General features: G+C 43.6%; 1 protein-coding gene across 2 annotated transcripts; it reads right to left on the bottom strand.

Moving 5' to 3' along the window:
• Positions 1-79292: 79292 nt before the first annotated feature.
• SIM1 (SIM bHLH transcription factor 1) lies at positions 79293-139943 on the bottom strand. Of its 2 annotated transcripts, XM_083433487.1 has the most exons (12): positions 139670-139943; positions 137590-138316; positions 116323-116405; positions 114932-115021; positions 113196-113304; positions 113007-113092; positions 109043-109242; positions 108821-108927; positions 105351-105498; positions 95683-95848; positions 87464-87869; positions 79293-85561 (listed from the first exon to the last, which is right to left on the bottom strand). In XM_083433487.1, exons 2-12 carry the CDS (start codon positions 137762-137764, stop codon positions 84822-84824), a joined length of 2310 nt encoding a protein of 769 aa, XP_083289613.1. In that variant the 5' UTR covers positions 137765-138316; positions 139670-139943; the 3' UTR covers positions 79293-84821. The 2 variants fall into 2 exon arrangements, with proteins under 2 accessions (XP_083289613.1, XP_083289614.1); XM_083433488.1 differs by lacking the exons at positions 137590-138316; positions 139670-139943 and adding an exon at positions 129985-130050.
• Positions 139944-144179: the final 4236 nt, after the last annotated feature.

The following is a 144179-nucleotide window of genomic DNA, read 5'->3' as shown; positions in this document are numbered from 1 at the left end:
GGAACTACAGCAGGTAACATAACACCTGGAAGCAGGCTTTTTGAGCTACATGCATACTATATCTTTAAAGCACATTCAAAATACGTTCTTTCCCACAAAGAATTCTGGGCACTGTAGCTTAGCCCTCACAGAATTACAATCCCCAGAAACCCTCAACCAACTATAGTACCCAGAATTCTTTGAGAGAAAGGCTGTGCTTTAGATGTGCTTTAACAGTATAGTGTGTACATAGCCCTGGAGCAGACATAATGCAATGAATATTCACTATTCACTGTGGAAACTATAGGAACTATAGAGCTTAAGGAAAAATATTAAGCCTTCACCATATTGGAACCCTTCAGATGTTTTTGGATTACCACTCCCATCAGCCTGATTAATGGGAGTTGTGGTCAAAAACATAGAGGACAGCAAGTTGGCATAGGCTATATTAAACTATCCCCTAGTAACAAGTTCCAAATCTTCTTCTGCAGGGTAGTAGCCCCTTTTCACTTCTTCCTAGTCATTGCATGGCTCACTGAAGCAAGCCAGCCAGTTTTCCAATACTGCTCCCTTCTCAAGGCCCAGTCTTTGCAGCACACCAGATTTCCATTCCTCAGCTATCCATCCCTACACTCCCTGGACTCTGTACTGTTCTGCCACTGGGGACTCCTTTATAACAAGAAAGGATAATTGCTGGCACAAACATGAAAAAGTACAATTGCCAAATGTGACTATATGCTGTGCCATTCAGTATCTTATTCTTTATAATTATCATTGCTACATGAATTGTTGCTAACGGCTACCCAGGCTAGTTCTGTACGCATTGAGTTCCACCTGAACTCCAACCTGAGATCAATACATATTGATCTGATCCTTAATTACATTAATTTTGCTTTAGAAATTTAGGGAGGCGGTAGCAAGGCGTGATGTTAATTGCAGAAAGTGCATTAAAGTTGGCCTTTTTTTATAGGCGTTCATGTGTCAGAGTCCTCCCACCCCAATTATGAGGAGCTAGTTTACATGTAAACATTGGGAATGCGATTTTCTTAACGTTACATATTAAACCTGTAACTTCTACAAAGTATACATGAAGGAAGCACTAGAAGGTGCAAGGAAATGATGGGCCTCCCAACTTCATGTTTCATCTAAACACTAATGCAAAGGCAAGGGACATTTATAGGGTGGGGCATCTGATAGAGAATAACCATTGAACAATGCCATTGATCTGTATGCCATAAGGACAGACACCCTCTTCAGTGAAGCCTTGATACCTTTGCTTGAGTAAAAGCTGCAGGGTAGTTATCCATGTAGGCTACCTCATGCCATGTGGACAATTGTTTTTAAAGCCCCACTTAATTTATTTTGAATGAAGAAGAAAGAAAGCATCTGTAAAACGCCTCTAACATCCCTTTGTTTTTGCCAGCTCTGGTAACAGCCAGACTTTTATTACACTTTCCAGAACTGCTTGTGTCTGAGGTGAGAACATGCATGGAAAAAGAATGTGAGCCTGTAATTTTTTTAACGCTATAATAAGCACTTGAAAATGAGGACATATAATGGATGTGACAGTTCATCCATAATTATTGCAGTGTCCCTGTTGCACAGCTGTAATAGAGAAAAAAGGAATGGTCTGAAAAGAACCAGATGCAGACAGTGTTCAGGATTATGTCTTGGTTCTAGAAAAAAGGCATGGATCTTTTTGTTGTTGTTGTTGTTTAGCCATTTAGTTGTGTCCGATTCTTCGTGACCCCATGGACCAGAGCACGCCAGGCACTCCTGTCTTCCACTGCCTCCTGCAGTTTGGTCAAACTCATGCTGGTAGCTTCGAGAACACTGTCCAACCACCTCGTCCTCTGTCGTCCCCTTCTCCTTGTGCCCTCCATCTTTCCCAACATCAGGGTCTTTTCCAGGGAGTCTTCTCTTCTCATGAGGTGGCCAAAGTATTGGAGCCTCAGTTTCAGGATCTGTATTTCCAGTGAGCACTCAGGGCTGATTTCCTTAAGAATGGATAGGTTTGATCTTCTTGCAGTCCATGGGACTCTCAAGAGTCTCCTCCAGTGCCACAATTCGTGGATCTTTAATAGAACACAATTTGTGCTGGAAGCCACCAGTGGCTTGGAAACCAAAGTGATTCCCAGACCATTGGCTACACAGGGGCAAAGGATGAGATGCTTTCTGTATTCTATAAATTCTCCTGCACTGATAATCAGCCCATCTTCAGGCCATTGATTGACAAGGAAAGGTGAAAGTTTGCCTGCACTTTGTCAATATTACACTTTTCCTTAAGAACAGGAAATAATTAATAGGAACAGGAATGCTTAGTGCAATGACCTATGGAAGAATGTGCTAGATAACTGCGTGAACTATGACACAATGCACAGTAGACAGCACCGAATTAATGCCAAATTCCTGCCTATTTTCCCCCTTTCTTGGGACAAGTGAGCAAAAGGCTCAAAAATCATGGAAATGTTCCACAGAAGAATTTGAGTAGGCAGCTGAACATTCTGACTGCCACTTAGGCTAACCGCAGAGCCCTCCAGAGGCTAATGTGAATGTGAAGGGTAGGCACAATACTCAAGTTTAAACTTTAATTTTCACTTTTAAAAAAAGGCATTCCTGTCTTATACTCCAAAGAAATGCTAGAAAGAACTTGTTGGATCAGGAATGAATTCTTAATCATAAGAAAGAAACACTTCTCAATGAGTGGATACATATATACTTTGGGTTTCTTCAAATGTGATTGGCAAAACTTTTAAATAGAATAGATCATTTGGCAGAAGGTAATTAAAGACTTAAAATAACATCATCCCACATGTATTCCAAATGGTGCTTTGAGTGCTCTTCCGTCTGCCACATATGAAGCACTATCAATTATTTGCTTTGGATGTCTTGCACACTTTTGCTCAGACTTTATCTGATCCATAAGATTAGAGCCTACATTGCTGAGTTCCTGTTTTTACCTGTGGTATTATTATATTGTTTTGCTATTTTATGTTGATTTTTATTGTTTGTGCACCACCTAAAAAAACTGTAAAATGTTAAGGAGTTGAGAAATACTTTTGAACAAAAATAAATAAACCAGTGGCGTAGCGTGGGTTGTCAGCACCCGGGGCAAGGAAAGTAATTTGCGCCCCCTAACTCGTGGATTTGCGCCCCCTAACCCTAACCCCCAGATGTTGCGCCCGATGCGGCCGGCACCCCCCACGCTACGCCACTGACTGCTGCCCAGATGACAGCCCCCATCTCGGCCTCACTGATGAAGGTGTTCCAGGTGCCATCCAACCATGTTGGGGACTCCACTCGGTATTTGTGTAGTGCTTACTCCTGAGCCTTTTCTTCTCTCATAGAATCACAGAGCTGGAAGGGACCCAAGGGTCATCTAGCCTAACCCCCTCAATGCAGGAATCTCAGCTAAAGCATTCATGACAGGTGGCCAACCGACCTGTTTAAAAACCTCCAAGGAAGGAAACTCCACCACTGGGAGATCTCTCCCAAGGCAGCAGATGTTTAGGATAAGAGTTTTCTTTCTCCTAGGTGGGCTGCCTTTCCAGGTGGACAAGCTCTTCTGCCCAACCAGAGGCTACTCAGGAGCAAACCACATGGAAGTTAGGGTCAATGTGGGGGGTCGGTGCCCCCTGGGACTGGTATGGCAGGAGGGAGACAAGCGGTAGGGGGCGCCAGAGCCAAAGAGACTCCGCAGAACCAACTCAAACTAGTTTTGCCCTTCTCCGCTGAGTTCTCCGAGGGGGAAGGAAGACGCGGGCCGGCAGGCTGTAGCCGGCCGCCGGCGCCTGTCGAACCGGAGCCCCGATCGGTCCCGAGCATCGCGCCTCCTCCTGGACGGGCCCGCTCTCCTCCCGGCTTTGCTGCTCCACCTCCTCCTCCACCTCCTCCTCCCTGCTGCTGCTGCGCGGCTCTTTTCCCTCCCGCTTCCTCCAGGGGGGCCGGCCAAACGGAGACGACGATCCCTCACCCCAACCAAGCCTCGATTGCTTGTCCCTTCCGTCTGGACTTGCGCCCCCCCAAATGTTGCGCCCGGTGCGGCTCGCACCCCTGGCACCCCCCACGCTACGCCACTGAAATAAACACAGTGCTTTTTTTCTTAAAAAATGTTTAGGGGTTCTCTCATTTTGACTCAAGAAAACCACCATTTTATAGTTCAAATCAGGAAAAATAAATACAGTAAATGAACAAAAGTACAAAGATTCACAAAACATTTAGGGCTATGTGTCCGCCTGCATCCCCCCAGAAAAAAGCACTGAATAACTGTATTGCAAATGGGACATTTACATTTCCCTCAGCAAAGAACTGAGTGTGCACCAAGATGGCATAGTTTTGTCACTTATTCCTGTCAACTGAGCAGACCAGGTAGGCACAAGAAATAGCATGTTATCAATTTTGGTATGAATTACAAAAATATTAAAGTCCCTTGAATCAAAGTCTGGGCTTGTTATAAATTCAAGTATGACAATCTTGCTCAATTTGTTTTGAAAACTGAACAACTTTGAGTTTGGTAGCATCACTAGTATAAAGGAATTCTGCTGGCAATGTATATTCATGCCTCTCAAACGAACCAGAAATAATGGGCAATATTCAACTAAATGATTGCACAAGTGCAATAGATACTACTTGTGCAGAATTATTAATGTTATTGTTTATTAAAGGTAAAGGTACCCCTGCCCGTACGGGCCAGTCGTGTCCGACTCTAGGGTTGTGCGCTCATCTCACTTAAGAGGCCAGGAGCCAGCGCTGTCCGGAGACACTTCCAGGTCACATGGCCAGCGTGACCAGCACCAGCGCAGCACACAGAAACACCGTTTACCTTCCCGCTATAAAGCGGTACCTATTTATCTACTTGCACTTAGGGGTGCTTTCGAACTGCTAGGTGGGCAGGAGCTGGGAGCGAAAGACGGGAGCTCACCCCGCCGCAGGGATTTGAACCGCCGACCATGCGATCGGCAAGTCCTAGGCACTGAGGTTTTACCCACAGCGCCACCCGCGTCCCCGTTATTGTTTATTATTATTTATCAAATTTCTATACTGCCCTGCACCTGCAGGTCTCAGGGCGGTTCACAGGATAAAATCACAATATAAAAACACAGGATACATAATCTCATAATTTCCCCACTCTTTTCCCCCCATTGCACCTGTCCCATAGCTTTCCAAATCTGTTCCAAAAGGTAGGAGGAACCCCTAGAACAGATTTAGGGAGGAGAGAACATTCCACATTGTAAGGAGAAATCCTTGGCTGACAGAAGGCTGTGATCTTAGTGGTACATTCGAATTTAATCGAGTAAAATCCATTCCAATACTTTCTGAAAAAGTAGAGATTGAATCCAAACCTTGTAGCTTCCTGTTAAAATAATACTACAGGGCTTCCACTTGTGAGAAAGAATGAGGACAATTCCAGCTTTCTAGTACTGCCTGCTGATAATCACACGAAATTATAGAAATAATAATCTTTATTTAGATTTCTTTTGAGAGTTTAAAAATGGTTTGACTTTTAAAAAAAGCTATTACACATCACTAGGAAGTGTTCTGTTTGCATAGCATTTTACTATTCTCTATTTATTTCCTTTTTTATTCACTTTTGGGAGCTAAGTTACCTTTAGAAAAAATATTTGTTATAGTGAAATGACATTTAGTTTTCCAAAAATAATGTTTGCAAATTAATTATATTTCCTCTTAACATTTGCAGTAAAGTTCACCCTCAATAATGAAGGCATAGACCAAGACTCGTTCGAGGTTTTTTTAAATTAGCCTTCTCTGCTCAGGGATGGGTGTGCGGGGGGGGGGGTGCATAGCTTAGTGACAGAGCCCATGCTCTGCATTCAGAAGGTTTCAGGTTCAATCCCTGGTATATCCAGCTAAAATCTGGGAGCAGAACTTGGAAAAATCGCCATGTGAGACCTTGAAAAACTGTACCCCTTGGCACTAGGCTGGGTAGACTCTGTATATGCCGTAAAGATTCCATAAGAAAATATGGTCTTATGAGGTGGGCTCAGCAGTGTAAGTGTATCTTTCAAGCTCATCATAAGCCCTATTTTGGTGTGCAGCTTTAATGTAAATCCTAGATGACAGTAGGGATGTGTGTGTTCCACCCTGCTCTCCCTTCAGGAGTTTAGGGTGAAGCCTGAAGTGACGAGCTTCATCATGCTTGTGAAGGCTTCCCCATGGGTTTAAGAGCCCAATTTTGCAGGACTTTAAATGGTCTCCATTGAGTAGAGGAGGTACCCCTCTTCGAGCTTGGCTTTCCAACTTGTGGAGGGTGGCAGGGAGAGTGGCCTAAAGGGGAGAGGCTTAGTGTGCTACACATGAGCAGCATGTATACCAGGGGTCAGCAAACCTTTTCAGCAGGGGGCCGGTCCACTGTCCCTCAGACCTTGTGGGGGGCCGGACTATATTTTTTGGGGGGGGCAAATGAACAAATTCCTATGCACCACAAATAACCCAGAGATGCATTTAAAATAAAAGGACACATTCTACTCATGTAAAAGCACACTGATTCCTGGACCATCTGCGGGCCGGATTTAGAAGGTGATTGGGCCAGAACCGGTCCCCTTAGTTTGCCTACCCATGATGTATACATTCAACTCATTCTTCCTCTCCTACTTTACTTGCTTCCTTGTGTGTCAGAGTTGTAAGTACTTTAGAAAAGTGACCTGTTTTTGTTGTTCTGTTTTGCTATTGAACAAATGAATGGAACAATTGTTGTGAAGGTGTGGGTGGTGATTAGCAAAATCAATCGTCTTGGCAAACTGGGAATATCCCCTCAGTGCTTTTTTCTAAAAAATGTATGGGGTACTCTCATTTTCCTACTCATTGAAATACTCCCCCTCATTGAGGCCAAACTTAGATTTACAAAATGTTTAGGGGCATGCGTCCCCCTAGAAAAAAAGCATTGTCCTCACTCACCCAAGTTTAGAACATTCTACCATTCTTCAGCAGAATTTCTTTCTCTTTGAGAAAAATAAGTGACTCACGTAAATGCAAACTAAGCTTTAATAATAAAGAAAACTGTAACAAAATAACATAATGACTGAGAGAAACTAAATACAACAACATGAGGCAAGTCTGAGGCAAGTAACAAGAAGAGCCAGTTGATCCCTCTTAAATGACATCCTTAACGGAAAACACACTGAAGGGAGGGGCTGATTCCGGAGCAAAACACACAAGCCCCGCCCACCAGATACCAAGCACTCTACTATTCAAATTAGGCCCCAGTGTTTTTCTTACAACAGTAGTATGGATAGTGTGATGATGAGACGGTGGTGATAATGACAACAACCATAACAATAATAAACCCATTCCATTTTATCCCGTACAACTGAATGTGGGATGGAGGGAACCTGTCACCCTGCCTCAGTCTCCAGCTGTTCTGGCTTTTGGTCTCTATTGCAGAAAAAGGTATGAATGTAATATCTCTCCACCTGCCCCCAACTCATAAATAAATATTATATTATTACATTAAATTACGTTACTGATAAATAAATTGATTTAGATATGTTGGTTGAAGTGAAAGTGCTTTTTGAAAAAACTCCTGAAATTTAAAAAATAATAAGCCACACTGTATATTCTTAGAGAAATGCATTGTCTCTCTTACATTGCAATCCCTCTCCCTGTTAAATTTATATTGCTTCCTCAGACTACCCTTGTTGACACAATGAAAATAATCATTTGTTCCAAGGGGGAGAAATTATTTCAGGAGGCCTAAGCAGCGCCTATAAATTTAACACAGTCCATTATCATGTTCACATCCTACAAAAATGTAGGTGATCCATCACGACACATCACCAACTTTTCCCGCAGAAGAAACCCTGGCTACACGTGAAGGTTATCTTCTGATCAAAGCCTAGGTCTGCATAATAAAACATGACATGCAAAGGGAGGGGGAATGAAAGGGAAGGAGGATGGGGCAGAGGGCGGGGGGGGGGGTGGCAGATGAGAGAGGGAGGAAAAGACAGATGCTGACGGCTGGCTCTTGCCATCCACTCAGTCATCTTTTAATTCTAACCGTTTGGTTTAAAACAGACAACAGGACTGATTGCTATTGTTTTACTGATTAACTATTCTCTCCTTTTCTCTCCCAAAAGGGATCCTGGCAAAGTCTGCTTAGTAAATATTGACACCTGTAAACCAAGCTGCCTGGCTTGGTTTTGGCTCTTTGGTTCTCTTCCCATCTGTTGCCTGAGAATTTTAAGTAAACTATTGCTCTCTTTTCATTGAACACTGTAAAAAAAAAAGGGGGGGGGGAATCCATCCTTAAGCTAATCCAAGAGACACATGGCTCTAGAGAGAGGCCTTGTAGGAACTGAAGGGAAAATATAGCACATGTAAAATGCATATCTCACTGGCGCTTCTGCTGGGCTCTTCTTTTTGTTAGCAGAATGCCAGTGTAATCTGCTTAGCTACCGAGCAGAGCTTTCTTCCCCCGTCCCCCCTGAGATCACCCTGACCACGATCAAAGTCCAAACACATTCCCGGCAAACTCTATTGTTCCCAAGAGTGGGATTAATGACTAATTATGTCAGGTCACTCATCCAGATGGCCTCTCAGATGTTCCTTTGTCATTGCCTGACCTTCCATATGCCCCTTTGACCTTGAGGTTTATTGCCATGGCAACGTGAAGCCTCAGTTTCCTTGTTGAGAGTGCCAAGGAGTGGCCAAAAGGGGGGATGTGGGATAATCTGGCCACACTTTGTATTCTGCCTCCATCTCACGCCTTGTTAAATCCAATGAATAGATAAAAAATGCTATCTGATCCCAGCTGAGTGATGACCGTGGTCATGAGTCTATGTTACATGCTATGTTTTTTAAATTAGCAGGCAGCTTTGTACATGGAAACGTGCATTTAATTTGAAGAACATCAATCGCCATAATGTGATCTTTTTATCTCATTAATGTTAAGCAAGGGTAATAGAATGGAATTACAAAATATCACTGTGAAAGGAATACAATTCAGAGAATTATAGATATCCCCTATTAAAGCCCTAGAGATGTTTAGATAAGTCTACTTCTTCAGTTTCATAAATTAAAGATTCTCCACTACCTCCCCTCCCACCCACTCCCAAAGTTTAAATTCTAGCCTAAGATGTTGATCTTATGCTAGAGAAGGATTTCAGAGTGGCTAATGCAATGAAGAAATGTCCTAAAAGAACCAAATAAATACAGAAAAATACAGAAAGAAAGTGAATCATGGACTCAATTGAATCAAAAGAGGTCGACCATCCACTTTGGATGTGATGTGTTTTGCCTTCCAAAGGAAATTCTGGACAAGACCCAGGTCCTCATGGTGAGCTGTCAGCCACAAATCGCAATCCAATTAACCCTGTTATTACTTCATCCATAGAATGCCATAAAATGATTATTCCACATCTTGGTAAGGTTTCTTCGAATTCTGCTAAAATAGGCAAATATTTATTAAAATCCTTACTTCACTCAAACCTTACTCTCCTGCAGGCCTTATACAGATGGTCTCTGCTAATGACTGCAACTTGCCTATATAACTTACACATCCAAACATTATCAATAGCTAGGCTGCTTTACACTAAATGCCCCCACAAGTTTATGCATCATATACCAAGGACTGCATCAGTGAGTTTCCTTTGCCACCTTCATTTAATTAATTGTCTTGCCATGTTGCCTTAGCTTGTATTGTCTTTATTATTGAGTCAGATAGAGTATGCCTCCCTTTGGTTCCGCTTCTGTCATCTGCCAGGACACCAAGGGCCACTGGGAGGCTGGCCCCCAGCTTACAAGGAAGAACTTCATGGCAAGGAAGAAAACCAGTCTTACCCCATCCAGCTGCTCCAATGCTTGCTTTCATCCTCCCACCCAGTTCCTTTTCCTTTTGTGTTATGTCTATTAGATTGTGAGACTGTGAGATAGAAAAAATTGGACGCTTTATTAGCGTTGCACAGCAGCAGCAATTGTTTTGTGACATTCTTCCTTTTTGTTGCTTGTATTTATTTCAAAATAAATGTATTTTGAATTTACACTTTATTTCAAAATAGCATACTATGTTTTTAAAACAACTAGAGGGAAACAAATCGGGGGGGGGGGGGGAGGAGAATGTGAAATGAAAAAAAGCAGATTTCCCAAAGTGCTTGGATCCTATAATCACATTAGGAAAAATAAACACTGCTATCAAAGTTTTCTGAGCCCATGGGAGAGGGTAGCGAAAGATTCAAGCCTCCTGCTTTAAGTGTGTCTAAAAGAGAAGAGAGCTATGAATTTTCTGTACATTGCCACAATTCAGTTTAATTGCCTGAAGACATAGTTTGCAACCCACAGTGCCTTGGAAAGGTAAAGGTAAAGGGACCCCTGACCATTAGGTCCAGTCACGGACGACTCTGGGGTTGCAGTGTTCATCTCGCTTTATTGGCCGAGAGAGCCGGCATTCAGCATGACTAAGCCGCTTCTGGCGAACCAGAGCAGCACATGGAAACGCCGTTTACCTTCCCACCGGAGCGGTACCTATTTATCTACTTGCACTTTGTGCTTTCGAACTGCTAGGTTGGCAGGAGCAGGGACTGAGCAACGGGAGCTCACCCCGGGGATTCAAACCACCAACCTTCTGATTGGCAAGCCCTAGGCTCTGTGGTTTAACCCACAGCGCCACCCACGTCCCCCACAGTGCCTTGTACATAGCAGTAGATGATAGCTGTGACCTGCACTTGCTATAGAATAGTTGATGCTGCTGGTTCTCCCAGCAGTAATCACATCTTAAAACTAAAGCAGGAAAGTGCAGAGACCACATTTAAGCCCCATATGTCATGGAATCCATGCAGAGGCGCATACCCTCCAACATTTCTCTGATGAAAATAGGGACATCCCATTCCATAATGACAATCTTCCTATGTATACCTCACACATCTTACTGGGTTGCCCCAGCCACCCTGGGCAGCTTCAAACATATATAAAAACATAATAAAATATTAAACATTAAATAAACTTCCCTATACAGTGGTACCTCTGGATGCGAACAGGGTCCGTTCCGGAGCCCTGTTCACATCTAGAAGCGAATGCAACCCGCGTCTGCGCTTGCGCGGGTTGTGATTCACCACTTCCGTGCATGCGCGTGACATCATTTTGAGAGTCTGCGCATGCGTGAGCGGCAAAACCCAGAAGTAACACGTTCCGTTACTTCCGGGTCACCGTGGAGCGTAACCTAAAAATGCTGAAGCATATTTAACCCGAGGTATGACTGTACAGGATTGCCTTCAGGCGGCTCAGGGGTCAGATAACTCTATACCCTCCAACATTTCTCCAATGAAAATAGGGACATCTCAAGGAAAAGTGAGACATTCCAGAATCAAATCAGAAACTGGGATGGCTTCTCTAAATCAGGGATGTCCCTGGAAAATAGGAACATTTGGAGGGTCTTCATGCCTGATCTGGCATGAAGATCACTGGGTGACCTTCCATCTCCTAGCCTAACTTACCTCACAGTTGAGGATAAAATGAGGAGGGAAGAACTAAGTATGTCACTTTGAGCTTGGAGGTAAAAGTCATATATGATTGTAATAAATAAATAAAAGAATGTAAGCCCTATTACCTTAAGGGTCTTGGACACTATGAACTTTTGCTGAATCAGGTCAAAAACGTATAGCTGAACACTATCTGCATCCATAAAAACCTTTCATTCCCTTAACAAGTTGCTCTGATCCAGCCATTCTTATGAGTTCAGTAGCTCCAGCCCTGTGGATACATGCTTGCCCAGATCTACCCTAGCAGTTTCTAGTCCCACACCACTTAACTTTATTCTTGAGTCTCTAAAAATACAAATAACACACAATTCCCAATTTACACCCACACCCACCAGAAATATTCCATGCATATACAGTGTAAATAATACAGTCAAGGTGGTAAATAGTTTAGGAGTGATTGCTTCAGTTAGGTGTCTACTAAATTTATTTATTTAAAACATTTTTATGCATGCCACTCAAGATGTGAGTAAATCTCATTGAACTAAGGGGGACTACATTCCAAGTAAATCTGCACCAGCTTAGGCTACTAGATTTTGAATGGAAATGGTGCAAGGACCTTATCTGAAATGAGGCACACACGTTCTACGGAGCAAAGTTATTAGAACATTCACTTCCTAAGCTGCTAGTGGGGGATTGACTCATGCCAAACTGTAGTGCACCTGTATCTCAGCATTAGTCAAAGTGAAAAGAAAAGGTAAAATAAATAAATAAATCTATTTTTATCTTTGAAATCTGCATATGATTTTGAAAGTTAACTACACATTAGAATAAGTGAGGTATTATTACCCCAGACTGTCAGTGCATTAAGGCATATTTCCAAGGTATTTGATCAAAGGACTGTGGAGTTTCATGTCAGCTGTTTTGAAGTATATGGCATACATAAAGCTTATCTAAGAATTTTATGCACTTAACAATTCTGGAAATTTGTTTGGCATGTTCAGATAAGCTCAAAAGATCTCTGGCTGATGTGGTCCATGCCCTTTGATGTCTGCTAATCTCTATGATTTTTATTTTTTTATGAAGTACTAATTGTGAAGAATGGTACCTTTAACTTGTACGTGCTCTAACCAGTTCCAAGAAGCTGGGTAGGTATATTGGAATGAATCTTCAGAAGCAAAAAGTCATTCCCAGCAAGAATGCCATGTTTTCCAGCCGGTTGTGAGGGAAAGCATTGGTCATTAACATATAATTATTTTAAGTATATGCCCATTTCAAATTACCTTCTGACTAAACAGAGCCTGCATGCAACAAAAGTGCACGTGGCCAATAATAAAAAGAAAAGAAAACTGTGAACAAGACCAAGTACCTCCAAATCTAAGTGGAAATTTTCCTGGCTGTCGTACATAAAAGGGCATCCCTGAAAGATGCTGACATTGGAAGATGTGCAGGGGAAGAAGTACACTGATGGCTGCAAGCCATATCCACACCATACTGTACATTTAAAGTGCTCCTATGGCACTTTAACAGTCATGGTTTCCCCCAAATAATCCTGGGAACTGTAGTTCGTTAAGCATGCTGACCTCAAACATCTACAAGTACCAGCACCCTTAATAAACTGTATTTATTTATTTTGGTCAATTACCATTTGAGAAGGAGGGAAGAAAACAAAATACCTAAAACACAGTATTATACATTAAATACAAGACTAAATATAGAATATAAAACAGTGGGAAATACAGTGGTACCTTGGGTTACATACGATTCAGGTTATATATGCTTCAGGTTACAGTCTCCGCTATGGACACTATGTGACTGAATACTGGGAGAGAGCTATTGCCTTTATGCTCTCCCTGTGGGCTTCCCTCCCTGTGGTCACTGTAGGAAACACTGTGGGCTGCTGAAATAGGTAGACCTAGTGGCCAGTGAGGTGTTGCTTACCAAGAGAGGGAGGGGAGGTGTGAAGTGTGGAGAGCTCAGTGACTGTGGTATGATGGAGCCAAACTAGCACTCCTTCTCCCACACCCCAGACTGCAGAACTCCCCTGCCTCTCTCTCAGGAAATGCTGGAAACCTGCTGGGTTGGGAAGCCAGGAGAGCAATGGAGCCCCACCCACATCACCTACCAGAGGTGGCTACAACTTCAGGCTCACTCAGCAGGACTCTTTCAGTGTTCTTGTGTTATAACCAGTGCTTCTTTTCTGGGGGTACTCAGGGGTATGCAGCACTGGCACCTCCCCCCCCTAAGAAAAACACTGGTTATAATAGTACTAAGACAATAGGGTAGGGCTATTGCCTGAATCTTTTTAAGATCCAGATAAACAGGCCTTAAATAGTGAGTTTGGTCCAGAAAAGAGAAAATACATATAAACATTATTTTATTAATATTTAGTGCATGAGTATTTGGCTATCCCAAAGAGACTTACAAAATAATATAAACATTAACATGAAATATGGAAGCCAGAACAACATAAAAGCCTAACCATACAAGGTTTTATGCAACTCACCTCACTAAAAAAAAGAAAGAAAGAAATGAAAATACTTCCTTGCCTTTTTTTGAGTACTGACCCAGCATGAGAGACTGAATTCAAAGGGGAAAAGAAAGAAAAAGTTAGGACTTTTCAGAACAAAGGGTCTGATATCTTCTTTCTATTGAATGCCTTACAACCAGCATAAATGCAAATGTAAATGGATGGTTTTAATCGAATATAGACAAGGAGAAGGGGACGACAGAGGACGAGATGGTTGGACAGTGTTCTCAAAGCCAGCAGCACAAGTTTAACCAAACTGTGGGAGGCAGTGGAAAGACAGGAGTGCCTGGTGTGCTCTGGTCCATGGGGTCACGAAGAGTCGGACACGACTAAACGACTAAACAACAACAACAGACTTCTATCCCCTCATGTTGGGCAGACTATTATTAGTAGAGGACAAAGTTTGTGAGATGGAGAAAAAAAGAGTAATGGGGATGGAGTAGGAAAGGGTTAGCAGAAAGTAGAGGAAAGGTGAGGTTGGAGGGACTCTCAGAAATTTCTCCTGGTAATGTGTTTACTGTGGGATGAGTAAAACATAGCCGTTTTACTCTTAACTTTGGATATTTCCAAAGGCAAGAATGGTGTTTCACTGTCCATAACAGATATTTTATCCCTAGAGAGTTACCCTACTCTATGGTGCACTGAGTGTAATGTTTACGCTGGCCTTTACCAGAGAGTTTTCGCAGTGTGAGAGCCAATTCCCACAGCAGAGTATGCTTACTGGCTCTAACTGGCCAGTGGTGCAAAGTGACCAAGGATATTCCTTTTGCATGCATGTATGCATCTTCCTCCGGTCTTTCAGACAATTGGCCTCACTTTGGGCAGAAAAAAAAAGTAAACAGCAATTGACAAGCTTCAATCATAAAGCATGGCTGCTTTGGTAAAAAAGAAAACAGAAAAAGCCACCCGGCGATTATGTTTCACACTGTACATGTGTGAGTATTGATTGACAGCGTTCCCTTTTCCGTTCAGCTGGACTCCAAATGCAGCCGCCGCGCAGGTTGTTTTGTCAGCTGCTGCATTCGCCATGACCAGACCGACGGGCTGCTGCTTGGCAGTCTGAGCAGGGACGTGGGACGCTGCAGGGATCCCTGCCCGGGCCGCTTGCCTCACAGGCTGTTTGAGCTGCCACAGAGCTCAGCCTCTGCTCCTCAATAGAGCAACAAGCATTCAGTACCCCTGAGAGCTCCCTCCTCCCTTTATTCCTCTCCTTCCCACCTTCTGCAAATAACATCTGAGAATTGTGTGATCATTTTTAGCTTCCCTCTAGAGTGGAAGGGGAGAGGGGTGGGCAAGGAGGGGAGAGAGAGAAAATGCCCTGCTTTGCAGCCAGCTAGAATGACCTCTTGTTACATTTTTCAGAGGGTGTGGCTTGAAATTAGTTGTTAGAAGTCGAGGCTGGTGGTTTAAAAATGGAAGCAGGTCGCTTAACTAGAAATCCAAACAATTTTCCTGATTTCCTTTTGCCCAAGAAGCACTTTGAAGCAGTAATTTGGAGAGCAGTTTTTTTTTATCAAGTCAGGCTACTGTGGGGCCTGACGTCCCTTCGCCCCCCCCATAAAATATATGAGAGGGCCAGTCCCCCCCCCCCAGTTGATGAGCATTGCCATTCAAATAGTATGCATGTGCCACATCTTGTGATTGATTATGTGGAGCATTGCTTACCTGCCCCCCCCCCATTTTATTCAAGTTGGCCCCCTTCAAGTTGCTGTCTGCTGCAGCCTTCCTTAGTCTGGTGTCCTCTGGTTGTATTACGACTCCCATCATCCTTGGCCATTGATCATATAGGCTGGGGTTGATGGGAATTGCAGCACAACATCTGCAAGGTGCCAGTTTAGGAAGGGCTTGTTTGCTCTGACTGGCAGAAGCTCTCAGACAGGAGTCTTTCACAGCCCTGCCTGGAGATGCCAAGGATTCACTGTCAACGATGGCAAGGGAGGGAATATTTTGTAGCCCAAGGGCTACATTCCATCTCACCAGGCATCCTTCCAGGGGTTACATGCCTTTTTTATTGGCTTGGGGGGGGGTCAACATTTTGTGGTTGGAAATGCATTAGAAATTTCCCCATAATCTTAGAAGAGGCATTCCTCCTCTGTGTCATAGAAGGATAAAGGTTTTTTCAAAGATAACCTGCCATCTTCAGTATTAGAAGTTACTCTATTAAAAAATAATTGCAAATATTTTTCTCGATTATTCAAGTCCAAAGGTATTTCATAAATTCGCCTGCAATCCTTTGTGCATTTGCCGGGGAGTTAATCCCACCAAAAGCAGTTGGACCCCTTAGTAAACATGCTTACAGGACTCACCCTAACATTAGGCAGAATGGGGTACCAGTTTCACCTGCCCAGCACCTCCAAAGACTGACTAAGAATCTTTCAGGTTCAGTGGAGGACACAGTTGAAAATAAGATTCAATAACTAGTCCAATCAGTTTCCATATAGGGGAACGGGATGGGGGGGGGGATAGGGGAAGAAACCATCATCTTGGCCTTGTCCTGTTTTTCTCTTAATTAAACTCATCAACTGACCACAGCTATGCCCACGTACTTGGGAGTAAGTCCCAGTGAATTCAGTGGCACTTGCTTCCGAGTAGACATGTATAGGATTGGATTGAGTTCAATGAGATAAACACCCAGTAAGTGGCTATACGTTTGCAACATAAATGTTTTTGTTTTGTAGTAGTAGTAGCAGCAGCAGCAGCTGTTATTGTTGTTTATTTGCTTGTAATAGCATTTCTCATAGCCTGTTATATAATGTCCTGTGCTTTTAGGAGTAATATCTAGAATAACAAGAAATGGCAAAACTTGACGTGAAACATCACAATCCTTATTTTTTCCATCTGAACATGTATGTTTTGCAAAACAAGTAATCAAATTATTTTAGTAATGGTTTGACCTCACCGGTCTACCAATGCATACACAAATGGTTACTGGCTTATATTCAGTTGTTACTGTAAGTGTGATAACAAGGGAAATGGAAATCTTAATAATCTAAGCAAGCTCATGGGGAAAAATTGATTCAAGCAAAAAATGTCATTTAGCAGCATACAATAGTTCTGACAAGTAACAACCTGAAGCAAGGAAACTAAAGATTTTGCTTGCTTGCTTTTTTTAAATGAACTAATCTCGGCTACTATTAGTGTGTTATTGTTCTGCTCCTAGAAGACCCCTTGCTAAATGGAAAAATATCAATTCAAACCATGAATGCACACAAAGGGGAAAAAATTGTCCTGAAAGATGGACAGCTGGAACCACAGTTCAGAGCTACACTAGCACAACAGGGGGTTATCTGTGCCCTGCATGAGTAAGAGCCCATTGCTCCAGCGTAGTGGAGGCATCCATAATCTGCATGTCAAATCTGTTGCTGTCTCCCTGCCATTCCTAACCTCCCCATACACCATCATTTTTTCCACTCCCCATCTTGCTTCCAACTGTACCACTGCCAAGCATTATGGAAGACCTAGCATCCACCTTCTCTGTATCCTTGTATGCACCATACATTATGGTAGTTATAGCATACAGGCCTGGTGTATAAAACCAATGAGAATTCTGTGATTTATAAAGCGATTTAACACCAGAATATGTTTCTCTTTCTGGAAACATTTCCCCCCTTTTTTTCAAAGTTTATTTTTTATCCATGGCTAGATCATTTTTATGGCATACTAAGGGATTCTATGGATATGGTGAATATTCTCACATTTCAAAATTCAGGCAAGTTGGTGGTGGTGGTGGGGAAATGCTTTGACTGTGATAGCATCTACTTTTTTATCCTGTTCAGTGCAATTGTTTCACTTACCATAATCTTTCTTCTTTCTTCAGCTTAGCCATATGGATAATCTGAGACCCTCAGGGACCATACAATGGACAGGATGATGTCACTAAGCTGTGTAGCCCCTCAGCTTTGATTATGTGATGATGTAATGTCACTGAGGCCAAATGAGTTGGGGTGGGGAGCACAAGACAGGGCAGTGTACATGAGCAGGTAAACATTTTTGCAGATATTAACAAAAAAAGAAGGCAAAGCATTTTTGAACACTGCTAAAAATATCCCCGAAAAAGCACACAGTGAGCCATTTCAGTTAGTCATATAATGAAGAATAAGTCTGTGTTACATCTTAGCCACTGTTTGTCACTTATCTGTGTAACGATTTCCATCCATATTTAGAATGTGCTTATGACAATCTTTCCTCCACATGTAAATTGTGTTTGAATTTGCTGAAGGAAGTGAAAGGGGGGGAGCAATATTAGGGGATGGGTTGGGGGGGGCATTCAGTGAACTTCAGGGAATAGCTGCAGTTTGCACAACTGTGGCATATGTTCTGACAAATTCTGTGCCTCCAATATATGTTTCCATCCCCTAATACTGAGGTAGCATCAATGGGACAGAAGCAGTATGAGGTGCCTGTAGCCGTATCTTCCACAATTCTTAGTTGTGAGCAGGAACAAATAAGAGAATGGAACATCCTTCCTGTAAAGAGAACATTTTGAAGGATAAAGCTCTGCATGATTAGGTCCCTTTTAGATGAAATATAGCCTATGTTCTATTTCATTGACTTGGGTACCTCTGACCTCTTGATCTTTTATGTCTCTATTTTTTTGGGAGTCTGACAGACCACATGCCAATGTACAGACCAGAATTCCTCACCATTGTGATTGATTGTTTACAGCTGTTCCAGCATTTCAGACATGGCAGCTGCTTTTCAGATGTCTTCAGATTAGAAAGTTTTCAAAAGTGTTCATTTCAATGTGAACCTGGCAGAAAAGGGGGGGTGGGTTGATGAAAAAAATCATCTGAATTCAGGTCTAAAAGCGTTCCATTGATTCCAGCCTTCAGGGCAAACGAAAATGTTTGGCTTATTTCATAAGCTAATTAGGTGTGAGAGAACCTATTTGGCATTTGCTATTGACTGAGCCTAAGCAAAAAAGGGGGAAAAAGTGATCACAGGCAACGTGCTCAATAACGGATCAATAGGAAGCGTGTGATTGGATTAGCCACTTGATCAATGCATTGTGCTAATATATTAACAAGCAAATTACCAAGCAGCCCAAAGACCAGCCTGCTGACTATAATTGTATTATAAACTGTCGTAATTTAACGACCCTTGAAGTGCAAAGGGTTATTTATACAGTCAAAAGGCGGGGGTGGTGGTGAGGTAAAATATTGTGCTCTGGTTATTCCCTATTTCAAAAAGTGAGAGTATTCCTTAACTGAGTTCCCTTATTTAGCTGTGTGGGTGTGTGCATATAACTGTGATTAACAAAACAGAGTAATTTTATTTATGTGGCAATAGAACAAAAAGCTCTGTCTTATTATTCACAGTTGCATACATACTAGTGTATGCAACCTTACTGCCAGATGGTAGGCACAGTGCATTCATGAGGGGGGACAGTTTGTGTGAGCAAAAATATACTTCTGGTCCTCAGAAAGGTGAATTATAGGAAAATATGAAAGAAGGAAAGGCATGCAAATATTCTGCTTTTCTTCCAGCTCTGCTTACAGCCAATTGCCTGAGCAAATGGTCACAAAGTTATGTGAGATCCCCAATCCAGCTGCTGTGATTTTGTTTTGATAGCCCTTTTTAAAAGAACACCCGAAATTGTCACTGAGGGACATGAGAGACTGAGGGTGGAATGTAGTGCCCCTGACTCCCTCATCTCTGTTAATCAGCTGCTCAATGATATTCCAGCTTTATTTCCTTTTTTAAAAGGGATATTTCTGCAAGGTCTTAGATTCTGGGTAGTGGGCATGTACTCTTTTGGAGCAGGGCCAAAAATTCTTCTAAGGAGATTTCTTCAGAAGCAATAAATAAAGGAGACAGAAAGGAACCCACTCCATCTCTGAGCTGAATAACCGCTGCAGTTTAATGTTGCATTCTGCGTAGGATCATTATCTATTCCTTTATAACATATATAGAACTAAAAATCACAGCTCCTTATTCAGCTTAATTCCCTGCTGAGGGGGGAAAGGCATTAGGAAGACTAGCAAATATGTATTCTTTGGGAACCTATCATCCCAAGAATGTCAAGGAGATTTGAGAAAAATTGTAATGCCAAATGCAGACCCTTTCTTTCACATGATGCTCTGAACAAAGTTGCGGGGGAGAGAGAAAGGAAATTTATAGGGAAAGGATAACCCATTGCCATTTTCTTTTAAAGTTGCACTCTTCAATACAGCCAATATTTCAAAATGCAATGTGCATGAAGAAGTTTCCACAAATAAATCAGAGCTCTAAGAGATTAACCAAGTCAACTATTTAAATGGGTATGAAAATATTTAAGCCTTAGCAACTGGATTTCAGAATGAAAATATATCTTCCAATTAGCATTGCACATACAGAAAGGTGGATTTACTTACTGGGTAGTGCAATGGCGTAAGCCAATAAAACAGCAATATAATGCAATGGTGGGTGCAATTTTAATTACCCACCACAGTGCATATAGTTTGACCTTATGACCAGCGGGGGGAAAATCACATATGCAGAGCAACTGTGAAAGAATGAAACAGTTCGGCCATTTTTGTTTTGTTTTAGGATCATCTCAAGGATAATTCTGCTCTTGGAATCTGACAATTAATGGATTTGTCAGGATTTGAATGTGGGTCCTTATACATGCAGAACCTGTGCTCTACCAGTGAGTTCTGTTTCCTCCCATGCTATGACCTGTCCTGAATGTACGTATACACATATACTCAGTTACACTTCCTCACTTGCTTCAGACAGGAATCACATATGCTCAAGAAGTTTTGTGTATCCTTGTAGCTCATCTCTAGAAGCTTGGTGTGTCTAGGCATTCTGAATGGTAATTAGTAGATAGCTGTAAGACATGTCAAAAACTATTCATTTATCTGCATCACCAGAAATCACAAAGCAAGTTCTGTGCTGGGGTCAATAGAAAGTATTTTGGACAAAACTGGAGCCAGGTCCCAAAATCAAATTATACAATTGTACTGGATATGGTGGCCCTTTCTATATTCCACTGATAGGGTTTTCTGAGTTGTTTTCAAATCAGGTACTCTGTACTGCAGCCAGGTGCAATTACAGCGCATTCACAGTATTGCTGAATGAGCCATGTCAGGGCCAATGCTGGACATGTCTTGTTCGCCACATTTTTGCTCCAAATTCTACCATGGAAAGGCCCATTTTATGACAATTCAGATACAAACTTGCTTAAGGAACAGCCACAACTTAGTAAATAACAGAGAACAAGTGAAGCGCAGTGGTACCTCGGGTTACATATGCTTCAGGTTACATACGCTTCAGGTTACAGACTCCACTAACCAAGAAATATTACCTCGGGTTAAGAACTTTGCTTCAGGATGAGAACAGAAATCGTGCTCAGGTAGCGCGGCGGCAGCAAGAGGCCCCATTAGCTAAAGTGGTGCTTCAGGTTAAGAACAGTTTCAGGTTACGAACAGACCTCTGGACCGAATTAAGTTCTTAACCTGAGGTACCACTGTACATCTGATTGTATTTGATACAGCACTGGATATTTTGCACAACCCCATCTTCCCACCCCATCCTGCAAAACCTTTCATGAAACTGTACGGCAAATCGAGTTTTGTACTTCTTTGCAAAATAAGCTTTTGTCCAGGCTAAATGCCACTGCCTTGTGTTTTTCGAAAGAGCGCTTTTTGCCAAACTACTTCTTACAGTAAGTATAAAAAACTTTGACTGATCTTCAAAATGTAGCCCCAAAATGAGAAAGAGGAATATGGACAGGGAGAGGTGCACTTTCACAGAGGGGAAATACTGAGACAAACCAATAACTCTCCATTGCTGCTTTGAACTGAAAAACCAAAGGAAATCATACATTAAACAGGTTTATAACAGGATAAGCCTGTTATAAGAGACTGGCAAACTCCCACAATAGGGAAACATAGAGGAGTCTGTAATAGCTGTCACAAAACCTTATTTTTTTTAACATAAGAATAATAAATTACAGTCCAAAAGCGTCTTTTACATAGAGACCATGAATGCAGTCAAGACTTGATTTGTGCTTTACTGATGTTGTTCCCACAGCTGACGAGGCAAACTGCTTCCCTCTTTTTGTTCTTATTTTAAAAAGCAAAAATATCCAGTTGTGTTGCCCTTTATTTATTTTAATAGTCATATAGATCCTGCTAAAGTGGCCAGAGATTCACACTATAGTGGGATGGATATTCTTGACCATTAGCCTTGGTTGTTGTGACACATGGGAACTGTAGTCCCAACAACATCTGAAGGATTACAGGATTACAGGTTAGCCACCCATGCCTTATACCTGGTGAATTGGGATTGAGGCATTGGTCACCTATGTTTTCTCCCTGCCTTAGGCATGCCAAGTCCAGGGGGTTGCATAACTACTGCATATATTAATATTGCACGGCTTGAAGTGACTGGAAGCATAAGAACTGACTCCATTTGGAAATGAAGCATTGTCTAGACCCATAAAAATAGTATTCAATGTTTTACAGGCAAACCTCTATAAAACAAAACAGAAACACCAAATGATACATCCAAACAATGTCTTGTGCTGTCCAACACAGGTTCAGCATCTTATAAATAAAAGATAACTCAAAAAATCAAAACAGTGTCTCTCTCACACACACATTCCAGCCTGCCCAAGGCTATGCAGTCACCACCCTTTCCAGATGGTGAACTTGCAACTCAATACCTTTGTCACCTGATCTAAGGTTACAACTCTTACATGTTAGGTAGCAGAAAACAACAATTAGTTAATTATCAATTCAGCAAGAGCTCCACTTAGAAAGCTACTGTGTAACCCGCCCCCCCAAGTTAGCAATACACATTTAGACATTTTCCATTTTAAACCTTCATTAATACACATACATTTTTCATTTCTGTGTGAATTAAATCAATTATACTTAACAGGGTGGAGAGTGGGGAAGCTGAAAAGGACCTTAGGGGAAAGGGTGGGGAAAGCCCTCACTGTCTTCTTTCCCAATTCACCAATGAATTTAAAGGTATCAGCTGCAACTTGCCAACTCTACATGACTACATCCCGTCTTTCCGTGGGTCATCCCAGTTTATCATTAGGGAGCCTTTGATGCTAAAGGTTGGATGCTAAAGAACTTATCCAGGGTCCCTCAGTATGTTTTAGGGTGGAGTGAGAATTTAGACCCAGGTATATCCCAGGCGCGGGTGGCGCTGTGGGTAAAACCTCAGCACCTAGGACTTGCCAATCGTATGGTCGGCGGTTTGAATCCCCACAGCGGGGTGAGCTCCCGTCGTTCGGTCCCAGCTCCTGCCCACCTAGCAGTTCGAAAGCACTCTTAAGTGCAAGTAGATAAATAGGTACCGCTTTATAGCGGGAAGGTAAACGGCGTTTCCATGTGCTGCGCTGGTGCTGGCTCGCCAGAGCAGCTTTGTCACGCTGGCCACGTGACCCGGAATTGTCTCCGGACAGCGCTGGCCCCTGGCCTCTTAAGTGAGATGGGCGCACAACCCTAGAGTTGGACACGACTGGCCCGTATGGGCAGGGGTACCTTTACCTTTACCTATATCCCAGGCAAATATTCTCCACTACATCACACTGGTGCTCACAGATTCCCCTACCTTACACTGCCCTGAACATAAATGACTCTTATGTCAGCAGCCATATTTTAAAAGGCATATATAGCTTACATTTTTATATGTTGGAAAATGTTAAATAGAGGACCTAAATATAAAAGATGAATGAAAAATGACAATGCCAGACAGTTAATGTGGCATTGACAGCAGTACAAAAAAGTACAAGTTTCAACACAAAGTTCTAGATTCATTGAACAGCTCACTCAACCTTACTGAACAAGGTTTCCTACCCAAAGCCTTGGCTAAATTTTACTTGGCATCAAGAAAACAAATCATTTATATGGATGATATATAAAAGCTACCACTAGCAACCATAAATTTTGCAGTCAAATATACAAACTGGACAACCTTCCATGAAAATACTCATAAAAAGTTCTAGATTCTTTAAACACCAAAAATCATTCATAAGGATATATATATAAAACAAGAATAAATGATAGATGGTATATATGAAACAAGAATAAATGATAGATGGTAGTGATTAAGGAAATAAAATAACAGAATACAAAGGTGCCCTCAAAGCTGTAGGAGAAAAAAACCCTCTTTCAAGCATTAATTAAAGTTGGTAACAATGTAATGCTTTATTTCGTTTACAGCATGATGAATAATATCACCACTACTTCAAAATAAAACTTTCATCCATATTTTTTTAAAAAACACTCCCACAGCTGTAATATGTCAAATTGAAGCTGTGTGTAGTGTACACATTTACCAAGATAAAGGAGTGCATATTATAATATGGGATGGAGTCACTTCAAAATTCAAGGTGTTCTATGTGAGACAAATAGTCTTGGGGAAATTTACAACACTTTCCTAAACAGAGATTGGCTGGAGCTAATTAGCTGAAAGGTCTGTCAGTGGAACAACTGTCAGAAGTAGTGGCCAAAGGGGCACGTTTATTTCCTTTTTAATTTTCAATGTAATTGCCAACACTGTCACACGCAGCTCTTGAAAATGAATGCAAGTTGCTCTAAAATTGCCCAGATCAAGAAGAGAGAAACTAAATTACAATGCGTTCCATTTTTACCCTACTTATTTATTCTGGACAATTGCTTATACAGTTTAGAATCTGCTAGTCATTTCTCATAGACGGCAAGTTACACAAACATAGAAGCATATTCAATGGGAGATTTTCATGACTTCACTTTTCTGAAGTAATAAAGCAGTAGTTTCAAGGTGAATACATATGAGCATTTGCCAAGTCTGCATATAGCTGGATGTCTCCTGTATCGCCCTGTCAAGTGGTGAGAAGAATTTCCTCACCCTTCTCCTTCCTACAGATTTTTGAGCAGATCCTGACATACAGTAAAATACGTCAATGCAAATAGCTAGTTTACAAATACAATGTGGTAGGCTACCAGCTGGCAAATGGTTCTCTTATTCCACTCCAGGCAAAGCCTATGTGGTGCCTTTCAGAAGTTGTTGGACTACAACTCCCATCAGCCTCAGAGTTAATGGTCAGGGATGGCGGGAGTTGTAGTCCACCAACATCTGGAGGATACCATGCTGTCTTCTACTGTGATTACCAGGTGTGTGTTGTTTTTTTTATTGAGGATGGTCAATTGTTTGTAATGGATCTATTGATTTAGTTTCTGGCACTAAGAAAAGACAAATGATTGGTTCATGCTTTAAGGCAGATATACACCATGCAGAGGTTTTGCGTTTAGGTATAAGAAAAGCCGGTGGCCTTGTTTCCATTAGTCTATTTATTTCAGAAGTAATTAGTTGATATCTTGTAAATCCTGATAAATGGGTCATTCTGGTAGGTAATGAAAAACACTGGACAAAGATAATAGAAGCTGGGTTTGTCAGCATGAGGGATTTCACCGCAGGAGATCTTGCTGTGGCTTTCATTATTTCGACAGCCAATGGCTGTTGCTATAGAAACTATATTGTTAGCAAAAGAGAGATGATAAATAAAGATAAACTGAATAGAAGGAAAGGGAGAGCAGACATGTATGGCTGTCATAACATTTAATTGCTGATCAATGCCTGATGGTCATCACATGCTTTTCCTATTAATACTGCATGGATAACGGATCAGGGAAGCTAGAAATAAGAGGACTATACATTCATATAGTGTTATTTAAAGAATTGGCGGTCTTTGTACCAGTGATACAGTTAAATTCAGAAATTTGGAGGACTTGTATCTATTCCAATTTGAAAGCTCAGACAATGGCCGCTCCTCAGTGCTACCACATGGGGAACACTTGAAACTGCCTTGGCAGAGCAGCTGCTCCATCTGCTGATCTGTTGCATGCTTGCCAGCTCCCCACATGGATTAGCTCCCCACATGCCATTTCCACACATGCGCTTCTGCCCCCAGAATGCTTGGTTGAAGTTGCATGACATGGTGGGGCTGAAACAGCTGATGTGGAGCCAGTATCGATGGTATCCATGAAGTGACCCTATCTTAGAAATGCTCCATTTATTTTTTATTGCTTCGGTTTATAAAAACACAGTGGCCAAATGGCACTTGCAAGTGCTTATGCAGGTTCATTGGAGGCCCCCAGCCCTCCAGTTTCCTATTCAAGTCACAAACATCACACTGCCTTAGAGGCCAGGCTTGAATTTTAGGAGTGGCTTACTGAGTAGTCTGATGCATCAAAGGGAGAAGAGCTCAATAGCCCATCTTCATGGGTAGACATCCCAATGCAGCCCTTTAGATCCCAGCGGGCAGTAGCTTACCTTCTTTCGTAACATCTTAGTGAGGAGGCCATAATTCAACTGTGGTGCTAGACCAGGAGTCGAGAACCTTTCTCAGTCCAATGGTTACATTCCCTCGTGGATAAATTTCTATGGGCTGTGGCCTGAGGGTAATAGATGTGACCCAGGAAGAGTCAGATAATGGGCCAGATAATGCGGCTTGCAGAACCACATCTGAGGTTCTTCACCCCTGTGGTAGACTTTACCACACAGTTAAGGTTTATCCTATTAGGTGCTTGGGCACTTTAGGGAGTCCTTACAATAAGCATGTTCTTTCATTTCTAGTTTCTTCTCTATCAGAATAGATGGGGTTTTATCCCCACTGTAGAAATGTATAGCAGCTCGGTGAAACACACAGTGCTTCTGTGGCGTGGTCAGTGGAAATGAAGGAGATTTTCCATGGAGGAAAATCATGGATTTTCCTACAGCCACTACACAGTACAAACTCCATTCACTTAGATGTGTCACAGTGAAATCATTCATATTATTTTATGAAACCTTGCCACCTGTATTACTGTCAGCCATGGAATACAGTGTACTAATCAAAATGAGCCTCAGTGCAGTTATAACCTTAACACTGCATTGTGGCTGTGCATATACTTCTAGTGTATGCAAATTAAACACCAAGGCTGCACTTGCTTATGCAATTTTAAGTCTCACTGAAATTAGTGGCATTTAAGCAAGCATGCCTGATTGCATGAATGAAGTTTAGTGCTTCAAGCTTTGTGTTGTTTCATTGCACACAAGTCCCAGTGGAAACTGTACACATAACTCTGCATGTTTTTTGAAAAATCAGACCTGATTGGAGAGCGCTTGGCCCAGTCACTTTCCCATTCAGTCATTTAAAGCCTATACAACTAATTTTTCCACTACAACAATTCACAAAGTGGCAAACTTCAAAGTTAAACCCATCAGTTACCAAATAAAAAGATAAAAAATAAAGCTCCAATGGCATTGCAATAAAAACAGAAAGTACAGCAGGAACATCCTTCACAAAGCAAAAGCAAGGGGAAACGATTAACCTTCCCACCACTAATATAGTGGGTTAGTTCCAGATTTCCCATGAGCAGAGTTCAACTCATAGGAAGGTCCACTAGTGGGTATAACTAGTAGCAGATGACATGGTGAGTGGGGGCACTACCGTTGTCATGTCACTGCTGTGTACTGAGAGGGAGGGACAAGGCAGTGACAAGGCCAGCATGGTGCAAATGCAGTGGTAGAACCAACCCACCACTCCTGCCAAGTTTGCACCATGCTGATCCGGCTGTTGCCCAGCCGCTCCCTCCCTACTTCACAGTAAGCAGCGGCAACATGACCAACCAGAGGTCATGAGCAACAGCACCCCAGCACATCGTCTGCTACTGGATATAACCACTGACTTGGTTTTTTTAACACTGAATGCAATTTAGTATAAACCACTTTGCAAATATGCAATTTGCGAACTGAAATGCTTCCCACTATAGAATCTCCATTTTGACTATTGAGATGCAATAGATTGCTTCCAGGCAACATTTTTCTTCTTTTCCAAATGCTCCAAGTATGGTGTTCTGTTATTTGGGAGAAATAAGTATGGTGAGTTGCAGCAACAGGGGGCGGCATCAGGAGTGTGTATTGTTCCCCACTCCCTGAAAACCCCCTACCAACTGTAAGATGAGATGTCCAGATATTATGTTGTTGTTGTTGTTGTTGTTGTTTGTTGTTGTTACATTTTACAAAATTAATTTATTGAAATGAAATGAATTATATTGAAAGAACACTCAAAACCAGACCAAATATTTTCTTCCATGGGATCTACTTCCATCAATTCGAGAACATGTGAGCAATTCGCCACCCATATAAGACATCTCAAATGAGATGTTTTGAAGCATTTTTTGCTGTTTCGAAGCATTCCAACTCAAACCAAGCATTTATCTAAGCGAAATTATTCTCTTTTATTGTTATTTTTTAAATGCATATGTACCTGTGGAGCTAACTGATTAATATCAGCAACTGCTTTTTCCCTCTGAAAGTGTCTTTATCAAGAAGATTTATGTCTAGAATGACAGGTGGCTGGTTCCCCTCGCATTATTTTGAAGGTGTGTTGTTATTTTTTAATCATGAGAAAGACCCCTCTCCACTGGTTCAGAGCATTGTGATTTCCTTGGTTCTTTTTCTTCTGAGCTGTTCAATTAGTTGGAAATCTTTCTCTGATGGACTGAAGCAGCTTGAGTGAACGCCTGAGCGCACAGCCAATTAGGCTCATTTGAAGTTGCAGAATTGCCTTCTTTGGTGTTAAAACCCCATGTCAAACACTGGGTCTAAGATCATTTGTACTGCAAAATGAGATTGACAGAGCAGCTGCAACAGGGGGCATGCCTGCTGGACGACTTAATTGTGGAGACTGAAGGACCATCATGAACTGGCGTGTGGAGATTGTAGCGCCACTGCTGCATTACAAATGCTCTTTATTAACAGTGATCTGTAATCAATGAGCTCAGGCTTTTTGCCAGAGCTTCCAAATCATACAGGCAGCCCTCTTCTCAAGGAGTAGGAGGAGCCACAAGACTTGACTGCTGTACTGAACGTTGAAGCAGTTTACATGTGTCTAGAGCAGCTATCCTTTTGCTGAGACAGTGAATCACTAAGAGGAAGAAATGTTCATTGGATGCCCTTCATTCCACTTGAATATGCATTAGGTCAGGTGCTCACGTGCCAATGTACCTGCAGCTGTATGAACACTGGATTGAGTGAAATGTGCAATTCAACAAAAGTGAAGGTCTCTTCCATATATTTTGTATGCACAGCACAGATGGTGCTGTTGCTGTTGAATCCCAGGCTACAATTCAATGGGCTGCTATAGGAAAAACCCAAAGCTTGTGCTACCCCAGTCAGTTGCTTTTTTTTTTTTTAATAGCAAATCTGTTTTTCAAACTCCCCCATGTTGGCAATCAGAATAAGATCCACTATTTGACTATTGATTCAAAATCCTAAACATGGTTTCTTGGTTATATCTCTGCACTGCCATGAGAATTTTCAGCTGCAGTCCTGGAGACCACAAGCTAGAGAACTTTATAATTTAGCTGTAGTAAAGACGTTCGAGAAACAAACCTTATCAAGACTTAAATCAAATTTTAAGTAAATGAATTCTTACTCCATGTATTCCTCTCATGCATCTGAGAATTCCACTCTTCATTCACTACAACTAGTCTTGTTTACTGAGGCATTAACCAATAAAAGTGAGGCCCACATTGATGCAATTCTCTAAACCAATAAAATACCAAGTCAATACATATGTGATTGAAGTTAAATGGATCTGTGTTTGCTCATACTAATGCATATCAAAGGGAACTAATACTTCACCTACTCAATAACATTTTTGATAACTGATTTTTTAAACTGATATATATATAATAATGCTTTCCTCACCTTTCCTTGTTACCAAGGAAGTGCAGCTTTTTACTGAAATTGAGATTTGCTAGGAATTTGGATAAACTAAGCTTGAGACCAGATTTCTCTTTTAAATCTAGTACTCTTTCCTTCCTCCTTTCCTTATCAGAAAAATCTAATGCCTCATGTTCTAGGCCTTTAGTAAGGTATAGAAAAACCAACCTGATCAAAGTCGTAGTTTGATGCAACTTTATGGGGAGGATGAGAAGGTGCATGAAACATATTCAACATTGAATTCAGGGCTGAATTGTTTGCCCCTAACAAAGTAGTCATGTGAATGTTTGGTCTTGAGGACAACTCATAACTCAAGTCTGTATTTGTGTTGACAAGTGGCATTGGTAGCAGGCAGCAGGAATGTAGGCTGGGGTACAGCATGGGCAGGAAGAAGAACAAAGTCCTGAGAGTTGAGATAGGATGCAAGAGGTAGGGCACTTAAGACCCAACCCACCATGAAGTATTTGTTTTTAAAGTCATGTTGACAGGGGATAAATTCCATAAAGAAATGAATGAATGAATGAATGAATGAATGAGCAAGCAAGCAAGCAGGAGATTAGATGCATATCCTGGAAGAAAGAAGCATGAAAACATCAGAGAAAAAAAGAACAAATTTATATAAGGGGATAATAGAATGAGGAAGAGAGGTCAATGAATGTTTCAGGAGAAACCTCAAAGAGAAAGGTCTGTGTGGTGAGAAGAGAGTGGATAAGAAAAGCTGGGGGAATCTGGAGGTTAAAGGATTCTGGTCAGTAGTGCACTCAGTCATTTTAGACCAGGCACCCCCAAACTCAGCCCTCCAGATGTTTTTTGAGACTACAATTCCCATCGTCCCTGACCACTGGTCCTGTTAGCTAGGGATGGTGGGAGTTGTAGTCCCAAAACATCTGGAGGGCCGAGTTTTGGGGTGCCTATTTTGGACTGTGAGCCAAATAAGCTAACAGGGGTCTCTCCCTCTGCCGCCACCCCTTCACTTTCTTCATAATGTGATAAGCCTTTGTGGTTGTATCCTGTATTTTATGCTGTGACCAGCCCTGAGATCTTTGAGTGAAGGGCAGTATACAAATGTAATAATAATAATAATAATAAATTCCTTCCTTAATGTTCCAACAGCACCAAAACAATGGGGAAAATAGCAGGGAAGAGGGTTTGTAATTTCACATACTATATTGCTGTGAAGCAGCCAGCCAAATCATTGGTTATGAATCTCTGGCAACTAATAGAATTGGGAAGCTGTTCAAAAGGCAGGATGTACATGCATGCTGAGCTGTTAGCTCTCTAATATATAACATTGGCACAAGAGGGACTCCACATGACAAGCGGATTTTTATATGTGCTATTAAAGTGTCATAAACAATTAATTCATTAGAATACTTATCCTATAAAATGCTTGTGATGTTTATTTTCTGTTATGAATACTGTTCTTCAAACCCTCCATGTAGGCATTTGATTTAATGAAAGAAGACATGTAGAACATGCCTTTTAAACAGCAGAGGCACAAACAAGTTAAAGAAAAATAATAATCCAGTTTTAGGATGAATGCTTATTAAAACCAGCATAAGCCAGTTGCAACCAACAATCGTTCATCTAACAGCCAAATATGTGCAGACGCAGCTGTCATCTCAGATACTTTATCAGAAGACAAGGGGAAAAGAAAAATATGTAAATTATCCGAGTATTATCATTTTTTATTAAATTTCTATACTGCCCTCCATCTGAGGATCACAGGGTGGTTTACAATATAAAAACACAAAAATACATACCGCAGTATCAAACTAAAGCAGTAACTCCCATCCCAAAACACTTTAAAAAGTCATAGATGGTTTAACTAGCCGAAGGCCTGGGAAAGAAAGGATGTTTTTGCCTGGTACCTAAAGCTATGTAGTGAAGGCACCAGGCAAGCCTCCCAAGGGAGAGCATTCCACAAGCAGGGAGCCACCACAGAAAAGGCCTGGGCATGTGTCACACATACATTCCATTAGGTTTGGTGAGATTACATGGTCATTCACACTGTTCCACCAAACACCTATGGGAGCGTATATACCAGCCTTTATATATAGTACCGATTCACAGAGTAATGCTAATGTAAGGAGAGAAGAGAATCTATGGCAGAATAATGCCCATATCTACCACATTGATGGATCCCTACAGCTAGGGTACAAGGGTTGTCCACCTTTGCTCTTAATACTTATTTTAGCCCCAAACTACAGGCCTGTCTCTAACCAATGATGCAGCTGGCTCACGAGGCTCCATTGGCCGGCTTCAACAGTTGCCTTGGCTTGCCTTGGCTCATGCAGTGATGCTTGGTTTTTTGCATGCCCGGCCTTGCAGCCTCCGCTGCCCGCCGCTGTCTTGGGACTTGGGCTCCGGCTGCTGCTTAGGAGCACTGAGCAGGAGTCATTGAGGCACGGCTGGCCTGCACGCGCCTCAACCTGCCTAGAGGCTGGGCGCTTCCCACCAGGCGCACAGCCCAGCCTTGCCTCCGCCACCCTCCGCCGCCTTGGACTCCTGCCCAGAGTCCAAGGCTGAGCAAGGGAGGCGTTGAGGTGGCCGGCCTGCACGCGCCTCAACCTGCCCAGATCCCTCAGGCATGTACTCAGGCTCTCCTGGGCAGCCCTGTTGCCACTGCGGAGAACTCCTTCGGCTCACCGGGTCTCACCTGGTGAATGGGGCATGGGCTACAGGGCACATAACAAACTTTCTGTGGGATGGCCGCCCCTGGAGCCCTTTCCAGTGACTGCCACAGAGAAGCCCGTTTATTTATTTCTTCGAGTATTTTAATCATAGTATCACAGAAATGGACAGTGCAGGAATCACAGCACAAGCATCTCTCACAAAACAAATTTGCTCCATCTTCCCTGTGAACAGCCCTTCAGATACAACAGAATAACAGAACCATTCACAGAGTTGGAAGGGAACCACCAGGGTCATCTAGTCCAACCCTCTGCAATGCAGGAATCTTTTGCCCAACATGGGGCTTGAAACCACAACCCTGAGATTAAGAGTCTTGTGCTTTACTGACTGCGGTATATCTAAGTTCAGCATTTTTTTTCTCATTTTGGTGCCAGGTTAAGCTATGCCATTTTACTTGGACAATTTAAGACCATGAGTGACTTGTCAGATTTTGGGCTGGCCCACATGCATCTGAGACTATATAAGTGTGTATATAATATATAGGTGCATTGTTAATAAATGAACAACTAAAAAAAGTTTATGTTTCCTGTTTTCTTTTCCCAAGCAGAGATAATGTGTAAGTGGTTGTCCCTAAAAAAAGGTCAACAACTCTGGGAACCTTTCCTTAAAATGGTCAACAACTTAGGGGTCCCCCCCTTAAAAAGGTCAACATCTCTGGGAAACGGGGGGGGGGGGGGAGGGAACTTTGCACCACAGCGCCGGATATGCTTAAGACGGGCCTGCCAAACTACCTTCTAAGGTGCATCATATCCAAGGTGGCACAATACCTGTCCGTGGCAGCTCCTGCTAAAGTAGGTCAGTTCTGAGCCTGAACTGAAGAGTGTGAAATCTCCTCCACATTGTTTCCGTGACACTTGCTCAGATGGTACCCTTTCAGGTTTCATCACTAAAGCTGTAGCTTTTAAAACTGCCATGCTTGTGCCTGTCTCTTTTTCCTCTTTGTTTCACTAATGGCATTAATGGCAGACATTAATTATATTAACAATAATTTCTGTTGTTAGCATCCCTAACCACTCAGTCCTAACCTTGTTTACCATTGTAGCAGCCCGTGTACTAAATTCACAAAGGTCTATTTCTGTAGACTGTACATAAATGTAATCATATTGAATGTTAACACAGGAAATGTCCTTATTCTGAGTCAGATCTTTGGTCCAGCTTGCTCAGTGTTGTTTTACATTGACTGGTAGAAGCTTTCCAGAGTTTTAGACAGAGGCGTCTCTAGCCATTCCTGGAGGTGCCTGGGATTGAACCTTGAATCTTTCGCACACAAAGCAGGTGAATTATCATTTAGTTGCAGGCTTCAGTGATTTCACTAATACTGTGTTTTCCAGATTGTTTATCAATTACAATAATGTTGGAGGCATAAAGCATATCAGTAGTATTTTTAGCACTCTAGGCATCCTGGGAACATGTTCAACTTCTGTCTCATGAGAAATACTAACAGAGCTAATAGAAACACCTAGATTATATATTTCTAGCTCATTTCTATTACACTCAAGGATATTCAGAGTTCTTGGTCAGCTTCCAGCTGAATATTTATTCTCATCTTTCTGCAAGCTGCAATGGGTGATATAAAGTGCCCTGATGTATTTGGAAACATAGAAGAGATGGAATAGCTGAAATCTGAAGTAGCATGCACTTAGGAATACTCGCCACCAGAAAAGAATAATTGGCAATGCGGAGGCAGAAAAGCCCAAGAAAAATGAAATTGCTTTCATAGCGGATTCACTTTCCTTTACAGCTCACAGATGAAAACAATTACTGTAGCAGTGTAGAAATATTCTTATGTTAAACAGGTAGAAGGGGCACTCTGCTGCGAAATATATATCTTAAAATAACAGGTATATTATTATTATTATTATTATTATTATTATTATTATTACTACTACTACTCTTATTTCTCTTTAAGTTTACTGTTCTGAGCCAGACCAGTTCACAGTATCATTGGCCAGCAATCGTGTACAGTGGTACCTCAGGTTACATACGCTTCAGGTTACATACGCTTCAGGTTATAGACTCCACTAACCCAGAAATATTACCTCGGGTTAAGAACTTTGCTTCAGGATGAGAACAGAAATCGTGTTCTGGCGGTGCAGCGGCGGCGGGAGGCCCCATTAGCTAAAGTGGTGCTTCAGGTTAAGAACAGTTTCAGGTTAATTACGGACCTCCGGAACGAATTAAGTACTTAACCTGAGGTACCACTGTACATGCAATGGGGTGCAGATCATGTATTTAATTGACTCAATCAGTGGAATGAGTTGTGGGATGTGAAACCCTAATACACATACAAGCACACCAAGCTGCAACAGGAGATTCCATAGTGGAAGATATAATTCACTGGATGTGATTCAGCTAATGAGTCCCACCAGCAAAAGCCCTGTGCAAGGATTTCTGCTTATTCAGCAGGGCTTCCCTCCTTCCCCTGCATGCCCCTGAAATGGAAGAATCCCTAGAATAATTCAAGGGGGAAGGAAGAGTCATTCTTTCTGGCAAGTCTAAATGCTTGCCTTGCCTTTGCACAGCATTGAATTCCTCCCCTTATTTCTTTATGACAGTATTCAAGGAAGGCTCAAATGCTATAGGTTCCATAGAATGCAGCATAACCTGGTTGCTTATAAAAGCTCAGAACTGTGCAGTACTTAATACGAGGCTATTTAGATTCAATGGATCAGAGTTTGTTGCACTTAGATTCACTGAAATCAATATTAAAAGCTAATCATGTACAATTTTTAAGTCCCACTAATTTCAGTGGGAATGAAATTCCAAGGAACTTACAGTACAATCCTATACATTTATACTCGGAAATAAGTCCCATTAAGTTCAATGGCTTTTCCTCCTGCACAAGTATGTATAGGATTACTGCCTAAATCTGGATCCAATCCAGGGCGTTACAACATTTTTCAGTTCAATCCAATGTGTTAAAACCCATGTTCTGTTATCTAATACGCAAACTATAGGGCATTCCATTCTGCAGACCAGAAATTCCTAGAGTAGTGAGCACTGGGGGAAGGAGAGAACAGCTATTCACCATAGCCATAAATTATAAGCAATGACTGGCAAATATCAATGAAACAATTTCCACAATGTTGCTGTCTGCCAGTCAGGCTCCACACTTGGATAAAGCTGTGATCTCTTAGCAATTATAGTGAATGATATGCGGACTGCTAGGCTGATAGGTTTCTAGCACTGGAACTTCCACTAGGGCTCTCTCATATTTTCATCATTACACAGATAAAACAGAAAAAGAGCTGTTGATTAAATTGCCAAGTGACACCTAAGTATACAAAAGTCGCTTTTCTTCTTCGACACATTGAAACAATTTTTCTATTTCAATTTTCCACAATGAAACAAAGAGGTAAATTGGGATTAGCAAGGAAAAAGCACTCAAGCCTTTCTGTCCAAGGGAAAAAAAGAGTAATTACCAAACTGAGCGAACACTGCTAAGTCATGATGAATTTAGTATATGCACTTAATAATGCCCTTTGGAAATTTAGCCATTCTGTTGATTTATGCGCACAGGTGCCCGATCAGCAAGCAGGACTTGCTGCATAGCCATAACTGTGCAATGTGAAACTCTGATGACATCTTAACAAAGAGACATTTCAGTGGCCCAGCTCATTATGTATTTAGCACTTTCCCCTCTCTCACCATATGTGAGTGGATGTTTATATGTGTATACAGTTTAAAATATTATTTCTGTAATAGACAAGCATAATGCAAATTGAGTAAATTAACTGGGAGGAATTCAACATAGCATTAAGAAGATCACTGCATTAAGTGCAAGCAGTTCTGCTTGCCCGGTGGAACAATATTTCCCTTCCTTCCCCCTTGATGTTCTGGGAGCTTTCCCACCCCCCACCCCAATTTGCTCATGATGTGTGCAGGGAAGGAGGGGGGCAGTGGTGCCAACTTGAATAAGATAATGAGGGGAGCAGGTAACCTCTGTCCCGCAAAATCAATCACAAGATGCTGCCATGCACACCATTTGAATGGCAATATCTATCAAATGGAGGGAGGACCTTTCAAACATTTTATTGGGGGGCTGAAGGGATCTTGGTCCCTAAGAGTTGGCTCCTATGAGGGGGGTAGCTCCATTATGCTAGTGTAACTCCTTGAGTGGATCAGTTAGCTGAATCCGGCCCATTCTGTACCATAAATTCTGTACTAATATCCTGATTCATAGATACTTACCCACCCTGCCCCACTTTGTAGCAGCATCCTGTTCTCCCAAAACTCAGTTACATTAGTCAAAACACAGTGTTATAAATATGTTTTCATACCCTGAAACCAGATGGCGCTGTAGAGCTGAAATCGCAACTCAATGATATTTTCAATTGTTAGCTTTACAACAGTTTTTTGCAGAGCGTTTTTTTAATAGCTGTATAGGATCTAGACCCAGTTGCTAACCAGTGGCCTATCGGAAACTCTCAGGCATGACCTGAAGGTAACAGCACTCTTCCCTCCTGTGTTTCCCCCACAACTGATATTCAGGAGCATAGTGCTTCTGACTGTGGAGGCCGAACACAGCCATCATAGTTAGTAACAACTGATACCCTCATGCTTCATGAATTTGTTGGTTCCTCTTTTATAGCCATTCAAGTTGGTGGCCACCACTGCTTCCTATGGGAATGAATTCCATAGCTGTGTGAAGAAGTACTTTCCTTTGTCTGTCCCAAACCTTCCAACTTTCCATTTCACTGGATGTCCATGACTTCCAGTAATATGAGAGAGGGACAACAAACTTTCTCTAGCCTCTTTCTAAATACCAGAAGCGGTTTTAGGGTGCTGCAGGCAGTTTGGTCACAAGGGATGCCCAAACAATGCTGTAGAATGGTTCTGAATTTTAGCACTGCACAAGGCGCTGCTGACATTTGAGAGCTCGAAGTCTGCCACTGCCCATACCATGAATAATTTCAGACACTTCTATCATGCTGCCTCTTATTCACCTTTTTGTATAAACTATTCTGTTTAGTATTAACACTGGTGCTCATTTACTCTTTTTACATATGGCGTCTTTATTTCTGGGGTGGGATAAATAACCCCAGAAATATTTCAAACCTAAACACTGGGAGAAAGTTCAGATGTGCTTTCGAGGGCAAATGAAGAAAGAACAGTGACCCAAACACAATAGGGAAGGAAGAGAACAAGCACCACATGTTCGTCCTAGGAACATTTCTCAGTATAAGCCCGGGTGTAATTGGGTTGGTAGGGGGTAGTCCTCTTCTGCCCCCAAACTCCCAAGCGATGAGAAAAGCCTGCAACTCATGTTGGCGTCTTATTCCTGGATTTCCTCTCGAAATTTGAGAGATAATTGGTGCCAATTTTGGTGTGATACTGGAAGATCTGACAGCAGCTCCTTTTCCCTTGGAAAAATCCCTCAGTCAGCGTGAAGTCTACTTAGTACAATAAACAACACTGTGTGAACTATTTTTGCAGGTGAGTTGCCCTGCTGGCAGCCCACCCATAAATCAAGGACACTGGCTAATGGCAAGAGAAACAGCGAGAGCCAGAAAAGGGGAGGGGAATGAAGTGTTACATTGAGCCCCCGACTGCTGGAAGGTCATAGGCCTGTGGAGGCTTGACTATGCATTAGAATTTATTAGCACAGTGTTTCCCTACTTAAGCCAGCAGGAGCATCAAAATCTAAGTATATCAGTTCTGAGAAGCTGAGGAACGTAATGTTTAAAAGTACATAAAAGGGGAAAGGAAGCTTGGGAAAGCTAAGGGCCACGTGAGGACCATGATATAGTCTCCATTGTGTATATATTATAATAAGGACCTTAACCATTTAAACTCAAGGACACTGTTTTCCTATCACAACCCATCCTTTCAGACACACATAACTCAATGTACTTCAAAAGCCTCAATTCATATATATTAGCTGTATGCACTGGCCACAAGATCAGACTTGCATGTTGTTGCATGCCACACCAATCTCTGAGCATCCTTTTGGAAATGAGGAACAGTGCAGACTGTGGTGTCCGGATGATATAATGGTATATTTACATGTATATACAACCTGAACTTACCATGGAGGGGGACACATTTCACTCTGAGAAGGTCTTGTTTCTCCCACAGGTGCAGCTCTGGATTCAAAACAGACATCAGATATCGTGCTCTGACCCTCTCTCCAGATTACTGTCTTTAGCAACCTGCAGCTTTTTTCTCTAGGTCGCAGCACAGCAAATTCAACCCCTCTCTTTGGCTTTCCTAATGGTTCATTACCTTCCCTTTGTTCTCAAAATGGCCCATCTACCAAGTGATTACCTTATCAAGAAACTGGCCAGGCTTATCATTTGCCTATTACATTTGCCTTGATTAAATTCTAACACCTACTAGACCCAGTAATTTAGGGGAGTCTAATACACACAAGCTTGACGCGGGTGGCACTGTGGGTTAAAGCCTCAGTGCCTAGGGCTTGCCGATCGAAAGGTCGGCGGTTCGAATCCCCGCGGCGGGGTGCGCTCCTGTCATTCGGTCCCAGCGCCTGCCAACCTAGCAGTTCGAAAGCACCCCGGGTGCAAGTAGATAAATAGGGACCGCTTACTAGCGGGAAGGTAAACGGCGTTTCCGTGTGCGGCTCTGGCTCACCAGAGCAGCGATGTCACGCTGGCCATGTGACCCGGAAGTGTCTTCGGACAGCGCTGGCCCTTGGCCTCTTTGAGTGAGATGGGCGCACAACCCTAGAGTCTGTCAAGACTGGCCCGTACGGGCAGGGGTACCTTTACCTTAATACACACAAACTCATAACAATATATATCTGTGGCTTTGGAAAGCAGCTTTGTCTGTTTTGGAACCACTCTGTGTCACCCTCACAGAAAGGACCCAGCTACCACAAGGGCCATTGGTGGTGGGGGTGGACTTCTGTCCCCCACCACATATTTTTTAGGGTACAGCCTATTCTCCCTGGATGACATATATTTCTATTGGCTTCCACGAGGGAAGGGGGGCGGTGAGAAAACCGGTATAGATCCATGTACAGTAAAAAAGCAAACACATATTTTAATATTTTCCCCAAATCCTAAAACCTAGATCTGTCCAGCAAAACAAAAGATCTCCACCACACCCCTTTCCCACTCAAGCTCAGGACATTTCCCTAAAAGAAATCTCACCTGAATTGTCCCATATGTCTAATAATTGGGGTTGTACGCAGAGCTGATGCATCCCCCTAAGAGATACAAGCACATACAAAGCTTCATCCTAAATAAAAACCTCAGAATATAGCATTTCCAAAGCAATTCAAACTCTCCAGAAATGTCACACTCCAACAGGAAAAGTCCTATTTGATTCCCATCATGAAATCCAGCCACCAAATGTTCTACACAGTAAACATAGTTCCAATTCATGTAACGGCAAACAAACCATTCCATTTTAATGACTTTTGATCCTATAATCCATGCTAGAGCTCAGAGGTGAGCTGACAATTTGTAGAGCTTTTCCACCCTAAACCTTGCCAGCATTTTTGCTGCCAAAGTGCACACTATTACAAGGCTGGGGATCCAAATTACTGAGGTAGAATGAAGCAAAGTGCATAAAGCAAAAAGGGCCCAAAGATATTCATTAAAGTGTGCCACCTCTCCCAGCTTTCTATACTGACTAGCCTAATTTCTCAGGCTGCAGTGCTGCAAGCTCCAAAACCATTTCTTTGTTACCGCAGCACCCGGAATCAACAGACTTATACCAGCATGAAGATGGAATTGCATAATGGCTTACAGTGGTGCTTTTTAGGTTTCGGGTTCACAGCTAAGCTGAAGAATGCAAGGCCACCTATGTGATTCATTTGCAAAATCAGGCCCAACACAGTTTGGCTCACCAGTGTGAGGGCTTCATTCCATATCAACCCAGCAAGATGTGTGTGTGTCTCAAAGCCAAATGAGTAGGACCAATGGCATAGTCTATGAAGTGTCAACCGGACATTTATTTAAATGGAACCTCCTTTCAAACATGAGTGTTTCAAATTCTGGCTATACAGCCTGATCGGTGTGGCAGTGTACCAGCCTGTCAAAATCCAGAACTGGATGTGAGACTAATGTTCTCATGTCCATATAATGCTAGAACACAGGTCATTGTGCCATCATTACTGATATTTGACCCATTCTGTGGTCTTGGCACAACTTCCATTCATGCTGCTGCCTTTCCCTTTGTTTTTGACATAATGCACGTAAGGATACCTAGTACTGTATTCTAGAACCACAGATGGTCCATTTACTCAATGTGTTGTTCTTCATTAACCGTTTTATGGGAGGGTTGCCTGGCAAATGATTTTGACTTCCCATGCCAGGGATCAGATGCCATGGTCAGTATTTGTGCTACTTCAGCTGTCATGGCTTAAAAGGATTGAGCCGCCTGGTTTCATTCCTAAGCACACTTACTCGAAAATACGTTGAATCTGAATTAGTGGGACTTGCTTCCAAGTATGTCAGAGAATAAATTAGCTTAAATATTTTGACTTGATGGGTCATGGATTAGAGTGTACATCTGTTCGTTTCACCTCTAATGGTTCTCCTTTACTGACTGACTTTTCTGCTGCCAACAGAAATGTAACATTTCAGTTTTTGTAATACAAAACAAAACAGGTTCTAATGTCAGTAAAATGCACCATGCAAAAGAACTGTGAAAATCTGTTTTCACACATGTGATTCAAACATTGATTAAATCCTTGAATATTAGCTGTGTTTATTTTTCTGACATTAAGTTGGCCAGGGCTGTTTATTACAACAGCAATGTGTGCTTTAAAGTAAAAGTCGGCATGGGCAACGTGTCTCCTGGCAAAAATAGTGAAAGACACACAGATAAAGCATGTGGCTAAAACAATGAAAGAATGCTCTTTTGAGGATCTATTGAGATCATGGTAGGGGACGCTCCCACTCAGTTAAAGTATGTTCAGAAATGAAATCTGAAATGAAAACTTAAAAAGAATGAAACCAGCAATTGCTGTTGATCTATACTTCTTAATTCCCACCACAGATTTGAGGACATTATGTCTTTGTCACAGTATCATATGATAGCCTGTCAAACAAATGTCACACTTGTTCCTAAGTTGGGGTACATACCACTTACAGCATGGCACCCTCATAAAAACATACCTAACCTATTAAAAGCTGTCTGTGGGCATAGCTATGGACCTGCCCAGGCTTTTCTCAAACCACTGAAACATTGCTGTGTCTTTCTGACACCATTCAGCCAGCAGATCTAGTATATATGGGTTGGGATTGCTCTGCCTGACCTCAATACTGTAAAATAAGATAACACGATCTAGAATGGAAGAACAAGCTCATCTTTTGCAGATAGGAAACCTGGTACCACCAATTTTACACATTAAACTCTTCAGAAAGGCTAGGGCAGCTCTTTAGACAATTTTACAAATTGCTCCCACTTATTATGGTGTTTGTGTGTGTGTGTGTTTAAAATCTTGACCTGTCATGCAATTGCTGGGTGAAAAGAATTTGCCATTTCCAATGGAAATACCAGGCATTGCATTATTGATGGTTGGAAGGCTGTTCCCAGCAGAGATTGCTTGACACAGTTCACAAGATCACTTGTCTGTTAAAATTATTCTTTCATATACGGTGCTTGTAACTCATACTCTAGTCCTAAGAGGGCAAAGTTAAAAAGTCATACAAGGTGGCCCTGTGTAAACAGTTGTGTTTGCATATGTGACTCATTCAGATCCTTATATACACACATCTGTCTACAAGGTGTGGGCTTCCCTAGCCTGGACTGAACAAGCAGAAGATATCAAAAGAGCCAACAGCTGTATGAGTGGTGAAGGATTAACTTCGCTTTCTTTAAAAAATAATAATACTGTTTGCATTTGTTTTATTCTGGTTTGATTTTGTTTTCTTAAATCATTATCACTTATCCACATGCCATGCAGTTTATAAAATAAAACTTATACAAGATCCTACCTGCATGCTCACAAGCTAGATTATTAATTAATTAAATTTATTTGTTGCCTTTTTTGCCATGGCAACAAAGTGACTAGAGCACCCTCTGAGGTAGCCTCCAAGGTATGTCGTACCTTAACAGAAAGATTTTCTGAAGGTTTCCCCCCTCTCCTGAGCATTATTAAACCACAGGCTGTGTGCGCACCATACATTTAAAGCACATGACTTCCCCAAAGAATCTTGGGAATTGTAGTTTACTCTTCAGAGATTCCCAGCAACCTCTTGTTAACTACACTTCCCAGAATTCTGAGGTGGGGTGGGGAAGTAATGTGCTTTAAATGTATGGTGTGCACACAGCCTTAGAATCACAGAGTTGGATGGGGTCTTGTGAGTCTTCTATTCAAATGCCTCCCTTGATGTAGGATCAAGCCCAGCTTCTCCTTGCTGTTCTAATGTTTCAGTAGATATGCCTCTCAGCAAATGCTATGCTGATCAAGTAACCTAACTTGCACCTTTCCATGTGTTTCTGGGTGGGTAACCACCTTTTTAATTTTTGAAAGTACCCCTTCCCAGTTTATTGGATATATTGTTCAGCATTTTTTTTAAGCACTCAAATTTCAAAAAGTTCAAGAGCATCACAAGTCCTTGGCTATCCAGCACAGTGTAGCACCAGCTTCTGCCCCAAACACACAGAGATAAGGTTTCCCTGAACTCCATTCTAGGGAGAAAAGTATACATATGAACTAAACAGGGTGAGCAAGTACATAAGGAAAGCCCTGCTGGTACATAAGGAAAGTCCAGCACAAGTGGTCAACCCGCAAGCAGGGCATAAGTTCACCAGTGACAACTGGTATTCAGAGGCACATTGTCTCCGTGGAGTTGGTACATAGCTGCCATGGTTAGTAGCCTTTGATAACCTTCTCTGTGAATTTGTCTAATCCTCTTCTAATAAGAACGAAAGATGTGTTGCTACTATAGCTTCCTTGCTCAAAGGATGCATGTTTAGATGCACCCTTACATTAAGAGATACTAGGGAACCCTTGCACTTAAAGCTAATAAACTATTTTTGCTCCACACTGGCTTGTGGTCAAAGTATTTGGGCTGAAGTCATTTTCAGATCCTCTCTCTCAAACTTTTGTCCAAAATACCAGTAAAAGATCTGATATGGCATGTTGCAGAAAGAAATTGTCCATGCAATCAAAAGCACTGTTCCCCAACCCACACACACCCAAGGGAAAATAACGTTGATCAGGTTGCAGCAACAATGGGAGAATTGTCCTTAAGAAGGTAAATATTAATAAACAACCATATGAGCACTGGCAGATAAATATTTAGATCCAGCAAAAATACACCCAGTTATCAGGAGGAACTCTTTTTGCCCATGTAGCTGGCAAACACAATGGAGATGATAACCAAGGTGGAAATGGCCCAGTTCTCTTCTCCTGTAGATAAGCAGTTTGGTTTCAACATTGCTGTTTAGCCATCAGCTGAGCAAGGCAAACAATGGCAAGACTGGAACACTTTCTGTTGGTTTGCCTTTGTTCGCACAGCTGTCACTGAGCTGAGCGAAGGCAAAGGCTGCAAATGACACAATTGCTTTGGAATGGGAAAGAGAAGCCGGACGGGGGGAACGTGAAACAGGAATAAACAGAACTGCAATAATTTGCAGTGAATTAAAGGAAACTTTGATGAGCCTGTCCTTTTGCATTTGTGTTTCCTTGGCCCTTGTCTGCCAAGCCACACTCAGGACAAAATCAGGCCACCGACCAAAGGGGGGGGGCAGCAAATGACACAGTCCCATCAGTCATGGAAAACACTGGAGCTGCTGGTATCATTAAGGGCTGTGTGTTGTGTGTTCTGAGTAAGCACACTGCATGATGAGGCCAAGTTACCTTGATATATCTCCCTCACAAGCTGAATGAAGGGCTACTTTCTCCTGTTGAAAAAATATGAGTTCCATATGGTAGTAACATACACACACACACAGAGAGAGAGAGAGAGAGAGAGAGAGCGCAGTGGTTTAAAGTGATATCTACACCATTCTGGAACAATAAATAAAGAAGTCCGTTGAACAGATGAGTTCGGCCAAAAAAGCTCACAGGGAGTCATAAAACTTGAGGAAGGTGCTTCAAAAGACTCTCTGCCCCCATCTCAGGATATTTTTACAAACATATATTTGGATTTGCTGGGAAAATATCAGGCCTTTTGACGCGTTCCCATGTAACTAGATATGTTGTGTGGAAACAGCTCCTTCCAAACAAGAACAACAAGAACAAAATAGGTAGTGATACTGATGATATGCCACTGTGGTGCATAGTTGATTCCTTCCAGGAGATCAATTAGCTTTTCTTTCTGCTGAAACGGCGGCTTGGAGCCAGATAAGGCTCCCACAGAAGTCCCACTGAAATTATCATATTGTATGCTGCCTGGGAACCAGGCTTGCTGGATAGCATACAAGGCTTGTTGTCTATAAATTTCAGATCAATAAATCAAACTTCCTAAATAAAAGTGGTTTAAGGAGGAACAGGGGAGTTATGAATGAGTGCAGACGGAGCTGACATAATCAACGCACTACACGACTGGAGACAAAAAACCGTTTTTAAGAAAGTTGGAACTGGTATGACAGAGGTATCATGACCTGTACTGCACACACTCACCAGACATCCACTGTCACTTCTGGGGAGTTTTGCAGGTTCTTGAATTGCTACTGTAATCAGCAAGGCACATTTTCCAGAGATAGTTGCAGTGTGTGTTGAACTTACCTGTTTTTGATGCTATCCATAACCACGAAGAGAAAGGAAAAAAGAAGGCAGGCAGGCAAATATAGATGTGAATGTGTACATGGAATGTTATGTATGATATATATGTACCCTGTACCAGTGGATTGGTTTTAGCAGCATATAAGAAGCTATAATGAAAAGGAAATAGATTGCAGCCTGCCATTGCCCTCTTCCTGATTCCAAACTAGACAAATGGGAGCTCTGGGGAACAGTTAAAGGCTATTGCTACTCTTGGCACTCCCCAGCTTGAATTTCAATTCAGTCTTGAAATATGGGAACAACCTGATATCAATAGCAGAGATATCAAGTCCTAGAAAAACCAAAACAAAATGACAAAGCAATCCCTAGAGGGCCACATTTTGCTTTTTAAACAAACACCGAATAACTCCATTTAAGCCGCTGTATTCTTTCCAACTGAATTCTCCATTGTATGCGCACAACGTTAAACTTTTAAAACTGAATAATTAGAAGCCTATATTGTATGGCAGATAATAGGTGCTGGTGTATTACTATATTGTAGAATAAAACATTACTCAGCTGTATTGCATCATTTTAATTAACGCAGATAGATGGACAAGCTCTGTTTATACTTACAGCTGCTTCCCCGTGAGTGGCACTCTAAGTGTATGCCTTTTGCACCAGGCTCCAGTTGGTGGATCCCAGTGCTCTCCTAACACACAAAGTTGATCCCACAAGCCTGAGGTCTGCCTCCCTTTGCTCTAGGATGCCTATATGGGAAAGAGGAGGGAGGGGGAGATGAGGCTGGAAAAATTGAACTTTATTGCATAGTTTTTGAAAAGCCTTGTGTTTTCTCCACACGCTGTGATTGCACACTGCCAAGGCAGCCTGTACATGCTCACCAGCATTGTTTCTACTTTTATTATTATTACATCTAACGTCCCAGAGCTGAGCCTTGCAATTGAAACAATTACCGTAGCTAAGCCCTGGTGAGCCTTGATTCAAATTAATCCCAGAATAAGCCAATGATTAATGCGGCAGAACTGCACCTTTTTGCTGCCTGCTGTGCCTGATGCTGCCTGGCTTAGAAATACACACACACATTGGCAGAGATTCAAAGCTCCATGGGGATCCTATGTGCGCACAGTGCTCCACGCATGCAATCTCTTCTTTAGCTCTCCCCTCTCCCTTCAATGTCCCCTGTGTTGACAAGTGAACCTCCAGGCAGCTTCACTTCGTCGGTACTTCTTCTGTACTTTCATTTTCATTTTGCATTGAACATTCTTTGAACAGCAGAAACAAATCATGTACCGGTACTTCTTTTAAAAAGGGGTGGGGGGAAAGAGAATATATATATATTGACCTTCGAAGTTTGTACAGAATATTTAAGCTTGAAATATACGGGGTCAGTCTAAATGTTAAGTACGGTTAGTCCCACTGATTTTGGCTTGAGCACATATTTCTCCTACTGAAATCAGTGGCATTTCTTAGTGTTTATATTGGCCACATCTTGACCATACTAATCTTAGCATGGCAATGTATAAGAAAGCACCCTAAAGACAGTGGTGTATATTCATACACTGATGCACAAATGAGGCACCAGACAGACAGACACAAAGGCACAGCTGTAAAATAAGGCAACCTGAAGTTACCACCATACTGTGTGTAATCTCAGAAGGTCTGAGATAGCAATAATAGTTGTGGGTTATTCTGTTTTACCTGCTCTGGCCTTGGGAAGAAAAGAAGCTCGTACCTTGCATGCAATTTCACCTTTTTCCTCTTCCTGAACATCACACTTCCTGAAACAGGTGCCTTCTAGATTTTTTAGAATACAGCTCCCATCAGCCCAAGTCAGTATTGCTGATGGTCCCTGAGGATGGGAGTTGTAGTGTAAAACACCTGCTATCTTGTTTCTGCTATCTTTCTCTATCTTGCTTCAAAGATTATGGGAAGGGTCATAGCTTTGAGGCAGGGCTGTAGCTCAGCAGTAGAGCATCCACTTTGCAGGCCAAAGAGCCAAGGTTCAGTCACTAGCATCTACGAATAAGGCTGGCAAACAGTCTGATCTGAAACTCAGAAATACCACGGCCAGTCAGCGAAAAGTATACGGAGTTTGATGGCACAGGCTCTGTGACAGACAGCTTCTAAACATGGGGGTTTCTTTGTCCTTACTTTAGCCTTTTCTAGTGTAAGTGCAAACACAGATCCTGTTCATTTTATCTAGAGAAGATTACAAAACACAGAGCCAAGAAATGCCTGCTATCTTGAGTAAAAATAAGGTTTGCAATCTGCAGTAAAAGAAACCACAGTTGGGCTGGGGGCTAGAATCCCATTAGGTTCTGGAAAAGAAAACTTCATTCCTCATGCTTATTGTTTTCAGAATGACAAAGGATATGGATTGGCAAAGAGAGAGAGCTGTTTGAGGAGAAAGTGTCATAGCAGTGAGCAAGCAAAGCAAAGAGAAAGGACAATTGAATGGATGATAGCTATTCTTTACCGGGAGGGCCGAATGAATCCAGAGCAAACAAAACTATAGGTTAGTTGGGGTTGTTGGAACTGAAACTGCCTAATCAAAAAAGCAAACTAAACAGTGAACATTTGCATTTCAAAATAATATTAAGGTGGCAGGCATGGTGTGTATTTTAACTAACCCATTCAGAAAGAAAGGCTGCCAATGGCATACTTGAGAGTCCCACTAAATCAAAATTCTTTCAATGTTTGACAAAGAATGCATTTGAAAGTCTGAACACATTCTTTCCTAAGATGTTTGTTTTTCTCCTTTTTTCCACACTGTTTTCCTGTAGTGTCACACTCTGGGGCACTTTTCTGCTCAGACGACTGCCATTAATGACACCGAGATGAGGGGAAGACAGAGAGAGAGAGAGAGAGAGAGAGAGAGAGAGAGAGAGAGAGAGATTGAGCTCACATATATGTGGTGAGATCATTCACCTTTATTCAAACAGGCAGGATTCATGTGCCCATAACAGCTTAAAGCATTTGTAAGATGCTGTGAGGGGGAAAGCTTTACCAGCTGAATTTTGCCTGCTATGACAGGAAGGTGCCAGTCCTTGTAGACCAGGGGTCAGCAAGGTTTGCCCTGCCTGGGTGGGCCAGTTTCACTCCAGCGGAAATCCCTCCGTGGACTGGATTGTGCATGTGTGTGAGCATGCACACCTGTGATTTCTGGTGTCTGCGTCTGCGCAGACGCAATTTCTGGTGCCACAGAAGCGAGTCTCCGTGCTGCATTGCGCCGATTTAGCACAGCGCACGGGGACTCGCTGAGCGGGAAGCTCGGTTCAGGGGCAGCTTGTGGGCTGGTTAAACGACCCTCGTGGGCTGCTTGTGGCCCATGGGCCTTGGGCTCCCTGCCCCTGTTCTAGACAGAAGTATTCTACTGGGACTGCAGACACACTTTACCTTTCAAAGCACCTTTGTAAGAGATAAACTACAGTGCCCAGAACCTGAGTGTGCTTTAAAGGTATACGTTGTACACAGCCTGTCATTTATAATTACCAATTAAACTTGCACCCTGCTGAAACATGGGCAGTCTACACTGGGAAGGAGGGATCTATATATGGATTCTGCTTCTACCTCAGGCCCCTCAGGAGAGGGACTGCAATAAGAGTACATGTTTTGCATGCAGTAAGTCACGGGATCAATCCTTGGGATATTTGAAAAGGGCTGAGAAACATCAAAATTCATAAAGGCTGCTGCGAGTCACTGTAGACAACGTTGAGCTTGATGCTGGGTCAACCCAAGTCATTTCATTGCCTGAGGCAAGGCAGCAAATGGTGCTCCCAACCCCACCCCTCGGCCATAGTTATAGTGCAGAGTACTCAATGCTGGCCAAGTTATTTAGATACCTGAAACAGTCCCACAAAAAATTCTACTCCTCACCCTGGCAATAAAAATGCAATAGTAACAATTTGCTGCCCCTTCGTGGCACCCAAAATCAACCACCAGAGGCTGCCCAATAGTATGGCTGGCCCTGACTAGATGGACCAATGCTGTAAAGCAAATTCCTGTGTCTGCTCCCCCCCCCCCCATAAAAAACAATGCTGTGGGATAGTGGACAAAATCCATATTGTAAGAGTACTTATCTTTTGCACATCATTTTTCACTAAGCAAAATACAACTGTGAGCCAGCAAGCAAGACTTTTATTTCCTAAAAGTCTACAAGCTGCTTAAATTTAAGTACGTGGATTTAAATGTTTTGGCACCCTGAGTCATTGCCTGGAAGTTGAAACCAATTACATGTTCACATTCTGCACTGAGGATGAGGCTATTAGCATTATTGACTACCGTTAGACTTAATTGGTTTAAATCTAAGTGGCTTCTGGATTGGGCACTAATGCAAATATTTTCCAGTCCTAAACACATTATTCACAATCCAAAAGTTTCATTATTGGCTATTGAAGATAAAAGACTCGTTCTGCAGCCAACAATAGGAACTCCCCAGTGCACAGATTGATCCACTTCCCTCTGAAAGCACTTGTACTTGCTTACAGACATCCCTCCTCCCAACTTAAAACATCTACTCGCCATGAACAATAAGCCACAGAGCAGAGATACAGACACAACTCCCTGCTCCCATCATGTCTACTCTGTCAAGTCTGTTGCAAAGTCCAATGTATATTTAGGATTATGGTGCCAATGAAATAGTTTTTAGAAGCCTGTATCAATTCTCAATTTTTTTGGTCTGGGCAGGATTTATTTATGCAACTCTTCTTCAGTTTTAGTTTTTATATGTACATATATATTCCGAATGGTTTTTATGGTATTGTTCATAATAATAAATAATAATACATTTTTATTTATACCCCGCCTTTCCCGGTTCAGAAAACCGGGCTCAGGGTGTCTAACAACAAATTTAAAACACTTAATTGTAATACAACATAGAAGCAGCACAAAATACAGTATAAAAGCATGAATGACAATAAAATTCAAAGTTCAAAAATTTGGGAGAAATCCATCCAATAAAGATTAGATAGTCACCAGGGCTAGCTGGCTGAATTAGTCCTACTTGGGCCAGTGAGGAGGCCAGGGGAGAATTAGCTGTGGGGTCTCAGAGTGGGTAATCTTCATAAAAGGGGAGGGGGAGGGAAGAGAAGGGAAATAAAAGATCAGGCTTTTCAAATTCAAATTAAAGGCCAGGCGGAATAGCCCTGTCCTACAGGCCCAGTAAAAGGAGGTTAAATTCTGTAGGGCCCTAGTCTAATGGGACAGAGCATTCCACCAGATTGGAGCCATCACTGAAAAGTCCCTGGCCCTGGTGGATGATATTCTGACTTCCTTAGGGCCCAGGACCTCTAAACTATGGTTATTCATGGACCTTAAGGTCCTCTGTGGGGCATATCAAGAGAGGCAGTCCCGTAAATATGAGGGCCCTAAGCCACAAAGGGCTTTAAAGGTCAAAACCAGCACCTTGAACCTGACCCTATACTCCACCGAAGCCAGTGCAACTGGTAAAGCACTGGGTGAATATGTTTCCATGACAGGGACCCCATGAGGAGCCTTGTTGCAGCATTCTGCACCCGCTGGAGTTTGTGGGACAGTTTCAAGGGCAGCCCCGCGCAGAGAGAATTACAGTAGTCAAGCCTGGAGGTGACTGTTGCATGGATCACTGTGGCCAGATTGGGGCGGGAAAGGTAAGGGACCAACTGCTTAAGCAACTTTAAGAAAAGTTTTTGTTTCTTAAAGGTGGCAGACAAATCCTTAAATTAATACATACACAACTGTGAACATACATCTCGAACCCCATCATAATCTGACGCTACCATCCCCGATCAACATTCCCCAGAAACCAATGGCAGCACTGTGAACACAGTTTGCAATGAAGTTTCAGGAGTGGTGTGAAAGTAGGGCTGGCCCACCTATGAGGCAAGGTGAATTGACTGCCTCAGGCAGCAGGATCCACAGGGATAGTGGATCCCGACATAGAACTTATTCCCCTCATGTCCCTGCTGCAGATTTTCACTAACCTCTTCTTCCCTGCAGGGAGAGAGCTGCCATTGCGTGGACAGGTGGAGTCCCCCAAACCCGTGTGGAATAACAACTCAAGACAACATGCTATGGGATTAAAATTTGCCTCAACTTTATTATGTTTCAGAGGTGGGTAGACCTTGGCTCAGGCATTGGGCATTTATCCCTCCCAGTCCCCCGCCGGGGATCTGGGGAACATCAGGGTTATCCAGTGTTTGTGGGGGGATGGGCTGGCTCTGGAGAACATATGTTCAAGCAGAGAGAGCCCACCCCCATTACGCTGCCATTGCAGGGGAGAGTAATGACAACCTCTAGTCATACGGCCAAAGCCTCCCCTCAAAACCCTTTAAAGGGGAACCCTGGTATCACCGCCGCAAAAAGGAGGGGGTGTGGGTCACCGCTACATGCCCACCCCCATTTAGGGAAGATAGACTAAAGGATTCTGCCCAAGGCCTGATACCGCCAAAGTTGTGACGTTTTGCTACGGGAAAGGCAAACCTGCCAATGCAGGAGAATTTCTTTCTGGCCCTTCAACAGTGACCTTGATGTAGCAGTGCCTGTGTACCTGTGGAGAAAAGGTTAACCTGCAAAAGAAGTCTTAACTGAGGGCGGGTAGGGTGGGAGAAGCTCTGGAGCCAACTGACGATTCCCAGGTAAGATCCTCCCCCTATTGTGTGGGCAGGTGGTCCCTCCCCCTACCTGGCCTGATCACCTTGGCAACACCTCCCCAGGTGGGATTGGGCAACAGGCTGAGGTAGGCGGAGACCTCCAGTATCTCACCTGGGGATGGCGAAGCCAAGCCTGTGCTAATGGTGCCGCATAGGGTCCAGGGGGCTGCGAGTGACCACACAAAGGGTGCTCCCCATTTAATGTGGGGAGCGGTCATTCTGTGGTTCACATGTGCCAAAATGTATTGAACTGGCCTTCAAAGGCAGACAAAATTACAGGCATTGCTAGAGCCACTTCCCTGCACCCTCTTTCATATGTTAATTGTACAGGGAGCTTTCAAAGGTGGGAGGCCATGGCTCCCTTGACCACAGTGCTTCTAGCACATAGGCCTGTGTGTGTTTCTAATTTGTCATTGTGTTCAGTCTCAGATTCTTCTGCTTCTCTATTCTAACTATGTAAGCTCTGAACAACTAGTTAGGGAATGGCACAAATCATTCTGGCCAACTGGGACTGAAATGCTTTCATTGAAATATTATTTTCAGTTAGTGATAATTAAAAAACAAAGCACTGTTCCTTCCCCAGAACAGAGTTTTCTGCCTTTTTCACCTTTTCACCTCCTTTGAGATTCATTAATGTCCACCAGAGCTGTCTCCCCCTTTGTTCGACTGTTCTTTACAGATCTGTTCAGCGTTTCTGTTCTTCCTATATTGCAGAATGAAAAGTGTCTGTACACAAATATATAAAAACAAAACACCCACTTTGAAGCTGGCCTGAATTGATTGTCCAGCTCTTTAAATCTCCTAGTTCAAAAAAAAAAGGGGGGGGGACCTTATGCAGCTTATATATGCATTTTCCATTTCACACATTTTGGGTTGTGACAATTTCAGTTTAGATTGGTGATAGTGTTGGAACATTGCACAATATATAGCCAGACAGCGATCATGTAGAATTTCAATGGAAGGTTTTATATAAGAGACTGGCATGCTGATTTAAGGTTTCATATGAATATCTATGTACTGGTGTGCTACAGCTGATTCTATATAATACTTATTCACTGTTATAGAACATTTCCATCAGTTCCAGATGTTTTTGTTTTACTTTCTAATTATTAATGCATATTTGAGTAGGATGCATTTTCTAGGAAAATATGATCATTAAAATAGGAGACATATATAGTAAATAAACAAAGGATTTGGCACTACACAGCCACTTGGTATTTTGGTTTGTTTGGTTTTCAGTCATCTCTGTGTGTGACAGAGATTACCAGCGAATAAGTATACACAACGTATAGAAGTGGATTGCACTGATCTTCCATCTGATCTTTCATACACAGCCTAGCACTTGTAGCTTGTAGATACATAAACCCTACCCTACCCATGTGCTTAAAAGAATGGGGTGAATGTGATTAGAATCATCCCCAAGATTGAGAGTCCTAAGCATGGGGGGCATTGGGAATGGGAGAAGACATACAAAGATGTGGAGGATGCTCTATACCACAATACTCTATACTTGGTGTATACTCCATGCCAGGGGTGGGAAATCTCCACCCTATGGGTCATTCTTGGCCTGGTAGAGGGTCCAAGCTGGCCTGCAATGTGATTTTCCCCACATCACACACACCCAACTAAAGTTTGTTGTGTTTAGGAGGTTCACTGAAATCCATCAGACTAAAGTTTGTCGCTCTTAACGTTTCCATTGATTTCCATTGATTTCTTCAGTGCAATCCATTTTTAGTTGGATATGAGCCATTATGCTCATGACACTCAGTTACTTCCCATGGCAGCAAACCAACATCCCTGTGAGAATAAGTCTGCTGGCCTGGTCCTTGCAAATCTTCAGAACACTGGAAAGCAGCAGATGAACCATGGCCAATGAGATTTGGTATTCAACCAGCTTGTGTTCCAAATACTGGAACCCAATACAGTGTTAACATGGTAAAGCTGAGTGTTCTTTAAAAGAATGTGCAAGAATATTTAAATGAGAGTTAAGGGTCATTTCACACACTACACTTTATGGGTACAAAGAAAATATTTTACATGTTCTCATAAGAATGTAACTCATGCATACAAAGAACTGGGATCTGATGGAGTGGTTCAGAAAAGCTCGTGCCACAATAAATCTATTGTTTTTTAAGATGCCACATCCTCATGGAATTTTGGTGCAACAGACTTACATGGCTACTCTTCTACAATAGGCTGTGGGCTCTCTATTGTATGTGCATGCATGAGTCCATATGTACATGCTGCTGAAGAGTGCACAAATCAACTTTCAGCTAATTGGATTTTATGATTGTCTGGCCTTAATGAAAGCATCAAGTCATGTAGTTTTGTATAAACATGTTTCCATAAACAGAATATGTAAAATAAATTCAGAATATACATAGACTAGATCTCAAAGCCTTTTAAAATGATTGGTGAGCTGTGCACAGTCTTGCAAAATTCTCCACCCTATTTTTGGCCAGAGAAATTTCACCCACTGTTTTTCCCCTCAAGGGCTTCTAAATGTTGTCCTAAGGTGTTTTCAGTTGTTGCCACTGTAAGTGACAGCAAGTGACAGCAGAAGCAAATGTGTTCACAATGCCTTGAAGCTGGAGATACCACTATCATGCAAGAAGAAACTAGCTAAAGATGGAACAGGCTAGGTTAGGATATGTCTCCCTGATGTGCTAGAGTGGGGATGGGGAACCTGCTGCCTTCCACAGTGGGTTGGACTACACTTCTCATCTCTCCAACCATTGGCAGACTAGTTGGGACTGATGGGAGTTGAAGTTCAACACCCCCCAGAGGACTACAGGTTCACCATTTTCTCTCCTAAGGGTTTGGTGCTTTATATTTTAGACAGGCTACTACAGGAGAAAGCATTTGCTTTCTCAACAGCAATCATCTGCCACAACTCTGATGCTGAACTCTGTGTTGCGTTGTGGATTTGGGAGAAAATCCAACCAAAATTAAGCACCTATAATTGCAATGATTTCAATGCGTCAAATTTTAATCATATGGTCAATGCCAACACACTGAAATCAGTCAGAGAGCCTTAAGTTTAGCTAAGCCAGGGGTGTGAAACCTGTGGTCCTCCAGATGTTGCTGGAGTCAAACTCCCCTCAGCCCCACCTAGCATGACCAACAAGGAATGAGGAGAGCTGCAGTCCATCTGCATCTGGAGGGCTATGGATTGCCCATCCCTGGGCTAGGCCATGCCCATCATCTCTGTCAAATCACAAAGAAGCAGTGGGCCTGGAAATGATGAAATCTAGAACAACAGATGGGAAAACTGCATGCAAGAAGTTGATGATAACAACATGATAAAACAGGAGACGAGGCAGGCTGCTCTTTTTATATTTTGCCTTTGGGGATGGCAGGATAGAATTTTAAACAAATATATAAATATTGGTTTTGCATGCAGTCCCGTTGGCTATCTTTCTTGGGTATCTTTCTTACTGCCATTTACATTCTCCTACTAATATGTAACTCACACTATCTCATATCCCCATTTAAGTTGCTCTGATTTTGGCTTCATAAGAAATGGCCATTCCATCACAATTCCCAAGAATTCCATAACAGTAATTCCCTCAGTACTTGTCATGCTTGAATTTTTCCAATCTGTTTGTCACAGTATCACCTTATACTGCTCCACTGAGGCTCTTAATTGCTTACTATATTTAAAGAGGTTCTTGAGAATTTGCCCAGAGACAATGTACAAACATATTTCTGACTTTCACATTAAAGAAAAAAAATAGATAATATATGGATGTGTGTGCTGCTTTTAAAGAGTGGAAGTACTTTGAGTTTTTTAAAGCATTGCCAAAATGGCCAGTTGCCATAATTTAATATATCTTCCCCCTCTCCACTCTCCCAGCATAGAAAACTGACCTTTATTTTATTTTATTTCTTTGTTTTCCCATGACAGAATTCTGCCAATGATGCTTTTCAGGTTTCCGTTTTTGGGGTGGGGGTTGTCATCCAGCTTCCAGTTCAGGTAAATAGGACCATCTATGATTATTCTACTTAAGGGATGAATCCATTACAATCCTCGCACAAGGCATTTAGAAATTTAGGAGAAGATTTTCAAAGGAAGAAAATTCCATTTAAAAACTTTCTTCCTGTGCCAAGTTGAAATGAGTGTGGCCTTTTAAATATCTTTACCATTGAAAGGGTTTTCTTCAACTGCTCTGCACAGCAATATTTCACAAAACAGCAACCCTGTCCACCACCCAGTGAAGCTGAAACACTTGGCACAGAGCCAGTTTGGTCCTACTGATTTAATGAGATCAAAGCATTTCCAAGGCAAGAATATTTGGCTTTTACCAGCAGTGAGTAAACCTCTCCATGTGAGTAAACCTATATAAACCTATGTGTTGATATAAATACAGTCGTACCTTGGAAGTTGAAGGGAATCCGTTCCAGAAGTCCGTTCAACTTCCAAACCATTTGGAAACCAAAGCGCGGCTTCTGATTGGCCAATCGGAAGCTGCAGAAGCCCCATTGGATGTTCGGGTTCCAACACTCACTTCCTGGTTTGTGGTGTTCAGGAACCAAAACATCTGACTACGAAGGCATTCGGGATCCAAGCTACGACTGTACAGTGAATTTGGTTAATGTGGTAACCTGTTGCTTCATAATGGAAGGGTCAGCAAGGGTCAACAAGGAAGTATTAGCCCTATCCATGCATTCAAAAGAAGGTGAATGGTTGCAAAGCGTCCCCATGGATCTGGAGTCAGGCATTATTAGCTGAAGACAGTCAGAAGCCCCTTCAGATCTTGCCACACATGCAGGTAGGCTGAGGACGGTGCGGGTTCAACCAGGATCATATGGGAATATTGAGGCAAGGTGGTGCATGCTTACTTACCATTGCCACCCGACACATTTTACATCCACATGCATTCTTACAAATACATGAAGAAAGTTGATGTGTTGCTGCTTAAAAAAGAGATATGTACATTCCATTGCTTATCTAAATTGTTTTCAAAGCTGCAAAAGATGGCCTTAATGGCAGACATAGTTGAGCCACTCACATAAAAAACACAACTTTAAATGATGGCGGCAAGGGGCATTGTATCACTCCTCATAAGCAATGTTAAACGTGCTATAAAATAGGTGCCTATTACTTGGGTGCCTACATTCAACGCAACACTCAATGCCAAGGTAGAGGAATGAGTTGAGGAGAAAGTGCATTTCTCCAGCATCAAAAAATTCATGTTCCCAGTGGAAGCGGGAGGAATACAATTGGACTGATGGGGAAATGGATTATCTGTAGAACAGAAGTACTTCCTTGAGACTACATTATTCCTAGTAAACCAGCCAAAGTGGGGTGGTGGGAAGCACTCCTTGTCACTGTGGCCTAATCATTTTGGCTGCTTCTGTGAACAACAGCTGAGGGAGGATGCTATGTGCATTCTTCTTTTTGAGACATTTTGCAAGTCAACTAAATGCTTCTCACAAGTCATTCATCCATTGCTATATAATGGTTAGAGTGTTGGTCTATGACTTTAGGAGACCAGACTTCAAATCCTTGCTCAGCCACGAAGCTCACTGTGTGACCTTGGGCCAGTCACTGTCTCTTAGCCCAACCTACCTCACAGTGTTATTGTGAAGATAAAATGAGGAAGAGGAGAACCAGTGCTATTTTTCTGGAAAAAGAGGTTCTGAAACTCACCACGAACACCTCCCTTGTTCTCTTATAATGGCAATGGCGCCCACCTGAGAGGTGCCAGAACTGAGTTCTGGCTGAACAAAAGTCCTAGGAGGAACTAAGTATGCTACCTTCAGCACACTGGAGGAAAAGTGGAATATAAATGAAATAAATAAGTTAAAATTTGAAAAGTCTTAATATCCATGCATGAAACAGATCACATTGGCATTTTTGTCAGACCACAGATGGAAAAATAAGTCTCAGACAGGTTAGCAGGGAAAGTTTGCATTTGTGTGGTTTGTGTTTTTGTGTTTGTGTTTCTGAGCCCATTACTTTTGATTCTAGTGTTTTCACTTAACAAAGCCATGTACTGGGCTGTTAGTCAATACCTTGAGATAAGGGAGAAGACAGATCTTCTACTTTCTCTCTCTCTTGTTAACTACTGTAAAGCTTCTGTAGTAGCCAAATATTGACGTTATCAGACAATTCTAAACTCCTCCAAGATAAGTAATCTGGCACCTGCAGAAATGTAGCATAGAGATCTCAGATTGTTTCAGAAATGTCAGCAGTATCACTATCTCAGATAGATAAATATCACATGAGAAACTCAAGGCTACAAGCTCAGAATGATATCCATTTACAAAGACTAAGGGAAGAAAACACCAGGAAAAACCAGTTACCCAAAGTTTAAAAGATGCTGCTACTTCACATCCACTGGGGAAATCAATTGAAAGCTTAAAAACAAAAGTGGGGAGGGGGAAAGCAGTTTGGTGTTCAGGGGGATTAAAAAAATAGCTTGGGGAGAATTTTGGACAGGTTTTTTTAAAGGCTCACTAAGATGGTACTTCTGGTTTAGGAATGATGACCTCTGTACAAATTTAAACAATGAATGTACAAAACATTAAACGCAAAAGCAACCAACAGCTTTCAGCTGTAAATTCATTAATTTTAATTCATAATGAATGAAAAATAAGGATAGGACAGAAAGACCTATTCAGGTTTCAAGATTCTCCCTGAGATACAGGGGATATTATGTGGGCACCAACTGAGACATTATGTGGGCACCAACTGACGCATTGGCTGGCACACTGGCACCTGTGGGCACTGTGTTGTTGACTTTTGCCCTGCGATCTGTGGAGAAAGCTCTTATCTGCTTCCCATGATTAGGGGAAGTTTGCTTAGAATAGGGTCTCTTCTCTGGTGGCATTCCATTTGCTAAACTACAGTGGTACCTCCGGTTACCAACTTAATTCATTCTGGGACTCTAGTTCCCATCATCCCTGACCACTGGTCCTGTTAGCTAGGGATGATCGGAGTTGTAGTCCAAAAACAGCTGGAGGGCCAAGTTTGGTCATCACTGGGTTAAACTGAAAGGGAAAACTGTTGGCCACTCAGGGAACGTATCTATTGGAAGAAGTCAAAGTTGTGACCCCATATGTTTCTGCTCAGAGAACATTCTTCAATGCTATGAAAGATATGTGGCTAGGGTGTGTAGTGTGTTACACAGGTGACAAGCAGCAGCAATGCAGGATCTTGTCAGAGCAATTGTGTAATAACAAAGCAGCAGCACACTCTCTGGACCCACACCTTCAGAAATAAAGTACAAAACCCTATGTGACTAGTTGTGTTGTGTTGGGGTTTTTCCAAAGAAAATGAACACAAAGTGGGCAGAGTTAAAATAATTGCATAAATTAAGGATGTGAATCTGTTTCAATATTTTATTGTATTTCAGTCATTGTCACCATTTCCCCCCCTAAAGCACCTATAACTTGGCAATATATATGCAGGGTAGTGAATATTTAACCTTGAGTTTAGGTTTACAGGCTCACGAAGGTTGGCTAACATGTGTCCCTCCAGATGTTGCCAGACTACAACTCCCATTGTCCCCAACTATTGGCCAGGCTAACTAATGGGACTTGGAGACAAAACAGCACCTGGAGGGATGCCAATTAGCCAGCCCTGGTCTAACAGCTCCGTAGATGTTTACTTGGAAATATGTCTTACTGAAAGTTCAATAGGGCACACTCTCTAATATGTGAGCTTACAACTTGACCTGCATAGTGTGCCTCTATGAAAGTTTACTCAAAGGTAAACAATGCAAAGTTCAGTCTGACATTCTCCCAATAAAATGTGCATATGGTTTCAGCCTTCTAGCATGATTTTATGCTTCTTTGTTCGGAAGTAAAGTACAACAGACTGCAGTGGGACTTACTCCCAAGAATGCATTCAGCAGATTTTGTCTTAAAACCTTATTGGCATACCTTAATGGAGACAAATAGGATGGAAGTGCTATTTGGGGGGTTAAGTAACAGGAAGGGGGTTGTAAGTAAAATAAATCACTCTCATACCTTTTTTCAGTCATCACTGATATACTACAGTTAGTAAAACTGCCTCGCTGAGCTCATACCACAAAGTGATTGTGAGGCTCATCAACTGGGTTTTTACAGCCTTGTAGCTGCTACACTCAGCACAGCTGTTGGCCTTATGCCTCCTTATGAGGAGCAAGCACATTCTTTGCTATGTGAGTGCTCATTGGATGAGTTTGGGTTAACTAAAATAATACCCCACACTTGCAGGTTTGCATGCCCATGTTCTCTTCCAGAACTGTTTTGCTAGTCAGAATCAGAAGCATGGGGTGGGGGGGAAAGAGTTTTTTTAATAACCTTGAGTTTGTTGCAAAAAGAACTTCCAGTGGTGAGAAGATTCCAAAAATGTTCCTCATTTGAATGATAAATGAGGAAAGTACAAGAACTCTGCCTGTCAGGGCTTCAGGGCCTTTGAGACATCAGCTGCAATCAGACCCAAACAAGTGTTCCTCACACGTGTTTGCATGATGACAGTCCCTAGAGCTAAACAAGAAGCTGCCATGAGGTCTGTGCTGCTATCTGATCATCATTTGTGCTGCAGCCTTTGGCCACTACTGCAGCACTCAGAATCACATGCCCCATACTACTGGGATGCAGGCAAATGAGGTTAACAGCAATTTCAGAAATAAATTGGAATAGTAAGTGACTTGGTTAAGAATGATGGGAGTTGCATTCTCCAGCAACACCTGGAGAGCACCATATTGGCTGCCCCTGGATCAGACCCTACATCAGAGATGGGTAACATGTGACTCTACAGAAGTTTCTAGATTACAACTATCGTCATCCCTGATCCTTGGCCATACTGCCTGGAGCTGATGGGAGTTGGAGTCCAACAATATCTGGAGGACCACCACAGCTTCCCCTCCCATACCTTAAACATCTGCAGTACTTGAAGCACTGGCATCATTAATCTCATAAATATTTCTGAAGTAGAAAGAGCTTAGCAAATGACTGTATCAGTAAAAGACTGTGAGTACCTCACAGGAACAATATGGGCTACTGGAGGTGATATGGTCCCTACATCTAGTTGTGGGAGGGAAGCCCCTGGATGGGATAAGACCAAAGAGACAAAAGAAAGACATTTGGAAAGTATTAAACAGTTGGGTGGGAGAGATTTTAAAATAAGTTGCTTGCCAAACACTACATGTTTGGCTTCTTCTTCTTTTTTTACAAAAAAACATGGTTGTCATAGAGGTTAATGTTATGATGTTTTCAATTAGTTTAAAAGCTTTTTTAATGGCCCATTTTCATTATAATTGTTTAGCTATTTTGTAACTTCTATTTGGAATAACTTTAAATGCATTAGATAATTTTTTAAAAATACTCTATGTTCTTTTTAGACAGTCAAAATGGGGTGTATGGAGTTTTTACAGGGACTTGAGCTTAAGTTTGTTTTACTATTTATAACTTTTTAAATCTTAAAAATATGACTTGAAAGAAACACAAGGCCTCTTAGCACTTAGAAAAAATTGGTCTATTGATTTTGAGTCAGAGTTCTATATCTTCAATGTATATGATAATAGAATGATTCCCCCCCCCCCCCGAAGTCTAATTTGAGCTTTGATCTTCCTGGAGAGTATTCTTTATTTAGTTGTAAGTAGGCCAATCCAGCACTTCTTATAATGGTGTTACATCAGCAAGCTCCAGGGGGACTTTTCACACAGATGTACATTGAAGCCACAATCTAACACAGACCTTCTGCCATCTTGTAGCAGAAGCCAATTCTTTTCCTAGGTAGGTGTCACAGGGGGCATAGAAAGCACTAGATTTCCCATTCTGAAGGCAGAGACTGAGAAAAAGATACTCTTTCCGATGCCACTTCCTGCCACAAAAGAAGCTTCCACAGTTCCTGCCCTACCAATATGGAAGCTCCAATGCCTTGCAGATTGCGGTGTGCCATGGGCAGCTCAAGGAAGGTTTAGACTCAAAGGAAATCCTAGTCGTCTGACAAGCCCCAAATGAAGGAGAAAATATAACAGACAGAGCTTCATGCCCATGTCACATCATCTTAAACATTATGATTTTCACTGGAAACAGTTCACATGGTCAGCTGTGAGTTAACAAATATCAAACTGTGACAGGTTATGGATGTGCAAGGGTAAATCAGCTCTCCATACTGATACAGAAAATCTCTTTGAGATGTCCGTTCAGCCCTTCTTGGTTAGGCTGCTTTGCAGGCAGGCCCTGGCCCTCCATTGTGACCACTGACCCAATGCTCCCAAACTTGCTTCTGGATCAAAATGCAGCTCCCAGCTGGGCTGTGCACTTCTCCATATTTTGTGGTGAAGTTTGGGTGAACTAAAAGTGCACACAAAAATAGGCATTTTCTGCAACAGTAACAACAAAATCCTACAAAAGGTTTAATTTACATAAAATGTTTGTACAAAATGCACACAATTCAAATGCATTGTGTTTCCCAAATTATCTGCACTAAATGGGGTGACTGAGAAACTGAAACAGGATGAAAATAAGCTACTCAGACAATCCCTAATTAAACACAAGGAAACTCCAATGCGCCTCTTTAGCAACACAAGCATATTTGATGACCAAGCATTAATGTGGAGAGAAGGGAAATTACATTTCAAAGTAAAATGTTATAAGGTCCAAAAAGTTTACCAGTGTGAAGCCCAAGCCAAAGCTTTTAAAATAGTTCATAATTTGACAGAATTCCAAAATTTGAAATATTTTGAAGTCAACATTTTACCTCAACATTAACATCTAATATTTTGAAATAAACATTTGGGGTTGTATCCAACACTACGAAAATGTAAGGAGTTTAACATGATCAAATGTTGGTGCACAGATTCATAGTGCTAGCTTTGGGTGTCTAGTTGGCTGGCAGAGAAGAACTGGGGGAAACAACATTCAATTTGTAATATAGCCGAATGTTGATCTGAACTAATTCATATTGTGAAGCAACTACGTAATTATGAATTGTGATAATATCTCTAGTTCAAAAGCATTTCTTTTGATGGCAAGTAATAACAAAAATATGCAGCAGGATTATTCTTGTTTTCTTCTAGAGCCTTCTTCTTCTTCTTCTTTTTGACATCAGAAAAAGCCTTGCGGCCTGGCCTGTTTTATGCTGTACTAACATTTAATTGGTCTTTGAAAGAAGGAAAAGTGATGTGTCTATCAGTATTGGTTCACAGGAACAAGTTAACAAAAGAAGGATATAAGAAAAGGGTAATGAATTAGAGAAGTTGCTTCTGTATAAATCTTAGTGAAAATAAAGGTGATCTCATAGGCATAAACACCAGAGGACATCAGTGGTATTAATTAAAATATGTTTAAGAATTCCATTTTCCAAAGTAAATGGCATATATCAATACCATAGTGAATCAGGAAGGAAGACACACATACACATCGGTGTGTGTGTGCGTATACACACACACACACACACACACACACACAAAAGCATTTCATATCACAGGCCATGATTCTTGTTAAATTCTGATTTTCATTCACAGAATATAAAATCAGATCATAGCGCAAAAGGTTCCCAAAGAGATGGGGAGGGGAAGGAGAGAGGAGAGAGGAAAAAAGAGAGAAAGCCCATTACTGAGAGAACCCATGTGTCATTAATTCAGTTATAAATTATTAGCTGAAAGCAGCCTCTCAGCATTTGTATTTGATGAACAAAAATTGATTTCTTCAAGGGCATTTCAATCCTTTTGATGTTACCATCTTTTAGTCCACCATGAATCTGAATCCTTAACAAAATGATTATAGCATTATAGTAATCCTAAGGGCCAATACTAACGGATTTGGAAGAGCAACAGAGATCAATAGTTTGTAAAAAGAATGTCTTTTTGAGTTGACAGAGCTGCCTAGCCTGATAGTGAACCAGGAAAAATAAGGGGGGTGGGTTAAAGTACACAAGCAATCATGCAGTCGGAGCTAAGATGAGCCATTTCTCCAAAGTGCTGAAGACACCATGGAGCTTGGAATATTTCCACGGGATTTAAGCAAAACTAAGGGCAACCCAAAGATATTTTGCTAACATCAGCCCCCCACCCTGGAAAAAAATCTTTTCAGAAATATGTTGGGACATCTTTCAAAGCTTTATGGGTTATTCTGGAGGTTGACAGGGTGCTCCAGCAAGGTCAACATTTGCGTTTTGGCATAGAGTCTGGGATTATTTGAACTGGGATTTAAGTTAACATGATTGTCTTCCCTTTTAGCTGCTTTGAAATGCGTTATCTGGGCCTTATTCCAACACAGAGATGAAAGCCCAGTTCTTTCATCAACTGGATCATATGTGTGCTATATTTACAGTAGATAGAAGAAACAGCATCACAATTCCAGTAGTCAGAAGGAACGGTTAGACATAGTAAGTCGTGGGTGACTACTTGAATTCCAAGTAAAAGGCAGCCAAGAAAGTGAATGCCTCCTCAACAGCTCAAGGATTAGCATAAAATTATGCTGTAGAGGACAAAAACAACTGCAATGCAACAGTGGAGCATTGTTAAAGAGCTATTTCAGGATTAGAGCAAAGAAAGATCATTTCCCCACCCCCACAAATGTAAACAGAAATATGTGGGCTCCTGCAAAGTTCCGTAATAGTTTACCATTTCTTTGGTGCCTAAGCAACATATTAACTTGGTCATATGCCGGTAAAAATTCAGAAAGCTTCATACACCACATCTGGAGAGCATCCGATGGCAAATGGTGAATGGCTAAGTAATCTCTTTCTACGGCAAGACGTGAAGTGATAATTTATAGTTTGTAACCGGGGCTGTGAACCAGCCATTAATTCTAATATGAAGCCTTCTAAAAAAATTATACCTGAAATAAATATACAACTCTGAATAATCACACTTCTCCACTGAGAAACATATCCAGTAAGGGGGAAAACACACACACACTTATGTAGCCATAAACATCTTTAAAAGGTTTTAAAGATCTGTATGATCCTCTGTAAAAGGCCAGGGCAAAAAGCACATCGTGCACTTTTTAACCTGTTGCAGATGATTTTCTTTATGGGCCATAGCTTTCTTAGCTTGGCTTATGTTTTCACATCTGAAAGAAGGGCACAAATTAAATGCACATTAAAGACACAATTTCTGAACATTGTGTTGGAACAGACTTAACCCATTTATTTTGAGGCTGTGCATGATAACACGGGATCCTGAAGCTTAACCTTTATCTCAAGCTATTTAAAATGTTTTGCAGCACCTCTTGTCCAAATGAATAAAAAAGAGGATAAGCAGGGACTGGCTTAAATAATAGGTGCTTTTAAACAGGCAGAGAAATTGATCACCCTACAAATGGTAGCCACCTGTACCAGTAAACTAATGGAAAGAGCAAGTATCACTTGGAGGGAGATGACTGGGAAACTGATGCCAAGATAAAAACACAAATGGGAGGCATTTATAAACGTGCCTTTTGTTGTCTAATCAATAAGTGCCACTTATAACTACAAATGATGACTGAGAAGTAAAACTGTATAATCCACCCCATGCCCATAGAGTTATTGGGTAACTTCCCAGAAACAAAATACAGTGGTACCTCAGGTTAAGAACTTAATTCGTTCTGGAGGTCCGTTCTTAACCTGAAACTGTTCTTAACCTGAGGTACCACTTTAGCTAATGGGGTCTCCCACTGCTGCCACCATGCAATTTCTGTTCTCACCCTGAAGCAAAGTTCTTAACCCGAGGTACTATTTCTGGGTTACCTGAAGTGTCTGTAACTCAAGGTACCAGTGTAAAAAATTTCCTCCAGTAGCACCTTAGAGACCAACGAAGTTTGTTATTGGTATGAGCTTTCGTGTGCATGAACACTTCTTCAGATAGGAGGAAGAAGTGTGCATGCACATGAAAGCTCATACCAATAACAAACTTAGTTGGTCTCTAAGGTGCTACTGGAAGGAATTTTTTAATTTTGCTTTGACTATGGCAGACCAACACGGCTACCTACCTGTTGCCAGAAACAAGCTGAATAGATCCTATAACAATCTACTTTCCTTTCACAGTGCTGTTATATTAACTGCCTAGTGAGCAATGTTATAAGTAATGCCCTGTTTATAGCAACCAACATCCCAGCTGAGCAGAGTAAAACTCAGCTTTACTAACTACAGTTCAGAGCTAGTGCCAGAAATCAGCTTCAACAAAAGTACTAGAACTGCACTGAAAGGGCTGGCTTACCCTGTGATCACACCACTATACTCAGTATTCTAAATATGATTGCCCAGGCATTATAAACCTCACAGTTTTATTTTCAGTTCCTTTTCTAATACCCCTTAGCATGGAATTAGTCTTTTGTACAGATGCCACATACCAAATTGTTATTTTCATTGAGCTATCCACCATGGACCCAGCAATTTCTTTCCTGGTTAGTCACTACCAGTTTACACTCAAGAAAATACATTTGCTTAGTGATGTGGTGGTGGTGTTTTGCTCCACTATCCATTGCTATGCAGTTAATTACACTGAACCTGATATATAACAGTGTTTAATAATTATAAATAAATCAACGAAGGATTCAAATGTATCCTGGGAGATAAGGTATAGTAATCTTGTATGGTCTTATAAATTTAGGAATATATATAAAGAAGCAATATGGATATTCATATTGGTTGATATATCCTCTATTTGCTTTATTGTTTTTTAAAAAAACCTGAGCAATATGTCTATTATTTATTATTATTATTTTAAAATGTCTGTTTCATTGGGATGCAGTGTACTTAACCTATTTCTCAGGACCTTGTGTTTACATATTTTCACATTTGTTTTTAGATCCAGAGATAAAAAGACTTATTATATGTGAAACGTAGTGCATATTACAGCACATCCTGAAACCTAATACAAGTTCCTTCCCAGAGGACAACAGTTTAACAGCAGAAGCATGAATCTTTGATCTTGGATATCCAAAACTTCCTTCTGTTCTTACTGGGGGAATCAGAAGTCATTATCACATTCACAAGTTTTCGTTTCGAAGAAGGGAGATTTATTATCCTAATTATGTGGTTATGGAACGAAGAACATTTATTGCCCAATTCAAAAAAATCAGTGCTACAAAACTACAAAGTGCTAGCTTGGTTGTAAACATGTTGACTTTCAACAATGCATAGTCGATTCATTAGCAAGTTCTACAAAACCAAGAAACATCAGTAATATTGATGTCGCCCCGTTGGAGATCTATGGAACCCACACAAGAGGAAAGCATCTGCACAGCTGCTGATGGGTTGTACGGTTCTGAGTTTGAGGAGGCAATGTTGTAAGTCATCCTGGTAATGTTTTTTTTTCAAAAGCCCACCAAACCGGTTTGACAACCCATGTCACACCCAGATTGCCTATTCTTCTCCCTCTCTCTCTCACATGACCCTCCTCACATCAGAGGCATCCAGGCCAAAGGACCATCTAATCCAGCACCCGGTTTTCACACAGTGGTCAACCATGGGAAGCCTGCAGCAGGAGCCAAGTGAAATAGCCCTCTTCCCATTTCTGATACAGATGCATTCTGCATCCAACAGTGGAGGCCGAACATAGACATCGTGGCTAGCAGCCCATAATAGCCTTCTCCTTCATGAATGTATTTAATCCTTTTCAAAGCCACCCAAGATGGTGGCCATCACTACCTCTTAAGAGAGCAAATGCCATCGCTTAACTAGAGTTAACTCATTTTTAATTTTGGGCATGAAACATTCTGAGAATGTAAACATTTAAAAATTACCCTGCTAATGCAAATTCAAATAAGAGCCATTGTTATCCTACAGCACAGTGCAGTGTTAATTTTCTTGGTGTGTTGTGGATTTTTAAAGGGAAATGCAGTTGCAGAGTATTAAGATGGTTGTAGCAGCTACGTTTGGGGAGAGGGATTCATTGCTGTCCTACCCATAGAAGAAAATAGGATCCTTGGAGCAGGGGTTGTTGTTACTGTACACACAATACCCTCACATTGCCCAGTGCACTATAAAGAGGCCTTCCTGTTATAATGACACAAAGGATTTTGCTACGTAACTTATATAAGATTTATAGATTCATAAAGAAAAATTAATTGTAAGTTAATTTCAGGGTCAGCTTTTGTTGGTTGGTTGGTTGTTTGCTTGCTTGTTTTGTAAAGCACATTGAACCAATGCCATTGTACATAAGTGGTTGTGTAAGAATGAAAAATTTACAGAAGTACTAGTTTTCAGAATTGCCTATCCAGTGCTTTTTCAGGAATGTAACAACACACCACTAAAATCTGAGAAGGCTAAGGAAGAGTACAATCATTCCAAGCTGCATGATCCATCAAGGATCCATCAAGGACCATGCAAACTGTCGTTGAAGAATATAAGCCAACATAACTCAATTGACTTCATTGAGAACAAACTGTCTTTAAAACTTTTCAACGTAGCTGGCTCTGGACTGAGCTTTTTCAATATCCCCCGACATTTAAATCAAATCTTGACTATTTTCCTTTCCACACAGGAAGTATCCCTAATTATCTTATGAAAATCCTCTGATACATATCCAGTAAATTAACTACTGGAGATTGGAAGCTGTTCTATACTAGCTGGTATTTCCTGTGCTTTCTGGAAATGATGCAAGGAGAGTCTTTCTTGTGGTATTTTGATATTTGTTTTCCTAGCCAATCATAGGAAGTGGAAATTAAAAATGTGATCCATTCTATACCTCAAAAGAGAAATCAGCTCAATTGGGGGGGGGGGAACAATTATTAATTACATTCCCTTTCTTCCCACCACCCAAAAATAAAATATCTAATATTGTTTCCATATATGTATTGCATCTGCTAGAATGGAAGTAGTATTTGTTCTCTAATTGTTTAATCCTGTGAAGTGTTATACACAGAATATTTTTAAAGCACATTCAATGCACATACTCCTTCCTACCCCTACCCCAAAAAGAATAATGGGAACTGTAGTATACCCTTCACAGAGCTACAATTCCCAGCACACTGAACAAACTAAAGTGCTTTATGGATACGGTGCATACATAGGTAACAAAACAACAATCATTCTGAGGAACAGTCATCAAGCCACAGTAGCATCCTGAGTTGCTGGGTTGTGTAACATAAGAGTGAGCATATCTCATCAGTTCAGAAGCACAAATCAAAGATTTCAGATGCAGGTTGCAATCCTACATCCACTTACCTGAGAGTAAGTCCCTTTTAAGTAACTGGAACAAGTTGCCATATAAAGAACTGAACATACAATGAAGACTGCTTCCTGCTATGGAATAGCCACACTTTGTTCACAGGGCAGCTACACAAAACATCTCCTCTTATGTTTTCCCCTCTTCATTTCCCCCCTTTCCCCCAGAGCACAGAGCATCTGAAGTTTTAAAAACTCACTTGAATAGTTGCTCATTGTCTTCAGCTGCAGACTAGTGGTTGGCAGCTACTTTTTCTTTTTTACTAAAACCTTGAGATCCGCGAGCCAGATCCATTTAGAATTATAGAACTCCTGAGTCCAGAGATTTGTTTTTAATACCTGAGCTGAACTGAACTGAGCTGTGGTCACAGTCCTTACACACACATGTCCCATACCAACTTTCTTCAAATAAATTTGAGAGGAGTGAGTCATTTTGTTGCTGCCATTGTTAAGCAATTGAGAGTCAGAAATCCTTCTTGATCTAGTGCATGATTTCCACAATTGCTGAACAAACTGCATTTGTTGAAGTGTTTATGTCTTTCTATTCTAAAGGACCAGGCTGTAAAAAAAGTATGCTTTTGAAAAAGACGTATGAAAATAAAATCATCTAAAATGGCTCTAATCCTACAGAGACTCCTGCTGGTGGAGGGGGTAGGGAAATTTCTTTCCTGCTGCAGCTGCCTCCCCTAACAAATTCTGATCTGAAGGATTCAGATACCCTCCAAAAGAGTGTGGGAGGTGGTGCTGGGGGACAGGTAGAATAAAGGGTGGGGAATAACACGCACCCTTCTGCCTGTGGGAATCTCTGCACAATTGCAGCCAATAAAAACATAATATACTAACCACTTTCTTCACTTAGTGATGGAAGGAACCATTTTTAAACCGAGAGCTGCGTCGAGTCAGCTCAGGCTAGGAGGAAGTCATGTTTTCATTTTCAGCATCTAAAGATGGATGCCTCAAACCTTTCTAATTCCTTCCTTCTCACTCTCTCCTTTTTCAGCAATCCATCTAGCTTTCCTCAGACCTGGCAATGACAAAGTTAAAATTAGCAAGGATAATTCGATCCATTAGAAGCATATGTGGCTTGATTTACAATTGCTGTGGTTTAGTGCGTCCTTGTGGGTGTTGCTGTCAAAGGCTTCATCACTTGCATCAGTGGGATTCTTTGGAGGCAACACCAAAGCAGTTCAAAAAACAGATCCATGAAAGAGCAGGTTCTGAAGTCGGGGGAACTACGGGGAAGTGAACGTCAGCACACTTTTCCAGCAGATAACTGAACGTTCGCTTCAACATGCACACACAGGGTTGCCCTGTGGCTGCAGAGGCCCAAGAAAGGTCAGTCTACCCCCATCACCGCCTAGAGGAGATAACATCCCCCCTGATGGGAAGTGGCATTTTTCTGCCACTCAGCAGGAAGGGAAGAGCACCAAGGGAAATGGCATTTGTTTGTTTCCTTTTGTCTTTTTCAGTGTAAAATGTTAACTATTTGTATAAAGCACACAGAGGCTTTGGAACACAGCAGATACAAATAAAACATGAGCGATCTGCCTGCCTACTTGTTTTTGTATGGGCTTTGACAGGTTCAACAAGTTCAACTTTATTCTAACAGTGATGCTTTAACCACAATTCAGAAATGCACAGTAATGTTCCAACAACTGAAGATCACTGTTAGAACAGTTAAGAGACATTCCATCTATGCAAGGAGACATGTCTTGGGGAAATCTTTGCCATCATTTTTCTGAGTAAAGCTTCGTTTCCCCCTGAGTGAAGAATCAAGGGTTCTTTACTTGCAATCTCTACATTGCAGGCACTTAGACTTGGGGATCCTTCCCAACTCCCAACTTTGATTTCAGGGGTGGGGAACCATTTTCAGCCTGAGGGCTACCCTTCTAGGCAACTTCCCAGGGGTCACATGCCAGAGGTAGGATGGACCACAGGCAAAAGTGGGAGGAACAATGGATCTACATACCCCTCTCTCCACCATCCAGACAACATGATTAGAGTTCAAGGACACATCTCAGCCAGGTAAAAGGATGAAAAGCACAGTCAGTGAGGAGTGTGGCCCAGGGTGGCTGAGAAGGGGACATGTTGTGGGGAGAGTCCTATGGGACAGAGAGAGAGAGAGAGAGAAAGAGAGAGAGGGAGAGAGAGAGAGAGAGAGAGAGAGAGAGAGAGAGAGAGAGAGAGAGAGAGAAACACCTAGAGGGCCCCCTGGTTTGAGATTCCCCATCCCCTCCATATTTCTAGCTAGGGTTGCCATATTTCAAAAGGTGAAAATCCAAAAACAAAAGCGTTTTTAAGGAAGATTGGATTGCCATACGTCCAGATTTTCCCAGATGTTTTTGACGATTTCTGCCCAGACACCACTTCCGACTGCAGTATTCCGGGTATGTCCCCAAAATCCGGGTGTATGGCAACCATATTTTTAGCAGCTGCCAGTCAAACTGGGAAGAAAGGGGACTGTGCTCTTGGTACCTAGACCATACATTTCAGACACATCCAACACACATTTAAAGCACACTACTTTCCCCAATGAATCCTGGAAACTGTAGTTTCCCCTTCCCAAAGAGATATATTTCTCAGCACCCTTAACAAACTACAGTTCCAAGGATTCTTTGGGGAGAGTCGGGTGAATTGGGTGTGCTTGAAATGTGGTGGAGATCCGCCCTAGTTGCATACCACCCTCAATATGATTACCAGTTCTTGCCATAAAAGGCCCAGGATTTGTGCCTGAGAAATACTTGCAAAACTAGCCCTAGACCTCTGGGGGTATATATGCTGCATCTCCTCTTTCTGTGTGCATTCAGGCTAGAGTTTCCCTATGTGTGTGCACAACAGCTGTTTAGGATACTAAGCTCTACAAGGGCTGGCAGCAGACGTCAGCGTTGTTGGACATCTGCCAGGGCTCACAGTCCTGCTTGCTGCCTCTACAGGTTCACCCAGAGTCAGCCTGCCTATGAGGCATAGTGAGGTGGCTTCCTCAGGCAACAAGGGGTGGCACCTCTAATCGGCCACCCAACTTTGCCACCCATCTCCCCAGCTTCTAGGGCAGATAAGGACCAGCAGTAAAGATCTGCGGAATGCCTTCCCTCCTGCTGACTTGGTGAGAGGGGAGGCATTCCATCACCCAGCTTTGCTGCCAGGCTGGAGAGGAGATCCAGAATGACCTCCCCACCTCCACCCCCCAGGTGAAGTCCTTACGAAGTTTCCCACCACACTATAGGTGTGGCAGCAGGGAATTTTGCCTCAGGTGCTGAAACACGGGCCACTCCTTGACGGTTCACCTGTCTCCTCTAAGGAAGTGAGCAGTAAGAAGAGCAACGAGGAGAAACAGCAGCCTCCTTTCACTTTGTCCTCTCCTTCAAGGCATCCATGTCATTTGGGCCCAAAGAGAGATGGCAAGCTGAGATTCCTGTGCTGCAGGGGGTTGGATTAAGTTACCCTCGTGGTCCTTTCCAACTCTACAATTCTAAGATTCTAAGTAAATGGATAGTGGTGGTAGCAGTGAGGAGGGAGGTGGGTCCAGTCAAGGAGGAGTCCTTAAGGGCCTTGACCTGTGGAGCATCTGACTCATCCTCTCAGGACGAAGTGTCTGGCATCAGCTTTTGGGCTAGGTGTGGCAGCTGTGCAATTGCAGTTGCCTGGGAGGTCTTGCACAACCAGCCCACCTCCCCTAAAGATCTGACTTTTTGTGAGAAGAAAAGTGATGGGGGAAATGTGGGGCAGCACTTGTTTTGACAAAACATCATCTGGCCTCCCCACAAACAAAGCTCATTCATTAGCCAATGCCATCTAATCTCTGCAAACAAATCAGGATGAATGCTCAATAGACACTTCACCTGGAAGCGCCTGTAGCTAGAGACTCCTAAGATGGGTTTAAATTTTTCGTTTGACTTCTGTTAATAAGATGAGGGAAGGATTTATGAGTATTTGACAGTGGTGGTGTAGTTCAGATCCCAATTAAGAGGGTGGGGAAACTTATTTTAATGGATAAAGTTTCATCTCAGGGTTTGTCAAGCCCGAAAGGAACATCTCAGCCTCTTAGGTTCAATTCATCATCAGTTTTAAAGCTCTTTGTACAGCCTTCCTTTTCCCATCAAAATTACTGAGCTGGATGCTGGTAACTTCTCATTTCCTCTAGTGTACGGAGAACTCTGTAATTTATAGTATTGCACAGATGCTAAAGTATATGGATCACCATCCTGTTACACATAACTTATGCTGTCAGTGGAAAATAAAAAGATAAGTGCAATCCATATTGCAAAAGCATCACAGCATGATAAATTTGCAGCCTTTTTCTAGGTTATGCATCATTTTGTGGAATTTATATTGCTGTTGCAATAATGTCTGGTGTACGCCATGAATAACTTTGTGCTAATTACATTTGGATTCTGAAGCTGGGACTGTTTATGAAGACAATATTATGGCACCCTTGATTGTGGCACTAAAATAGATACCTTAAGTGCAAAGTCTGGTGAATGAGAGGGAAAAAACCCTAAAAACTAAAAGCTAAACAAGCCTCAGAGTAAAAAAAAGGCTATCACAACAAAATACATTCATTAAACTTTCTCACCTGCTTTCCCAAGCAGCACATTCTGAAACTGGTGACAAGAAAGTTAAACAATCATAATCACAATAGAGGTAAAAAGTCATGTAAAAACAAAACTGTTGTAAACACAAGTGCAAGCATAGTAAAATGAAATTGCAGATTAACACCAGCGATGTCCTGTGCCGATACTGAGTTGGTGGAGAACACAATCTTGCTGGGCAGCAATCTGAGCAGCAAGTAAGACCCATTGAACACAGTATGGCTGAATAAACATGCATAGGATCACACCATCTTTTAATTTGAAGAGCTTTTTGCATTTATTTCCTTTAAACAGCAGCCATTTGTGCCAAGTTGCTCAAAAATTCTCCTGAGCAGCAAAATCTAACTGCAGCTGAATGGAAACCATGTGTCCCTATTTAAAAGACTCAGTATTTTATTTGAAAAATATTCATAAATTATATTTTAAAAATTATTGATTGTGTGGCTTGGGGATATTTTATTTTTATGCTAATTGCACTGCTTTAAATATGCATTTTATATTTGATTTCCTTTAGAAATGTTTTCCTTTGAAATGTTAAGTTAATTTTTTTATTAACTTTGCTGTGTTAAATGTGCATTCTGTACCTGATCACCTTAGTAATGTTTTATTTTGAAAACTTTAAGATAATATTTAGTTTCCTGTTAATTACGCTGCTTTGAATGTGTATTTGGCTTTCTTCTGTAATGTTTCACTCTGGGTTGTTTCATCTGATGTTTTAATGTAGGTTGTAAACCACTTTGTGATTTTTATAGAAATGAAATGAATAATAATAATGATGGTGATGATAATGATAATTTAGTCATTTTAATGGCCAGGGCATCCCCCATCAAATTCCGGAGATTTTAGTTTTGTAAAAAGACCAGAGAGCTGTAAGGCCAAGACTACCCTAGTCCTACTCAGAGTAGGCCCATTGGAGTTAATGGGCATGGTTAGGTTAGGTTTATTCATTTCAGTTGGGCTACTCTGCATAGTATTTAGCGGATTACAACCCATTATCTTGTTTACCCTTAACCGCATAAAGACAGATGTTAGCAGATAAGCATTTGTCAGAACCATAAAGAGTTGGTTATTTTGCTACTGCACTGCTCAGGTAATGCCAAAGTGGGTACAAATTTGCTTGTGTTGTCAATCTAGGCTCAACCCTTTTGATTTACTACCATCTTTGTAAATATTTGAGCTGTGGTTGGAGAATGCACAAAGCATTGCTTTGACTCTGGTTAAACAAATACAGCACAATTATTCCCTTGACATCAGTGATACATCTGAGTAAACATACTTAAAATTATACAGTTAGCCTTAGGGGCCAGAAATTTTGCAGATATGTCTCTGGAACCTAGAGTGGTGGACAAGCAACTAGTATTTATTTAATAGCTTTAAATATTACTGTGAAATGATCTCAGGGTGGGTCACACCATTGAGAAACTAAATGCAATTGAGCAATAAATGCCAATAAATTTTACTACACTACACACTGATCCCTCCAGCTGTCACACCCATCATGCTAGCCAACACTATAATTGCAAAAGACTGGGTGAAAGAGAAATGCTCCCAGCTGGCACCAAAACTAACTAGAGCTAGTACTGAACTACAGTTACCTGGACTTTATGTGGTGATGGTGCAACCAGGGGGCCATCTCAACTGATCTCAGATTGTTAGTAGGACAACGTAAGGAGATAAACTCCTTCAGATTGCTGAGTTCTATGCTGGGTCTTAAATAGGTCCCATCTGCACTGTACATTTAAAGCAACATGATACCCAAAGAATCCTGGGAACTACAGTTTGTTAAGAGCACTGAGGTGCTGAGAGTTGTTAGCAGACACTCCAAGTGTCTCTGTTTTCCAAGGACAGTCCTGGATTTACAGAAGCCGTCCCAGTTTCTAACTTGATCCCAGAATGTCCTGCTTTTCCTCAGGACATCCCTATTTTCATTGGAGAAATGGGTATGGAGTTATATGACCCCCTGAGTAATTTGAATGTTTTATTATGTGTTTATATATGGGCAACCCAGTCAGGTGGGAGGGGTTTAAATAGTAAAATTATTATTATGGAATGGGACATCCCTATTTTCCTTGGAGAAATGTTGGAGGGTATTTCCCTCGCAGAGCTACAACTTTCAGAGTGGCTCAAGAGTCAGTACCTGATCCCAGGGAATGGTGGGAACTGTAGCTTTGTGAGTAGAAAATGGAATTGCCTTACAACTCCCAGCACCCTTAACCAGCTACAGTTCTCATGATTCTTTGGGAGGGACTAATGACCATTTAAAATGATATGATACTGCTTTAAACGTGGGGCCTATGTTTCAGAGGAGCTGCTACCCCTTGGAACAAGTGCTTATAGGCACAATTTTAGATTCTTAATATAAGGTACCCATACTAGAGAAACAAGTCACACCAAACTCAGTGTTGACTACTGATGAATGTAACTTGGGTCGTGATCCCACTACACATCCACTTTTAGTGTTTTAGGGCAAAGGTTACAGCATTCCTAGCATAATAATGTTCAGAACCAACTTTTTCTCTCTATTTGTAGGAGAATTTGGCTGCGCAGAGAGCTATTGTCCAACCTCTATGACAACCATGAAGCTACTTCCCTTTCTCCTTCCCTACCCTGTGTGGCTGTGCTGAGTGTTGATTGGCTGGCCCTTGTGCTTTGAAGATTTAATGGTAAATAATGGGTTAAACCACAGAAGGTCGGCAGTTTGAATCCCTGTGACGGGGTGAGCTCCCGTTGTTCGGTCCCTGCTCCTGCCAACCTAGCAGTTTGAAAGCACATCAAAGTGCAAGTAGATAAATAGGTACAGCTCTGGCGGGAAGGTAAACGGTGTTTCCGTGCACTGCTCTGGTTCGCCAGAAGTGGCTTAGTCATGCTGGCCACATGATCCGGAAGCTGTACGCTGGCTCCCTTGGCCAGTAAAGTGAGGTGAGTGCTGCAACCCCAGAGTCGGTCACAACTGGACCTAATGGTCAGGGGTCCCTTTACCTTTACCTTTAAGGAATTTTTATTTTTATTTTGTTTAAACATAAGCAAGTCATCCACATCAATAACCAAAACAGAAATTTGTCTGTCCGGAAGTTTCAGGAAATTGCTTTTAGCAAGCAAAATTCCTTCCTTCCCCACCCACCATTCATTTCCCCGACTCTGGCATGTTACAAATTGTAATTTTTCACTAAATGATTCATCTGCAGGAAGGCTACTGGGTGTTCTGTTTAAAACACAAGCCCTCTCTCATACATTGCCTATCATTAAATGAACTAGCAACAATTGCAGCACATCTTACCAACGTGGTAGTCTAAGATTTAATACCAAAACAAAGTGCTGCATTATGCAAGTTTCGGGGGGTGTCCAATAAAAATAGATATTGGTGCCTGGCAGCAACCAAACATCTTGTGATAGATCATGATGCCTTTGAAAACATCTTCCATGACCAAATGAGTACAAGACTTTTCCCTTCATCTTGTGCTTTACGCTTTTCTTAAGAATATTGATGCCATTATGTTGGTACACAGCTTCTTTCCTTTTAGATGAGTGCCACAGACACATTTCTTTCAGCCATAAGGAGAATTCTTGGGTGGAATGATATAAATGTATGCCATTCCTCGACAGCTAGAGGTCATGCAGCTTAATGGATGACAGAGCATGAGCTGTAAACTAGGAAGTCCTGTGTATGAATCTCTCCTCAAGTTATGAGATACTTAATAGCATTACTGTGCAATCCTGTACATATCTCCAGAGAAGTACATCCCATTGAGTTTAATGAAGCTATGGAATTTCAGCCTTCTGCAACTCACTTGCATCTAGCTACTGTAACTGGAATGTGGAAGGATAATAACAATACTACCTTACAGGGGTTTTATAAGGATCTGTACACACTGAACGCCATATAAATGCTAAGAGTTTTTAATAAGTTACACCGGTTAATTTTGCAAAGCCAGCTGCATGGTCTGAATATGGTCAGCTTGCAGTTGTGCTCAGGGACTCTTTCCAAAAACAGTTTATTTTGAATTTTCTAGCCCTCAATGAATCAGTTGCCCTTTCATTCAAAAATTTACCCCCAGTGTCATTTCAGAAGCAACCTTAATGCAATAACTGCACTTTATCTGCTGTTATATCACAGGCTTTTGATTCTTACTTGAAACAGTTCAGCTGAATAACAGAGGAGGGATTTGAACAAGTGCTTATTTATTTTCTTTTAACTCCCACCCCCTTTAGATGGTTGTTGGATGTTTCCACATCTGCTTGTCTTTTTGGTTGCTGTCTGTGTTTTGAAGAAACATCCAATATTTTTTCAATGATCTCATTACATTTTGTATATTTCAAAGGAAGGTTGTTGTTGTTGTTTTACTTTATTATATTTTGTGAACAGCTTTGAGGTTTTTTTAACCATCAAGCGCTGTGTAAATTTTATTAAAGAAATAAGCCTTTTCTTAGAGAACCACCCTTTTAAAATACCTTTCTTAGAGAACCACCCTTTTAAAAGTCAATTAATGCCTATGCTACAGGCAATTACAACTCTACAGTACACATATTTAGTGCATTCACACTTTACTTTTTAAAATGTATACTTTAGAGGGAGACATCCAGCATAATGCAGCCAGATGTCCCTTTGCATAACAGGGCTTCTCCTTCCTCTTCTCCCACCTGCAATTCCAAAATCTGCTCTGGGGGTGGGATTTGGGGACTCTCTGGAGCATTTGCAGATTTGGGGCTAATGGAAGGATAAGAAAAACTGAAGGTCTCATTGTGCAAATGGACACATGTTGCACAATTAGACGGACATCACTGGATCTTGCACAATATATCTTAGGTGCTCGCCTAAAAATGTAATCAGTATGGTGACTCTAAATGATACTGAGTGCATCATATCTCTCACACTCTGTTTGTACAGCTTCCAAAGTAAGTGGTATTTGCCTATTTCCAAATGAACCTTGAAGACACTATATGTTTTTTTAAAAAAAATTAAGGAGATTTGGAAGCAGGAAAACACACTAAAGAAAGCTACCGGAAATCCTCAGAAGAAGCTGAGAATGGTTTCCTGATGGGGCAACTGCATTTTGCCAAGATACATTTTTAAGTTAACTTTGGAGTAAGCTCAAGTCAAGCTGCCATATGGAATTACTCCGTGCCGCAAAGCTGGCCCAGGAACAAATATTATTTAAAATATATATTCTGTATGAATTCCTCCAACGGTGATATGTTTGCATTACTCCCACATGCTATCAGTTTCCAACAGTAAACATCATTCATATTCATTCATAATGGAGAATCATGAAATAACGAAGTTGTACTTGTGCTTGGTTATTTTGACAACACTACAAAGCAGAACCATATTAAGTTATTTGCCTCAAAGCCTGCTGGCACCTGCAGTTTAGCATATTTACTACCATACTTTGGAAGATTGATCACAGGAAGCCAAGCTATCCCCTTTTTAAAAAATCAGAATCAGCTGTTTTTCTTCAAGCAGTCTGTCTGATCATCGCCTTCAGGATAACCGAGATGTTTCTTTTGTGCTAAATGCATTTATACATTTGGAGTCCTAGTAGCCTTAGGCAAACCCAGTTGCCACTAAGATAACAACCCTCCTTTCAACTTTATCAGTAATAAACAAGATAGGAAACAAACTGCGACTCTCAGCCTTGCTTGCCAGGCGTGGGCTGCCACCATAGTTCTGGTGGCAGCTCAAAGTAGACTCTCTTAACTGTAGAGACTTCTTTGGAGTGGGCTCTCAGTTAGATAACAATGGTATTGCTTCAGAAATATTTTCCCCAACAGCCTCAGGTCTAATTTAAAATCTGTGTGAACTGGGTTGTCTTACGTTCTCATGCAGCATAATCATAACTGTGGCCTGGGCAGATATCATATTGTAAACTATCATATTGTAACACAGAAGCCAGTTACCTAGTTTAGATATGACAGAAGGTGAGTGAGATGCTGCACAGGTAAGTATCGTTTGCCTTTGTGCAAAGGATAAGGGTTTAACTGCAAAAAGAATCAAGAAACCAGACAGAGACTACATATTGGTAGCTGTATTTTTTAAAGAAAAATTTCTTCACATAATAAATACATCTTATACACATTGACTTCAAATTTACTTCAGAAATCTATTTACAATATAAATAATTATAAATGGAAACAATTTTCAAGATATTGGTGACATAGCTAAGTTGGGTTTCCTACATTACATTCCAAAGGAGAACTTCAAATTACAGATGTTATGCTACAATGTCACTAGAACAGGAACATTGCAAGTCGTGGTGTTTGTGATGTTGGCAACTTTGCACTTTTGCCATACCAGTGAGTAATCCTTTTGGCCTTCCTGATCCTAAACACATTTTCTTTAGTTTCAGAAGTTGCTCTGAAGTGCTCCGCAGAGCTTCGCCATTCATTTCAATGGAGAACGCCTACATTCCTTTACATGCATAGAGCAGCCCATTCCATTGAGCTATTGGAAATGCCTGTGAGCGCAAAAGGAGCTCAGTATGTGCCTTGGAGTTCTGGATCAGACACATTATCATATGGGATAAAAGACCTTTTGATTTTGGTGGAACTCCAAGTAAATATGCTTATGGTAATCACCTTATTCACTGAACCTGAGCATGCTTATTTGGAATTGATTTCTTTTAGAATAAATGGGACCTGCTTTTAAGTCAGTGGGTAGAATCCGGCTGGTCCTCCTGTTGCTGTTGCTCCAACAGAAGGCATCCACTACTGGAATAGGAGGAGAGGAGGGGTTTTTACTGATGTCCCCTCTACCCTGCAGTCCCCACAGAAATCTGTTTACCATTAGCAGACCCCCTCCCTGATGAATTCAAAGCCCATGCCCTTGTGCCAATGGAATACCACCCAATTGGTTTAGAAACAGGGTGTCTGCATGTCCGTGAAAAAACAAAGCAAAATGCGTGCTCTTGGATGCAGTTATGTTTGACCTTTAAAAAATCCCTTTAAGGAAAAATAAGACCATATCAATACTTAACAGAAAATAGTTGTGCATATTAATTTCTCTTTTCTTCTTAAAGTAAAACACTGTTCTTTCATAATAAGCTTATGTAATTGCTTGGTTTTAAGAACACTTTTTCCATTTGAAAAGTAAGCCACATGCATTAAAAATAAATAAGAGTTTGTTTTTATAAATAGCTTAAATGACTACAATAATAATTGAGCATATTTGTTTTCGCTGTTAAAAAGAGAGGTTAGTAGCAGTGACTAGAACTGGACACTTCGATTTTTCAGCCCAATCGTGGCCAAGCTGTGTGCAATTAAGGGTATGATTTCAGTGGCTTAAGTGCACCTAACTTGGCTAGGACAAGACACTTTGGCTTGGACTGTAACATGTTCCATTCACAGAACAGGACTCTCCTGCCTTCTCCTTCCCTCTGAAGCCCTCACACCCTCAACACACATACATACATACATACAAACAAACAAAAAAATGGGTTCAGAATAGAAGAGCACATGGCTAGGCAACTGCAGCAGAAAGGGTGGCTACCAAAACTGTGTTAGCAAAGGCATCTAATGCTCATTCTGCCACCTTCTGAATTCCAAGTCTTTGTCTTTAATGCCAGCTTTACTGTTTCCTACCATGAAGAGTGCCACAACTCATAAATGAGCCATCTTTCATCAGCAGGTATATTCTTCCCATCTGAAGCCAAGATTAAACCACAAGACTTTTCTGTCTTTGAAGTGAGCATCAGTTGTCCTTAGCTTGTCTTATGGTAGTCTCCATGATAAATACACGATATTGTTTTATTATTCAAAATAAAAATGCATTGCAGTGCCTATTCTGCAAAAACAGCAAAAGCTTCTGAATTTCTCTATCAAAATATTTAATTTTCTGTTGAGGCACATTCTGGAGGTAACAGTCAACCATAAGTAAAAGAACAGCCTCAAATAGATGGCAGTTTATGCTATTTTGATGGGAATGAGTAGCCTTGCTGTTTTACTTGCATTGTTTCCAGATTCTTGGAAAGATCAGAGGAAAGCCATGTGACGAAATAAGAAAACTTTTAAATGCATAAACAAATAAAGTAATATAATTCCTATCATAATCACCCAGGCCAGAGCTAAACCCAGTCTGTGGTTTTCCTGGGAGCAGATCATTCTACAGAAGGCAACTGCACCAAAACTATACAGCAAACATGAAAGTTAGAGGAAACTGACTGCCTATAAGCTCAAAATCAACAGAAAGGCTGGATTTTGGATTTCGTGCTTTAATTTTAAGTGCATTTTAGCTCTGGGGATAGATTCCAGGTTTTGGCAGATACATGAAAGAATGTTCAAACTGTGATGAAAAACACTTGAGTTTCAGTGAAAAGAAAGCAAGTGTCCAATTAGCAAAAGAAAGCAAATAACCATTTAGTTGTTGTTTTAAAACAAAAACAAAACAAAAAAATCAAGCACCCCCAGGAAGTCTTCCAGATGAGGAAGAACAGCACGTCAACATGCATTTTGCAGTATTTCTTAAGCACTCCAAAATCATAGCACACGTTTCAACCGATTTGGAGCACTGAATCTTAAACCAAATACCCACCTTTTGGGTGTATTAATGCACCAATTCGCAATATTAATTGGGGGTGGGGGCATTAAAGCTCTGAAAATAAGACCAATTGCATTTATGCACAAGACAGCCTATTCCTTCAGTCCTCTCCTATCCTTTTTGTAAAATATGCTGTACAACAGCATGTAATTTTTATTTAAAATTTGATAGAACACATAACCATTTAAAATTAACAGGTGGCCGTTGTCATAACCAGGCAGAGGCATTGCATAAGCACTTCATTGTGAAGAGGTCTAGCCGAGGCTCAAGCATATGGACTTTCTAGCTTAAACAGCTGCACCAAATGGATTACCTTTCAGGTCTTAGACTCTAGAGTACACTATCGGACTCTGACAACTCTTGTTGGGATCCATAGAATCTCAGCTTTCTTTTTTTCTTTTTATACAGCACACTACTACCATAACCCTAAATGAATCTACACTGAAAGAGGGGAGTGGGTAGAAGGTAGATTTAGACTGCAGCATCATACTCTTCAGACATTTGGACATAATGTGCAGACACTGTAAAACCTTCCACCCAGAGCATACACATGGATGCATCATGTAAGTTCTAACCCAGCACAACCATGTTTGCCGGTGGCACTTCTTCATAGTGATTTATGTAAGCAGTATGTGGGTGGGTGGGAATGGGCTGCCAGACTCATACTGTGATCATCAAAGGCTGTATTCAGTAACATGGTTGTATCACATTAGGCATCACTTCTTCCACATGGCTGGAAGGGATACATAGAATCATAGAGTTGTAGGGCCCTTGAGAGTCATCTAGTCCAATCCCTTGCAATGCAGGAATCTCAACTACATTGTGTGGAGCATTTTAGGGGCTCTGGAGTCTGGGCTAGGCACCTGTCACAGGGATTTCAAAGCTAGTCAGAAGCATAGAGGATACTGCATGATGCAGAATATCATAAACACAGTCCAGTCCAAAGCATCATTACTGCAGTGCCGTTGTGAGTGGATTTCACACTTTCGGCTATGAGGAAAGGCTTAGAAACATCAGGGCATAGTATGCTAAAGACCCAGCATGCTTCCAGACTATCACAATTTTTCAGTGGGCTTCAAATACATCCTGGAAAATTCATCTTGCAAAACACACTCCCCCCAAAGATCAGACCTTTTCTAATAAGGAAAGTGATAGGGGCATGTAGTGGAAAGTGAGGGATAACACTTTCTTGATGCAGTGCCATCCTACCACCCCACTGACAAAGCAAGATAAATGCTCATTAAATAGCCAACATTGACTAATCTCTCTGGAAGATACCTCAGAAACCAGGTGGCAGTAATTCACAAAGCTTCCCGATGTCACGGCAAAGTTGTGGTTGATAATTTTAAACATTAGGAATAATCAAATCAATACGAGGTCTCATGATTAGTCCACTTGCTTGACCAACTCTGCATGTGACAGAGGAGGCATTACACTGTGTTGATACTTGTACGATAGCAAAACATTTTCACGGCAACCATTGGGGCCTCTGCATAAGCCCCAATCATTCCCAAAGAGCTCTCATGGGACCATTGAAAGTTGCACTTCACTGGCCTGTTTCTTATCACCCCTGCCAGCTTTGATGCATTTTCAGAATTTTCTGAAACTGAGCAAGCCAACCATTCTCCACACTTTTGCTGAATTTTCCCTCCTTTCTCCCCACCTCCAAGTTGTGTTTCTGTTTTTCTGACACACCTGTGTTTCTGACCCTCAGCCTCTCTAACATCACTTCTGTTGGACTTTTCCACAATCCCTTCTATTTTTTTTAGCACAGGTAGGATGAGCCTTTGGCCCTTCAGATGTAGCTGAACTACAGCTCCCATCAGCCCCAGGAAGCCTAGCCAATGGCTAGTGATTATGGGAGTTGCAGCTCAGCACCATTTTGGAGGGCCAAATGTTCCCCACATCTATTTTAGCAAATCAGGAAGTTCTCTCTCCACACACAACTCAGTCATTCTTAGACCGAGGACAGGGCATGCCAAGTTGTGGGAAATGAATTATGTTTGAATGTTCTTCCTTTTCTTGCTTAACTTCCACTATGCTCTATCTTCTACTACACTCCTTCCCAGAATGTAACCATTTCCCACAAAGTGATCACAATCTGAGTGTCTCCTCTCCTGTATTACTATGCAGTTTCCAGAAGATTGAAGGGACCCATGCACAGCAGCACTCAACGTCCTGACGTTGCACAGGGGCCCCTTCTGAACATTGAGGGACCCCTGCCACTTCAAAAAAATGATTTGGGGCCCCACGGTGCCCCAGGCCCCAGGAGTCAATGGCCTTGGCAGTTACATCTCTTCTGCTACTCCAAACCAGGATAAGAATGGCTCATCGCCCTTCTGTCTCTCCCTTGTCACATGACCTCAGCAAGCGGTTCTCTTCCTGTCTGTGTTTGTTGTCCAGCAAGTCAGCTTCCAGGTCAAATACCCATATAATAGCCAATACCCTATCAAAGAACCACACTGGCCCTATAACTTTTATCTAGCCATTCTTTGCAGTCACTGGAGAAGCAGGATCAGTATAAATATGAAACTGCACAGATAGCTTTGCTTTAAAATGGGGGGGGGGGCTGCATTTCACTTTCTTTTTCGTGGAAAGAGTGCATAGCAGTTTTTGTCTTATGAGGGTGTGGCAGGTAGCCAGCGGCTTAGAAATTCAGTCGCTCTCTCTACATCCTCATACATTTCCACACAATGAAAAATCTGCTCACTTGATGTACCCCAGAAGCTCCCAGAATAGATCTCCTCCACCACAATGTAGCATCAGCTTTGTGATTCAACTGACTGCTATAACCTTAACTGAGACCAGTGCATTTTCAACAGTAACTTAGATAAAGCAACACTTCCCCAGTACCTTACAAGTATTCTCTCTAGTGCATTGTAGTTTTATCAAATGCCAGTAACAGCAAGGGTATCAAAACATGTGTGCCTGCTGTTACTACTGCAAAGATATTTTCCTAGCACAAACTTTTTTAAAAAAGAAGAGAAATGAAAAGGGGGTTGGGAAACACCCATCAGCTTCCATTGGTTATTATAACAGATGTCCCCTTATGTCCCTGTGCTGGATCTTGCTGCATCCGTAGGTGAGATGTCACATCAAAGTGTGACCCATTGCAACCCAAAGAATAGTTCCTGATGGTTTCGCTGTCATAAAGGTGCTCCAGAGCATATCCTGTTAGCGTGTATGCATGCTTATCAAAGTACTGCCGATGGGAATTGTAATAGTTTGGGGATTCTGCTGAGTTATCCCCTGGAGTTTGATGAGGTGACACTTCTGACTGAAGGCAGTCCTTAGCCAGTATCAAACTGGATTTAGAAATTCGGTCAGAATTGGGGCTGCTTATTCTAGACAGTGCCGTGGGGCTGTTGTCATAGTCATTGTCATGGGGGCTCATCATCTTCCCATCTTGTTGCTGTGTGTGTTCGCAGGGAGATGTGTTGGTGACACTAGGGACCCTGCAGGCATCTCCTCTCAGCTGTTGTTGCTGGTGGTGGTGGTAGCTTGCGAAGCAAACAGAGTGCTTTTTCCCTGCTCCGTTAATGGAAATCAGCTGATCGGGAGTCGACTTCCGCAACTGCAGCCTGTTTTCTTCTTCTTTAATCATTTGCTGAGTCGCTCTTATGAGAGTCTCAATTTTGCTGGGCTCGTGTGGGCTGCCCTGATACTGCTCAGAGTGGTATCGGTCACCTGATTCACTGGCAGAACCAGGGTCTGGGGAACTGACAACGCTTTCTTCATCCCAGTGCCCTCTTCCTAGAAAGTGAGGTAAAACAAAGGAGAGAAGCAATCAGCAACGGGCTGTACACAGTCAGAGAACAGCAGAACATTCAGACCATATGCACGCCCAGTGGGAATATAACTCTTATAATAACTAAAAGTCTTCTGCAACCATGAAATGGTGAAATTAAGCCTCTCCACCACCTGTTTCTTTGACCTTGTGACCAGTTCACAACACTGAAGTATCAGCAGAAGGGCACAACTGACAGAACTCCCCTGTCACGGTCCAAGTCAGCCTTTGCCAACCTAGATCTTCTTAGGCTCTAGCAACCTTCAATCCCAGACAGTACTACCAGTGGTCAGGGATTGTGGAATTTGTAGTTCAAAACATCGCACCAAGTTGGGGAATTCTGGTTTAGACTCTAGGGCGGGGGGGGGGGGACCTGCAGCTAATGAGTCACTCTAGGCCCACCAAATCAGCTGCCCAATTTGTCCCACAAAGTGATTTTTGGCTGGCCATGCCCGCCTATCACACACGCCTGACATCAGGTGTGGAACAGGTAAAGCCACAGCTGCCAAAGAACAACAAAAAACACACAGTTTAGAGTGGACTCCTCATCAATCTTTTGTTATAGGCTTCTTGGTAGTGGCACCCTCCCTGTGGAACACCCTCCCTTCAGATGTCAAGGAGATAAAGAATTACACAACTTTTAGAAGACATCCGAAGGCTTTGGAAGGCTTTTTTATTATTATAATTGGCTTGCATTCAGCACTATTTAAATTTTGCACCAAATACAAGTCCCATTGCTTTCTGCAAAGATCAGATCCACCTGATGCCATATTATGGTATTAAATGATTGACAGGGGATGCCCCCACTTGTCAAATATGGTCAATGAGTGTAAAACTTCATTTCTGATAGAAAAAAATATTCCCTAATTTTAAAGATGCTTGACACTTCAATCATGGTCACACTTTTGGAAGTCCTACTGTGCAAGCAGAATTAACTTACAAGTAGCCATATAATTTGTTGATGTTAAATGTGTTCTGTTGTATTTCAATCATTTTTTTTATTATTAATTGTATTTTACAAAATGTTGTTTTAAATGTTGCAAGCCACATTGAATCCCAATTTGGGGAAAATGTGGGCCATAAATACATTACAATAATTATAATGCAGAATAATAACAATTGACTGGCTGAAATGGTCCTTTTAAAAATCTGTGTCTGTCTGTCTGTCTGTCTGTCTCTCTCTCTCTCTCTCTCTCTCTCACACACACACACACACACACACACACCAGTGCCCTGAATATTGATGGGTAAAATCAATTTTTCCAAATATAATGTATTTTGTTTGTCATTCTTACTAATATCTAGTTTCCAAGAATCTTCTTCTTTTGTAGATTATGAGGTTGAGCAGTGAGTTTGTTTGGGCTCTGGGTGAGAGCCAGGAGGCTGAGAGGGAGGTGTATTAGACGGAGAAGACATTGATTTAGGTCTGTATTTATTCACAATTTGCATTAATGTATTATTTGTTTTTGGAACTGTATTTTTGCAACATTTGATTGTTGTTTAAGTTGCCTGTTGCTGCTACTTTAGTTTTCTACACACGATTTAGAGTTATTTTTATATATTAAGTGGTACAGAAATTATCTTAAAATTTGGATAAGTGTGAATTTTGAAGGATGGCTGTGTTTTGGTGCTCACACAGTTTTGGAATGTCTGAATTGGATAGATTCACCTTTAAATGTGACCCAAATTGAAATTCTCCCCCATCCCTACTTCCAGGTAAGGTGCTAGTCAACAAACAGACCACAGATATCTCCTAACTCCATTGTTAGCTCCGTAAATGGTCAACTTGAGACCATTTGAGGCAGGCCTTTCAAACCCTGGCTCAATGTTGCTACCCCAACCTGCCTTCCAGTACATTTACCACTTACCGTGAATTCGGTGTATGGAAGTTATATGAGGCATGCTGTTTTCATAGGCTTCTCTGCTCTCAGGAGAAGATTTGGTTAAGGGAAGGCCAGATCGGGAACCCCACCACGCTTCCCTCCCAGACTGTGGTGTGCCAAGGAAGTATCGGCCGGCCTCACACCTGCTGCCTTCACAGGCCTGAGTGTGGAAGTGTCTGTCATCAGCCAACCTGGAATGGTCAAGTGCAAAACCATAGCAGAGAGCACTGCGGTCTGAGTATTGTCTATAGGCACAGGAGACATCGTGATGCTGAGAGTTTGGCCTTTCAATGGGATCCATCAATTGTGGAGAGGCAGTGTCGGTCAGTGGGCTGCCACCCCACTGGCTTTCATGGTCTGATTCAGATCTTTCTGTATGAAATCCAGAATACTGCAATACAAAGAAAAAGGGGAAAGAAGACATTAACGGTGGGATACGGTCTAAGAAGCAATCTGATTTACTGAAAACTCGGAACCCAATTCACAAAACAGAGGAGTTAGAACTGAAGAAGGACTAAGACAAGTTGCATCCATAACTAGCCTGTGAATCAGAATGCCTGCTTTCTCACTGCTACATAGCACTACAAAGCTTTCTGCATTGAAACTAGCGCTATTTTTCAAGAAAAAGAGGTGCCAGAACTCATTAGGAACACCTCCCTTGTTCTCTTATAATACCAATGACACCCACCTGAGAAGTGCGGGAACTGGGGGGGCCACTAGGTGGCGCGTTGGAAGATGGCCGACAATAACATCTCTCTGACCCATACGAGGTATTAAGGGGCTGCTATGGGAAGTTGGCAGCCTTCCTGCCCCCCCCAAGGGTATGGGGGGGACTGCCCTGCCAGCCGTGTTCATAATGCACCCCCTGATCCGAGAGACGGGGGTGCGGAACACTTGGCACAAGCCCTCGATGGAATCAGATCTTCCCGACGCCGATTCCAATCAGCGCGTGCTGGTTGCTTCAGCTTGGAATTATAATTGGAACTAATTGGAAATAACGGATTGGAAAGAAGGCTGAAGCACATATATCAAGTGAAGCTCGACGATAAGACTGCTGATTAATGCATCTCTGTGACCGGGAGTGATGGATGGATAAGTAAATCTTTTGATGAATTACCACTATGAGAATGTAAGGCTGGAACGAAGGGGGGGGGGTGGAGGAAAAAACTCTTTCTATTTCCTTTGCATGATATGACTATAATAATCCTCCACCCCAGAAAGAAATAAGATCGTCGCGTTTTAATAATCATAAACAGAACTTTAAGACTGTGTGGGAGGAAATAATTACAATAAGAGAAGATCGAATGGCGAGAAGGAGGAAAATTTCTATGACGCAGTTAAAAAAATATGGCGTCTCGCCAAGACAGGCTGGCCGGAGAAGGAACAGAAGGAACAGGGGGAGGAGATTCAGGACTACTTGAAAGAGAAGGAAGGTTGGAATGCAAGTTTGACCTGACAGAGCCCCCTGATTTGTCTGATTTATTGGGCTAGCCTGAGGAAAAATAATGGACCGACCGAAGATTAACTTTGTTTATGGAAGTATTTAACAGAGGTCGTTCCTGAATAATATGAGCTTGGAAGAGCACAAAACCCACACAGAGACGCCAAATCTTCAATCTGTTTGTGAAAATCATCAGAGATCGCAAAGAAAGGAATAAATAATAACAACAAGAAGAGAAAGAAAGTAATAAAGGTCTATCCGAATCGAACTGGATGGAACTGTTTAATAAAAGCAGCAAATAAGTGATGTCTGGAGTCATCTGGAATTTTGGACACGTGCGGAGCTTGATGTATGGGTACCCCCCAAAATTTTAAAATTTGGCTGTATAATCTGGAACTAATGTGATTTGAACAATGTGATGTGATTGGCCTGTTAATAAAAATTATTTCAAAAAAAGAAGAGAAGTGCGGGAACTGAGTTCCGGTGAGTTCCAGCTGGGGAAAAAACCCTGATTGAAATCATAAATGTAAAAGCTATAGAAGTCAAATGGGACTGTTTTTGTCTATTCAGCCACAATCCCAATGGCCAAAATCCTTTTAAGACTCCATGAAGTGGCATCAGACCCACTGCCACCTCTAGCCCTCTCCATATAATCCATGTTATGCAAGAGCTTTTCACAATAGTGCTCTGTTGTGTCTAGTGATACTGCTGTAACAGCAACACCCACTCACTCTGCTTTATGGGCTTACTGTGCCAATATGATGTTTCACTTAAACTCCACAAGCTAAGAAGTTTCCTTCTTAGTTTGATCTCCACCCTTAATACTTATTTGCTGGCTCTCAGGTTTACAAGTGGCAAATGAAGACACCATTTCCCAAGTGCTTATAGAGGCCAGAAAACTATGTTTGGACAGTCATTTCCCCCTTCTCACCTGCAAACACTTGTTTCTAAGTTCATTGCTTCCCCAGAATCCACAGCCATGTACTTAAAAGGCTCTTAAGAAGAAGTTTTTTAAGGAATCACTGGTATGATGATCACAGTGCAATTCTATGTACATTTACTGAAACACAAGTTCAACTTAGTTCAACAGTGGTATTCATGGCACTTCTAGACTGTCACTATTTTCTGGTGGAATTCAATCACATATTCAGGTTGTGAAGTTAGTTAGTTAGTTAGTTAGTTAGTTAGTTAGTTAGTTAGTTAGTTAGTTTTTAACATTTGCTTCTGGTGTACAAGTATCTCAGGTAAATAATGCTGAGGTCTTCCATAATAAACCCACTTCCCAAAATATAATACTTTTTGCAATAAGGAGAGCGATGGGAAAGTGTGAGATAACAATTGGTTTGATGCACCTTAATTTCACCGCTCCACAAACAAATAAGAAGAAGGTGGAGGTATATTTGGGGGCAGGAAACCAAATTAAGTTCTCATGAAGAAGAAATGAAATTAAAAGAGAGGGGGAGAAATATGAGGCCAAAATAGAAGCATGCTCTTGACCAATTCCAACCATATTTGGAAGTGGTTTCTTCTCATTTTCCTCCTGTCAACTCTTCTACAGCTGTTAACATGACTTGTCTAGTCAAATTACAAGATAAAACTTGGGACAAACACTAAGAGCTTATTTGGCCTGGAGTCGCTCCTGAAATCAGTCACCACTTTCCAAAACTAAAAGGACTACTGGCAGTAAAGGAGCACCAGAGAGTTCATATGATCTATTTCTGATCATCTCCAGTCAGCCCAGTTCTTCCTGTTGTACTGATAGCTTCCAATGGGAGGGACTGGCAGTTCCTGGAACAAGAGTTGACATCCAGTGTGCTTATCCAGTGTGCCAGCAGAATGACAAGAGATGGGGGAGTGAGCATTGACCAAGGATGGCATTACTAGAAGCATCCATAGTGCTTCATATTAGGGACAGTTTGCATTGTGTTTTTGCCCTGTTGCTTAAGCACACGAAAGTTGCAATAATAGAACTGTTTAAGTATAATGCAAGCTGTACTTCACCAGCCTTGATCTCATGTTTAAATAAGTGTGCTTTACCCACATTTATTTTGGGGGAAAGCCAATCTGGAATATGCTCTGAATATGCCAATCTGGAACACGCTCTGATCTGAATCAGAAACTCCTTGCCAGTTTTCTGCTGGAAGTCACCGCCTACCTGACTGCTGTTTACACCAAAGGCGCTCAGCATAGGAGCCAATATCTGCCCCCCCCCCAAGGTTGATGGGCATTGCCATTCAAATGGCATGTGTGATTGATTATGCAGGGTGGGGCTTACCCAATATTTCATTCAAGTTGGCACCCTGGTGCTCAGACTTCCAAGCGCACCCTCCAGATGTGTTTTTTTATTGTGCATTCATGATTATTTGCTCTCGTGAAGCTACTGAGGCAGTCACACATGATTTTGCTTTCAATACAGTTTGCAAGTGCAAAAGTTCTCTGGTGGCCACACTGTGCATACCCCAAAACCTCCTGCTAAAACCTCATAGCTTATTATACCACAAATGTTCTGCTCTATCTTTGTCCTGCATTTGTTGTGCTATAGCAGCTCCTCCAGACAGCAGTCATTAGATTCTACTTTAAAGCCCGGGAGCTCCCAATCATAGCTGGTTTGAAACTCTGCTTGTAAGTTCCAGCTGCCTGATTTTGAGGTTTTGTCTCAGATATATGATATTTGATGGTTTTTGGAATCATAGAATTGCAAAGTTGGAAGGGATCCCCTAGGGTCATCTGGTCCAACCCCCTGAGATGCAGAAATCTCAACTAAAGCATTCAAGACAGATGGCCATCCAACTGCTGCTTAGAAACCTACAATGAAGGAAAGTACAGCATCTCGGAGGTAGTCTATTCCACTGTCGAACAGCTCTTACTGTCAGAAAGTTCTTCCTGATGTTCAGTCCAAATCTCCTTTCTTGTAACTTGAACCCATTGGTTCAAGTCCTACCCTCCAGACCATTTATCACAAAGCAGGGCAGGGGTATGCTCAAAAATACTCAACCTGGCTAAAAATCATTCAAGGTCATCGCTATCCAGGTCATGTGCATAACTGGGGGGGTGGGGGTGGGGCTAGATCCACAAATATTATTGAAAAGCTTTGAAAGTACTCAGTTATCAGAGGTTCTGCCCCCTCTCCAGCAGAATCCTACCCCCCACAATGTCCTGTTTATGGGGTATTTTTACCCTTATTTTTTCAGTAAAGTTCAACAACTTTTGCTACTCTCCCCCACCAATCCTAGCTATGCCCATGGACCAGGAATGTAATTGAATTACCAGTGTTATTTTATATTTCGTTTGTTTCTATGTTTATTTTTTATTGGTGTTTTAAAATAAATATTATAGACTGTATTCCGTAAGCTGCTTAGAGATCTTTTGTTCTAGTAAGCAGTATATAAATCTTGTATAATAATGATGTCAATCCCTGGCATTAAGAACAGGTTCTGTAACTGAGCGCCCTGGCTCAGATTAAGTTATGCATTATAGCATATATTTCTATCTATCAGGTTCTTTATATATCACCCTGGCAAGGTGGCTACAAAAAACCCCACGCAGTGAAAGGGCAGATCATGTGAGTCGGCTCTAAGTGGTTTCTGGACAGCAGCCAAAAGGAGGTAAAGTCTTTCATGGTCTCTCTTTTTACCTAAGCTTTATATAAATACAGAAACAAAATAGGAAAATCAATACATTTTACGAGAGTCTAGCTCCCCACTCCCTCCTTTTCTTGTTGAAAGAGCTGCAAAGCTTACATTTTCAGGCTTTTACAACGCAAGCTGCTTCAGGGGAACAGATCGGCTTACCAGTTACAAAGCTGTAAAACACTTAGGTTAAGAAGAGAGGCTGAGAAAACTGAGAATGCACGCGGTAGATTTCAAGGGAACTTAAGCAAGCATCAGTATGCGCCGGGTTGTAACTTTATTAAGCTGCTAAGCGCTAGCACATTCTTGCCGGCTGGCTTGGGGCAACAGCACACAAACCCTTCCCATCAGACCTTGATAGGTCTCAGTGCCAGTCTGGCCAAGGACAACAGAACCAGGCTTCACACCCAAAGTCAAATGTGTGCTACAACCTATGTGACTCTTATTTCAATTCCTGGGCAACACAACTGCTCTTACAAAGGAGGAGGGAGAAAAAAGCCTTCTCAATAAAGTCTCCTTTGCTATCAAAGGTTTCTGCAGTACTGGCCATTTGCAAATTTCTTAATTTGTGCCTGAAACTTGAGGGGGAATCACAGATGCAGTCTGCACTGTGCTGAGAACATATGCATGCTTTTAAATCACTTTTATCTTGCTTTTTACTAATGTAACTCTGAAATCTTACGTATGTTCATTTTGCATTCACTGTTATAGGCAGAACAGATGGCAAAGGGCTTAGATTAAAGTAACACAGCACAACCATTAAACTAACCTCTGCTGCTAGTGAGTCAGTGCCAGTTTGGGGGTTACTTTTAGCAATAGAAAATGGAGAGATTCTCCCTTGTGCTTTTCAGAGTTGGAAAAGATTTGTATGGGTCTATTGGTATGAAGTCTGGTGGGCTGAATGTGTTGAGTGGTATCTTATGGCACCTTTGCCTTAGTGGATACGGGATTATCACTAATCTGACCCCCTCACACACCACCCAAGTACTGTAGCTACCCTGCCATGTCATATTTTATTCCTTTCTACTCTTTGTTCCCCAGACTTTGGAAGTGTATTTTGGAGAGTGGTGGAGGTGGGATTGGCAAAAACAAAACAAAACAAACAAACAAACAAAACAGATATCCTAACTTATGTAAGAAGCCCTTTCTGCAAAGCCACCATTGGATCCAACCCATTATTTATACAGTCCTTTTTAATCAACGAAACAGAAGTTTCTAAATGAAAGTAACAGGCTGCAGTATGAGATGGTTAGCTTTTGGAGGAGATATCAATATTCATCACATGAAAGCTTAGCTATATTTCATTGACACTCATCAGCCAAGGCTATTACAGTAAATAGGTTTGGCGTTAAACAGCTGCAAATAACATTCCAATCAGTGGCTTAAACACAATTCTCCAATAGCGCTAAAAAATGAATTGCAGAAGAACCCCTGAAAGGTCAAACCAGATGCTGGCCAAGTGTTTCCATTATAGAAAGAGTACTTTTCATTATATGGTCATTATAAGGAAAGATTACATTCAGATGATCATTATCAATAATACCTCTTGTCAATTTTTGCTGTACTGTGAATAGGTGTGTGTCAATCTGTACTAATTCTGTTGTTTATTACTGTAGATCATAGCATAGGGGGGGAAAACTGACATAGCTCTAATGTGACATGATGAACTCTGGTGACCTTGGTACAAGTTTGATCTCAAAACATGCCCTGAGGGCATTCAGGAAACACCCTGAGTTCCTCACACTTTGCATAAAGGTCGGCACATGTACATTTAGTTGCCAGTACATACAATCTATTCTAAGGTTACCAGATTTTTTTCAATGAATCCAGGGACACTTTTCAACTTCAATGGATTTTGTATGGGGACTGATGTATAAATCCAGGGACTGTCCCCGGGAAACGGGGACATCTGGTAACCTTTATTCACCACCTGATAATTTGATAATTTGAAGACAGTGAGCAGACAAAGGTAATCAGTTCAGTCACACCCCACCAGGATGATTTCCTTTCAAACACTTAATCTGAAATATGGACCAGGTGAAGCTGGGCAGGAACTCTGGGGAAAAGGCAGTAGAACTATTGGAAATTGTAGAAATTGCTCATCTGAAGGCCTTCCTCTCTTTTCTGTTGGAACACCTTGACCAAAATGGTATAAATCTCCCAGGTTTCAAAAAGTCAGCTGGCTCTCCTAGCTCCAGCGAGGACCTTCAATCAGTGTTCACAAGGGAGGAACACACACACTCTTAAGGACAGGTATGCTATTCCTCCCCCTCCTCTGCATTTCTTAAATTACTATTAGTGTGAGTCCTGCTGGCAAAATTGTCAAGCTCACTTCTGAGGCTTTTGAAAATAGGTAGGGATTCTTCCATTCTTTAGATCAAGGTATGTAGGTATGGTAGGATTTGCTGCCTGCTTAAATTGAAATTTTACTCTCTGAAACAGCATTGATGTATTCTATCACGTTCATTTCATATAATAAACCAAGCACATCTACCTCTCCAACTCTACTCTCTGCACCAACACTGAGACAGCCGCCTTACTCAGCTTAATGGAAGAGCTAGCCCTGCCCACTGACCTTCATAATACTCTCTGCTCACTACCTGCTCACACCTCATATGTTCAGTTTTTCCTCATCATTTAATCTACTAGAGTTCAAAACCATGCAGGCAGCCTCCATTAAGTAGAGAAGCTCTCTTCTGCAGGAGAGCTGCAAGGATGTGATGGAATTTCCTCCATATGTCCTAATCACTAACATGCACACACCCCACACACATTTGTTTATATATATATATATATATATATATATATATATATATATATATATGGTTTACAAAGTAAGATTAGCAGACAGGGACACCAAGAAAAATATTTTCAATTGTGACCCCAGAGTTAGATAATTTATTTTCCACATGAACATAGAATATATGTTGCAGGGGAAGCTGCCTTGCTCCAATCAGACCTCTTGATCCAGTTAGCTCGATACTGTCTATACTCAACTGGCAATGGATCTCCAGAGCTTCAGATGGGGTCTCTCCAAGACATGGGAGCATAGGAAACTCCCTTATATTGAGTTGGACCTTCTTTAAAACATATGAAGCACAACCATAATAATGAAAAAAGTATGTTATTCATACCTGTGGATATGGAGATGTCCTAGATTTTGACTTTGTGCTCGGCAGACGTGACTTGCTTCCTTTTCTGTTGTCAGTGATTGTTGGTGTTGAGTTTGCATATGGGAATGATGGCTTTGTTGCTGAAACTTGATCCAATGAGAGCTGTAGTCCTTTATATTCTGTATCCCTGGATAAAAGGAATAAGGCGAAATTAATACCATCCAAGACAACTTGGGGTTAACTTGTATAGCTTTCATTTTATGCAGTGTCTTGATCCCTTTTGTAAGAAATCATCCCATAAAATATGCATACCTGTAGGAAATGTGAGTCTCTTTCCAGACTACAGAAGAAAAGTGGAAAGGGGAGGCAGCGGCTCAGGAATAAATAAAATAGAGAATAGCAAAGGTACACATCAAACAGTCTTCCCTGGACAAGAGAATGCTCCACATGAGCAGTGGAGACTGTCCATTCATACAGAGCATTCTTCAAATGTAGTGATGAGCATAGTTAAATTTCATGCCCAGTGCTCCATATGTCAATAAGGAGTCACTGAATGCAGATGGCACAACAAAGAGCATCAAGCATTATTGAAGGCAATAAATAGATACAATTGAAACCATCCATTGGAAGGAAAGATTTATAACAGTACATAGTCACAAAATGGTCTAAGACGACAAAGAGTACACAATCACTAAGAATATATCCAAATTTCTGAGGCTTTTCAAAGGACAAACAAGAGGATTCATTTATTATAATCTACACATGAGACCTGAGGGGGAAATCACTTAAAAAACTAGAAGTGTTGAAGTTTGCTGCAAATTTTGCTCTAGTTAAGTAAATCCACCTGAAGTGTTTGTGGTGCAGGCCACTATATATATTAAAATGACAGCAGTGTGGGTCTCAATATAGACAATCCACATTTGATGGATAACTCATTAGTTTAGAGTTAATTCATTACATAACTTTAAACAAGCCAAGAACAGTGGCTCATTAACTGGAATTGGGCAAAGCCAGACCTCCAGTATAAAAGTGACAGGTCTAGTCTATATTATACCACATGCAAAAATATTTATAACTGGGAATACACAGAGCACTATAAACTATTGTGGTGGTTTGAAAAGTTGGCTTGTCTAGAGATTGACAGATGAGGTACAATCAATCTGAATATACAAATGCTTCTGGTCATTTGTCAGGTTTCTGCCTTGTGTCCGTTGGTGTTTATTTCAATGGAATGGGTGTCGAGACATAATGGAAGTTTTGTACAATGGCCTGGCTTACCTTCATAACCTACATTAAGAACATAGGACAAGCCCTGGTGGATCAGACCAAAATCCAGGATCCTGCTTTCCTAAAGTAGCCAACCAGATGCTTAAAGGAAGTCCAAAAGCAGGACACAAGGCCAACAGGCCTCTTTCTCAGAGACTGATCAAAGGCATGGTGCCTCTGATTCTGGAGGTGGTAGTAGCCATTGATAGTCTTATCCTCCATTAATTTGTCTAATCCCCTTCTAAAGGGGTGGGAACCAACCATCACCACTTCTTACAGCAGCAAATTCTATAGCCTCACTGTAGCTTCACATGCAGCAGAATTAATGAGTTGAGTTTGGAAGTGGTAGAATGGACTCGACTACTTCAGGAGAGGCAAAACCTTTCTGAATACCATTTTCCTGCTGCACAGCAGTCTGGCAAATGTTACACCTGGAAAAAGAGGCTCTTGTTCTGCTAACTCCAGTTCCTTCACCCTGGAGCCACCCAGTTAGAGAAATTGAACTGTGGGCTCTAGGAGGAATAAATCACTGTGCTCAAGAAATAGGTTGATCTCAGGAGAGAAGCTGAGTTATTGTACCAATCACTGCAGATTCCCCCCCCCCCCCCGCCGCCTTTTTGTGTATTTTACTGCTTTTCCATAAACACAGACACTGCAGGCTGGCGACTAAATTTACACCAAAAGCAAAAAAAGGACCGTTTAACTTGCTGTCTCTGCCCAATCAGCTAGCAAAAACCCTGGCAGGAAGTGACAATGACAAAAGCCAATACTGTCGTGACAAACTGAAAATTTAAACACATAAAGGCTAATTAAAAAGGTAAAGGGACCCCTTACCATTAGGTCCAGTTGTGACCAACTCTGGGGTTGCGGTGCTCATCTCGCTTTAAAGGCCAATTATAAAGTTACATATACATGGGATAAGCAATGTGAAAACACACATAGAAAGAGATGCTCTTTTTCGAAAGCGAGAGGGTAGATAGGTGAGATGCTACAAGCTGCAGTGATTTCAGCCTTAGCTTCTTCAGAAGAGAGATTTGCAAGTCCAACTGATGTTTCATAGAACTGTAGAGTTGGAAGGGACCCTGAGGCTCATCTAGCCCACCCCTCTGCAATCCAGGATTATGCAGCAGTTCCATACGAGGATCACACTTGCAGCCTTGGCATTATCAGCACCATGCTGTAACCAGCTGAGCTATCCAAGCAAATCAGAAGTAGTAGGTACTTATTTAGACCATTTCTATACCACATGATATCTAAGAATAATGTGGTGTGCAGAAAACGAAAAACAACAGTAGTTACAAATACATTATGGAAACCCATTAATATAAATTATTCAGAAACATAGACCAATATCAATTCCTTCTCCTTCTGACACCTCTCCCTGCTCAAGAGCCTCCTGGCTCTCAACTAGGGTCCAAACAATTTCAAAGATCTCCCCCCCCCCCCCGCAGCTTACATTACCCTACTCTCTCAATCTAGGCTCCTTGTATGGGCAGGCACCAAGGTACATGAAGCATACCAAAGGACACTTCAGACAGTTCACAAAGGCATTTAAATGTTAGCCAACTTTTTGTTCCACAAAACCCCTCAACATCACCCTGAATTGGCACCAAAGTTATAAAGAGGGAAACTTGATTCAATGTTTCAGATGAAACAATACCCTTTTAACTTGGTGTAATCCTGCCAAGGGGGCCAAGGCACTGTGCCGCCCCCCCTTTTTTTAAGGGACCAGGCTTCCTCAATGTTCAGAAGGGCCCCGTGTGACATCACACACGGGCCCCTTCAATCCTTTGGAGAAGGTGGTGCCCCTGAATCCCGCAATGTTAACACTGGGCAAGCTAGCGTCTTGGTTGTTTTTTTATATATAGCATAATTTCCCATTACTTTAAATTCATAGGTGCTTTTTAGCAGCATGTCTGCAGAGAATACACTGAAAGCCTATTAGATGAGAGATAAAACAGCCAATTTCAACACCTCCCATCTTTCCTTTAAGAATGCATCTTCCCAAAGCCAACCTTTGCATTTCTACTTTAATATCCAAGCATTTATGCATAAACAGTATCTCTTATTTGTATTAATAGCACAGAAATGTAAATCCTCACACACCAGTAGGAGAGCATCCCCCATTACATGCAAAGTTAATAGGGACCCCCAGCTGTTTCCCAGACTAGACATTTTCACCTCAATCTTCAAGGCAATCTTTTTTACATGTTGGGAGGGGGGACCATTAATATGAGTGCTGTTGGATTGAGCATCACAAGATCCAAGTTCAATTTCTCATTCTGTTACGATAAGAATCTCAAATGATCTTGGACTAGTCATTCTGTATGAGATTTTTGGAAGCACTTGACATGGAGCTAACCTGGGCTCCCATCACAGCTGATAGTTAAACCTTCCAGCGGAGATTTCACTTTTGGCCTTGATGCAAAGAGAATCAAGAGATGGTATTCTTACAATGCGCTTTTTATTTCATGGAGGATATGAGCTGGTTTGGAAGCTTCAGCTAAGAAGCAGCATAGAAACCTACTGTGTTAATATTTCTGTAAATGGAACTTCATTGAAGCTAATGAAAACATGAGGATTTAGGTCAGTTCACAGTCCCATTGACTTCAACGGAGTTAACTCCACAGAAACTCAAATATGTCTCAGGACACTGCTGCTGGATCTTTTGGTTTCATGGCCCAATCTATAACCAACCTAAGACTTCAGTGTAACGTAACCAGCTCTGTTTGCTTCATAATTACGTTTAACTTAAATACTGCTGTATTAGGCAGATTATACACTGAAATGCCAGTTTCAGACCCCATATCTGGAGATGCCATGCATGGAACCTGGGACTTCCTGCATGTGCTACAGCTCTTCCCATTTAAAAGTGTTCCTAAGTGAAAATGGAAAATAAGTTGCAGTTCCTTGACATTGATACATAGCTGAGAAGTGGCTGGGAAGTGCATGGTTTGTGTGCAAGGAACAGTGGAACCCAGTGAATAGTAAGAATAATTCCCAGTGAATCTGTAGGTTCCATTCCTGGAAGGTTTTTGAGACAGAACTGAATAAACATCTATTAGTTCTTGTATACTTCAAGATCTTGGGCAGACAACCCCAGAGGTTCATTACAGCTTATGATGATGAGTAACCAGCAAAAGACCCATAACAGCAATATGACCATCCAAAGAAAGACAGACATCATTAAACAGTTATATTTATTGGTATGAATTCAAAATCTTCTCTCTTTTTAATCTAAATATTTTACATCTTATATATTTGATCCTTGATTAAACCTCTTGTAAGTTGCTAATCATTAATGGGGTTTTTATTGTTACTGTGCAAACAGTTCATTCATGCTGGTGACCTATCAAATTTCACAGACATGGTCTTTAATTGGATTTATTCATTTCTAATCTGCTTAAGCCCTGGGTGCTGTAATGCTTGACTAAATATACATTCAGCACCCTTATTTAAACTGGTAAAATAAATGTGAGATTTGGACTTTGAATATATAAATGCAATTGTTATTGTGTACCTAACAGTAGCAGAGGTGGAGGGAGGAATCATAGAAGGAATTTGAGGGGTCAGCATCTGGTGTGCTCCTAGTGAGAAAGTTAGGGACGAGGGATATAAAACTGCAAAACCTATAATTCAAGAAAACAGACTCTTCCTTAAGATCATAAATGGGCAGTCCAATGTACTTCATCTATGGTGCCAAAGCAAGATAATCTGATGCCAATGAAGCCTATGTACACCCCATACATACACTGAAAGCACACATTGTCCAAAAAAATGAAGAAAAGAATTATGGAAACTGTAGTTTATCCCCACACACAGCTACAATTTCCAGCATCCTTAAAAAAACTACAGTTCCCAGGATTCTTGGGGAGGGTATGCTTTGAATACATGGTGTCTATGCAGCCTAAGATTCCTAATATCAACAAAGGCACTTTCCTGTTGAATCAGTAACCCTTTCACTGGCAGTTATTTTAAGGATATCCTCAGGCCTCTCTATGCAACCCTCAGTGTGCTCCCCAGGCCTCCCCCCTCAAGCAACACATATCTCCAGTCTTGCTCTGGACCCTCCTCAAGTCCTTTTGCCTGGCTCCAATGTGTCCTTGAAATGTGATCAAGTGTCTTGCTTGCCTGAAGGAAGAAGAAGAGATTGTGGATGTGTAGAAAAACCAACCAGCTTTTGTATGGCTGAAATGTAACCTATTGTACAAAGGTCACATCCATTGCCCTGCCCACACTTGCCTCTCGACTTGCAGAATTTTGCCTCTAGAATTATAGAAATGTTTATTTTGTACCCACCTATTGACCCTATGTAGCCCATAACAGTCCAAGGAGGTTTTAAGCACTTGGAAACAACAACAAAATCTACAGTGAAATCTTTCCAGCATCCTAAAAGGTTTGTTTTGTATGTCATTACTTGAAAAGCCAAATAAGTTTATCTTTAGATTACACATAATACCTTCAGTTATTCTTTTTAAATGAACAGTTCCCAGGGTTCCATCACATTCTATCATCAGAAAACAAACTGGGAGAAGAGCATTATCACCATATTTCCCTCTGAAGGTGAAAGCATATGATCATCCCTGACAGGTAGCATATTTTTAGATGTCAGCTCCTTGTTTTCTGACTCTGTCATATTCAGTTATTGATAAGTCGTTGTACAGTCCAATCCGCCTTTTCCTCCCCAGTGACACCATTGAGCAATTGTCATTCTATCCAGTTCCAGCAGGGCAGGAGAAGGAAATCAGAAACACTCCATCAGCTCTTAACAAGATAGCAGCTCCATAAGGCTCTTCCTCCATCAACTGACAGTCTGGTGCAGAGGGAGATGTGGGAAGCTGGACCAAAAGCCAAGAGACTAGAATCTGCTAGCTTCTCCTCTCCTTGCACTGTTTCAATTCCAGCTGACCCTTGGAAGAACTTTGTAAGAATGAATGGCAGGAGAAATCCAGCCAGATGAGTGGGGTATTAAATAATAGAATTATTGTTGTTGTTATATTCCTGGGTTTGCTTTTTCTTCCTATTCTCTCCCAATCTACTTCCCTATTGTGTCCTGTCCTTTAGATTGCAAGCCCAAGGGTGGGATTGTAATCTTTTTAATGTGTGATTTTAGTGTATTTTTGGTTTCTGTGGAAACCGCCCAGAGTGGCTGGGGAAACCCAGCCAGATGGGCGGGGTACAAATAAATTATTATTATTATTATTATTATTATTATTATTATTATTATTTCTGTTTAGGAAGTTTCTTTAAGAGTGGGGTAAAAGTGCTCTAAATAAATAAATGCTTTGGGGAAACCTTGGGTTTCCTTCCCAGACTGCAACCATGTAAATCAGGTTTGGGGAACCTGTGGCCCCCTCTCTATGTTGTTGGGCCAAAATCTCATCAGCAAATGCCCATGAACTAAGGGGGCTGTTGTCCAACAACAACTGGTGGGCACCAAAAGCCCACATCCAAGTCAACCTTCAATCCCGTTCAAATGACAACAATGATTTTTGATGATCCATATAAACAAATCTACTTGGCAAGAATAGACACTGCCTTAGCAGGAAATCCTGTTGGCATCCCCGGGAATGAGGCAGCCTGTGCAATAGGGATCTCCTAGACAGTGGCGTAGCGTGGGTTGTCAGCACCCGGGGCAAGGCAAGTAATTTGCGCCCCCTAACCCGGGGCAAGGCAAGTAATTTGCCCCCCCCCCCCCGCTGCACTGTCCCTCCTCCAGATAGTCCCTCGCTCACTCTCCGCACCGCACCGCACCGCACGCCTGGCACCCTCCCCTCCACAGTGGGCGGCGACCCGGCAGCTCGGATCGGATTCGCACAGCCAGCACTGCAGTGAGAGAGAGTGAGTGAGCCAGGTAGGGGCAGAGAGCTGCGAGTGCGAGCGCCCCCCCCCCAGATGTTGCGCCCGGTGCGGCCAGCCCCCCCTAGAGCAGTGTTTCCCAAACTTGGGTCTTCAACTGTTTTTGGACAACAATTCCCATTATCCCTGACCACTGGTCCTGCTAGCTAGGGATGGTGGGAGTTGTAGTCCAATACAACCAGAGACCCAAGTTTGGGAAACACTGTCCTGGATCATTTGAAAGTTTGTAAGGTTTTACAGTAGAACCAAAGGTCACTTGCTTATTACTCCTTCTCCTGGCCATGCCCCCCCTTTTCAAAACAAAACAAAGCAATTCTGTCAAAGCAAAGGAGAGAGAAGAGAATCAATGCAAAAATCTACTTGATTGGCAGTAACAAGAAACAAGCCAGCCCACTGGCCCACCAGATGTGCCAGGTAAACCGCTATAACCAGCAACTGTGATCACTTCATCAGCAGCCACAGGATGTGGCTTTTTAATCACTGCAGTGACAACATTATTAGCAACAAAAGAAGCACCTGAACTTTCTCAATTAGCAAGCCTGTGGGCTGGGGATACACAATCCAAATCAAGTAATCTAAAATAATTACCACACCTAGATTCTCTAAGTATTCAGAATTAGCAAGGCAGACTGGAACCAATACCTAAGGCAGCACAAGGAAGGAAAATAGTGGGGAGAGGGTGTAAAAAGGAGTGGGCAAAACATTCACTGACCCACAATTTTTTACAGAAATGTTATTATTCAGATTCCTTATGGTCAAAGCATGTTGTTGAGACAAAAAGAAGTGCTGAGCTCTGGGTGCACCTTGGGGCATAGGCTGACCAGAGGGGAAATGGAGGGAAAGTGCTCCCCCCACACACAGTCAGTTCCACGCTCCCCATTGGTAGACCCCTATGGTCACTTGAAGGAAAGGTGCTTTTCACAGGCTCTCCCTCCCCTATAAATATACTTCCCCTCTTCTGTGCCCCCCTCAAATACTGTTCCCCTCATCAGGATCCATATCTATCGATTGTGCTGCAATGCCACCGACTTCCTTAAATTTAATACAATGGTACCAAAAGGGCTGCTTTTACTGGATTTCTATGCTGGCTTCCAGTCTCTTGCATTGCCAGCTTTTCTCTCTCTCTCCCTGGCTACATCCTCACCGCACATCTAAAGCACATGGCTTCCCCCAAGAATCTTAAGTTCATTAAGGGTGCTGGGAATTGTAGCTCTGTGAAACGCAAATTATTGTTCCCCAGATTCTTTGGGGGAAAGCAGTGTGCTTTGAATATATGGGCACTCTCACTCTCTTCATTGAAAGCACATGACTTGGGTTGGCCTAATATAGGTATTCTTGCTCTAATATGGACCTTGGCTACTTTTACCTTTTTGTAACATAAAAACATCACACAAGTGAGCCAAATCACATAGTACTTTCTATGTCACCTTGCATAAAAGCAATCCTAGACATGTCTGTTCAGAAGTGAGTCCCATTGAGAGCAATGGGACTTTATTGACAGGTAAGCCAGTACAGCCAGAAATAAATTACAGATGGTGGGAGAGAATCTCCCCTTAACTACCCTTTAACAACTCTACTCCTGAAAACAGAAAGCAACTAAGTCTGCACTCCTGTATGAGTGTTTATCTATTGAACCCAGTGGGATGTACTTATGAGTTAATATACCTAGGGATTGCTCTGTGCACTGCATTAAGAGGTAACAAATTCACATGGGAGTCACCTTGAGTATGCTGTCTAATACCATCCATGTAGACCTCTACCTCTGGCAGTGCCTAAATATTAACAATGATGGGATAAAGAGTGAGGGCAAAAGTCAACATTTTCATTACTCTTCCTCCCCCTTTCCCCCCTATATTTTATTAGTTTGCTAACTGAACCCCTTCTGGTCACCCCACCTAGTTCCATGCAAGTCTCCATCCCTTTGAACAAGAAAGAAATCATGGGGCTTTGATAGAGACTCTGGATAAAATTAAGAACTTCAAACTCCCAGGTTTTTACCCCCCTTTTTGGGAGCAAAAGAAAAACAGATGTCCTGTTTGTTAAGTATAAATAACTCCGTACGTTGAAACCTTTCTTTTACGCTGCATTAAACTTTATTTAATGCAGGGTGCCCCCTTCAACTGTAAAAAGGCGGAGAAGGAGCAAACTCAAGGGGTGACAAAGCCCTAAATCTTGTTCTTTCCCCTCTAGGGAAACAGAAGAAGACAGGAGGGAAAAGCTTTCAGGCAGATGAAAGAACTTTGTGGATTCCTACCAAGCTCATGGAGAAGGATGGGCCTTGTCAACTCAAGCCCTGGGCCAAAGAGTTTTTTCTTGGCAGGACTGAAATATTTGCCTTTTTTTATGACCCCCACTTAAAGCACTTCCATGACAGGCAAAATAAAAAGAAGAGCACCTTTGATGCAATCCATCAAGCACTTATTTTTCTCCAACAGCCCTTCTCCAAGACTCATGGGACTGGCGCATTAGCAAAACTTTGGTGTGCAATGCCCCAATGTTCATGTGAGTTGACACAGGCACTCTGCTGGGGAGTAACAAGAAACCTCGTGGGATTTAGTACTTACGTGAGCACGTAATTGACGCTGACGATGCAATGAGGCCGTGAAGATCGGCTGTTGTGGACAATGGTGGCGTAGCTCTGCACCCAGACCCAGCCACCTTGCTTGGCCAAGAAGCGATAGTATTTTGTGGTAACTTGACCTTTCACTAGCACTGAAAAAGAAATAGAAGGGCTGATTATTTAATGAGCAGTTACTCCATTTCTGTTTTACCTTCAAAGAGGAACTCTAACAAATGTCTACAAGGGCTCCATTTTCTTTATTATATTTCAGTGATTTAACTTGTGCCCTGCTTTTTAGAAAGCTCTGGGCAACTGGGTGGTCTCTTATCCAGAACTACTTCCCTTTAGCTTCAACAAGGTTGCATAGCGTTGAGGGGGACCAATTAGAAGTGAACTCAGGGAGATGTTGTCAGTGTTCTCAGCAAAGAAATAGAATGTGGTTTTACCAGTCCTCTATATTCATGTTGATGTACATTGTGCACATTATGTCTTTTCAAGAGTGGCACCTCTCCAGACCACCACATCGACTTACACTGTGGTCCTCCATACGTTGTTGGACTCAACCTTCCATCAGCCCCAGCCAGCATGGCCAAGGATGGTGGGAGTTGTTGTCCTCCACCTATTTTGAAAGAAGCCGCACTTCCCATTACAATTCTGACCAAAGTGGTGGCAGATGGTAGAAACGTAATGCTCTACTGTAAGGGCATGGCAACTCAAAAGCACAATCAATCATTAACAGCAAAAGTCAGTCTACTTCCCAGCCAGGGTGTCAATCAAATTTAAAATGAGTCTCTGGCATGTGATTATTATGTTACAGGAGTTCACAAGTGTCAGCAGTTAGATTAAAAGGCATTCTTATGGTCTCTAGTGAAAATGCCTTTTCCTGGCAGTCATGAGAGAGACTAAAGGCTTTGTAGTGTCTACACTACTAAAGGGTTCAGCTGTCATGACCTCCTTCTCTGTCAAACATCAACATAGCAATTCTGAAAACAGACTGAGCTACAGTTCTATACACACTTACCTGGGAGTAAGACCCACTGAACTTAATGGGAATTACTTCTGAGCAGTCATAAAAGATTGTACTGTAAAGTTTCCTAACTATGAATTACCAAACTTTAATTAACAAATTTGACACTGTCTTTGTAATGCAGATATTGAGAGCTCACCCTTGTCCCAAATTTTTTTAAATATATTAGAATTTAGACTGAACACTCAAAATCTGAGACTCAAAATTAACAAAATGTTTTGCAAGCCTGTCTTTACCATGTTTACTTAAATGTCTCATTGTTTTCAGCAGCGCTTTCAAGTCAGTGCGTGCAGAATGGCAGCAATTAAAAGTGCAACACACATTTAAAGCTATAGACTTATAGATTTAATTAGGATGGGTCCCAAAAGCTGTGGACCACAAACCAAAACAACCTGGATTAATTGGAGTTAAGACTTTTATGTTGCATTCATATGGTCAGAGGTAATAGAAGACATCAGACCTCATCAGAGAGGATGATCCCCTAACAGATCTTTCATCCCCTAACACTGCAGTGCAGGGCAGTTCAGGGGCATGCCACAGGAAGATCTAGAAGGTTCTAATGCTGTACCAGCCACACCCCTGCCAACCTTATGTACAACAAGCCAAAGATAAATTTATGTCCATTGAACTGTCATAAACCAATCCCCTTTCATCACCTCTCCCAAACTGGGAGTTGTGTGTGTCTAGAAACGGGCATAGGATTGCACCATTAAACTGCATTCTATGCCCACTTACCTGGGAGAAAACCTCACTGAACTCAGCTGGATTCCCTTCTTTGTGGAAACGTGTAGGATTGTGCTGTTAAAGTGACACAAAACCCCAGTCCTTCCTGTGCCGTCTCTCCAACTTAAGAACAATTTCGCGATCACTTCTATTTAGTCTGCAGTAGCAGCTAGGCCTAACCCTTTGTTTTTTGGAAAGACATTACCCAGCTTTAACAGTGCCCACTTTCCCCAGCAGGAAGATGTAGTTACAGAATACCTTTCGCCAGCTGAATTTCTGTCTCTATCACAATTGTGGTATGTATTACAGTTACAAGCACAGAGCTAGGAAAGAGCAAACCAAGCAGCAAGCCGGTTTAAGCAGTGATGAGGATCTGCTCTGGAAAAGTGCATTCCAAGCCACTAACATCAGATGATTCTTTGAAGCCCTGCCCTAAATTAAAATGAACCTTATAGGATTCACACCCTTGTAAATATAATTAGAATCAGGGACCAACACACCAAAAGAGAGAACCCAAAATTAAAGGTTGGCAAGGAGGTAGTATGGATTTCCCATCAAAATCACTTAACAAAAATTTTAAAAATTGTAATTGATTTGAAGACTAAACCCAAAGTGTTCTTCTGTTAAGAAGTTGCATTCCCACTCATACCAGGCTTGAGAGGCGATTTCTCACAGCCCTTTCTCAAACCATGTCATTTATTCAAGCCAAATCTATTCCATCACCCACCATTAACACATCATAAAGCAGTTCAGCAGAAGGCATGAGGGAAGTGCATATCCTTTGTTGCTTTCTAAAAATAAACCGAGAGGGGTGGAGTTGGGTCTCTTATTACCTTAATAGGCCTGAGATTATTTTGGAGTTAAGGAATGACATGGGAAAACTCATCTACACATCCCCGCCCCCTCCTACACAAAAGTCAAGTTGATTATCCATGAAGCACATCTATTCCTTTAGCTTTCAGTATAATCGAGCACTTTCTTTTTGCCATAGTGATGGGGTGACCAATGCAAAAGAGGACCAGGGCCCCTGTGCCTTACCATCACAGTGCAGGAGAGGGGCTTTCAACAGGTATGGTTTGCAAGGCAGAATCCCCAATTTCTGCAAGAAGATGACGAGGTGCAGGAACCCTGGTCCTCTTGGACTCAGCTGGAATCTCAGCCCCTAATCCCAAACACATCATCCCTTCAAACTATGAAAGAAAAGATACCCTTTTGTCAAGTGGAGTGCAACCTGTCCCCTCGTGTGCTTAAGGCAGGCATAGGCAAACTCGGCCCTCCAGATGTTTTGGAACTACAATTCCCATCATCCCTGACCACTGGTCCTGTTAGCTGGGGGTGATGGGAGTTGTAGTCCCAGAACATCTGGAGGGCCGAGTTTGCCTATGCCTGGCTTATGGTTAAAGGGCTGCGGTGGAGACAAATTTGCTTTGTGCTGGAGACTTTTTCTCCCTGGGGTCTTATTTAGATGGAATGGTGCTTTGGGGAAATGTTTCAATCGTGCTGCCGGGCTCCCAGCAGCTACCGCAATCCTATGCATGCTTGTCCCCATGAAGGCAGCACGACTTCCATCAAGCCTGATTAGGATCGCACGCAGCTACGTGGAAATACCCAAGTAAGACAGCCCACCAGCCAGCCCACTTTGACTTGGGAGTAAGGCCCAGGGAACTCAGCGCGACCTGCCTAGGCGAGGGGCTTCAAGCGTGCTAAGAGGAGAGGCTCCTTACGCAGGTGATGAGCGCAGCGCAAATGGAAAGTGTCGCAGCCGTGGACGTGGTGGTAAAGCGTCTTCTCGATCAGGTCCTGAGGCTCGTAACCGGTCAGCTCGGCTACCCTGCCAGGAAAGAGAGAGACACAGAGAAAGAGAGAGAGAAAGCCGGTCGGTTGCTTTGATTTGGCACGTCGGTGCTGCTAGGGCGAGGGAAGAGGAAGCCCCGACGCCGACCTACCGGGAATCGAGGAAAATGAGCTTCATATCCAGGCTGGCCCGGAACATGAACATATTGCTGTGCAGCTTGATCTCCGTCACGGCGCTGGGGGGCAGGGAATGGCCGACCGCCACCAGGCCGACGTTTTGGTAGCAGCCGTCGAAGGGAGACATGTCCAGGCTGTACTGGCGGATCTTCAGGTAGCCGCTGCAGTGAATGACCTGTTGGGGAGACACAGAGATCCGCTCAAGTCGAGAGGGCTGTTCGGGTTGCTCTTCGTGGTCAGCGATCTGCGAAACAGCTCGCGCGCAAACAGAAAACTCTCCGGGACGGAGACTGTCAAACAGTAAACCCGCGAAAGAGGGAGTGTGGGAGTCCCACTCGACACCACGGATGTGCCTCAATGGGACTACAGCGCCAAGAGTTGATTTTGCGCGCCTGAAGGGGCCACGGCGGCCAGGCAGGACTTTGTTTATCAGTTTACAACCGATGCTTCTCAGGGAAATAAGCTTGCACGCTCTCTTGTGTCTATTTGCAGGCCGCTTTTCCGGGTCCCCATTTACTTGGTCGTAAGGAGCGTGCCAGCCTCCGAATGATCTTGTCTTTCTTCTTCTGGATCAACGCGCTACTCCCTCTCAGTCATCCGAATGAAACCAGGTGACGTTCACCTGCCACTCATCTTCCTCTGTGATCAAGTGGGGTGCCTGCATCCTCCAACCAACCCGCAATTACGAGGCTTATTATCTACACCTATTGACTCTCAGCAGAACGTGAGAACAGTGTAAACTTAAATGTATTGCGTTTGAGGTCTGTGCAGGGCGATTCTCCCCCCCCCCCCACCTTTGATTGCCTCTGGCGAGAGGTCAATATTCATAGGGTTGGGGTGCGCGCTTTCACGTGTTTCCGAGGAAGTGAATTTGTTCACTGGGGCTCACTCCCAGATAAACGTGGATAGGATTAAAGCCTTGGGCTGCAGTCCTATGCCCACTTACCTGGGTGTAAGCTCCACCAAACTCAGTGGGACTTAGTTCTGAGTAGACAGACGCACTGTTGACTCTCTCACCCAACTTGGTCGCGTGGTTTATTTGCGATGACAAAATCTATTACTACATCTCTCTGCGTGTGCCCGATATAGATCGGCTGACAAAACACTTGGAATTACTGGAGAGTCAGTAGGACGGAGACTCAGGGCGATTGCTTGGCAGCCTCCCTTTGAATTACGTGGGCTACCTTGCAGCCGGAGGGGCAGTTAGTTCTCAAGCCTCTCAAGAAAGGCGTCCTCGACAGAATTAGGCACAGTCCCGAAGCAAGTAAAATATCGGAAAACAGCCCTTTCCTCCTTCGGAAACTACGCAATTATTCACACAACTAAATTCCCCGCAGTCGAATATTATGCACGTGATTTAGTGCTCAACAGACTTGCCCCAAACTAAGTTAGCCCCGAAATCAAAGGAGTTTTCTTCCAGAAAACACAAGGCTCTTGGAAAACACTGCAATAGCAATCCTAGCCATGCCTACTCAGAAGTAAATCCTATTGAATTCAGTGGGGGTTACTCTCAGGAGTGAATATTGCAGCTCAACAAGGTAAGCTGCTGCGTTATGACAGGCGGGCACTCTGAGGTCTCTTAAAGCGCCTCCCTAGGGGGTTAAACCACAGAGCCTAGGGCTTGCCGATCAGAAGGTCGGCTGTTCGAATCCCTATGACGGGGTGAGCTCCCGTTGCTCGGTCCCTGCTCCTGCCAACCTAGCAGTTTGAAAGCACCTCAAAGTGCAAGTAGATAAATAGGTACCGCTCCGGCGGGAAGGTAAACAGCGTTTCTGCGCGCTGCTCTGGTTCACCAGAAGTGGCTTAGTCACGCTGGCCACATGACCTGGAAGCTGTACGCTGGCTTCCTCGGCCAATAAAGCGAGATGAGCACTGCAACCCCAGAGTCAGCCACGACTGGACCTCATGGTCAGGGGTCCCTTTAGCTTTTAGGCATATCTACTTAGGGGAAAGTTCACTGGGATTTGTTCCTAGAAAGCCATGTATATGATTGCAGACTTCAGCAAGGCACACAAAAAAGTCTGTAGGAGAGCAGGGAGGAAGCGCCACCACTGATGTCACCGGAGGGGCGATGGCGTCATCTCCTAGGATGCTGTTGGCCAACCCTCTGTCTGTAAAATAAGCTTTCTTCAGAGAGAAACCCATCCACTAAGCAGAGGAAGAGAGAGGTGACATCAGCATATGGGGCTAAAGGGTAAACTGGCATCCTTTTTGTTGGAAAATTCCAAAGCCCCTTTTTTGTGGTCAACCAAAACGTTAAGCTATCGTGAGCAAGCGGTGGAGTCCTCCTGAACTCTTCCTGAGGCTGAATTTTAAAAAGCTGGCATGGTAACTGAAGCCATAATGTCCTCATTGGTCAACTGGGGTATGGCTATGGGGAGTTATCATGAAGTGCACCTGCACTTCAGAAGGTATCACTTCGCCACTGAAAGCATGTCAGGTAAAGGTAAAAGGTAAAGGACCCCTGCACAGTTAAGTCCAGTCAAAGGTGACTTTGGGTTGCAGCGCTCATCTCGCTTTCAGGCCGAGGGAGCTGACGTTTGTCCACAGTCATCTTTCCGGGTCATGTAGCCAGCATGACTAAACCACTTCTAGGGATGGAAGTCAGAGCGCACGAAAACACCATTTACCTTCCTGCTGCAGTGGTACCTATTTATCTACTTGCACAGGCGTGCTTTCAAACTGCTAGGTTAGCAGGAGCTGGGGCAGAGCAACGGGAGCTCACCCCGTTGCCTGGATTCAAACCGCGTCCTTCCTATCAGCAAGCCCAAGAAGCTCAGTGGTTTAGACCTGACGCAAGCCAACAACCAGATCCTAAATATGTTTACTCTGAAATGCCTTCCACTGACAGCACTAGCCTGGACTTTGGCAACTTAGTTGGGAGTAAGTGCCATTGACCTCACTGGAGCTTAAAGGTAAAGCGACCCCTGACCATTAGGTCCAGTCGTGACCGACTCTGGGGTTGCGGCACTCATCTCGCTTTATTGGCCGAGGGAGCCAGCGTACAGCTTCTGGGTCATGTGGCCAGCATGACTAAGCTGCTTCTGGCAAACCAGAGCAGCGCACGGAAACGCCATTTACCTTCCCACTGGAGTGGTACCAATTTATCTACTTGCACTTTGAGGTGCTTTTGAACTGCTAGGTTGGCAGGAGCAGGGACCGAGCAGTGGGAGCTCACCCTGTTGCGGGGATTCGAACCGCCGACCTTCTGATCGGCAAGTGCTAGGCTCTGTGGTTTAACCCGCAGTGCCACCCGCGTCCCTACAGCCCCCCAAAATCTCCAGGCCCAGAACACTTACAGTGAGAACCTATGTGCATTTACTTGGAAGTAAATTCCAACCATTGACCTCCAAGGGACTTAGTCTATAGTAAGCTGGTCAGCATAACTACATAAGAAGAGCCTGCTGGATCAGGCCGGTGACGCATCTGGTCCAGCATCCAGTTCTCACTGTCGCCCCCTAGGTGCCTGTGGGAAACTTGCAAGCAGGGCCCGCGCACAAGAGCACTCTCCCCTTCTGCCGTTTCTAGCCTTATTTTCTCTATGCAGAGGATTTGCACAGACTTTAAGTCTTACCGAAAGCAATTACTGGGATTTTGAGGGTCTTACTCCCAAATATGCAGAGAATTGCTGGCTCACGGAATAATCCTATGCCTGTTTACCCAGAGGTGAGTCCCGCTGCGTGGGGCTTTCTCCCAAACAAGTCCGCAAGGAATCTCAGCCTTCACTGGGATCAAGTCCCAGGGAAACGGGTGGGACTGGCTGCCAAGTAAATGCGCTTCAAATCGAGGTGGAAACACGCAGCGCTACACAGCTCCACCTGGCCCCGATTACTGTATTCCTATCAGTGAAGGTTTCAAAGCACCCTTGTCTTTGTACTCAAGTCCGGGCGCAAACAGTTCTTCGCTCTGCCGCTAGTTGGCGCTCGTAAGCCCACCTACCTTGTAGCCTCCGCAAGTTAGCCCGGCGTTCCTCTTGGCCAAGACGCATTTCATCCTTAGGAAGAAGGAGCGCTCGATCTCGTACTCTAGTAAACAAGGGGGCACAATGCGCATGTCAGGGAAGAGGCTGCTCTCTGCCGCCGGCCACTGCCTTCCTTCCCACCCGCTGCTTTACTCGGTGAACTTTACCCTGAACGAAATGGGAATGGTACGGCTGGTGGGCGGTGAGGACGGCGGTCATCTCGTCGTGGTCGGCTGGGTGGATGTACTCGTAAATGCTGTTGCCTGTCAGCTCAACCTGCAAGAGGGAGTCATCGGGGGCAGGGGAAAGAAAACAATAGAATTGTAGAGTTGGAAGGAACCCAATGGGTCATTTAGTGTTCAACCCCCTGCTATATCTTTCTTTCCATCGATGACGACGCAACGTGTCCCCATTCTATGCCCAGGGTGATCTCAGCCACCTTCAGCCCCTTAAGCCACTCGACGGAATTGAGCCTCTTCTCTCTTCGGGTTCTGGTCTGGAATCTGAAGCACCCACGAAGGACGTCAATTCACACCATGAAAAGGAACAAGGCTCCTTCAAATTAGATGGACAGTTCAGGTTCAGTTGCAAAATGGCATCTGCACCAAGCAATTGGATACCTTAAACCAATAATGGGGTGGTCCTGTCCAGACGTTGTTGGACTCCAGTTCCCATCAGCCCCAACCAGCATGGCCATTGGACAGGGATGATGGGAGCTGGAGTTCAGCAACACAGATTCCACATCCAGCCTTGGACCTAAGGCTGAGCACACCCCCACTGAAGGAAAACTTATTTCTGAGTAAACATGCACAAGACTGGCAGCAGGTAAGAGGCATGGTTGCCAATCTTCAGCAGGTTTGCTGTGCCTTTAAATGTGACTAGAAATTCAACAGGTGAAGCTTTGCCTGAGCTGTAAAGGGAAATATTGTTAATTGTCTCTTGAAGGAGCCCAGGATGCAAGGTGGGTCAACGCTTCACCTCCTTGTCATCACAGAATTCATCTTGCACAGGAGGTCAGCCAATCTTCTGGACAGAGGTTTCTGGAATTGTACTATGGGCGTGCCAGCATAGCATTAGCATAGCATGGGGGGCCACAAGAACAGTTGCCCCAGGCACAAAATTGTTAAGGATGTAAAATTTCAACACCCGGTGCTGCCTCAGTATAGTTGCATGCTTCTTCTGCTAGGCTCCAGGAACCAGGAAGTGACTTCTCCAGACAACTGAACAACTCTTCTAATCTCTGTGGCTGCAAACTCCTGGACACTGTTAAATAGTTGAATGTGCATGCGTACTCCATCCATTTCCCTCCCACCCGCCCCTCCTCATGGCCCTGGGTGCTGGCAACCCACACTATGCCACTGAGTGCCAGCATGCCCCAGGTCTATTCAATTAAACACTATGTGAGTGTTTAATGGAATGGACATCCAGCACAACGGAAATGTCTGCTAAGCTCCAGTCCTGTTCATGTTCCTCTGCAGCAAAGTGCCACTGAACCCAGTGAGGCTTCCCAAAAAGTACATCACCTGAGATCTGTGGATGAAGGGTGGTATAGAAATTTAATTAAGTACATTTAGGATCAGGCTGTTAGGATTACACTGAAGTCATCGTCAATGGAACTTGAAAGCACCGCCCTGTGCATGTTTACTCAGAAGTACATCTTACTGAGTTTGAAAGGATGTGCTTAAAAAACACTCCTCCAAATGAATGGGACTGACTAGTAAATGGGGCTAGGATTTGCACAAGCAAACAGGCTTGGCTTCACCTGCCTTGCTCGTCAAAAGCAGTGGAGGTGAAGTGTTCAGGTCTTGCATGTGAGGTTCCTGGCCTTGAACGTTGCTCATCAAACTGGCTCCCCCTCCCTCTTTGCCTGGATCCTGTGCATGCCTGCACATTCATAGCATACCTGCGACAAACCCAAATGAACAGAGGCGGTTTCGGAGATGTACATGATCTTGCCGTCCGGAGCTACCACAAATATGAAACCGTCCAAAGTCTGCAAGGAAAGGGGCAGAAAAGAGCTGTGTGTCAAGTCTGGTTTATGAGATGTTGGTCCTCGCCAGCCCTTCTTTGCTCTCTCCTCCAGGCCTTAACAAGTGAGGAGTGAGGAGCAGCCGCGACTTTCAGGCTGCAATCCTTATACACACTTACCTGGGAGTAAGTACCACTGAACTCAGTGGGGCTTACCTGTGAATAGAAATGTATAGGATTGCACTGTCAGAGACAAGAATGGTTTGATAATGAGTGTGAAATACAAAAGACAGGCCTTCATTCAATTGCCATCACAGTTAAAAATCTGATCCTAAATCCACAATCATCCTTGTCCCCAGGGAATCCTTTTCCTGTATTTAGGCTGATGGGATTTGCATGGGGAGAAAGTGGACAAGAAGAAGAACCAAATTTCCTAGACTGTCTTTCTGACCCAACTGTGTAGACTGTATACCTTCCTTCTGATGTGATACTCTCAGAGTTGCTGACCTCACTTCCCACTTCTTCCTCCTTCTTGGTCCCACCTTGGGAGGAGGAGACACCTTTAGTTTCTCTCTCTCTCTCTCCCCTAAAGGGGTCTCTCATCTCCAAGCTCTCTTTCAGAGAATCTCCCATTAACCGACAGTTCACAGGACTCCTTGGGGAATATATAGCAGTAGATATCTGACTTCAGCTTGTAGTGTAGATATAAACTCACTCCCTTTTTCAGAACCCTCAGCGGAATTGAAACTATCCCACTGGTTGCCCTTACCCCTATTTACTATTCTGAACGACATGGTTTTGAATTATATAAAAACACATAATGATCATTAACAACCTTCCAGTATCTCCGGAGATCATATGAGACAGATTATTTGCCTTGCCCCTTTAAACCACGATTGTCTTCTCGGAAAGTGTCCAGAATCCCAGGCGGAAGGGCCTTTTCTGTCACCAGCTCCCTGGCACTATTAAACTGGCAACGACAGGGGCCGAAATGTGACCCCGCCCTCCAGCAAATCCTGAAACAGACTTGCCATAGGCCCACCACGGAAGTCAACGCGACGTGTCCCCTTATTTATCAGGGAGAGAAAGAAAGGACATTTTACATGGCTGGGGCCCGACAGATCTGCAGGTCGCTCCTCGGGGGACTGTTTCGATCGCCTGCAAACCTTGCGTCTTGTTCAGGAACTCGTAGGAAAGAGCATCAAGCCCGTGTTTGTCTTCTATCACGAGCCTTCCATAGCCTTCCTTCCCAGTCTGCCGCTATCTCGATTGGGTTGCCCGGGCTCTCCCTACAAAACCTTAAGGAGCTGCATTCCGGACTAGTACCTGCAAAAGGTGAGATCCCAGCTCGCGCCCAACGTTGTCCAGAGGGCTGGTTCGACTCGCGTGTCCCCAGGCTTCTCCAAGTCCTGTGGAGACATCGCCGCGTTATTCGAGATCTTCGGATGAAGGGCGGCATACAAATTTATAAAATAATAGTAATAATAAAAGAGGCAGGGTACCAGGGTCCTAATGCCTGATCTGGCAATGAGCGGTATATATTAATTAAACAAGAATAATTATTCTGTGGTTTCTACCTGACAGTACAAGGGGAGATGGGGAGGGGTCACGAATAATGAAACTATAAAGATCTCCCCCCCCCCTACTTTCCAGCTCAGTTGCGCTTCCATTGACTGGACTTCAGACGTTCCAACCAGAAACCACTTTCTTGAATGATAATTCGATTGAAATAAATGCGGGTTTATGTTCTTCTGGATCAAATAGAACAACCTCTGCTCTGACTCGTGGCCTAGAATGCTTTTGCTTCTCGAATCATTGAAATCCTACCAACTGGCTCTCTGGAAAAAATTCTTCCCATATTCACACATCCGTTTCACACACAACGAACCAATTTCTGGTACCCAGAAACTAGTTTTTCTGCCAGAAATGTGGGGAACAACGAAACCCATTCCCTTTGGAGGGCCCTGGAAAGAGAGAAATGCCGTGGAATCGAACATAACGCGGGTGCTCAGCTTAGCCACAACTATTCTGTTCAATGTTTAAAAAACATCAAACTGGGTGTGAACAAGCAGCCAGCTCCTGTAAACACACAAACCGTCGTGTGGCCATTCAGCTCTCCGAATAAAATAAAAGAATAAAAGCAAAAGCGGTTATTATAGTTAATTACTTCGTCGCGTCTTTTTTGCAGATTTCAAATGGAGAAAATTTTATTTGGGAGGCGAAGGGCTGCTCCCCAGCCACGAAGGAAGCCTTGAAATTTCCCCTCCTCTTCTCTGGGCTTTAGTCGTGTCTCTGGAAGGAACGTTATTCGGAGGGAAAGTCATGGGATCGACTTACAAATCCCAATTAAAACCGTGGAGCTGCATGACGTCTAAGAGCGTCTCCTCGTGAATTAATTCCACCACCTCCACCCCACTTTTCCTCCCCCCAATGGTCTCTTCCAGTCCCCCTGTGTCGAGAACTGTTCCCTCTAGTGGGAAGGAGACCGGCCTCCGCCTCAAGCGGCGGTAGAACCAGACAGATGATCCGAAAAGCCTCCTGGAACAACGCTGAAACGTCGCCTGCGTGTAGGAAAGGACATGAATGTGTGTGTGAAATCGCGGTGTTTTTTTTTTCTTTGTCTGCAAAGCCCTTGTTTCTGGCATTCCTCCTTATCTCCCCTCCCTCCACCTTGTTGTCTTTTTCTGACAATACTTCTGAAACGGCTACAGCTCCAGGTTTAAATTGAAACCATTGGATTGGACCCGCGGTGCCAAGAACAGTTTATGCCAAACCAACTAGTGGTCACAATCATCAACAACCGCAAGCAGAACCTGTGCGCTGTGGATCCGGGGTGCTTTGCTAAACTAAGACACACCTGAGCTCGAAGTGGCACTGGAATTACTGAGAGATGCGGGTATCAAAGGGGGGAGGGGAGGGGTCCGAGGGCGTGGTGGCTCAGCTGGGTTGTGGATCGCATACAACCCCGGACACGCCTCCTCTGTTGCTCATTCAGATTCTCTCGCGTCTGGATTCCAACGCACGTTTCCTTGCAAGTGCCCTCGATGCCGCCTCATCCCATTACACCCCCTAAGTGGGCTTAGAATGGAAAGCAAGCGGCCCAAGAGCCGCCTCTTGTTGTTGATGCAGCTAAATCCCGCTAACTATAGCGCCCGCGCTACGCAAACACCGGGCCTTCTTCGCGCAAGCCCTCGCCCTTCCCCTTTCTTCGCCTCCCTCCTCCGGCCCACTCTTCGGCCAGAGAGCCTCCCACGCGTTTCCAGGGACTCACTCGCGTTCACAAGCACGTGAAAACTCGTGAAAGCGACCGAGCCTGAGGAAACGTGAGCTAGCTAACAATTGTGGCAGGCGCTCACATAAGATGGCAATTTATACGTTCAGTGCTTTAGCAGTGGTGCTGTAAAACACTGGAGAGGATCCGCTCCGGACTCAGACCTGTCTACAACTCGGTTAAACCAAAGAGTGCTTGAATCTAAGCCGATTGGCTGCACATTCAGAGCAATTCCTCTGTGAAGATTACTCCCAGGTAGACGTGCACAGCACAACCCTATCCACGTTGACTCCTGAGTCAGTACCACTGTATCCAAATGGGACTCAATTCCCAGGAAAGTGTGCGTTGGATTTACGCCTTAGATCTATAATTTACACGCCCGTGATTTACACATGCACATATACACACGTCAGCGGACCATACATCCAGATGTTCAAGGTCAGCGGGGTAAGACGCCTAAAAACCTGAGCCGTGAAAATCAAGTCGTTTGGCCTTTATAGGTTCTTTTTGCTTTCTCTCTCTCTCTCTCTCTCTCTCTCTCACTCTCTCTCTCACACACGGTCCCCCAACTGGGATCAGTCAGCTCTTGTCATGTTTACTCAAAAGCAAGCCCAATCGAATTAAATGGAATTGACTCCCAAGTAAGTGGGATACAGCCGAAGTCCCTAGAGCCCAGCGATTATTCAAAGCTAAGCCCGAGGGCAATCGAAGTCGTATTTCACTTTGCCAAAAAGACCGAGGACGGTGCCAACGAAGGGGCAAGCGGACCTGGAGCCACCCCGTTCAGATTTTCCCGGAATCCACTCGGCCTCCTCGCCGGCCTAGCCTTGGACTCGCCAAATGGAACAGGACAGGCGAGTCCTCGCAGGAGTTCACCTGTAGCATATATAGGCTGCCTCTTCTATTCTAATAGCAACCATGACATGAAACTTCTAGCCACAGGAGCCAGACCCTAGGAATTTAGGTCCCTTGCTCCCGCAAGTTGATGGGCAGCGCCATTCACATAGTGTGCGTGTGCCGCGTCTTGTGATTACGTGGGGCGGGGCTTACCTCCCCCTCCCCCCAATATTTTATTCAGGTTGGCACCTCTGTTTCTAGCACAGGTCTTTCCAGCTCTATATGGTCCATAAGGACCGGCATCGACTGCCTACATCTTGACAGCAGTGTTTCCAGCGGTTCCTTTTGGAACCGTTCTGTTATAGTATTGTGATGGTTTTATTTGGTTTTAACGTTGTGTTTTCTCTTGCTGTACCCAGCCCTGGGACCTCCAGGTGACGGGCAGGTAAGAAATGGTACCGATAAATAAAACCTGAAGCTTCCAGAGTGTGAACCCGGATTCTTCATCAGACTTTCCGGCGGAAGTCCGGGGCCCCACAGAGCGAGATGAGCAGGAGGATTCCCAAAACTGAGCCTGGTTGGCTCACCACATTTGATATGAGCAAAGCTGGAACCATTATGAAGTAAATCTTTAGGGGGGAGCATTAATTCCAGAGTCTAAAACGACCTAACTGAACTTTCTGCACGCTAATTGCGTCCTCCGATTCCTCTAATAGTGAACGCGCGCAGGGGTATCGGACCCTCTGCGCAGGTCTTCTTGAATTCCGTAACAAGGTACGTGTCCAGCTCTTCTGTCTCCCGACTTCATGTCTGTTGGGACACGCCTAATGGCTGGGGATCTCGCGCAGGTGGCCCAGGTGCGCAAGAAGGCAGGACGCCTGAACCTTTCGTAGTGGCTCAGAAGCGGAAAGGCTAGCAGGTGCGTGATTTACCAAGCCCTCCCGCTCTTGTCTTCTGCACAACTTTTAAATGTCTAGGAGCCGGGCGCTACACACACACGCCCGCTTTGCCAACACCAAATATTGGGAGGACGAGATCCTAGCGGATTTCAGAGAACACTCCTTCCTAAATCCCAACTGGTCGCCTACACGTGGGAATCGTTCTTGGGGGAGTGGGAGCGACGACGGTCACGGAAGTGGCTGTCAGGGAAGGCTCCAAGCTGATCCTTGCTCGGAAGTAAAGTTCAGCGTGGCTAAAGGAAGCTTCCCAGAGTTACTGGATTGATGCGCATTTGGAAATGCCTGTTCTTGGATTCAGTGGCACTCCCTCCTGAGAGTTTCAGCCTGAAAGTCCAAATCCGTGCGTGTTTGCTTCCTTTAGAAGGGAGTCCCCTGTGGCTCAATTCCCCTGTGTGCCTAAGTTGTTGGTTGGTTAAAAAAAAAAAAAGGCTCGTCCGTCGAGGTTTGACTTTCTATGAAGGAGCCTCGAGAGTTTATGCGCTCCCTCAGCGCCACGATTAAACGAAAGGGCGTGGCTACCCAGCTACATTCAGATAGACGTAGCTGCCTGCTTAAATGAGTATTGGATCGTGTGTTTTTTTTTTAAACAACAACCAACTCCTGTAGGGTTCTTTTCTCTTCTTCGGGAAACTGAAAGTACTGAAGCCTGAGTGGCCAAGGGAAGCGGGAACGTCTCAGACATTCGTTTTGATGTGTTTATTAGCGGAATTAAGAAGAAAGACGTAAAGACGTGGGTTTTTTGGGGGGGAGGGGAGCTGCCTGAATGTGCAGATCTACAGAAACGTATTAAGGAGGTCTGGATTTAAACAAGCAACGAGAGTAACGCTGTCTGTGGGCATACACACAGACACACCTGTCGACTCACGAGACCCTCTCTGGGCGATCCAGACGTTCCCATTCCAATCTCTGCGCTTTTCCCAGTTGCTGATTAATCCGAATGCAAAAGGGGGGAGAGAGGGGGGCCCTCCTATTTCTCTTAGGCTACTAAAAGTGGAGCAGCAGATCCTGCCCCGGCGGGTTAATGAATAGCCTGCCTGCATTACAGGTTAACTTTTGGGCAGAATCCGCAATTCTATTCTCTCCCGCCTCCCCGCCCTGCTCTGCAGCTCTTTTGCTCCTGTTCCGGGTGAACTCCTCCCTCCAGCCGAGCCAAGTTAATATTTTCTAAACAAGCGCTTTGCTCGCCCTTCCGAGCACTTCTCTTCCAAACTGAGCCACGTGAGATTTAGGAGGGGGGCAGGGAGCGAGAGCCTTCTACTGGCCAGATGTCTCCATCCTTTCCCATGAATGACTGGCCGCCATCTGACCATTCTCCAATCCTTTGGTCTCTGGGATTCCTTAAAACCTCGCCGCGGTGGTGGGTGGGCGACTTTCAGCTTTTTCAATCCACAAGCCAGGGGAGGTGGAGGGCGTCGAGGCTGCTGTCTTATCCGCTTATTGAGAGAAGAAGCCCCACTGAGCTCAAGGAGACTTAGTTGCCAGTGTATTGTAAGTCACTTTGAGTTACCTTGGTAAAGAGGTGACCAACAAATTTAATTGACGGGTGGTGATAGACTTGCACTGCGACTCAAGCTGAGTAACACTGACATCTCAAACTGACTGATCTCCCCTAGTTGCTCCGGTCTAAAACGCCCCATTGATTCAATAGCACTTAGCGCTACAGGAATATGGGGATCCTACGAGCGTCTACTCAGAAGCAAGCCCTTGTCAGTTTAGTTTCCCCCCTACCCTGCACCCCTCTCTTCCTCTGAAGTGAACAACATTTTAACCCACGGATCCTAAAATATTTATCGTAATGACAGTTCCTTTGGAATCAAGCTTGGACTTAATTCGAAACGTTTCAACTAAGTCTTCCGCTTGCATTTATTGCGCGTTAAGACACGCTGAGTTAAAAGGGGGTACTGGAAAACGGCAGCTTCAGATACATTATAGTTCGGTATCTTTTATTTTTAAAGTATCTCTCCCCCCCCCCGATTTTAACGTTGAGTAAAGTTGCTTGGGGTGCACTTGACCTACCGCAGCCAATCCCCACCCCTTCAAATACTGTAGTCTGATTGCATTTTCTTCGTCTTTTTAAAAAGTGAGAAACCCAGATCCTCTCCCCCTCTCTCTTTGCCTTTGGGATTAGGTTGGTCAGGAGATGTAAAGGTTTCTTCTTGCAATTTGGAGAGCCTCGCTGAAGCAAATGAAGAAGAAGAAGAAGAAGGAGCGAGAATTGGAAGAGATGAAGAAGGAGCTTGGAATCTGAAGGGGGGATTTTCCCGGCTAAAGTGGTGGAAGATAAAAAGGGAAAACATAATCTATTTTGGAAGATTTCCAAGCTACGCTACATTAACCTTCCTAGGTAAAAAAAAAAGGAGGGGGTCTCCGTTCCGCGCTTCGCCAAGCCTGGTTTATCATATTTACATAAGTAGCCTTAAGAAGTGGGTGGGATGTATCTATTATGGCTCTAACGAGCTCACATTTCGCTTGAAAAGCCGGGCGAAGTTCCACTGCTGCTTTCCTCCCGATTCTGTTTGAAGGCAGACGACTCCCCCCCCCCCCGCCCCCTGCTCGCCTGCATCTTTCCCATCATCCCACCCCCGGATTACCTTCACGGCCTGCCTACCGAGGCTTTGTGATTTCTGGAAATGAGATTTCGATTTCTAAAACAAGAAACCAATTAGTAACCAAATGAGGCGGAGGAGATCCACACCAATTGACCTAATCCCACAGGCACCGTTGACTAGGCAGGCGGGAGGACGGCGAACAGACACCCCTCCTGCCCCCTCCAGAGGCGACCAGGCAGCTGCCGGCATGGCTGGCCGGACGACGAGCATCGATCGCGCTTGGGGGAGAGCCGTGCGGAGTGGGGCAGGAGGAGGGCGTTTTTTGAACCACTTCTCCTCTGGCCCGAGGGTCGTCTTCTGATCTCTGAACCCTCGAGACTGAATTTCGATCCGGATTAAAGAATGCCTCTGAGCTGCCATCCTAGGCGCTCTCCACTTCCAATGGCACAATCTTGCACAAAAGTGTGGGCTACTAGAGAGGGCTTGCGTGGAGATGCGTCGCCTTATTTTCTTTTTTTTGCGTTTGGTCCGGGTGAAGCTAACCGACAGAAACCTGTTCGATAAAGCACACACCATTGTGCTGGTTTGTGCAACGCAAACTAAGAAAGTCTCTCTCTCTCTCTCTCTCTCTCTCTCTCTCTCGTTCCCTTCCCTCTCTCCTCTTCCCAAGTCGCTCACCGGCGCGCGGCTATTAATATTCAGAACTCGGGTTTCTTGCAACCTGCCTACTGCTCGAGCTGTTGCACTGAAGGCAGAGAAACTACATTTGGAAGCAGCCTCTGCCGAGAATAAAAAGACAAGAGGAAATATTTTCAAAGTAGACAAGGTGCGCGCTGCAGGCAAGGTGTGCAGAACTAAAAGGGGCCTCCGGAGAATGGATCTCTTCTATTTCTCTCCTTCTGGTTTCTCTCCTTCGCCCCCGCCCTCGCCACCCACCCGATCTAAGATTCCTCACTCGGATTCGTGTGCTTACAGTATGACAGTGGAAGACCAAACACAGTTCTAGGGAAAGCCAGCCCTAGCCGAGGAGAGGACATCTCTAATCAAGGCCAAGTGCTTGGGCTCGCCTCTTCTCACTCACCAAGCGGGATTCCACCAGTTACAAATAAATAATGGGAAAGAGTTCATTTAACAAAGAACTTAAACCTGTTGTTGTTGTTGTTGTTTTTAAAAAACACCATATAAGATTATTGTTATTTTTTTCCAATGTCTGTATCATTTTGGTTTTAGCAAACAAAAATAGCCACATGTCTATTATTAAAGTCACAAACTGAATATAAAAGGCTTCCCAATATTATTACATTTACTTCTATTATAATGAATCACTAACAACCCAGAAAACCTTTTCTCCTGTGTTTGCAACTTCAAGAATGCAGTTCCATGCAGCAGGTAAATCTATGAGGAAACCGCTACAATAGTGATAGTAACATTAAAAGCTGGAAAAACACCTTTGCAGGTATAGGGGAAGCTGTAGACCATTGCTGTACTGCTACTAAAAATTACTAAAAATCTGCCACAACATTAGTGTCCTTGTAGTAGCGGCATTGCCCATGTTTCTCACTGCAGTATTTTCCAGTAATAATAGCTGATAGCATTATTTATTTTTATTATTTTATTATGAAATGGTTTGTGTTGCCTACTACAGCCTGCCCCACAGCAGGAGGGATAGAAGAAGCAAAACAAGCTTTAAGTCTTATTCCTACTAGAGGAATTCTTCTTAGTATCTGGGAGAATCTTACTTGCCCCACACCAAGCCAACCTAGAATTATTGTCTGTGTGCAATGCTAACGTTAACAAATATTGTGATCTGGATTTTATCTGCCTCTGTTCCACAGTTTCCCACCTATCCTGAGGGATTCTGATCTGGATTTCAGGAATCAACCACAAAATCTGCTTTCCTTTTGTAGTCATCCAGAACAGATTGTTCTATTTGCTATGCACCCAGTGCCCTAAAAAGCCTAACAAAGGCCACCTACCCAGTCAGCAGCTGTGGTGAAATTTGAATTGGCTCATCATTTCACCGCCACCTCCACACTTCTTATTCCAAGGCAATTCGTCCCAAAGTAGACAAAATGGGTCTTGTTCCCAGGTAAGTGGCCATAATGAATGCAGTCGGAAATTCAGAAATTAGCTCTACAGATTTCAGTTGAGGCCTACTCCCAAGTAATAACATATAGAAAGCTGCAACTTAAAACCCCACCCATAACCCTGTTAAGCCCAGCTACTGCAGGAAGTGTTGAGATGCAACACAGCTTGCCTATAGGTTGTTGGCTTTGCATGGGAAAGAATAGAGTAGATAGAAGAATCTGCAAGCATCCTAGACTGTCCTTCGACCTGTGCTGACATTCCTTCAGCTGCTGGAGGGAAACTCTTAGCGCTCTGACCTAATTTCCTGCTCCTTCATCCTCAGCTTGGGAGAGGAGACATCTTTGTAGGCCTCTCCCGCTGAGAACAAAGAGCAAGCATGGCTCTTTGTGCATCGCCACCTCAGATTAGAGCGATGAACGTTCCCATCAAACTTCCTTTACTAAATGTAGCTTTATTACTTTCCCAATTCGGCGTCTCTCTGAGCCCGCATCTCAAGGTAAAGTGCGCTTCTCCAAACGGGACTCGGTGTTCAGTTCAGCTTTTGCTGGTGCATTCAAAGCTCCAAATGCCACCCACTGCCAGATTAAAAAACTGGTTTAGGCAGGGTCCTTAACCCACTGGTTGGAAGGGGAAGCAAGTCTCACTGAACCCAGTACTTCGGAAAGGCGGGTTAGTGGCTCCATTCAGAAATGTTGGGAAGGGGGACAGGGAGAAGCTCCACTCTGTCGCTGCGCTTCACCCTCCCAGGTGGGTCATTCGAAAAAGATGTGGTGGTCGGACGCATGTTAGGCGCATTCGGAAACCTGAAGCGAAGGGTTTGGGTCCCCAAACGCCTCTTTCAAATTAGGAGCGGAGGGCAAACCAGATCGGACAAACCTGCGCTGAAACCCTGCGAGGAAGTCCTAATGGCCTTAGGGAGACTAACTTCCTCGTAAGCATACAGCAGCACCGATAGGCTGCGATCCTATGCATGCTTTTCTGGAAGAAAAGCCCATAGAACGCTGGGGGGTGGGCTTATATATCTGAGTAAACATGTCAAGGATTGCTCTGAACGTTATTTTTTCAGGATCCCAACCCCCCCCAAATATTCCGATTTTCAAATGTGATTTTCTACTTTGGGTTGTTTCTATATCTAGTGGCCTTTTAAAGGGTTATTGAAGGATCAGACTAATATTGAACATGTCTAATACTGTAGTGTTTTTGTATGTATTCAAAGCGCGTCCCGTACACATTTTTACAACAACACCACAAGGCAGGCCAGTACCACAGTCCTCATATTTCAGCCGAGAGCCTACGAGCTGCGTGTCCCCAAGAATTCACAGTACACTACCGGTGTGTCAACGCTCTGCATTATACCTAGCCAGAATCTAACCTTTATTTATTATTAGACCGCGGGGAATAACCCTTCATACCATCCGACTGCGCAGTGATCTTTCCATCCACCTTTCTTATCTAGAGTAGTTCGCTGCCCTTGGAAATTGCAGCGTTGGCTTCCTGCAAACTTCCATTTCCGGCACCTTTCTAGATCACGCATAATTTCGTCCTACAGACCTGAGAAAAAAATGTTGTTATCATTGCTACAGTGCAGTACCATTGCTACAGTTACATACCATAAGCAAAAAAATAAAATAAAAATGGACAGGTCCCTGCCTCCACGGAGTTTACAACTTGAAATAAACAATGAGGAACGCAAGACCGGAAAGGCAGGGCTTCGGCTGAGATGAGCAGAATCCTGCGGCCGCGTTTATTTAGTATGTAGCAGGTTCGGTGGGAGGCAGGGAGGCAGGGATGAGACCCTGGGCTTCGGAGCCACAGTTATCCGACAAACACATTCTTTGAAAAAATGCTGTCATCAAACTAATTAAGGCAGAATACATGGAACTTGCCTTGGTAGATCTACTGCACCTTTCGACTTATTTCACTCTTGGGCCGAGTTTGCACTAAAGGCTGTGCCCAAGTCTAGGATCTGGGAGTCCTGGGTTCAAATCCTCAGTTGGCTACGAAGCTCACAAGCTGATCTTGAACCAGTCACTGCCTCTCAGCCTGACCTACCCCACCCACAGCGTTGTTGTGAGGATAAAATGAAGAGGGGAGAATTATTTGCACCGCCGTTAGCTCCATGGAGGAAAAGATGGAATATAAATGCAACAAACAAAACCATAAATAAATAACGCACAATAATAAAATTACCCTAAAAGTAAGTGCCAAGGGGAATGGTTCTCCCTGACACAATCTCCATCTATATACAGGGGTTTTATTTAGAGCAGGTGTGGGGAATATTTGGCCCACTAGGGTGTTGATGAACTACAACTCCCATCAGCCAGAACAAGCCCGGCCAATGGCCAGAGGTGATGGGAGTTCTAGTTCAGCCGCATCTGGAGGAGGACAAAAGGCTCGTCACCCCTGGTTTAGAGAGACGGGGGAGCATTCCATCAGGTGAGCAGCCTGAAGTGGTACAGCTACTTCAGGAGATGCAACCAGCACCCAACGTTATACGTATATCAGAATGAGTTTCGCTCAGCAAACACGCTGCAGCACGATCTGCTCTTGAATGTGGACATAGTTCAGCCCTGGACCAAAGGAAGTGGCTGCAGTAGACATCTCGATACCTTCTCAGGTAGTCAGCCCGCCGTGGGTTTTTCCTAATCTACAGAAGAAAAGCTTGTCACTTTCTTTTTAGCCGAAGAGGCTCGGGCTGAACCTCAGCGGGTTGCGGATCGCGCGGCCGTGGTCACTCTGTCCTTCCAATTCTCCAGCAACAGTCATATACTTGAGAGCCACTCTCCGTGTCTGTCCTGGTCCCTCAAAAGCTGGACTGAAGCAACCACCTGTCTTGGCCCACTCCGACCTCTAGTCTAGCCAAGGCCCCCTAAGAGCGCCTCTTCTCTGCTCTACCGCTGAGCCACGGCCCTTGTGCTACAAACCAGGCTCGCAGGAAACGTACAGCCCACCTTGACCTAAACCCAATTATTGCTTCTTAATTGGATTGTTGTTGATGAGAAAGGAGTTACGGAGGGTCCCCCCCCTCTCCTTCCCTCCCTTCTACTGAGTGCTTAAATAAAAGTGCTTAAATAATGCCATCTTTCCAGATGGCCTGATCTGCTTTTACTCTCGACAGCAACAGGAGATTCACGGCTGGCATGCGCGGCACTTTCTGGTTCAGGTTGCCAAGGCGCTTCCAAATTCATCGATCCGGGTTCACGAGAGGCAGAAAGCAGGAACAAGCCCGCGCGGGTCTACTCGGAAGTTAAATCCCACTGAGTTTCTCCCAAGCTAAAGCAACTTCAGTCAGAACTGCAGCTAAAGCTAAAAGTCCCATGAACCACATTGGATTTCTCCAAGGAGCAGGCCGGCAGTTTTACAGACATTTGGCCGACTGTATCGCTTTCAATCCCAGTCTCTGGGAAGGGTTTCCCCCCTCGCTTTTTTCTCTGAGGTCAGCGCTCTCGGGTTGACTGTTGAGATTCCTTACAGGAGTGTGTCCCTCGTTTGGAGACAGTTCACCAAACGAAAACCTGGTCCAAATCCAGGATGGTGGTTGTTTTTATCTCGATCATCCCCACCCCGCCCACCAAGTCTACCCTGAAACACACAAGTTTGGGTTTAAACTGTGCAGTCCTATACATGCCTGCTCAGAATTTTGAGTTCAGTTCCGTGAGACTTACACCCAGCTAAATTCGCCTCTAGGACTGTCGATATAGAGTCTGGAGCCGTATAGATATGGAGCCAAGGTACCGCCAAGGTCCCACGTGAGGCAGAGGTCTTCTGAGAATGCATTCTGCGCTTCTCGGAAGTTTGCTGATTGACTATTTTGCTTATTAATGCTCACATTAAAAATCATAATACATATTAATCTGTCTCTCCTCCGCTCTGGACTCAGAGGAGAGAGCAGGAAGGACAACTGTGGCGCATCTGCTTACTCAGATTCGGCTCAGTCTCCCTGAAGGCTCCAGACGAGGAAGGACTGAGTGGAGTTTGCCACATCCCAGGCTTGGCAGAGGCATGCGCAGTCTTTGACCCAACCCATTTCCCTCACCACGTGGCGGCCCTTCAGCCTCTAGGTTTGTCGAGGAGACCCTGGTCATCAGGCGGCCATTTCAGCCTGCAGCTTAGAAAATGAGCACCTTTTAAACCCTCTCAGCAGACACTTCACCACTTTCTCGCTTATTTTAAGGCTTCGAGGATTAATACTAATTCTACCCAGCGATATTATCCAGTGTCCTCTCCCCTCCCCAAAAAGAAGGCAGGAAAGCGAAGCGCTTGACTTCGAACTGGGTTGAATTGAAGCACACAAATTCGAGTACAGTATTCGAATCCTAGGGGCTGGAGCAACCTCGACAAAATCAGGCATGCCTCCGACACCCCCGGCCGGATTATTGGGGAAACTGGGATTATTGAGGAAAGCCGCAGTCCTGTACACATTTACCCGTGCGGAGAGTAAGTCTCATTGGGATTTACTGCTGAGTAGATGTGCATAGGACTGAGCTGTAAATGGCTCGCACACAATCAGAAGAAAGGGGACTTGGACTGTCAGTCCTTTTAAGCGATCGTTTCAAGGGACCTCAAATTTCCTCGTTTCCGTGTATTTATTTAGGATGGTGTGTGTGTGAGGGGTGTGTGTGCTCTGATTACTGAGAACAAAAACCAAAGCCCCACACCGAGGAGGCTGACTTTTCACTTCGACAGACCCGGGTTCTGCCATATTTAGGTATCCAGTTCACGATATTTGTTAACTAACTTTACGCTGGATCGGCTCAGATTCGGCCTTACAGAACCATCGGTTGCTAGCGACCTCTACAAAATTTACGACCCTGCCCATTAAAAAGCACAAATCAGCTCTGTTTACATGCATATAAAAACGTAAGCAGAAACAAAGTGCTGTTTGTCTTTAATAATAAGTGGAATCCGGTGGTTTAATATGCTGTGATTTAAATAATATCAATAAACGGTATATGTGTAAAATGTTTTATCCACACAAACCCCACTGCCATAAGTTTTTTAAAAAGAAAATCGTTAGGAAGCAGAACAGATATGGATTCATTCAGCCTTGGCAAGCAGAATCGTATTTTACCAGGAAAATAGACAACCCGATTAAGGATGAATCATATGCTCACTTACCTGGGGAAAAGTCCCATTAAACACTATAGTATTGCTCTGTTAATCAGACCCATAAAACGATTCCGTTTTCCATGCTAACCATAACAACAGAGGGGGGGGATTAACATTTCGTCCTGAAATCCTTGGGGAAGGGGGGTGAGGATGAATTATTTCACCACCTACTAACCTCACGACTGATGAAAATATCTGCAAACATCTTATTAATTAATACCATTACCACCACCACCATCATTTTTTTATTCTGGCGATCGAGGCGGCTTTCCGCGAAGAAATTACGGTTTTTGCCAATCAGCCTGACCTCTGCTTTTCTCAGCCATAAATCTGCCTTTGGAGCAGTTATGCCGGGGCTTTCGTTCTGCACTTCACATTTCAAGTCCACATCAAAACTGGAATCAAACAAAGGGAGGCAGCTTAAAGGCTTTTAAATGAGAAAAACGTCTGTAAGAAAATAAACACTGAAACCCAATGCTCAATCATTTCCCTCAGCAGCAAGAAAAACAGCATTAAATCACCGATCCACGTGGGAAAGGGGGTTGTTGTTTTTTATTCCTTTTCTCCCCTTTGTTGTTTTTGTTTTAAATACCGCCTCCCAACTAAAACAAGGCAATGGATTTCAATACTGAAACGCTAAACGCATTTATTTATTTAACAAAATAGTAGCTGCAAAATTATGGAGTGTAGAACTGTCGAGCTGCATTGCTAAGCGATTTTGAGTAACCCTAAGCGGAGCGGCGGGGGACGCGGGTGGCGCTGTGGGTAAAAGCCTCAGCGCCTAGGGCTTGCCTATCGAAAGGTCGGCGGTTCGAATCCCCGCGGCGGGGCACCAGCGCCTGCCAACCTAGCAGTTCGAAAGCACCCCCGGGTGCAAGTAGATAAATAGGGACCGCTTACTAGCGGGAAGGTAAACGGCGTTTCCGTGTGCGGCTCTGGCTCGCCAGAGCAGCGATGTCACGCTGGCCACGTGACCCGGAATGTCTCCGGACAGCGCTGGCCCCCGGCCTCTTGAGTGAGATGGGCGCACAACCCTAGAGTCTGTCAAGACTGGCCCGTACGGGCAGGGGTACCTTTAAGAAGCTGCCGGTGCCTGTTCAAAACGCATGTCCCATTCAGTTTAATGGGCCTTTAATGGGGCTTACTGCTTGGTAAGTGGATATAGGATTGCAGCCTGATCGCAGCGTCCAGAATCCAACTAGTGATAGAGTGATAGTATATATGCTTTCAAAATCCTCGCATTTCCTTATTTTTACTATCAAAAAATGATGTCAAGCGCCTGTTTAATCCCCAGTCGGCCCACCCCAATGGAGATGAGATGATTTCAGAAGGAGGGTGTGTGGGTGTGGGTGTGGGTGGGTGTGTATGTGTGTGTGTGTTTCTGGTCACGTAGTGCATAACGTACACATAGATACACCCACGCACGCACAATGCACACACACACACACACAAACACAAACCCCACATATATATCTCAAACAATCGGAAAAATAGGAGAACACCGGGTGAGTTGAAATCAATGAACATTTTCATAATTATAATCGACGTGAGAACCGCGCGGAAATTCCCTCCACGCGTTGCTGCTGTTTTAACTTGCACTTTTACTTTTGAAACACCGCAAAAGAAGTACAGCAACGAAGGTAACCTTTTTCGATTTAAGGCCTGCGGGAAGGATTGCCTATCTCACTCTTGCTGTCGTTAACCTTACTGCTCTTTTTGAAAACAACAGCAACAAACGATTGTTCTAGAGAAGAAATGAATACTTGGAGGCAAAAACTCTGGACTTTTGGACCGCTATTCTCCTTCCTAGAGGTCTAATTCTTGTAGCCCTTTTCAGAGAACGGTGCAATCCAGCTCCGTCCAGTCCACACCCGCCCATTCCGCACACCTAAACAGCTTTCGTTCGTATCTGAAGAAGTGTGCATGCACACGAAAGCTTATACCAATAACTTAGTTGGTCTCTAAGGTGCTATTGGAAGGAATTTTTTTATCTTTTTATTTTTGTTCCCGTGTACCTGAGTTCTCTCCTCTTAAATGACAGGTGAAGGGGGGAAAATGAATCAAACGCCTCACAGTTTCAGTTGCAATTTTTAAGCAAGACTCCTACTGGAACATTAAAAAAATAATTACGAAATAAGCGAGAGAAATATCCAGCGCGCGCACACAAAAATACCGACAACCAACGAACCTTTCCATCGCAACCAACGGGCAGGCGAAAACCCGCACTTTGTGTTTTAAGGTTAGCTCTAATATTCGTTCCGCAGACCTCTCCGCGTTGCCTGCGTGAACCCTCCTCTCGACCCCTCTGTCTACCTGCCCCTCGGACTCGCCAGTCAAAATAGCCGTTTTATGTACTTGGGCATCTATTTCATGCTTTCCACAAACCAATGCAACCGGGTCTATAGTTAATATCCTATTTAAATTACCAAAACTTCACTGAGGGACAGCCCCCATGGCTTCAGTGGAACTTGCTTCTGAAGACACCTCATTCCCCCGTCTTTAAAGCAACGAAGACCACTCCCTGGTTTGGGCATCGGTTAAAACGTTTCTAGAAATCTATCCGCTATGGTTTGTAAACCCTTCCCTATCTGGAGGACCTGGGCCCTTCGATCTAATCTTGCACAGGTGTAAAGCAACAGCTACGTAATAACTGGTGGCCCTCAAGCATCTGAATGCAAACGCTGCTTAGGAAATATTTTAGACAAGAGAGACGAAAAGACGCGTGGCATGCTCCAAAATCGCTGAGCTGTGTCTCTCTCCTTAAAATATTTTACCAAACTTTAGTAATGTTTGGGGAAACAACAACCGCAACTACAGCTCTCTACAACAGAAGCAAGACAGACTTGATGGTCTTCTGCAGCATTTCATTCTGCGAATAATGCAACCCTTACAGCAGGGTTCCTTTAAAAATGGTTCTGTCGTTCAGCTACTTGGCCTGATTTGGCTCAGCCAAGAGTCCTTCGATCCCTAACAGACGGTCCCCGAACTGGGCGCTGACGTAGAAAGCCTAGCAAGGCTTCGCCATGGCGTCATTCTCTCGTTTGGCTCCGTCACTCGCTCCGTCACTGCTTGTTTCTGGGGAGGAAGTTAGCCGGCTTCTCACCTTTAAATGTGCTTTTGTCCTTGGAGAAGAGGAGGGGGTGAGAAGAGGAGGAGGGATGTCCCCCCTCTCCCATTTATTTGTAAAAGGATCAAGGCCAGAGCTCGTTCATAAACACAGGAAGGCGAAACGGAGTCCTGAATTTGGCCTTTGCCCTCCAAACCGGCGTGAATACGAATTCACTTAAGATCTCTGGGGACTCGGAAGGAGAGAGGATGCGGTAGGTTTAGCGAGGTCTGGCATTTCCCTTCCTTGCCTTAACGCAACAGCTGGAGAGCTCAGGAAAAGGCAGAAAGCGTCATTCCCACCCCCACCCCCCAAAAAAGAGAATTGGTGCAAAAATAAATTAATCACCTACTACTGTCTGCGATTGCGTGCCACTGCGCGTCCATTCTCACAACACGCCCAGACCCGGATCCTAAGCAAATCCCACCCTATTCCGCTGAGCATTTCAGGCCCTGTGAAAAATTCGGGAGAGAGGCGATGTATTTGCCTGTCTTCAAGAACCAGCCAAGAAAAACAAGTCAAAATCCAGAAACCAGCGGTAGCTCCGCTTTTAAGTGAACCTGCTGGCCTTTGATGTGCTAAGGCTTCGATCCCAAGGCATACTGGGAGAGGGAGAGAGAGCGCCCTTAGACCTGGGGAATCTAGTCCTACGTTGTTCAGCCGGGCTAAGTTTGCCAGGCCGCTTTAGGTCAGAGGCCCAGCACAGTTGTTGGGTTGCTGATGGTGCCACGTGTACTTCAGAGGAAAGAGATGGCTTGATAATACGGGGGAGGGGGGCGGTGAGCCTGTGGCCCTCCAACGGCTGCTAGACTCCAGCTCCCATCAGCCCAACGTCCAATAGCCAGAGGTAATCTAGGATCTGATTCCCCCATCCCTGCCTTGCCATAGTAACAATAATGGTTTGGACGCCGCTGGTTTGTTTCTGCGTCTGCTTCTAAAGCTGGCTTTCCTCACCCCACTGCTGTTCTCCTTCCTCGCCTTCCTTCAAGTGGCAATCCTGAACATGCTCAGTCCGGACCACACACAGATAGATCCTGGGGCTCCTTCCACATGGATACAACCATTCCGCAAGGCAGCTGTGCCCGAGACCCTGCTTGGCGCCACTGAAATCGATGGGGCTTCATCTAGGCGGCTAGGCTCAGGCCTGTAGGCCCCGATCCCTACCAACGTGCTTGGAAGAAGCAAGGAAGACCCTCAGCCGAGTCCGAAGCCCAATTAGCTCTTGCAGGCTAATTCTCTCTGCGCCCCTTTCCCAAAATCAAGATATGCAGTGATTTTAACCAAAACGCAAGCCATCGCATAAGACGCCTTCCCCATAACCTTTCCCTACCTTAGTCCACCCATATAAAGAGGATGGTTGAGGTGGGGGTGGGGAGAAAGAGAGAGAATGAGGGAGAGAGAAGCGGGTGCGTGCTCAGGAAGAAGTTAAATTCCCCTTGCCTGAGGTGGGATTTATTTCCTAATCGCTGGATTTAGGCTTGCTGTCTAGTGACTGCAATGGGCTTGGAAGCTCCTGGGTGTCGCGCGGTGCCCAGCACGTTTAAGATCGACCTTAATAATTAAAAAAATAAAAAAATAAAAAATGTGGAGGGAGCCCACTTCGGGCAAGCACCGGAGCCAAAATCCAGGCCAACCTTAGCCATCCGTAGCTGGAGCTGAACACCTTTCAGAAAGATTTTTATTGAGATTTCCCCATACAATACAAGAATATCACAGCTGCCTAAGATAGAAAACAAGAAAAAGAAGCAAACGAGAAAGAGACAACAGAGATAAAGGAAGTCCGAGCCCCCAAAACTTCTCTCGTTGCCTCCGAGTGTGGCAGACGCTGGGGCCATTACCCCAGCAGCGGATCTGGCTCGCTTTGCCCTTGACCACTTCAATTCCCTGGTGGCTTTCGCTCTCTCTCCTCTCCCCCCACCCCTTTCCTTTCTCTTTCCAGACATTCGCCGGCTTACAAGCCAGGGGGAAGCTGGGACAGAGGATCAGCCCTTCTTTGCCTCCTCTGATTGCTCGCAGCCGACAAGCAACACCATATGCTTCTTCTGATCGCACGAGCCCGCGAGGGAGGCGCCGGTAATTGCGCAGAGCTGCTGCAAAGCACGCTCCGGAGGAAGCCCGCCGGGACCGAGGAAGCGGGCAAATCGTGGCTAATCATCTTTGGAGGAACCCCAAGGGCCCCCCACGGGCCCAATACTTCCACAAGTTCCGCGTGGACAGTCGAAAGGAGCCGCCTTTTCGAAAGGGGGAAATTAGGAAGGGAGGGTGCGCATAAAAGGTTTCCAAAAAACTGTGCGCCGGAATGATAAGGTGACTTCATCGCCTTTGCATCTTCTCTCCCTCACCCCAAGAGTGATTAGCACCCTTCTCCTAAACACGGATATTTGGGAGCAGCGGCTCAGTGTACAACACACACACAGGCTGGATTGCTTTCCCAAACACAGAGCACTATCCAGCCGAAATTGAGCGCGCTTTAATCCCATCAACCGCGGCATAAAGGAATGCGGCACGTGTTGTGTATGCTGGTGAAGTTACCGGCTCTAGCTGGATCATGCCCACCTTGAAATCAAGGGAAGTTCCTTGCAAACAAACGAAAATATGTATGTGCAGAAGGGGAATCTGGAGGTGCCTTGGGTATGTGCAGGACGGTAAAGGGAAAATAATCATCATCATCCCACCCCAAACTGCCTTGTTTTCATCTAATGCTTGTATAAATAACAGCAAGTTACATGTTGCAAAGCATGGGTGCGATCCAGCCAAAGTTAATTGTGTTTAAATCCCTCTGGTTTCTTTTGCTGCTCTCTGAGCATGTGTTTAACTCCCCCGCTTTCGGAAGCTAAAAAGAATGAAAGTTGGGTCCTGTTTTACGAAAACAGCCTGATGCATATTAATAAGTTGAACTGCACGTTGCAAAATATGCAGAACGCACAGCTGGGTCACAAGCCCAGTTATTTTGAAGTCCCCTCAATTTCAAAGGAACGTTTTCTGATCAAGTATGATTGTAGACTTTCTGGGAAATAAATTCCACTTCAGCTCATTTCCAAGTGAATTTGGTCGGGGCTGACTTTCTGCAAAAACAAACACCTTGCGCTTGTGTTCTCCTCGATTTCATAACTGAAATATCCTGTGGATGCGATCGCCTCAGTTCCCCAATAAAACTACATATGTTCTTAAGGCTATAGCTATCCTAATGATTTGTTTTCGTTAACTCCGCCGGGAGAAATTCCACCCCCCCCCATTTCCTATACCCCCTGGTTCCTGTTTATCTTTACAAAATATTGGTATCATCCTTAGTGAATTTTTCTAACCCCTTGCCTGATTTAAAAATAGCCACTGATCTTATAACGCCAAATATATATTTTAGATTAATCGGGATCATATTCATATCCCGATTCCATGTAGACGGGAAAGGAAGTCTCATTTGGTGACAGCAGAAAACACGAGGGGCCCTTAATCCAAAGAAGAAGCGACGCAAGGAAGTCCCACGATTCTCTTCCGAGTTCAGTTCCAACATATTTGGGATCCGGGTTTCACAGGAGAAAAGCCCTTGGCTTACTGACGTTTTTAAAGTACACAGGATCCTAGAGTAACAGTCTGATCTTTTTTTTAAAAAAAAAAGCAAGCCGAACATTCAGCTAGGCAATGGGAATTTCCTCTTAAAAGCCGTTGCCAGAGGGGATCGAGGCCGATGTTCCTGGCTTTTCTTTGGAACCCCCCCCCCTGAAGTTTGTCATACCTTATTATTAAGGAATCCTGTTCTTCCCCCCCTTTTTTAATCACACTACTCCAGAAAAACACTCCAGCTATTTTCCCCATCCTAATCACCCAGAACGGGCAGTTAACGCGGCCTTGCTTCTTACGAAGAACTTTTAACACCAGGAAAGACTGTTTTTGTTTTTCGCTGACTACACCGACGGCCTTGATTCATGCCTTCTCAAAAACCTGGACCCTCGACATCAGTTCCAGATGTGCCACGTTCATGCATATTCAAAGGAGGCATTTAAATTCGTCGGCTCCTTCCTCCGCCCCCGCACCTTTCTCCACCGCGACGCATCTGTCCGCGGCTGCCTCCCTTTTTTTGCTCGGCACAGAAGCCCAGGGGCTGCGCGCTGTCGATCCATCCATGCAAATATTTAGCCTCGTATTAATTCATTTCCCCCACCTTCTCCTCCCTCCTGCCCAATTTATCTATAATAAATATGAGAGAATTGCCCTTTTGAGCAACGCACGTGGCTTCGCCGGGAGGGAGACGCGGGGCGGAGAGAGAAAATGCATTGTTTGTTTTACTGGAACAAGCAGCTGAGCTCTGAGCCTCGACGTGTTGACAAAGGTGCCAGCGGTTCCCAGCCAAACACATCCTATGTACCAAAGGGGAAAGTGTTTATGGGCAGGGAGGGAGAGAGGGGGAGCGAGAGAAGAGAAAGATTTATTTTTGAAAGAGAGTGGGGAACCACTCCAGAGAGCCGTCTGGTGCGAAAACTACACAGGCCAGAGGAACAGGGCCACGAGGCGACTCCTCCTCGACGGCTCCCCTAGTCCGCTCTTAAACTACTGGACCAGATGAGAGGAGGAAGAGGCCAGCACTGCGGGCCTCCTGGGCTATCAAGGACCCCCCCCCCCGCGCGCTGATTAGGAAATAGGGGTGGGTAGCTGAATCCCGCGACAATGGGCACCTACCTTCGGGGAAAACCACCCGCATCTTCAGGTAGCTGGTGGTGAGCCTGATGATGGAGGCTTTATCCAGCTGCGAGGTGATGGCGGAAGGCAAAGGCAGCAGTTTGGCCAGTTCGTAAAACTCGCTGTTTTCTTTCTCCCGCCTAGTCCGGGCCGCATTTTTGGACTTCTCTTTCATGGTGGTTTCTTCCCCTTTCTTTCTGACAGTGTAAGCTCCACAGATGCATCCAAAAAAATAAACAAAAGTGTGCGTGCGGGCGCCTCGGTCAGTTCCAGCAAAGCATCGTGAAATTGTTTGTTGCTTTGTTTTGAAATCACAAAGTCATTTTAAATTGCGGGCGCGCGTATGCTTAAGCTTCAGGGTGCGGGATGGTGATAGGTGCAAGACCATCTATTATTATTATTATTATTATTATTATTATTATTATTATTATTATTAAGGAGCTGATTATCAATGGGCTGTAAAAGTTGCGAATCCAGCTCTGGGAATCCAAAAGCGACTGGCAGAGAGGAGAGCGGCAAGATGGCTTCAGAGCTCAGCAATCCAGTCTGGGGGTCCTTGATGCTTTCTTCCTGTCGTGGCTGAAAATGTAATTCCGGGCAAAAGAGACATGATAGCGTCTCTTCAAACGTTTGACAATCTCCAGGCCTCTCTAGCTCTTCCTCTCTCTCTTTGCGGGGAAAAAAGTGGCCGGGAATCTGCGGACGCAGGGACCGTTCCTTCGGGCTACTGTGAAGACAACAACGGCAGGGAGGTGAGACGGGGAGGTCGAAGGGTTTAATTCTCAAGGGAAAACATCGCACCTTGGAAGCATTCTGCGGTGTGTAAGTAAGTAAAGCCTTTCCCCGCAGGGAATGAGGCTGACATCCACCTGGGCATCCTTCCCTGGCAGTGAGTCCCGCTGAACTCAGCGGAGGCTTGCTTTTGGAGTCAGGCACCTGTAGGATTGCAATTTTGCGCAATCCTGCGCACACTTCCTTGGGTGTAAGCCCCGTCGAGCCCAGCGGGACTAGCTTCCGAGGACTGCAACTGGGGCCAGTGAGTGTCGCTTTCAGCATTGGGAATGGGCGGAGGAGAAGGGATCAGATGGCCTCCCTTAGAAGCGGCAGTGTTTCAAGTGGTGCCCATTCCTCCGAATAATCGAAACCAGGGGGGACGCTTCGGCTCTGCGTAACTCCATTAAACAATACATCACAGATGCAGAGTCTTTAACCAAGTAAAAACAAAAAGTAATCACCACCACCACCATTATTATTTAGGGCCCAGTCCCATGCAGATGTTCTTATCACACTGTTCATACCTGTGTTTCTCAGATTCTGTTCATTTTAACAGGATTCGCGCAAATTTCCCCAATAATTTGTGCCCCTTGTTGCTGATATTATTAATTATTACTATGGTGTCAATCTCCCATTTCCTCCTAGCAACCAGTTCTTAGGAGAAAAATACAATCAATGATGCAGCCAGAAAGAATTGTAGTGTTGGAAGGGACACCCACACCGAGGGTCATCTAGTCCAACCCCCTGCAATGCAAACGGTGCTTCCGATCCAGAAACGAGTTAGGCCGGATTCCTTCGCTTAACGTAGTGTCCGGTCTTGTTTGAAACCCATTTGAACCAGTTCAGCTATTAAATCCGGTACTCTGGCTTAAACACTTTGAGGATGGCGGCACCTGTGGATAATGAAATCAGCTAGTCCCTCCTCTCCCCCCTCCCTCTATTTGGATCTCAATCTGGAGAGGGAGGGATGGTAGGATCAAACAGAGACCTCTGTCGCTCTGCCCTTGGAGAACTCTCCGCAGCTGATCCCGTTCGGGTCCCTTGCAAACGCTCCTTCCAAAATCATTCTCTTGCACTGCTACGCAGAGCTCCTTCGAAGGGAGTGCTCCCACCCGCTTTCCCCCAAAACAGATTTTCGCAGCAAGGGAGAGCATCGGATAACCTTTATCTGAGCGCCACATGGGGGGGGGGGGGGAGTCCGGATGGTGTTTGGCCAAGTCCGAAGGGATCGCACCTCCCCGCTCCCCAAAACAGCCTCGGGGGCCCTCGCCTCCCCCGCCCTCTCGCGTGCCCTTCGGCCACTTACCTTCTTTCCCCGCGCCCAAGGTGACAATCTCGGCGCTTGAATGAAACTCAGGAAGATCCTCCCAAGGTGGAGAAGAAGTTAGCTTCCCCTGCCGCGGGCAATGGAGTTTTCCTCCGTCCCATCTCGCTTCGGTTTCTCCCAGGTTCGCCCTGGGCTCTAATCTGGGATGAAGAGGGGCTATTAATGAAGATCCCTTAATTTCCGGCTGAGAAATGCCTAATAAACTTCTGGATAGCCAAAAGGGCTTTTTAGCACAACTTCATTTCTCAGTCCTGCTTTCTTCTAGCCCGGCCTTAATGCCACTCACAGAGCTAGCTCGCTTCCTATTGGAACGGGGCTACGAAAGGCCGGCCTCTCACTGGCTGGGCGGCGCAGTGACGTCACCGCATGTCGGACACACCCCTTTTTACCCTTGCGCGCGCCGCGTCCGGTTTCTGACCTCCGCGCTCCGAAGGAGGGGACGCGCCAAGAAGCGGCTGGATCGCTCCGCTCCGGGATCCCAGGGAGATGAGAAGGAAAGCACCCCGACGGCAGCTCTTCGACAGTCCTGGGGAAAGAGCACCCCGCTCCTATTTCTGCTCGCGCCAGGCTCATGTTAAACCACTTTGCTTCTTGCAACTGGAGAGACAGGAAGGTTTTGGGAGTCATGGTCCCCGCTGGACCAGCGCTCTTCCAAAGAGGCAGGTCCCTTGTGCCTGTGAACTTGGAGGTATGGAACGCAAATAACGCCCGTGGGAAACTCAAGGAAGAGTGAAAACGTTTAATGGCCTCAGAGTCAGACCCTAAACTTATTGGCCGGCGTTTAAAAATAAACCGTATCCACTTCTGTTGTCAACGGGGTTTCCTTCCGAGCGATCAGTTTGAGGATTGCTGACTCAAATTCGAGCACATTATTTGGAAATATATTTTCATGAATTTCTATAGGACCAATTTATTATCCGAGTTTAGGACAGAGGTTTACTAGCCTCCTCTAGAAACAGGTAACAGAGCAGAGTAGTAATTGTTTAATAACAGAGCAGAGTAGTAATTGTTTAGGATCTGTACAACCCACGCCTCCTTAATGCGCTCTCGTGCCGGTTTGAAGGACAGTCACACGTTGGGACGCGGCGCGCCACTCTTGACGATTCAATAAAACAGGAATCAGCTTTAAATTATCTGTTGGCAGAAAGTGGGGCGGACTGCACCAAGAAGAAGAGGAAGAGGAAGAGGAAGAGATAGAGGAGGAAGAAGAAGAAGAAGAAGAAGAAGAAGAAGAAGAAGAAGAAGAAGAAGAAGAAGAAGAAGAAGAAGAAGAAGAAGAAGAAGAAGAAGAAGAAGAAGAAGAAAGTCTTGCGAGCTGATGATAATGGAGGCGGATTCAGAACTGGAAGGGAAGAAAATACGCACACATACAACTGGAAGGCTGGCCAAATCCTAGGAGAGAGAATTAACCCCGCAATCCTCAGCACCTCGTTCCCTCACTTCGTGTGTTTTCGGACGGCAGCCTGAAAGTGTTTCAGTTTCAGAAGCAAAAGAACGTGATTGTCAAGAGCTCCCTTAGCCAAGGTCTGCCACGCAAGTTTTCGCCTGGTGGTGGAGGGATTACAACTTCTCTCGTTTAAAGTAAATAAGCACCGAAAATGAGCAGATAAAATGTGTAAATGTGCAGAGAGGTAATGTACAGGGGTGTGTGTGTGTAGATAGAGATACACACACACACCTCTGCCTGGTTACACGGGATGCTTCTGTTGCCTTACATTACAATAAGGCAAGGCCAATAGAACACAGTGGGACTTACCTCCGAGTAAACACGCATAGGCTTATTTTGCTGCCAACCTATTATATACACTTGTCTGGGCTGTGCGTGTCAATGGGACACGTCAAAGGTTGCGCTATTCATTAGTTGTTATCCAGCAGTGCTTTAAAAGCCCAGTTAAAATTCCCTTCGTTTCCGTTAGATGTTTGGATTAAAAACATCATCTCTACGGGTTTTTAAGGGACTAGTTAAATAGAGCCATGGCTCTGCTTGCCTTTGGAAGACGACTCAGAGAGGCTGTTTTTTTTTAAGGATCACCAAGGCGCAGAACGGTTTAGGAAAGCGAGGCCTCAGACGCTGGATCCCGAACACGCGCAACCCGTTTCCAATATGGATAGGATCAAACTGCACAAGTAATTTCTCAGGGATAAATGCAGGGAAGAGGGTGAGGTGGACGAAGCCTGTATAAACCCACAGGATATACTTAAAGCATATCTTTTATATCTGGTCTTTGGGGTTCATTTATTTAGCCCTATGGGAAGAGCAGGCAGGCGGCATAGTAGTGTGGATTGTGTTTGCTCTCTCTACTGATCTGAAATGAAACGTGCCTCTAAAGCCAATTATGTGCATGTTCAGGGGGGCAACTGACTAAGCAGCCACTGACTACTAAAATTTCACGGCCAGGCCCGGAAGACGATGTTTTGCTAAGGCGACTAGTGGCAAAAGAATTTCCCTCTTTTGCACAACTATTAAAAGCACCAGAGTCCTGTTCCTCTCTATATATACAGAGAGAGAGAGAGAGCATACTTGGGGACTTGATCCTTGATTTAATGCCATTAAGTGTTTAATCTACCCTGATCTGCTTTTTTGTTTGTCTGACAACGGCTAAATGTTATGCAGGTGGAGTTTTCGGATGGGGAAAAAAGTCCTTCTACAGAGGCGTTCCCCGTGGCTTAGAGATTTGTACGTCATAAAAGAAGGAGAAGTGGATTTCTCCGGAAGATTTTTATTTTGAAAAACTGTTTGGATCCCCCCTTTTCTAAATGGCCCTCGCCTTGAAACTTTGGACACAGGCAAGACATAAACATAATAATTATTCCAAAAATGTCCTCAAACTGTCGCTTAATACGAACCCAGATCTTGGAACCTTTAAGCTTCCAAAGGCAGCGGAGACCAGCTTTCCCTTTCTTCCAGCCCTAAGCGGATGCAGGAAGAGATCACAGCTTCCAAGTTAAATGCTCTCTGGGGCAACGTGCCTTCCAAGGGAGCAGGCGCCTGAACTCGAAATACATTTAGTGGGAAAGCCTATTTGCCAATAGACTCCAATCCTAATGCATCCCTATGAGGGAGTTAAGCCTGTGAGACTTGTGTGAGTCAAAGTGTTTGGGATTGGCTTGCACCTTGGCAGTTTACAGCCGAGCTTAATGGTGGTAAATTTATTCTATTCCTCAAGAGGGTGGTAATCTTTAGTTAGTTTGTTTGTTTTCCCGATGCAAAAGTGATATCAATAAGAAACCAAAGGCCTTCTTTAAAAGCCAAAACAAAACAGAATTCAGCTTTAAGTTGGGTGGGTGGGAAAGGAGTGCACGGTCCAGGAGAGATAAATAAGAGAGGCAATGCCATTCCTTCTCTGTGGGCCGATCTGCACGCTCTGCCCAGCTCAACCGAATACTGTACTGAGCCAAGCCGCTCTTAATAAGGAGTGGGGGGAATCGGTTTCAATTCCAGTCGTGGAGTTTAGCCAGGGTGGGGATCGGGCAGAGAAGACGCAGCTCCCAAACGAAGCTATAATCGCTCCAGTAACAGACTGGAGGAGGAGATGATTTCGTTAGAGTTAGGAAAGGAAGTGCCATTAATTCCTTGTCCCCCGACGAGTCCTTCGCAGACCTGCGATTAAGGCCACCGATCGGGGGCGGGAGAGAGACGTTTCCATTGCGTCTTTTCCTCCCTTCCACTCTCCCGTCGCTCGCAGCAAACCCTCTGATCGACAGAAGGGCGAAAACCACGTTAGGGCCGCGCCATCCCACCCCCTCGTACGTTGTCACTTGCGAGGCCGTCTAGCGGATTGAAACGCGCGAGCCTGAGCTCAGAAGGATCCTGCAGTCGCTGTGAGGGACAGGGCGGCCTGCAGGAGGCTTCCCCCGAGAAGAGACCCCACTGAGGTCAGGGGGGCTCAGTCCCAACCGAGTGTGCCAACGCGCCCTGGGCCTTTCAGGCCGACCTGCTGCTCCCCGTCGCAACTTTCGACGGCCGTTTGGCCGCCTTGATTCGCGGTTGAAGCCCGCAAGTCTGTCCGCCGCGAAACGACAAGGCGTCGGGTGTCTATGGGGATTTGGCTACTTGGAGAGGGGAAAGGACGGAGCCAGTGGATTGGGGCTTCACTAAGGCCCTGGGGGTGGTTCTAATATTGTGCTTTAAACTGTTGTAGCCCGCCCCGGGACTTAAAGGTGAAGAGGGGGTGATAAAATAACAACAAACACCGCGGCTTGCACCACCAGCAACAACAGATTTAATCAATTCATTGGTACTTTGGGCTTGCGGGTTTAAACAGAATAATAGAATCAGAGAATTGTAGAGGTGTAAGGAACGGTCAGGGTCGTCTAGCTCAAACCCCTGCAATGCAAGAATCTCGACTAGATCATACATGACAAATGGCCATCCAACCTCTGCTTAAAAGTCTCAAAGGAAGGAGAGTCTACAACCTCCCAAGGGACTCCACACCACCGTAGAAACAGCTCTTCCTGTCAGAAAGTTCTTCCTGATGTTTAGTCAGAA

The sequence above is a fragment of the Podarcis tiliguerta genome (assembly GCF_965153285.1).
Source record: "Podarcis tiliguerta genome assembly, chromosome: 3".
Taxonomy (NCBI): domain Eukaryota; kingdom Metazoa; phylum Chordata; class Lepidosauria; order Squamata; family Lacertidae; genus Podarcis; species Podarcis tiliguerta.
The sequence above is the reverse complement of the archived record's forward strand: the minus strand, read 5'-3'. Positions and strand labels throughout refer to the sequence as shown.

What these genes read in the sequence shown, in the direction of transcription:
- SIM1 (XM_083433487.1), bottom strand. Translation starts at nt 137,764, where the DNA reads ATGAAAGAGAAGTCCAAAAATGCGGCCCGGACTAGGCGGGAGAAAGAA. An exon ending in TTCATTTGGGTTTGTCGCAG is followed by an intron (nt 113,305 to 114,931) that starts GTATGCTATGAA and finishes TCCCTCTTGCAG; the next exon opens with GTTGAGCTGACAGGCAACAG. An exon ending in CTCATTTTCCTCGATTCCCG is followed by an intron (nt 108,928 to 109,042) that starts GTAGGTCGGCGT and finishes CTTTCCTGGCAG; the next exon opens with GGTAGCCGAGCTGACCGGTT.